This window comes from Palaemon carinicauda, chromosome 19 (genome assembly GCF_036898095.1).
Source record: "Palaemon carinicauda isolate YSFRI2023 chromosome 19, ASM3689809v2, whole genome shotgun sequence".
Classification (NCBI taxonomy): Eukaryota; Metazoa; Arthropoda; class Malacostraca; order Decapoda; family Palaemonidae; genus Palaemon; species Palaemon carinicauda.
In genome coordinates this window covers 127,489,269-127,604,266 of record NC_090743.1, presented here as the reverse complement: position 1 = coordinate 127,604,266, position 114,998 = coordinate 127,489,269, and the positions used below count along the sequence as shown (strand labels likewise).

The window sequence follows — 114,998 nt, the reverse complement described above, 5'->3', positions numbered from 1 at the left end:
TCTGAGGTAGTTAAGTCTTGTGCTCTGATGTAGTTTAGTCATTTATCTGATGTAGTTAAGTCTTTTACTCTGAGGTAGTTTAGTCCTGTACTCTGAGATAGTTTAGTCTTGTACTTGACTCTGAGGTAGTTTAGTCTTGCACTAGACTCTGAGGTAGTTTAGTCTTGCACTAGACTCTGAGGTAGTTTAGTCTTGTACTCGACACTTAGGTAATTTAGTCTTATATTCTGAGGTAATTTAGTCTTGTATGCTGAGATAGTTTAGTCTTGTATACTGAGGTAGTTTAGTCTTGTATGCTGAGGTAGTTTAGTCTTGTATACTGAGGTAGTTTAGTCTTGTATTCGACTCTGAAGTAGTTTAGTAGTCTTGTACTCGACTCCGAGGTAGTTTAATATTGTATTTTGAGAAAATGGGGGATAAGGTCTAATTTAGATGGTTTAAGAGGATGACTTCACGTGTGCTACCTGGATGGAGCGAGAGTGTACGGGATCTAGAGTGTTGAATTTCAGATATACGATGTATACCGTACTGGAAGTTGATGTGCTATTGGTGAGACTCGTCTTTAGATGAATCAGCTGATATATGAAATTTTTACTGAAGGATTCAGTCTTGATTCAGCAGTTAGAGTGTGGACTTTAAATTTGGGGTTCTTTGAGGTCAGATCTAAGCAAGAGAAACTCTTAGAAATAAGTAGGCCTCTTACTTTAAATTTCATTTCCCAAACTTGTGCAAAATTTTTGTCAAGTTTTAACATTGTTATCTTCCTCCATCATTGAAGCCTACACATTCATGAAGAAAGCTAGGATCTCATAAACTTGCTTAGCAAGTCTCCACAAGTAATATGAGCTAGGCTAGTTATTTTAATTTGTCTATCTTGTATTTGTCCATAATAGCTTTTTATACTAACTATGCATTGATAATCATCTATTATTTATATTTTTTTGCAAGATTCAGCAACAATTAAGAATTCCACAATCCCTTAAGATACACATTGAACTTGAGCATTTTAATTGACAATTATATCACATTTTAAGATATTTGATTAATGGAATTCCAAAATCTTCCATTAAATTTTTGCACTCCTGTGCCTATATTCCCCTCTTAGACAGCAAAAGAATATTTGGTATCCGCAGGGTATTCCGGAGGAAGGCATCTACATCTTCGGGTCTCAGCTGCACACCCACTTGACGGGCGTGAGGGCGTGGACCAAACATTACAGAGGAGAGGAGGAGCTCCCAGAACTCAACAGAGACAACCACTACTCCACCCATTTCCAGGAGATCAGAAGGTTGCCCCAACCCGTTCACATTCAACAGGTAAAGTGGTTTTACGTGATTTTAAAACTGTTGGCGCAGCAAAGGTTCCGGGCAAAATAAGCTCCACCCCCTGATGACGTTATAGCCAATTACGTTGTCTCCCACATTAGCGGCTGTCACAATAAACCCCCTTACAAATTTCAAACTATACAAAATTATAATCACTTTAAGGGAATGTGTTGTGACTGCTGTTAACGCGGGAGACAACATGATTGGCTATGACGTCATCAGGGGTGGGGCTTATTTTGCCCGGAACCTCTGCTGCGACTATAGTTCTTTTCAAGGAGTGTTTTCAACTTTCTGCTTTTTAAGGGAAGGTTTCAACGCAATCATTTTCAAGGGAAGTTTACAAAGCTACTTCCCCTAAGAGAAGGTTTCAACCTGAGCCCCTTTTCAAAAGTTTTAACTCTGCCTTCTTCTTGGAAGGCTTCAATCCCTTTTTTTTTTCAAGAAAGGTTTTCAACCTGACCTTTGTCAAGGAAGATTTTAACCTAACTCTTTTTTTTCAAGGGATGTTTTCAACTCTACCTTCGTCCTGGAAGGTTTCAACGTTAATTCCATTTTTTGGGAGGATTTTAACATGACCTTTCTCGTTGGTGATTTCAGCCTAACCCCTTTTTCAAGAGATGTTTTTAACATGACCTTTGTCGTGGATGGTTTCAGCCTAACCCCTTTTTCAAGAGATGTTTTTAACATGACCTTTGTCGTGGATGGTTTCAGCCTGACCTTTCTCGTGGATGGTTTCAGCCTAACCGCTTTTTCAAGAGATGTTTTTAACATGACCTTTGTCGTGGATGGTTTCAGCCTAACCGCTTTTTCAAGAGATGTTTTTAACATGACCTTTGTCGTGGATGGTTTTAGCCTAACCCCTTTTTCAAGAGATGTTTTTAACATGACCTTTGACGTGGATGGTTTCAGCCTGACCTTTGTCGTAGATGGTTTCAGCCTAACCGCTCTCTCAAGAGATGTTTTTAACATGCCCTTTGTCGTGGATGGTTTCAGCCTAACCCCTTTTTCAAGAGATGTTTTTAACATGACCTTTGTCGTGGATGGTTTCAGCCTAACCGCTTTTTCAAGAGATGTTTTTAACATGACCTTTGTCGTGGATGGTTTCAGCCTAACCGCTTTTTCAAGAGATGTTTTTAACATAACCTTTGTCGTAGATGGTTTCAGCCTAACCCCTTTTTCAAGAGATGTTTTAACATGACCTTTGTCGTGGATGGTTTCAGCCTAACCCCTTTTTCAAGAGATATTTTTAACATGACTTGTGACGTGGATGGTTTCAGCCTAACCCCTTTTTCAAGAGATGTTTTTAACATGACCTTTGTCGTGGATGGTTTCAGCCTAACCCCTTTTTCAAGAGATGTTTTTAACATGACTTCCGTCATGGAAGGTTTCAAACAAACCCCTTTCCAGGGAATGTTTTCACTCAGATCTTCCCAGACAGTACCATTCTTTATGTAACACTAATTATGTGGTTAGTTATAACGGTCTTACCTTGTACATCATAAGGCACAGTACTATGCAGTATTCTAGACGTTTTATTAGTTGTGGCCTCATTGTGGGAATGATTTTCTTAATCAGGAAATTGAATAAGTGCATAAGGAGATAGAATTAAAAGAGACGAGAAGAATATACAAGAAAATCAGTTCATAAATAATTCCTGAGACAAACTGAAGAACTAGCCAGTAAGGAAACATGGCAGTAGCTACAGGGAGGAGAACTTAAGAAGGAAACTGAAGCGATGATAATTGCAACACAAGATCAGACCTTAATAAAAAGATATATTCAGCGATCAATAGACGGAACTAACATCTCGTCAAAGGGCAAGGAATGTATGGCAAAAGAAAAAACATCAACCACATCCCCAGTGAATGTTCAGCGCTGGTTCAGAATCAATATAAGAAATGACATGATACAGAGATTAAAGCTCTCCATTGGAATCTCTGTAGAAAATATCAAATACAATGCAGTAATAAATGGTACTAACAACAACCTCAAGCTGTGGTAAAAAAAAAGAAAAAAGGATGAGGCTAAACTACTCTGGGACTAGAGTATGAAGACAGACGGGGTGATACAAGTACATCGTATCACTCTGGTCGACAAGACGATGAAAAAGTGTCACTCATAAATGGAAGATAAAGTGAGACAAAAATAGAAAAATACCAAGACATACAAATTAAATTGAGAAAGCTATAGAATATACAAGGAGAAGTGGTGCCAATAATCATAGGAGCACTTGGGACCATACTTAAGTCATTGAAAAGGAATCTTGAGAGGGTAAAAGCCTATATAGCCCTAGGACTTGTACAAAAGAGCATGCTATTTAAAACAGCACATATACTATAGTGGAGAAATTGATGGAATCCTAAAGCCCTGTCCACACGATCGAGCATGCCCGACGGGCAAACAGTGATACCAGACCACAGTAGGTAGTGAGAATGAGGGTTGATGACGTCAGAAACGGGAAAACCACAGCAGAGATCTGGCAACAATATTGGATGCCAGATCCCTGCCTGTGGTTTTACCGCCTCTGGCGTCATCCACCCTCATTCTCACTACCTACTGTGGTCTGGTATCACTGTTTGCCCGTCGGGCATGCTCGATCGTGTGGACAGGGCTTTAGATAGCTTGATGTAACCCAGAACACCACACTTTAAATCACGTCTTTGTAGATTGTGATTAATAAGAAAAAGAAAATGATAATGGGTAAGAACTGAAGACAACGAAGATGTTGATAACCAATTTAAATATTTGTGCTTATCGCTAAAGACTTAGAAACTTGTCAACACTATTATATATAAGTTCATCACCTAAGCTATCCGTTTATGGCTAAGGAAGTTGATATAAGAATAAACTTTAATAATTTTGGATTTTTAAGGCTTAAGCCAGGGATGCCAGGATTAAATAGATATGTTCAGTATATTACCTTGCATGGAAGAGGAAAATGTACATATCTTTATTCGATTGAAATTGAGAATTATGATCTGTAGTTACTTGAACAAGTGATGAAACTTAAACATCATTAATGAGATCTCTTAGGAAAGGTTGATTTTCAGAAAATCAAACTTCTTATATATATATATATATATATATATATATATATATATATATATATATATATATATATATATATATATATATTTTTTTTTTTTTTTTTTTTAATCGGTACTTCTCATTTTGTTTCTTAATGTGCTTCTTTTCCTATTGGAGCTCTTGATTTTCAAATTAGGATTGTAGCTTGGTTTGTATTCCCATCCCCATGATCAGCTGTACTATTCAGGGCCACCCATACTAGGTTGATTTGCCATAAGTCATCAGACAAAATTCTCCCACTATCACCAATCCGCACTGGCCAACATGGTGATGGAAAGTGGCCAAACCACAGACATGAATTGACATGTCCGGAGCCTTTGTCCTGCAGTGGACTAGAGCCGGCAGCATTTGTTGTTGTTGATGTTGAAGTAGGATAGGATACGACTGGTGAAATCTAAGCAAGGCCCTTTGCGTCAATAGGCGTAGGAGGAGTCTTTAAATCATCATTGCTATAGAGATTGATTTAAAATCATAAACACTATATTTTTGGGGAGCTCAGCCATGTCATCCTGATGGAAGGTTCCTCTAGGCAGCTTTCTAAGGGATATTTGAAAGCGGCCTAAAGGAACCTTCCATCAGGACGACATGGCCATATCACCCCAAATTAGATTTTTTGCTTTGCTCAAAATCCGTTTACTAATCTTATTGTTGTTAACAATGATAATAACTCCACAGGGCGATGCACTGATCATGTCCTGTGATTACTCAACCTCTGACCGAGCTAATGTGACAGTTGGCGGATTCTCCATAAGCGATGAGATGTGTGTGAATTACGTGCATTACTACCCTAAGGTGGACCTTGAGGTGTGCAAATCCTCTGTTGACACGAAGACACTCGTGGAGTATTTTGAATTCATGAAGAGGTACGGCTGGTACTGTGTTGTACTACCCTAGATTAGATCCTGATGAAGTAGATTCAAAATTTGTATGGCGGTGATTGAAATTCACTTTTGTAATTTCTGGGTAGACATGATCGTTTTCAGTTCAGATTTGAGGTTTGTCATTACATATTAACTGTTCATTTAATGAAAGTTAATAGAGAATATTTTGATTATTGAAATTTATTTTGATATATGATTTCTTAAGAATATTCAATAAACAACGAAGTCTAGGGAAGATCTAGATGTCTCAAGTGTCTGTTCACTGTAGACTACTTGCACTGAGGCTGGCAAATTTTTAAAAGGTTCTACGCATTTTCAGTTTTTAGTTGATCTTAAGCTTTAGTCCTTATAATTAACCAAGAAAAAGATAAAAAAAAATGTCTTTATAAAGGGAAGAGGCCATCCTAATTGTTATTGGCTTAGGAATTTTAGTTGTCAGGGAGAGGGACTTTTTTGAACTCAGATTGGCAAATTGATAAATCAATTAGAAGCAGTTGTAACAAAATCTCTCTCTCTCTCTCTCTCTCTCTCTCTCTCTCTCTCTCTCTCTCCAGGTGGGAGCTTCAGCCAACCTCCCCTGAACTGGGATGGCGAGGGAACTATCACGCCATCCAGTGGACGCCCCTTCGATCCGGAGTCCTGCGGGACATGTACTTCAATGCGCCCCTCTCCATGCAGTGCAACAAGTAAGGAAGATGGATAAGTATTGCCAGGTTTTATATTCAGGATTATTTAATTTTTTCCAGTAGAACTTCAAAAGTTCAAAGTTGGAGCAAATGTTTTTATGTTGACCAGGCTGACATGAGTCTTTTTATAGTTTATATATGATATATCTGTTTTTGACGTTGTCAATAGTTTATATATGACATATCTATTTTGAGAATGATTTATTGTTAATTTGTTCTCATTATTTATTTATTTCCTTATTTCCTTTCCTCACAGAGGTATTTTTCCCTATTGGAGCCCTTGGGCTTATAGCATCTTGCTTTTCCAACTAGGGTTGTAGATTGGCTGGTAATAATAATAATAATAATAATAATAATAATAATAATAATAATGTGATATTTCACTGTCACCTTGGTTAGAAGTGGCCTGATCACGAGCTTTTGATCACGCGTGAATGTATGTAAGTGTGTACGTATGTTAATATTGTGTTTCATTTGATATTAATAACAAGAAATGTATAGCTTAAAGCATTAATCAATTAAATACTTAAATATGTTATCAATAAATCATAAAATAATAGATCAATAACTCTCAAAATATATATATTAATTCCAACTCATTACAAATTTGCACTGATGCAATTACAATGTGACGAAATAGGCTACGTTAGGAATCAAACTGACTATTCATAAAATATTTTTATTTTTTCCTTGTTTCTTATCCTCACTGGGCTATTTTCCCTATTGGGGCCCTTGGGCTTATAGCATTCTGCTTTTCCAACTAGGGTTGTAGCTTAGCAAGCAGTGATAATAATAATAATAATAATAATAATAATAATAATAATAATAATAATAATAATAATAATAATAATAATAATAATAATACCTTTAGGTCTCCATTGTTCTACCTTTCAGAACATATTTCCACCTATGGATAGTGCCATCAGTTAGTAAATCCTTTTTTTGGATTAGTGCAGTTAATTTCTCCTGAAATTAAGCTTGACCCACAACCTGGTCCTTAATAAAGGTCTTTTATCCAATAAAAAACGTATTTCGGACACTACTTTATCAAAATATTAATGAGTATTCAGTATAGGTTAGGTTAGATTATGTTTGAATTTTATCCACCTACAGATTGAATAATTAAAACCTAACCTAACCTAACCTAGAAAATAGTAATGGGGTTATATCGGAAATTGGTGGTGTGGCAACAACAGGAAAGTGCCCATTTCTCATTTGAATAATAAGGCAAATATAAATATGAGCATACTAAGTACAACTTCATCATTTGTGTCAGGTCTTCGGGTGTGAGATTCCCGGGTTACTGGGAAAACATCCCAATTCCCAAAGTCCTCCATCTCCTACCAGAACCGTCAAGAAGATGCAGAAAAGAAGTGATCATCGAAGAAAACGAGAAGAACTTGGAAACCGATGGAAAGGGGACTATATGAAACTAGACGTCTTGGCTTTGAATGTTGTTTCTTGTATCAATAACAAATGTGGATCAATAAGGCTATCTAAAATTATGTAAGTTACAAAAACAGCCGTACAATTTGTGCTGTATTAGATTGTTGGCTTGAATTGCTACAGGATTAGTACAGAGTTTGTTGAATAAGAGCAACGTAGTCTCGTAACTCATTTTCTTTATTTCCAAAGATTTTACTTTGAACTTGGGACGTTCAAGGATGTTTGTCCAAATATGAAAGAATGTACATTAATATTTTCTGAAAATCCCTTTATTGAAATAATGCAATTACATTTGATTGGTACCTTCATTACGAACAGTAGCATAACAAAAAATTGTAAAAAAAATAATTTAAAGTAAGAGGGGAATGAATATTTTATATTCAGACTATGGAAGTGGAATTTGTGTACTAAAAAGCATTTATTTGTCAAAAGTAACAAAATCTTCCATTAATAATGTTACTTAACATTATTCATAAATAACTTTCTTGTATGGAGACACCCCAACATTAGTTTTATACACACACACATACATAGGCTACACACAGACACACACCCATATATATAAATATATATATATATATATATATATATATATATATATATATATATATATATATATATATATATATACTGTATATATATATATATATATATATATATATATATATATATATATATATATATATATACATATATATATATATATATATATATATATATATATATATATATATATATATATATATATATATATATATATATATATATACTTATAGTGTAAAATCCACAGGAAACAGGAATGGAAAAGACCAGGTACCAAGCGCTTTCGTGTATTACGTACACTTCTTCAAGGTACAAAGTGAAATAGAAAATAAAATCATACAATAAGGAAATCTACCAAAAACTTTATTGTATGATTTTATTTTTTATTTCACCTTGTACCCTGAAGAAGTGTATGTAATACACGAAAGCGCTTGGTACCTGGTCTTTTCCTTTTCTGTTTCCTGTGGATTTTACACTTTAATATCTGTCACGTGCAATTTTGTGACTGATAAGTATATGTGTGTGTGTGTGTGTATATATATATATATATATATATATATATATATATATATATATATATATATATATATATATATATATATATATATATATATGAATATATATATATATATATATATATATATATATATATATATATATATATATATATATACATATATAATTCATTTCATTAAAAAAAGTTGTTTTGGTACCTAGATGTACAAATATATGAAATCAAATTAAGTTCTACTAGAAGTACAGTAAGTCAATGTAATGTTTATCTAGGTAACTTCTGATTATCCAGATGTATTTGCTTAATGAAGTAATGCCTATCAAGAATCACAAAGGTTTTCTAACGTTTTTTTTTGGTCCAAATAGCACTTGTAATTATTAACTAGGTTAGTTTGCTGTGAGCAATCAAACATCGTGTCTCCCACCGACACCAACCGCAGTTGGCCAGCGTGGTGATGAAAACTAGCTGAGTTGGACATAATTAAGCTAAAATTACAGCAAGTAAAAAATTTAAAACCAGAGAAGGTATTAAATCAAAGAAATAATACAGCTAATTGTATTTGTTTGTAATAAAACAATGTCAGTAGACATACTGTTATTTTACATTTTTATGGTATTGTGATTTTTTTTTTATTTTGTTTACACAGTTCACTGATTATATGTTTCCATGAATTTCAATCTATGTGCAAACTCCACAGTTATAATTATATAGTGTTTGTGGTACTTTGAGAAACAATATCATTCGTATCACACATTAGCCATTATGTGGTACTTTGAGAAACATTATCATTCGTATCACACATTAGCCATTATGTGGTACTTTGAGAAACATTATCATTCGTATCACACATTAGCCATTATGTGGTACTTTGAGAAACAATATCATTCGTATCACACATTAGCCATTATGTGGTACTTTGAGAAACATTATCATTCGTATCACACATTAGCCATTATGTGGTACTTTGAGAAACAATATCATTCGTATCACACATTAGCCATTATGTGGTACTTTGAGAAACATTATCATTCGTATCACACATTAGCCATTATGTGGTACTTTGAGAAACGTTATCATTTGTATCAGGACATTAGCCATTATGGTATAAAACTATATAATAACTTGTTAGAAAACACATATAAATCCAATCTCTTGACCCACAGGTATGAAATTGAATACCTAACAAGGAAATCGTTGTCTGAAATGATAATTAAATGTCTATGTGTGTGGATGTTTATTAACATACATGTGAAAACTATGCCTGCACAAATTGGTAGCCAATAAAAACATTCAGCCACAGGACTGTATTTGCCCTTTTGTATATTCGTGGTTTTGAAACTCTGGATGTCATTATTTCTTTCCCTTTCCCCATTATATTTTGCATCTCCTTGATTTAACGATTATTCTTTTTGTCATTTTTATCCATTTATGGGTGGTTCATCCTTGCCAAGATTCTTGGACGTGATGTGTCGTACAATGCTAGAGAGATTTTTAAATTTATTTCAGAAGCAGGTCTTCTTAATGCTATTTAACTTGTACATATTAAGTTTTCTGGTTTTAATAGAATATTCTTTTATTTATTTATAATAAACGATATCAGCGTCAATGACCTTCGATGTCAGGATGCCAGAGAACTCCAAATCATTCATTTTTTTTTTTTTATCATTTAAGGTTGTGGTATTATTAGAAACATTCCCGCCTGGAATTATGATGGACTTGGGTTCAAGCCCGATAGTTTTTTTGTAGTGTGCAACCTCACCATCCTTGGGAGCTAGGGATGCGAGACCCTATAAGTCGACCCGTTGATTCAACAGCAGCCATTGCCTGGCCCTGCCTGGTCCAGCTTGATAGAATAGGGTTTGGAAGTCTGGAGATACTGAGCAAAATCCGGGACCAGTATGTCTTAGACTTCACCAGTGTCATCTAATGTATTGCAAAATTCAAGACCTTACAATTGCCTCAAGGCAGTGGATATGTCCTGTATAAACTATGAAACTAGACTTATGTTAACCTGTTTAATATAAAGGTATTTGCAATAAGTTTAAACTTTTAGTTGCACAGATTCAAGTGCTTGATTAGGACGATCATTCCACAATCTATCACAACTGGAATAAAACTTTTAGTATGCTGCATGGTATTGAACCTTGTGATGGAGAAGACAAAATCGAGAATTTACTACATACCTTCTACATCACAGTGTGGTACAGTCTAGGCATATCTGAATGCAAAGGGTGGTCAGAATTATGAAACATCTTATGCAACATGCATAAAGAACTAATTAAACGACGGTGCCTGAAATTGATATCTAGATGAAGAATAAGATATCTAATAGATCGTAAGTTCTTGTCCAACAAACTGAGATGAGAGACAGAGTCTGAAGATCAGGCAGGAGAACAATATTCAAAACATGGTAAACAGATCATTAAAGCATTTCCTTGATATAGATTGATTACAAAAAATCTCAGAAGAATTTTTGAATAAGCTATTTTTCCGGGAAAATGAAAAAAAAAAAACAGAACGAATGGGTTTCTCAAAAGTAAATATTCAAACAAGAAGCGTACACCTACAATAATAAATGAGTTGTATATAGTTAAAAATACTTTATCAATATAAAGATGTGGTTGTTGAGGAGCCACTGTCCTCAATATACTTACAATCGTACTCTGGGTTTTGTTAGGGTTCAACTTCATGTCCCATAACTTGCAGCATGTATTAATCCCAGATTTACAACCGTAAGCTGGAATTGAATCAAAGAGAGTAGCATCATCTGCATATGCAATAAGTTTGTTTTCTAGCCATACTACTCAGTATAGTTTGTATTGGATGTCAAGGTAGGACAAGAGACACACGATGGTGGAGACATGTAGTTTAATGCGTCCTCAGATACAGACTGACTCGGTTGCTCTCTGCAACCGGCACAGTGCCACTCACTTGGCGCCTGCCCGCCATGGGAAAACATATCTTACTGCAGGTACTCCATCATCCCCCCCCCCGAGATTAATACATGGGTATACATGGAGAGGCAATGATAAAAAATAATGCATGGATATACATGGATTAAATTGGGTGCATGTGCAAGAATAGGAAGACAGGTACATAGCTGTCAGGAATGCAAAACACAATGTGCGGGTAATACATGTTCATAGAATAATATGAAAAGCAAAGGCAATAAAAGAAAAAAATGTATGCAGGTGCCGCTGTAATGTACGATGATCACAGGTAGTATCCATCCACGCAGGCCTTCTAGTGCACCGTAATGGGCGTGGCTTCCGTGCTGCATGTGGGCTGGGCGTAGGGTGACTGCCTGGTAGCTGCTCGGGCGTGGGCGTGGCTGGATGCGTAGCGGGTGTGGCCTGCCTAGGCTGGGGCCCCGATGATGTGAGACGCAGGTGCTTCCTGTTACGGAGGGAGAGGCACCCGCTGCCGTCTAGCTTGACTAGGTACTGTCGGTATGGGAGCGTTTCCGCCACGGTACCGGTGCGGTCCCACAGCTTAGTGGCCTGATTTTGCACTCGTACTTGGGATCCCGGGTTGATGGCTGGAAGCTTTCTGGACGGTCCAGTCCTGGTGAGGGCGGCACCACTGTCAGCCATCTGATGTTCTCTCTGCCGTAAGGTTGCCCCCCAGTGTTTGTCTACCGTGAGGTGCCAGCGAGCCGTAGGTACGCCATCTCGGAGCTGCCTGCCCGCTGCCATCTGGGCGGGTGACTTGTTTATTCCTCGGAGGGGGGTGTTGAGGTACTGCAGGATAGCCATAGAGGACTTGTCCGTGTCAAGGGTGCCGCTGCTGCCCGTGTTGGCCATTATTATCCGCTTCCCGATCTTGACTGCGGCCTCTGCCCTGCCATTGGACTGCGGGTACTGGGCGGATGATAGACGCACAGACACGCCCCATAACTTGAAAAATTCCCCCATTTCCTCACTTGCCAGATTGGTGCCACCGTCCGTGGAAATTTGCTCCGGGGCCCCCCATCTGGCGAAGTAGCGACGTAGCTGAGTCTTGATGTGGGAGGAGGAGGTTCTGTGGGGGAAGTGGGCCAGCTCCAGCCACCCTGTGAGCCTGTCTGCGTAGGCCATGTACGAGTGTCCGTCGTGCTGGAACATATCTGCAACCGTCATCTGGAAGGGGTACTCTGGGGGCGGCGTGATAATGAGTTCCTCCGCGGCCTGAGATGGTGCGTGTACATCGCATTCTTCACACGAGGATCGGTGATACTGCAGGTCCCCCTCGAGTCCAGGCCAGTACACCGTCTGGCGCGCTCGTCGTTGCATCGAGTCCAGGCCTTGGTGCCCCGCGTGTAGGTTGGCAGTCACCTGCTGACGGAGAGGCTCCGGGATAACTAGGCGAACGTTGCCCTGTTCGAACGTATATGTCACCAAGTCTTGGATAACGGCCAGCCTCTCCCTGACGCTGTAAAAGGGCCGAAGGCACGCAATTTCCTGGGACTTCCTATCGGCCCAGTCCCCGGCCAGGACCCTGGCCATGAGCAGCTGGTACACGGGGTCGATGGCAGCGGCGTGCCTAACTCTCGCCTCGTCCACGACACAGCTGTCGTGCTCCACTGCTGCCACGACGGCGGCCGCCATGGTGTCGGTGAGGTCTTCGTCGAGGTCCATGTCGTAGGCGCTGGGATCGGCTTTTAAGGCGGGGTATCGGGACAGGAAGTCCGCCGCGCTGTTACGCTTCCCTGGCAGGTACTTGACCCTGAATCGGTACTGCAGAGTTCTCTCCTTCAGCCTGAAAAGGCGGGGGTTCGAGATTTCCGTAAGGGCACGATCCCCCAGTAACTTGGTTAACGGGCGGTGGTCCGTCACAACGGTGAGGTTGGGGCACCCCAGCAAGAACAGCCTCGCCTTCTGGAGACACCAGGCCACCGCAAGGGCCTCCCCCTCCACGGCAGCGTAGCCAGCTTCAGCGGCGGTGAGATGGCGGCTGCCGCATAGTGCCAGGCGCCACCCACCCGTGCAGCAAAAGGGCGTATTGGCGGAGCTGCATGAGCAGTACTGTTGAAGGATTACAAACCCTATGCCTTCTTTACTCCAGTCGGTGATCGCTGCTGTGGGGCGGCTCCTGTCGTAGTAGGCCAGTCCGTCCTTCGCTAGTTGGCATATCATGTCTTGGGCATGATGAAATTTGGTGCGGAGTGCCTCGTCCCAGTACACTGCCTTCCCCGTTGGTTTTTTGAGGAGCTCCCTGAACGGGTTCATGATAGGGGCTGTTGCGAGGAATGGCGCCAGCTGGTTGACAAATCCGTACCAAGCCCTTATGTCGGTGATAGAGGGCTGACGTGGCATCGGGAAGTTCTTGATGGCCGCCAAACGTTCCTCTGTTGGCTTGTAGGCCTCCCAGCCCAGGTTGAAGCCCACGAAGTCTACTTCCCTTCTGGCGAATTGGAATTTCTCCGGCTTAAGCGTGATACCCTTGGCTGCGCATGTTTCGAGGAAGTCGTAGGCATGCCAGAAGGCCCCTTCGATGTTGTCGCCGTAGAGTAAGGTGTCGACCACGCACTTGTATTTCTTCTGGATATCCTGGATGGCGTCGTCAAACCGTCTGGTATACGCATCGCCAGCAGAGCAGTGCCCCATGGGTGTACGACGGTAACGAAACCTTCCCCAGGGGGTAATGAATGTGGTTAGATCGCGGCTTTCTTCGTCTAACTCCACCTGGTGGTATCCCCAGTACGCGTCCGCCATGGTCTTGAACGTGTGCTTAGGAACCCCGGACACCATGTCGAATGGGGCGGGGGTGTGATGTGTCTCCCGTAGGCAAGATGCGTTGAGGCGCTGATAGTCGACTATACGGCGTGGCTGTCCTGATTTCTTGGCGACGACCACCATACGGGCGCACCATTCGGTTGGCTGCCCAGCGGGTACCGGTTCTATGACGCCACGGGCGACATCTTCTTCGAGCTGGGCCTTCACTTCCTCTTCCCAGTGTTTCGGCACTGATGCTGGGGTATGGCATGCGTAAGGCGTAGTTCCTGGGAGCAGGTGGATACGGTGCGGTTTCCCCTGCATCACTGGTAGTGGTTTCCTGGCTGTGTTGAATGTCGTCGTAGCGAAATGTTGCAGGAGCCAGGCTTCCAACCTGGCCGCATGGGCACCTCGGCAGGTCGGGGTGGTACCTGGGCGGCCCGCCTGGCTGTGCCATCGAACAGGCTCACGTGTGCCACCGCGGGGGAGGGATGGGGGAACTCCTTGGGTATCAGCGTTAAATCCTTGCAAGCGTTCAATGACAGGAAGAGGTGCTTTGCCGACTGCACGAAGTACACGTCCTGCTCCGTGGTGCGACCTTGCAGGGTGACGTAGCACACGGCAGATCCAAGGCACTTCAGGGGAAGGTTTGCCACATCCCGCAAACCGGCCCGGGGTGTAAGAGCTGCTGGGCGGACTTGGAGGTGCGATAGCAAGGAGGGCCCAGCCACACATACCTGTGCCCCAGTGTCCGCCACGGCGGTGACTGGCACTCGTACTCCTGTATCGTTGTGCACGACTGTCACCTCCACTACTGGGTGGCGGGCGAGGTTGGCGCCTGCAACAAGCACAGCGCTAGACGTAGCACTAGACACATCTGTCGGGGATCCTGCCGATTTTGCCTGTGACTTCCTGCAGCATCTGTAATAGTGGCCCTGCTTGTGGCACCCGTTGCATAAGACGGATTTAGCGGGGCATGAAGCTCTACCAGAGGCATGGCGCCCACCGCAGTTCCCGCAGGAAGGGGGTGGGGGACCCCTGCCTGTGCCAGCGACGGTTGCACTCGGATGATCTGCCTCGGGTGTTTCGCTGCCAGCTGCACAAGCAGATTCCCTCCAGTTGCATTGGCGAGCAGCTGCGTCGACGCGGGCCGCCTCGTAGGCACAGCACTTGGCCCTAAGGGCACTAACACTATTGATGTCATTGCTACACTGGTATACATGGCGGCGCATAGCCTCGTCGCTTAGGCCCACCATTAACTTGGGTAATAACATATATTCAGCCAGATTACACTGACACTGAGGGCACTGGAAATTGCAATCGGTGGCCTTCTGAGAACACTTTAAAAAGTAATCACTGACACTTTCTCCTGGGCCTTGTACCGCGTTAAAAAACTCCGACCATAACACAGCACGGTTTGTAGAACGCAACACAATATCGCGAATAAAGTCCATGGCTTCCGTAGCGGTGAGGTTGCCCCATTCCTGTGATGTGAATCTGGCGGCCAGCGCCCGTTGCAGAGGGGGTGTGCAGTATAGCCTGATGTGGTGGACGACCTCGTGGGGCGGTAGTCTGCACAGTTCGATCCAGCAGTCCATCGACCTCCTCCAGGACCTGAATGCGGCGGGCTTCAGCTCAATTTCGCACTTCTCCGGGGCTGCAGACGCGGGGACACGAGGTGCAGGGGTAGCATGTGTCGTAAGCCGGTCACGGAGAGCGTTGATCATATGTTGCTGTGCCGCCATGGCTTGCCTGGCTTCTTGCAGGGCAGGGACAAGCCCACGGGGGACGACGGGGCGTGCGGCCCTTGGGGTGGACTGCATTGAGCGGCGCTGGAAGGGCATGGTGAGGGTCGCGTTTGTCCTTGAGAATCACTGCGCCATATTGGATGTCAAGGTAGGACAAGAGACACACGATGGTGGTGACATGTAGTTTAATGCGTCCTCAGATACAGACTGACTTGGTTGCTCTCTGCAACCGGCACAGTGCCACTCACTTGGCGCCTGCCCGCCATGGGAAAACATATCTTACTGCAGGTACTCCATCAGTTTGTGTAAATATTATGTTACATCCATGTAATCACTCTTCTTCAGTCAAAAACCGTTCTTTATAATCTATTACTCAAATACTAAATATAATTTCTACTTAAATAATCGAAGGTATGATGTTTAACGATACTTGTAGCACCATGCTGGTAAACAAGTTTTCTTTTTGTTACATATATCATAACTGTTGTAGCTTACCACTGATATCTGGCATTGATTAACTGCTAGTAAAAAGAAAGAAAGAAAAAAACCTTCAAGTAGAACCTAAGTTTTGAACCACGTTTCTACATTAAAAAAATACTAGGTTAATACTACATAGAAAACTGTAGAGGAAATGAATTTCTACTCAATACAGAACTTATATAAACATAAATCTTAAAATATGGTTTACAATTTCTTGTAGATGAAAGGGCAGCAATTTTAACATATTATAAAATTTTAGTAAAAATCATGAAAAATCCGGTTTAGTTCCCGCTGGACAGACAGACAGAAAGACTATCCCAAGTCTTTTTTATAGTTTATATATGAAAGATCTGTTTTAATGCTGTTACTCTTCTTAAAATATTCCATTTTGATTGATCATGACTTCTCACTGAACTATTTTTCCGTGTTGGAGCCCTTGAGCTTATATTATCTTGCTTTTCCTTCTAGGGTTGTAGCTTGGCTAATAATAATAATAAATAATAATAATAATAATCATCATCATCATCATCATCATCATAATGATGATGCTGATAGGGAAATCTTAAAATTAGGCAATCGTATATTGTGAAATTGCGCAAGATACGCAATCTATTCCCTAATCAAAGACGCAGACGTAAACAGCTGATTAATTTCATCATTTGTGATTGTCTGATACAGACAGGTGTTGTCCGATCTTCTTCTACCGGTAAATTTATAATAATAAAATATAGTAATAAGGATAAGGAAATATTTAAACTAGGCAATCCTATAATGTGAAACTGCGCATGCTACGCAATCTGCAAATTCCACAATCAAAGACGCAGACGTAAACAGCTGATTTCATCATTTGTGCAGGGGTGCCATTCGTACGATAATTATCGTACATGTACGATTATTTTAGGTCTAGTACGATGTACGATACATAACTTATGTATATACATATATGTGTTTGTGTGTTTGATTAAACAATTACACTAAAATATTTTGAAATAAGTCAATCATGTAACTCTTAAATAATTATTTTGAAACTGTGTACGATAATTTTGGTTGAAAAACGACAATTTTAAGGCTCATGTACGATAATCCAGTCGAATAATCTGGCAACCCTGCATTTGTGATTGTCTCCGATCTTCTTCTCCCGGTAAATTTATAATGGCAGGATTTAGTGGTGTTTTAAGACTGTCAGATCTCGACGATTTTATTGCTCCCTCTCAGGTATGGCTAACCTAATATAATATGTAATCTTGCTTCATTAGTTAATGTAGACGATACAGAGTTAGACGTATTTATCTCCAAGCCTGTGATCCTATTGTCCAGCTTACGTGACTCCTTGCACGTCCTATGTTTTGCGAAGGCGTCCTTCGTATATTTGAGATTTTATGACTAGCTATGTACTCTGTGCGTAGCTTATTTTGTTCATAAAGAATCTACTGTGCTGTAGAAAGGTAGTGTATACGAAATTTAAGAATAGATCTGGCCTAAACTATAAGCTAAGTTTATTAAGTAAGAGGAGCCTTTGTATATCAGTGGCCAGTTCCTCACATGTTGATTAATAATGGACATTAACTAACCTAGACTTTCCCCCTAACCTAACCTACAAGCTGTGTCCTTACCTACTTTGGTAACGGGGGGTTGGGGGGACGCCCCCGTTGCGAATGGCCCCCCTCATACTGTCATATTCTAAGTTAGATATAATAATACAGGTGGCCGCTATGATACATACACCCCCTAAAAAATAAGTTCCATTTGGCAAGAAAGTTGGTGCTATTATAGTATGCTATCTACCGTCGAATTTCTATTACAGTATGCTATCTACCTCAAAGTATGTTATCTACCGTCAATGTTAATCCTCCTGTTTGATGAGGATTATCAAACAGATTACTTACCACCAGTATGATATCCTAATTGGACTTTAATGATAGTTTAATAATATTTATTTGAAGGATAACATGGATGCATAATTATAAACAGTTTGTAGGTTAGGTTAGGTTGGGTTAGACTATGTTAGGACATGGGTGCATAATTATAAGCAGTTTGTAAGTTAGGTTAGGTTGGGTTGAGTTAGGTTAGGTTAGGTTGGGTTATCAAGTCGTTATTGATCCTCCTTATTAGAGGCGGATTTGCAAGTAGACCGTATCCTTAGGGACTGATGGTAGGTATCATACTATAGTCAGAGAGGGGTGGTAGATAGCATACTATAATAGCACCAGAAAGTTTATGATAAAGTAAAAAGCATTGGATATAATGATCTAAATCACTAAATAATACCGTATTCTTTTTGGGGGGATTTATATGACAGTAGTTACAGTGAAAACCATCTTTTAGGTATTATGACAAAATATACTATCATATAATGATAAGTGTTATATTCATGTTTAGTTGCATTTGTTTGTGTTTGTTGTAATTAAACAAAGTTTATTGGTCACGTAAATAATAGCTAGTTTAGATAAATAACATCTTGTTTTCTTTTAATGTAAAGTATGTTCACAATAAAGTACTATACAGTATATGATGACATAATATCACTTCTGACATGGATAAATTTTGAGTTTAGATTAATATTTTAAGTAAAACCGTGAATTTATGCGAATGTATAATTGAGGATCGATAGTGAATAAAGTAAAATATAAGTAGGCGTGCGTTTGATTCTGGTCTACAGTGTAGCATCCCCAATAGTTTATTGTGACAGACAGGAACTTTCTTATTACTTGTCAAATCAATTTTCTTTATGAGGAAAATATTGTTTATCTTTAGCTAAAATAATATATTATAAAGCTACTTTTACAAATCATGAAAAATTATGACGAGTTACTTTGCCAGGCACAGAATAGAGACTTAGTAAGGATACAGCAGTCTAAGGGGGCGACTAAGGAAGGCTAACGAGTCTAGGTTAGGTTAGGTGGAATTCTTGTATTTGTTTTCCTTTTAAAATATAAATATTTCTGGAATTTTAAAAGGACTAAATTTGGCAAAATATAGGTTTCATCAATTATCTGCATGAGAACAGTTCAAACTACTGTACCTATAAATATACCAGGAACAATTCATCTCTTCATAGGAGTATTGTTCTAAAGTAAATATCTACCAAGAATATTACTCAGTGTTTTTTTTTTTTCACTTAAACATTATATACAATATTAAAACATCTGTGCAAATACAATACCAAATCAAACAGTCGCCTGTGTTTTCAACTTTTAATATACAGTAATCAGAATCTTGCAGCCTTCTTTACCCTTAATCTTTGACAAATTTTTCTCTATTTCATTGTCGCTTAGAATTTACCTTACTATTACTTTTAATAATTGATAAAGACTTATTAATCTATCACTGTTATTAGACTTCTTATTACTGGTGTCAATCCTACTCCTTGACATAGTTTATCTATCTCCCTGCCATCAGCTTTCTAATTACCATGACACACACCATCAGGTCCCCACAACAAATTATCTCTGGTATCTCAAAAACAGTGAAATGGAAGGGGCATAACCCACAACTTTTGGATCAGCTCAACATTCTTAAAAAGAAGACAAAATTGTAGAAAACAGGCATATGGGAGGCCAAATGAAAAACTTATACTTTAATTCAACAATTTAATATAAAAATGACTACACAATATAAACTGCCAAATTCAAGTTATGACACTCGGTAAACTAAGTAGTCATCAGCTTCTTGAGGACCCTTATGTCATCAGTCTTTCTGATATCTAATGAGAGCTTATCCTATACAATCTTAGGGCCACATACTTGAAAGCTGTAGAACCCACAGTCTTGGTGCATCTTGGCTCCAGTAAGTTGAAACTTTAAGTAAATAGTTTCTTATAGGCATGATATGTTGATTGAGGGATGTGTAGCAAATCTCTCAAAGGATGACATGTAAAGGTCCATAGGTTAAACTCTAACTTTTTTCTAGTTTTAACCCTTTTACCCCCAAGCTATTTGGAACTTTCCAACCCTTAACCCCCAGGCGTTTTATTTTTTTCAAGCACATTTTGCAGTATATTTTTTTTTAATTGCTCTAACAGCCTTAATTTTTATCATAGAGAGGTCAGGTTGGTCTCATTCTCTTGGAAAATGCCTGAAATTTCTCAAAAAATTATCAAAAACATGCAAAAAAAAATTGTAAATAGCAGTTTTGTGTAAGGACGTACCAGTACGTCCATTGGGGTAAAGGGATGAGTTTTTTTAAACGTACCAGTACGTCCTTTGGGGGTAAAAGGGTTAATAATAAATAGTTGTTAATGAGAAACAATTTCATTTCTAACTTTAGGGTAATTTAGTACAAATATGAAATATAGCTTTTCTGATAGTGTTATTTATGATTTTTCAATATTAATCTTACCCGATGATCATGTAGCTGTCAACTCTGTTGCCCGACAGAAATCTACGGTCGGGATACGCCAGCGATCGCTATACAGGTGGGGGTGTACACAACAGCGCCATCTGTGAGTAGGTACTCGAGTACTTCTTGTCAACAAGAACTCAATTTTTCCTCTGTCGTGCCACCGGCAAGACCTACTAATACGCCGTCCTTAACTGGATTTGTTTTCACAACTTTTTGGTGAAGTACACTATTCCAGTTTTGAGCTTTCGCTATGCAGGGGTTTTATTTTCATTTCAAAACTTGAACTCGTTTTGGATAGATTTAATTATGGTGACGAAGAGAGTATGGACTCTCTTTCACTTTTAAATGGCCGACCCTTCCCTTAGACGGAAGTGTTGGTGTCGAAGAGAGTATAGACTCTCTTTCACTTTTAATGACCGACCCTTCCCTTAGACGGAAGTGTGTTTAGGTTTTTGGTAATTTTGCTTAACAAAGTTATAGATTTATTTTATATCTCTCCGCCATTTATAGGCCTCTTCGATTAACTTTCCATTTATTATAAACTTATAAAAATTAATTTTTATGTTTGTTTATATGCGACCTTTCCTAATAGTAGGCGGTCCTTACTTGGAACCGAAGTTTATTAACATTGAGCCCGTCATATCGTATTTCCTGTTAAAAATTTATGCTATTTTAATTTTAATGTTTTTGGAAGAATTTCTTTGATAGTCTCGTACTGTTTTCAAAGATGAACTAACGTTTAGTTTAGTCTCCGCAGTTGTTGACGTTCAGAACGTTCAACTTGCGCTCTATCGTTACGATAGAGAGAGAGTATTTCACGGTTTCACGTTGCAGTAAGAGTAAACCGATTCTAGCGTTTCGTTCATTCTTTCTTAGCTTAAATGGTTTTAATTCTAATAAAGGAACTTTTTATTTGGGAAACCTTTCAGTTTTTTTCCTTTAACAAATAATATGTTTTAACGATATATAATTGGGCTCATCTCTCAGGTTCTAAGTCAAGAGAGAGAGAGAGAGATACAGACGGAGGGAGAGAGAGGAGCATAAACGTTTCGTTCAAGCGGGTAACGTTGTTCTCGTTTTTTACTCTTCTCCCTAGTCGCTATAGGGGAAGAAGGTAAAACGTTTCTAGAGTTTTATTCTTGTTCCCAGGCTTTATGCGGTGAGAGATTTTAAACGTAGTTTATTTGATCTAGTGTTTAGTCTCTTTTCCAGCCACTGAATTCTTTATCTTTCATTATGTTTTTCTGTTACATTGTAAAACTGTTTTCGCAATTACTACCTTTTAATGAAGGATAGGATTGCGTGTTTCAGGTACAAATCACTTAAAGTTTCGAGTTCAGTGAAATAAGTGCAAACAGAAAATCAAAAGTGATAAAGTGATATGCGCAAAGTGTTACAGTGTTGCGTTCGAGGGTTCGTTTGTTCGTGCCAGTTGTTCACCTTGTCCGATACCTCTTACAAGCTCCCAAGCCCAGGGGAGAAGTAATGTCGAAGGACTTATGGGTTCCACAGGCTTGATATACGAACAGACGTTTCCCTCCGTGGTTTCGGGTGTATCTACACACGTTGCCGACGTGATCACCCCACCCACACAAAGACGAGAGAGCCCATTTATTCCTCGTCTGCGGAAGAGGTTTCTCGCAGAAACCATGGACCAAATCTTACAGCTTTTAAGTGCAAGTCGGTCCCTTCCGCGCAAGTCCAACGGCCTAGGTGTAGCCACTGGGTCAGTTCGGACTCGCTCCAGTCATCCGACGACTGCACACCTCCCAAGAGAGGCAAGGTGGTACCGCAACAGGCAGTAACTCCGTCTGTTGCCGCACCAGCTGTTTTAGACCCTCAGTCACAACGGACAGTAGCTCCGTTTGTTGTTGTCTTTCATAGACCCTAGTGGTCCATGCGCAAGACTATGCAGTCTCAGCTTGCGGCATTCATGCAGGAGTATCATGCTGAGAAGGTTAACACTGCACCTGTTAACCTACAACCCGCCGAGGTTGTGCGCTCTGCAGATACTACGGCTGCCTGCTCCCACACTCCACCTGTGAGAGCTCCACCACCGATGCGCAGTCCACCCTGCCAGACGCATGTTCTTGCTGCTCCATCCGTTGACATGCGTGAGCTTCCGCATCAGCAGTGGGAAGGTGCTGTAGAGCTGCCGGGTTCCAGCACTATGCGGCTTTCTCCGCAACCCATGCAGCATGCTCCGCATACCATACAGCATGCTCCGCATACCATACAGCATGCTCCGCAACCCACCGCAGCCCCTCCCACGCTCCAGCACTCTGCTTTTGTTGTTGCCAGCTCCCACACTCCGACTGCGGAGAAGGTTGACGATGCACCCGTGGGCCTACACCTCCCACGGTTGTGCGCCCGGCATGGCTTCCTGCTCTCACACTCTTGTTGTGAGAGCTCCTCCACCCATGCACAGTCAACCCTGCCAGATGTATGATGACTCCCACACACAGGGCACTCCGTTGCCGTGCGTGAGCTACCACAAGCTGCCGTGTTTTGACACGGTGTGTCAGCCTCCGCAACACACTGTGGTTACCGCCACTCGCCCGCAGCAAACTAGTCAGTCAGAAGTTGAGGCTTCCCCACACAACTTTGGTTGTTGCCACCTCACAGACTGTCAAACAGTTACATGACATTGCCTTCTGGTCTGCTACTTATACACCAGTGCTGTATGTCCTCACGCTCCTGTTGTGGTTGACAGTTCAGTTAAGCTGCTTAGCCTCCTATGGACTTTAATTTAAGCATAACATGCTTCCAGGGAGGGTAAATGGTTCCGCTTCAGTCGCTAACCCCGTCTGTTGCCACACCTGCTCCCATAGACCTTGGGCTTTGTTGCAAGACATGCAGTCCAAGCTTAGTCCTTGATAGAGGATTTTTTACGGAGAAGAACCTTCTTGCCAACGACCTTCCTACCGGTTGGTTGTACGCCCTGTTGACGCTGAGGTATCCTACTCACGTCCGCCAGTTGAGATGGTTCCTCCACCGGTGCGACCCAGTGTGGGTTGCCAGTCGCACGTTGACGTTAAGCTACTCTCGGAGGTGGTTGTGGACGTTCAGTGTTTCACTGGGAAGACGTTCAACAACCAGCAGAGGTGACTTGTTGTGACGCAGTGCGGCAACCTCAGCAACCCGATAAGGGGTTGTCTGTACTACCCAGACAGTCTAGACAGTTTCGGGTTGTCGCTGTACTTCCTCGCATCCCCATGGTTGACAGTTCACAGACTGTGCAGCAGTACCATGATCTTGTGTCCGGCTCCGTCACGCATCCACCAGTGCGACCGGATTCAGCAAGTCAGACGTTGCCCACTCCGTTGCCGTTTCCTCATCAGTTTCGGATGAGGAACCCTCTGATGAGGACATGGCTGAACAAGAAGATCAATCCCCAGCCCTGCTATCCAGGCCCTGTCAGGCTGTGGATGAGTCTGGTTAGGACACTGTCATCCGTGGTTCAATTGGTGTCACTTGGAAGACTTCACCTCCGTCCTCTTCGGTTTCATCTAGCTCTTCACTGGAAAAGGACGAGACGCTAGAAGCGGTCTCGATCCCGGTTTCCGGAAGATAAGTCTGGTCTAACCTGAGGAAAGGACTTTATCAACCTTTTATAGGGTCTTCCCCTGACTGTTCAGACCCCCAACCACGTTCTCTTCTCAGACGCATCGGACGTAGGCTGGGGTGCGACCTTAGGCGGTAGGGAATGCTCGGGATTATGGAACTCGAGTCAAAGGACAATGCATTTTAACTGCAAGAAGCTTCTGGCAGTACGTCTGACCTGGAAAAGCTTCAGGTCTCTCCTTCAAGACAAAGTAATGGAGGTCAACACGGACAACTCCCTGCTTTGATGTTCATCTCCTAGCAAGGAGGGACCTACTCTCTGACATGGTGCGAGTTCGCTAGTGACCTCCTCTCCTGTTCAACAGGTCTAGACTTTTCACTAGTAACAATTTTCTTCCAAGGCAACTTGAATGTCTTAGCAGTTTGTCTCAGTAGGAAGGGACAATAATTCCAACATATTGGACCCTCCACAGAGATGTATGCAAGAGACTTTGGGTCACCTGGGGCCAGCCAACCATAGATCTCTTCGCAACCTCGATGTCCAAGAGGCTCTCAATACTTTGCTCACCTATCCCGGACCCAGCAGTGGTTCTTTTAGATGCCTTTCTACTAGATTAGTCTCATCTAGATCTATATGCATTCCCTCCGTTCTAGATTGTCAACAAGGTACTGCAGAAGTTCGCCTCTCACGATGGGACAAAGTTGACACTAGTTGCTTCCCTCTGGCCCGCGAGAGAATAACTTACCGAGGTACTTCGATGGCTAGTAGACGTTCCCAGAACTCTTCCCCTAAGGGTGGACCTGCTACGTCTGCCACGCGTAAGAAGGTACTCCAAGGCCTCCACGCTCTTCGTCTCACTGCCTTCAGAGTATCGAAAGACTCTCGAGAACTAGAGGTTTTTCGAAGGAGGCAACCAGAGCGATTGTTAGAGCAAGGAGAACATCCACCCTTAGAGTCTACCAATCGAAGTGGGAAATCTTCCTAAACTGGTGCAAGTCAGTATCCGTATCCTCGACCAGTACCTCTGTAACTCATATAGCTGACTTCCTCTTATATCTGAGGAAAGAGCGATCTCTTTCAGCTCCCACTTTCAAGGGTTACAGAAGCATGTTGGCATCAGTCTTCCGTCACAGAGGCTTAGATCTTTCCAACAATAAAGATCTACAGGACCTCCTTAAGTCTTTTGAGACCACGAAGGAGCGTCGTTTGGTTACACCTGGTTGGAATTTAGACGTGGTTCTAAGATTCCTTATGTTAGACAGGTTCGAACCACTTCAATCAGCCTCCCTGAAAGATCTCACCTTTAAGACTCTTTTCCTGATATGCTTAACCACAGCTAAAAGAGTCAGTGAGATTCATGCCTTCAGCAAGAACATCGGATTTTCATCCGAAACGGCTACATGTTCTACATCTTGGTTTTCTAGCCAAACACGAGCTGCCTTCTCGGCCTTGACCAATATCGTTCGTTATTCCAAACTTATCGTATGGTTGGAAATGAACTAGAAAGAGTATTATGTCCTGTAAGAGCTCTTAAGTTCTATTTTAAAAACCTTTACGGGGCCCGTCTGAAGCTTTATGGTGTTCAGTTAAGAATTCATCTTTGCCTATGTCAGAGAATTCTTTATCCTATTATTTTCAGACTGTTAATACGAGAAGCTCATTCCCTTCTGAATGAGGAAGACCAAGCTTGGCTGAAGGTAAGGACACACGAAGTTAGAGCTGTCACAACTTCCGTGACCTTTTAATAAAATAGATCTCTGCAAAATATTTTCGACGCAACCTTTTGGAAAAGCTAATCAGTGTTCGCGTCTTTTATCTTAAGAATGTCCAGTCTCTTTACGAGAACTGCTACACTCTGGGACCATTCGTAGCAACGAGTGCAGTAGTGGTGGGGGCTCCACCACTACAATTCCCTAATTCCAGAACCTTTTTAATCTTTCTCTTGAAATATTTCTGGGTTGTCCGGAAGGCTAAGAAGCCTTCCGCATCCTGGTTGATTTGGCGGGTGGTCAAATTCTTTCTTGAGAAGCGCCTGGATTAGAGGTTGTGATGAGGTCCTTTAGTATGGGTTGCAGCCCTTCATACTTCAGCACCTAGGAGTCGCTCAGCATCCTAAGAGGATCGCTAGGCTCAGTAAGGAAGACGTACTTAAAAAGGCAGAGTAATGGTTCAAGTCGACTTCCTTACCAGGTACTTATTTATTTTATGTTTGTTATTTTTGAATAACGGCTAAAATAAGATACGGGATACTTAGCTTCTTTGTTAACATGTATGCTGGTCTCCACCCACCACCCTGGGTGTGAATCAGCTACATGATCATCGGGTAAGATTAATATTGAAAAATGTTATTTTCATTAGTAAAATAAATTTTTGAATATACTTACCCGATGATCATGAATTTAAGGACCCGCCCTTCCTCCCCATAGAGAACCAGTGGACCGAGGAGAAAATTGAGTTCTTGTTGACAAGAAGTACTTGAGTACCTACTCACAGATGGCGCTGTTGTGTACACCCCCACCTGTATAGCGATCGCTGGCGTATCCCGACCGTAGATTTCTGTCGGGCAACAGAGTTGACAGCTACATGATCATCGGGTAAGTATATTCAAAAATTTATTTTACTAATGAAAATAACATTTTATGAGTTAATTATTACCATTGGAAGAGTTTAATTCTTCAATCCCTCACTCCTGAAATATACCAACAGTGGTAACCCTAATTGGGAATTGGATTCTTATGAACTAATAAGCTAAATTGACACATATTAACGTAACTGAGGGTATTGCATTATACTTGACCCAAGGCTTTTGTTCCCTCCATTGACTCTACCAGCCTAACCTAACCATACAGTACCTAACTTGTAGTAAATTGTAGTGAATCATAGATCCAATTATGATAACATTACAGTTTCAACCTACACCAGTTTTTGAACATGAAGATCTATTTTTCTTTTCTTATACAGTGTTTTTTGAGTGAATTTAGCCTTTATTTTTGTTGCTAAGGAGTATTCTTACAGATACAAGACCCCTAAAGAATAACAATAATGGGGGTTTACAGTCAGAAATTAGGGATTTTGGTGAGTATTTTGCCCTTCTACAATTATCTGATTAATATCATAGTTCAGTTGGTCTTTGTTCCGCTGCGGCTTGCTTTGCTCGCAATTTAACATCTTGCTCCCTTGTTGTAGCTGGCTTTACACGTTGCACTTCACATTTTAGCCGTATGGCTAGGGGTGACTAATCTTTTGTTCCCCTTGCACCAATTTTTTTTTACTTTGAATTCAGATGCGTCACACAAATGTTAACTCCTTTTAGTCCTTTTAATGTTGTTAGAATATCCTCTATCTATATATATATATATATATATATATATATATATATATATATATATATATATATATATATATATATATAAATGTATATATATATATGTATATATATATATATATATATATATATATATATATATATATACTGTATATATATATATATATATATATATATATATATATATATATATATATATATATATATACTGTATATATATTTATATATATATATATATATATATATATATATATATATATATATATATACTGTATATATATGTATATATATATATATATATATATCTCTCTCTCTCTCTCTCTCTCTCTCTCTCTCTCTCTCTCTCTCTCTCTCTCTCTCTCTCTCTCACTCTCTCTCTCTCTCACAGTATTTTTGACACTTTAGAGATCTCACTTTGACTGCTCAAATAAAGATTTGAAACTACAGTACTGTATTCCATTATACTCTAAATTTTCTTCTAAAGTTCTTAAAATATCAAGAAGTAATATACAATTCAAGTTAAGTCACAGGAATTTTCCCAAAATTCAACTTTGATAATAGCTCTTGTCTTTAGTAATCATATTACTGCATAGCATTATTTACATTTTTCAGGAATGTGTCAAACCCGTAAAAGTCGAGTCAAAGACTGGCAGAGGTGTTATCCAGATAGAAGATGATACGATACATTCAACGGTAAGGCTTTATGCGAACCTATTTAATGTTCATTATTATTTCATTCTTATTTTTAAATCCCGGTACTTTTTATTGTTGATCGTAGTTTCTTGAGATATTACAATACAGTACTGTACTGTACATTGACCTACTGTATATTTGCTCCCACACAAATACGAACTTGAGTGGTCGTTAAGTATTTTTAACAAGGTATGCATAGTTGGTGGCAGGTGGAGGTTAGAACCCACCCACATGCTAGGTGGAGCAATCCTTACTTTGATTTGTTCCGTAACCGAAATACAAACCACGCTATTTACAAAGGGTTATTACTTTTAGCGTAGCTGAAATGGCGAGCCATTAGAATTTAACGAGGGTGTATTACCCCCGCGCTAGTTAGCGGGGGGGTAGGGGAGTGGTAGCTAGCTACCCCTCCTCCCCCTCACACACAGGTGAATACTCACTTTCACTTTTGGCTCGGACTGTGACAGACGTCTCTGTCTTGGTCCTCGCTTGGCAGCCATTGTCTGTTTTGTCTTTACTTAATCGCTTACTTTTCTTTTACTCAATATATATGTAAACATGTTTTCATGTTTGTATATATATTTGAGTATAGAAATAAGTAAGTTTCCTTTTCAGATGTGTGTGTGTAGTGTACGATATCTACGTGGAGGCCTCGGCAGTTAGGCCACCACGGCCTAATTTTATGGGTTGCGATCGAGTTTGACTTCGGTCTTTCTCTCTCTCTCTCTCTCTTGAGGTCGTTCACCCTTTTACTATGTTTTACTACGCCCTTGTAGCTTCCTTCCCGTGTGGGTGGGGTTGCTACGCCGTACATTTTGTCTCAATTAGTTTATGAATCTAATTGTAGTTGTTAATTTTTCAGCTTGTAGAACGATTCCTTTCGGGGTTTTCGTTTTTTTCTTTAGTGTTCATTCATTTTTAAATTACATAATTACATAGTTACATAATTATAATTGTTATAATTCTGTTTTGGTTACAGCTCTCCTTCCGCGAGTGTAAGTGGTTGTGAGGGCACGTGCCTGTTGTGTAATTCTTGTTCCTTTTCCTCGGGATTCCTCTTCGGAGCCTTCCCGGGGGAATGAATGTGTACTAATATTATTTGTTTTATTTTTTTACAGTTACCGATCTAGTTCATTTCTGTAATATAGCAACGGTGTGAGCTGTCTGGTTGAGTCCTGGGGATTCGGCTGTTGCTGCCTCCCCCCTTGTATTGTCGTCAGGGGCGTGTCTCCTTCTACTGGTAGTACTCCCGTGTCGACGGACAGCTCTCCAGTTCATTTTAGAACAGTCAGGAGGCTTGCCTCCTTGGGCGGATAACTTTCCTTCCGAGGGAAGTTTTTTCCTGTCCAGGCTTGAGCTTTTCCTCTTTTGGGGGGTTCTTCTCTTGCCTTTTTTTTTTCGTGCGACTATGCTCTTGGTGCTGAGCGGTCGCACCTGCAGTTTCGCTCAAGGGGCTGGGCAACTGCAGGAGCTCCTCTTCGGAGGATTGCCCCTTTTAGGTCACTGGCTGACCAGTCTCTTCCACGAAGTGTTTCTCTTTCGTTCGCGAGAGAGTACACTCATAGAGACTCCTCTTCGGAGGTTTCTTCTGTTGCTGTTGCTGTTGGCCTCCCTCGCCGTAAGGCCCTCCGTCCGCCTCGTCGTAAGGGCCTCTCATCTCCCTATAAGGGTGCTTGAGGCGCCTTTTTGAATCTCCGTTTGCAGCCTACAACTTCTTTGTCTCGATCTTCCGTCTTGGTGCAGATGGACAGCAGTCTAATCTCGTCTTCCGACGGGCAACGGTCTTCCCGACGGACAACGGTCTTCCCGACGGACAGCGGTCTTCCGACGGACATCAGTCTCCCGGCGGACAACGATCCCTTCGGGGCAAAGGGTTGCCCCCACGGGGGTTCTTCCCTTGCGTGTCAGGGTTTCCCTGCGCGCCCTTCTGTTCGTCAGCGCTCTCCTGTTCGTCAGCGCTTTCAAGATGATCTTCCCTGCGGTTCCTGTTACGTGCCCTGTGCGCCCACGTTCGCCCTCGCGATCTAGAACTTCGGTTCAGGTCGGGGTCAAGGACTCTTCTTCTTTGCGCAGGCTTCCACGCGTAGCCTTCTGCTCGTCAGCGATCATCAGCTCGTCAGCGATCATCAGCTCGTCAGCGATCATCAGCTCGTCAGCGATCATCAGCTCGCCAGCGATCGTCAGCTCGTCAGCGATCGTCAGCTCGTCAGCGATCATCAGCTCGCCAGCGATCTCCGGATCGCCCACGTGTGTTACAGCTGGCACGCCAACGTTCTCCAACACTTCTGAAGGAACATGGTTCGCCAGCTACTAGCTCAACTGCGGATGCTGATCGCCATCGCGCGACCCTCAACTGCAGATGCTGATCGCCATCGCGCGACCCTCAACTGCGGATGCTGATCGCCATCGCGCGACCCTCAACTGCGGATGCTGATCGCCATCGCGCGACCCTCAACTGCGGATGCTGATCGCCATCGCGCGACCCTCAACTGCGGATGCTGATCGCCATCGCGCGACCCTCAACTGCGGATGCTGATCGCCATCGCGCGACCCTCAACTGCGGATGCTGATCGCCATCGCGCGACCCTCAACTGCGGATGCTGATCACCATCGCACCCTTTCACGCGATCATTCACCTGCGCATGCTGCTCGCCATCGCACAACCCTGAACGATTGCCCGCTTACGCATGCTGCTCCTCATCGCACAACCCTGAACGATCGCCCTCTTGCGGATGCTGATCACCATCGCACCCTTTCACGCGATCATTCACCTGCGCATGCTGCTCGCCATCGCACAACCCTGAACGATTGCCCGCTTACGCATGCTGCTCCTCATCGCACAACCCTGAACGATCGCCCTCTTGCGGATGCTGATCACCATCGCACCCTTTCACGCGATCATTCACCTGCGCATGCTGCTCGCCATCGCACAACCCTGCACGATTGCCCGCTTACGCATGCTGCTCCTCATCGCACAACCCTGAACGCTCGCCCTCTTGCGGATGCTGATCACCATCGCACCCTATCACGCAATCATTCACCTACACATGCTGCTCGCCATCGCTTACCGCCAGCGATCTTCTTCACCTACGCGGCAGCACGATCCCTCGCCGTCACGCCCATTCGCCTGCGCGCCCGCGCGATCGCTCGCCTGCGCGCCCGCGCGATCGCTCGCCTGCGCGCCCCGCGCGATCGCTCGCCTGCGCGCCCGCGCGATCGCTCGCCTGCGCGCCCTCGCGACCGCTCGCCTGCGCGCCCGCGCGACCACTCGCCTGTGCGCCCGCGCGACCATTCGCCTTTGCGCGACCGTTCGCCCTCGCGCGACCATAGTTCGCGGCGAATTCCACAGCCGGTGGTAGCAGCAGGGACGCGTGCTCCTAGGCGGCACTCGGGATCACCTCCATCCAAGCACAGGTTGGTAGTGCAGGACGAAGACAGGTCAGTACAGCATTCTTCCCACCTTCTTTTCAGGCAGGAACCGTCGTGTCCTCTCCAAAGGATCGCCCGATCCCTTTCACCTTAGCGAGGATTTCGGACTCTGTGTCCTTGGAGCAGCAGACATGGTTTGATCCGCTGGCACGGGCGTTAATGAGGTTTATGAAACCAGCACTCACCGGCCAGGGTAACAAACCAGCGGCTGTCTCTCCTACGCTGAAGAGAAAGAGAGGAGTGGACTTCGTGGTGACTTCCCCCAGGGCGAAGTTGGTTCCCAAGAGGTCGGTCCCGAGGGTCCCCTCTCCTGCACGAGTACTCTCTCCTTCTCCCGCCCTGGAAGGATTTTTGGCAGGGGGGCTTTCTGTTGAAGATTTCTCCATCGGACAAGGGGTGACTGCTTACCTCTTCCTCTGGGACCTTACCAGGTTCTTTCCCTCCTCGGTTACGGCCCGAGGTTTGGTTCAAGGAAGCTACAGGAAGATCAAGGGTACTTTCCTCCTCTCGAGCTCAGGCACCTTGGCCTTTCGTCGTTAAGTATCTACTTGCGGACAAGCTCGATGTTGTACCATCTGGACGCACTGACTGAAGGCTTCCTTCGGGTGTCTCATCTGTGGAGGTCAACGACCTCAGACACCCTTCCATCCTTGAGAAGAGTTTTGTCTTTGCCCAAGGACAGAGACTTAAACATCTGCTGTGCGGAGTAAATCGACTTCCGGTTTCACTCCTCCAAGGCGCTTTCTTCCAGACTCTGCAGGGCTCCAGCTCCCTTTTCTTTCAACCACGTCGGCCTAAGTTATCGGCTACGACAACTGGGACAAGGTGTCCAATTGCAGTTTCCTCCTGTCAGGAACAGATGGCACGGGAGACTCCCCCGGGGGGGCATAGTCCTAAAAGGAGTTCACGAACTCTAGGATTGCAGGTTTTTTCGCTGGGAGGATGCTTAAGGTTACTCATCCGAATGACAGCTTCCCGATGCCCATTCCCGCACAATCTCTGTGAGTAGCCAAGGATATCGCGCCTGCCGTCTCTGTCAGCGAATTCAGTGTCTCTGAACCTCTATGCCATAGCATCAGCAGAGTTGCCCGGTTGGGCAGAATGATCCATACCTTAGGCGAAGGTCTTCCTTAGGATCATCGACGGCTTCACCCCCGGCCCCCTCAGTCGATCCTTTCTTGTAAGGAAGGATCTGAGAGGGGATGTCCATAGTCGACCTCTCAGCCCTGATCAAGTTTGTCGAACAAACTTCGGCCAGCGTAGACCAGCAGAATCGATCAGACTGGTAACGAGGCGACAGGACTCCTTTAACCCTGGATCGGAAGGACGGGTACTTTCAGTTTCCATTCCATCCATCTTCCAGGGTGCTCGTCGAATTCAGCCTAAACTGCAAGTATTCCTGCTTATGATGCAGTGTGGCTATCCCGCCGTGGCATAGCAGGTTTGTTTCCCCAGAGAACTCTCCCTGCCTTCCTCTTGGCCGCTCAGGTGCAGACTTCCGCCTCCTCTGCTGTTTGGAGGGCTGGTCAACTCCGGTAGGCTCGGGTTTCGACCTTCTTCAGCGCCGGGAAAAGCTTCCGAATGCTGACCATGAGTGTGGGCTCATGGTATTTTGCTTGGAGCCTTCTCTTCCTCTGCCTCAACATCTGGAGTATCTGGCCATGATATTGAGTCAACCGCCTTACCACGTTGGAAACCCCGCTTCTCGTCCGTCCAGCGAGGTTAAGCAACGTCGGTACTTGGATGGGTGACCACCTGGGGACGCCAGATTCTGTTACCACATCCTCCGAGCCTTCCTTTCGGTTCACCGTGGCAAGACTGAGGAGAGTCGCAGTACCTGTTCTCAGTCAAGCAGAGTTTTCAGCCCTACCTTGGAACGTTTCCTAGTTCTTCTTTCCTCATTGACCCGTTTATAGTCCGAACGGTCGCCTCAGGATAAGTTCCATGTGGGGCGATCCAAGTTCCGGTGGCTTCAGGCAATGTTTAACCGGACTCCCTGGCCCTATGGGACCAGCGGAACTATTAAACCTGCAATGGGTGTTGACCTATGGAGCCTCTTGATGGTAGTGGATATTCTCGTCCTTTCCCCACATTCTTGATGCGGTTCTCGGACTCGTCAAAGGAAAGGGGGGGGGGGGGCATGTTCCGGTCCAGGCCTATGGTCAAGACCTGAAGGATACCTCTCCATCATTCAGGCAGGCTTAAGGGCCTTAGTCTGGCCCCTCTTCAGATCCTACCGCTCCTGCCAAGTCGCCCCGTTGCGTGTCGACTTCATGCTAACCAGCAGGGGACGCATTTTCACACCTTCACATCTTGCAGTAGAGATATCGGGATGATTGAGATTCTCTCAATTCCACCATCGGCTCTCTCATTCCAGGCAGGGGAATGTTTCTCTCAGACTATCCGAGCAGAGCCTCATAGAGAGAGTGTACCTAGGGGTCTTTGACCTTGGGTAACCAGCAAGTGCTGGTCTGGGGGACCTGATCGCGACAGCTTGGAACCTCAAGCTTCCGCTAGTTTTCCCCCCAGTCTCAGACCCCGAGACTCTGGCAAGATGCATTCCGGTGATGGTGGGACAACTTCGACGCCTGCGTCTTCCCTCCTTTTTGTCTGCGGACAATGGGTCTCAACAAAACCAGGTTGTCTGTCAACCTTTCAATGGGAGAGCTCCACTGGGACTATGTGCAGAACGGTTTCTGGACCCTCTGCTTCCCCTGACGGAACTCCCGGGAGAGCTTCTCCCACGGCGCAGACTACTCAAGCAACCACACTGCGACATCTCTCCCGAACCGGGGCGTCGCTTCGGCTTCATGCCTGGAGACACTACGCTTCCTCCTCTAGAAGAGACAACCCGCTACAGTCGCGGTACGGAGGTCGCGTCATCTGCGATAGTCATCCACAGGGGTCTCCCAGGCAAAGTGAAGAGTCTAAGGTGGTTGGTGCCGTGGGAGATATACCTCTTCCCGTGAGGCCTCTTCTCCAGCAATAACGGTCTTATTGCCTTTCGGCGGGAGGAAACTCCTTTCCGCTCTTGGCAATGAAGCCTGTCGCTCAGCCTTTCCCTGACCTTCAGGCTTAAAGGAATAACTTTTTCCTGCCCGCTGGATCTATCCTCGCTCATGCGAAGCTACGATCGTCCCTGCCCTAGTGGGAGGAAGACCTCCAACTTGGAGCATGGCTCGGACTTTTAGTCCTTTAAGAGATCTTCTCAAGACCCTTTTACGACAGGCCTCGGATTGTATTCCGCCCTGGGTCTTCTGCTCACTCTGGCCACGGCCAGTGTGTAAGCAATCTTCTTGGTCTCTTACTACTCCCCCCCTTTCTAAGGAAGAGGGGAAGGCAACATTCAGGCTCGCTCCTGAGTTGTTGGCTAGACTCAGAATCTGAGGGTCCCGACCCTTCGGTCCGATTCATTCAAGATTTTGAGTCTCCATTCTGTGTCTGATGTCCCAAGACCTTCTCTTTCTTGCCAGTACAGGAATCGAGAGGTTAGCGCTGGGAACAGCTGCAGTTTGGCCTCAGTTGCAGCCGATTTGGGAACACAAGGAGGACATGGGGGGAGAGTCACCAGTATACCTCTTCAGCCCGGACTCAAGGACATTCATCTCGACCTGTCTTCAGACCCTCCCCCGTCACGTCCCCCTACAGCACGATGTTGGATACATCGCAACGTCCCTCGCCTTCGAGTAATACTACTCTGTGACGCAGGTGCTACAAGCTGGAGTCTGGAAGCGTCTGATGACCTTCGCAGCCCGCTTCCTGCAGGGCGTGACCCACAGGAGTCTCGATACGTTTTCTATCGCTCTGTGGTGGCTACACAACAGCTGGTCTAACCTCAGGCTCCTTTTTGGACAGGTAGCAGAAGGTTGAGGGCATTGTTGTCAGGTTTTAGTCTGCATGAACGAAAGAAGTATGTCTGGCCCTTACTTCTTTCTTCATCATCCCCTCTACGGGGAAGCAGCATCCTGGTCTCTGCATAGCTGACCTCGAACCTCTGCAGGTAAACCATGCTTCCTTGTGTTCCGAGTATTGAGTCAATACTGTCGCGTCCCCCATACCCTGACGAGGTGGTATTGGGAACGTCTTAACCCAGAGTTCCTTCTGGAACTCCAGGTCAACTGCCTAAGACGGGTCACACTTCTTCCTTCACACACAAGCTTACGTAGGCCACATGGTTCCTTGCGGTGCAAGGAACTTGTGAGGTGCAGGGACTCCTTTTCTCGAGTGCGACTCACTCGGATTCTGAGTCCCCGGGTAAAGCCAAAGCCAGTATGGCTGGGGACTTTCCACCCTTCCTAAGGGATAAGTCACCCTTTGTAAATAGCGTGGTTTGTATTTCGGTTACGGAACAAATGACAAATTCGAAGATAATTTGTATTTTTCCTAACCATACAAACCTTAGCTATTTACACATATTTGCCCGCCAGCCCTGTCCCCCAAGACAAGTCCTACCTCTAAGTGAAAGTGAGTATTCACCTGTGTGTGAGGGGGAGGAGGGGTAGCTAGCTACCACTCCCCTACCCCCCCGCTAACTAGCGCGGGGGTAATACACCCTCGTTAAATTCTAATGGCTCGCCATTTCAGCTACGCTAAAAGTAATAACCCTTTGTAAATAGCTAAGGTTTGTATGGTTAGGAAAAATACAAATTATCTTCGAATTTGTCATTTTAGCCATCATAGTTTTGTACTGAAGTACCTTTCTGCAACCAGAATTTTTGGCTGATTAATGCTTTTTTTCTACTCTCTTAAGTGTATTTATGCTTGATGGTGACTGCATGGTCAGACATGCGGCCTTGCCCTGGCAAAACCAGCCATAACTGCGGCCAATACAGGATCAAGGTATAGGTGGATCTCTATCAACTGTGTTGATCTGCTGGGTAATGGCTTGTCCGCAGTCTTCCCCCTGTGATGAGTGTAGGACATGGCCTCCTCTTCAGTGAGTGGAGTTCTCGAAAAAGAAGACGACTAAGTAGGATTTGTTGGCTTCTGATTTGGCAACACTCAAGCTGATGCCGAAGAATCTTTATAGCTCCTCGTCTTCTTGTTCAAACCATGCTGTGTGTCTTTTAGGTTCTTCTGGGCTGGTCTTCAAAGGAATTCATTAGGGAAACCACATATTGGCTTCAGGGAGTGTTTTGAAGGAGGCAATAGTATCACCTTTCTCTAGATGAAATAATGCTCTCCTGCTTCTCTCGCTCAAAGCACTCCCATTGATGTGCTGATGTATGATGACCCTCTTAAGAACCTGGACCTCTGTAAGTTATAGACATCCATAGGTAACGGAGAGTGCCCCATCGGCTTAGGAGCTTCTAGAGGTGTGAGCTGCTGCATAGACCCAGAAGTCTTCCATGGCTGAGCCCTCCTCTTTAGCTGTACTACCTTGCGGAGGAGTGATATGATGGGATGCCTTTTAGTAAGTCTTTGCCTGCTTCAGGATAGGATCCTGTTTCATTGCTTGTTGCAGAGGTGTCATGGCCAGCAGTGAATGGAGAGGTTGTAGGGTTGGAGTGATTCTTACATCCTTGTGTGACAGAGACTCCTTGCTATTTGGAGGTCACTATCAATATATTTTTCACTTGTTTGAACTAGAAACTGCTCGTATTCTGCTCTCCAGTTCCAAACCCGTGAGTAGTAGTAAGGGATGCCTAACAACACCACTTGGACAGTCGTGACCTCGGAGGATTAATACTACTGGAGATGCCCTGACTCAGAATTCTTTCCTGAACCCGTGAGGCCAGGGTTTGGCCAGATTCACCCCTTCAGACTGTCAAATCTCGATCCCAAGTTAATCCTCCGACAGTGTACTGGTACTTAGTCTGTTTTACTCAGACCTTTGTTTATAGCCGATAACTATTTTCTTGTGCTATTTTATTAGCGATGGTCCCTTCCTGTGATGCTTTATCAAAAAAAAAAAAAAAAATAATGTTGAACTTGTTGCTCAACTTATTGGTGAATCAGTTACAAACTCCTTGGAATAATGAACTACAGTAAAGTCGTTAACCTTTATAGCCGTCTATGGATGACATTGAACACAGCTTGTGATAATCTCACAACTGTTGTTACTGATTTTTGCCTAAAGGCAGGCAACTGATTTTTTTTTGTACAACCAAGAACAGCACAGGAAGGAGCCATCACTAATGAAAGCACAATAAGGGTTACCGTCTCTAAACAAAGGTTTGAATAGAACTGACTACAAATTCCAATACAGTGACAGAGATTAACTTGAAGGATCATGAACTGACAGTTTGAAGGGTAAAAACCTGGCTTCCCTTAATCCGGGTCAGGGCATCAGTTATTTTTCCTCCAAGGTCGTGACCTAGACGCCTATCTTCCCTTCTGCCTGATTTGACAATTTCTCAACAGACTGTTGATGACATTGGGTCTAAAGAAAACCCTGGTGGCCATAGAGTGACCACCATTTTACTATGATAATGCACATGTAAGAAATATTAATTACCCAGTATATGTGGCATGTTTTAGCAATATTTCCTTGTTTTATTTTTTTACTAAAAGTTTGCATAAAACTGAATCTCTTATTATTTATTTTTCAATATTAAACTTAGCCGGTGATCATATAGCTGTCAGCTCTGCTGCCCGACAGAAAAACCTAAGGACAAAATACGCCAGCGATCGCTATACAGGTGGGGGTGTACATCAACAGCGCCATCTGTCGAGCAGGTACTCAAGTACTCCATGTCAACACAGAACCAATTTTCTCTCTGTTGTGCCACTGGCAAGACCTACTAAATACGCTGTTACTAACTGGATTTGTTTTCACAACTATTTGGTGAAGTACACTTTTCCAGTTTTGAGCTTTCGCTATGCAGGGGTTTTATCTTCATCTCAAAACTTGAACTCGTTTTGGATAGATTTAATTATGGTGACAAAGAGAGTATGGACTCTCTTTCACTTTTAAATGGCCGACCCTTCCCTTAGACGGAAGTGTGTTTAGGTTTTTAGTAATTTTGCTTAACACGTTATAGATCTATATATTTTATATCTCTCCGCCTTTATTAGGCCTCTTCGATTAACTTTCCATTTATTATAAATATATAAAAATAAATTTTAATGTTCTGTTTATATGCGACCTTTCCTGATAGTAGGCGGTCCTAACTTGGAACCGAAGTTAATCAACGTTGAGCCCGTTATATCGTATTTAACCTTTAAAGAATTTAAAACTTTTTAAATTTAATGTTTTATGAAAGAATTTCTTTGATAGTCTCGTACTGTTTTCAAAGATGAACTAACGTTTAGTTTTTTAGTCTACGCAGTTGTTGACGTTCAGGACGTTCAACATGCGCTCTATCGTTACGATAGAGAGAGAGTGTTTCACGGTTTCACTTTGCAGTAAGAGTAAACCGATTCTGGCGTTTCGTTCATTCTTTCTTAGCTTAAATGGTTTAAATTCTAAATTAAAGGAACTTTTTATTTGGAAAACCTTTCAGTTTTTTCCTTTAGCAAATAACATGTTTTGACGATATATAATTTATATTTGGGCTCTTCTCTCAGGTGCGAAATCAAGAGAGAAAGAGAGAGAGAGATAGAGACGGAGGGAGAGAGAGGAGATAAAACGTTTCGTTCAAGCGGGTAACGTTGTTCTCGTTTTACTCTCCTCCCTAGTCGCTGTACGGGGAAGAAGGTAAAACGTTTCTAGGGTTTTATTCTTGTCCCCAGGCTATGTGCGGTGAGAGATTGTAAACGTAGTTTATTTGAACTAGTGTTTAGTCTCTTTCCCAGCCACTGAATTCTTTATCTTTATATATGTTTTCTGTTGCATTATACGACTGTTTTCGCAATTACTTCCCAGCCACTGAATTCTTTATCTTTATATATGTTTTCTGTTGCATTATACGACTGTTTTCGCAATTACTACCTTTTAATGAAGGGTAGGATTGCGTGTTTCAGGTAGAAATCAGTAAAAGTTTCGATTTCAGTGAAATAAGTGCAAAACAGAAAATCGAAGTGATAAAGTGATATGCGCAAAGTGTTACAGTGTTGCGTCCGAGGGTTCGTCTGTTCGTGCCTGTCGTTCACCTAGTCCGGGACCTCTTGCAAGCTCCCAAGCCCAGGGGAGAAGTAATGTCGAACGACTTATGGGTTCGTCAGGCCTTGATCAACGAACAGACGTTTTCCCTCCGTGGTTTCGGGCGTATCTACCCAAGATCGCCCCACCCACACAAAGACGAGAGAGCCCATTTACTTCTCGTCTGCGGAAGAGGTTTCTCGTAAGAAACCTTGGACCAAGGTCTCGCAGCTTATTAAGTGCAAGTCGGTCCCTTCCGCGCAATACCAACGGCCCAGGTGTAGCCACTGGGTCAGTTCGGACTCGCTGCAGTCTTCCGATGACTGCACACCTCCTAAGAGAGGTAAAGCGGTACCGCAACAGGCAGTAACACCGTCTGTTGCCGCACCTGCTGCTGTAGACCCTAAGTGATCTTTGCTACAGTCTATGCAGACACAGTTAGCATCTTTTTTGCAGGAGTATCGTGCGGAGAAGGTTGACGCTGCACCCGTTAGCCAACAACCTACCACGGTTGTGCGCCCAGCAGACGCTGTGGCTGCCTGCTCCCACACTCCAGCTGTGAGAGCTCCTCCACCCATGCGCAGTCGACCCTGCCAGACGCATGCTGACGTTCACAGACGCACGGAACCCTCCGTTGCCGTGCGTGAGCTACCACAACAACAGGAGGGTGGAGTTAAGCTGCCGTGTTTTGACACGGTGCGTCAGCCTCCGCAACCCACTGTGGTTACCGCCACTCGCCCGCAGCAGACTAGTCAGTCAGGAGTAGAGGCTTTGCTTCCCCACACAGCTATGGTTGTTGCCAGCTCACAGACTGTCAAACAGTTACATGACATTGCCTTCTGGTCTGCTACTAATGCACCGGTGCTGTATGTCCTCACGCACCTGTTGTGGTTGACAGTTCAGTTTTTGACAGTTCACAGACTGTCTAGCAGTTACATAACGTTGCCTTCTGGTCTGCTACTAATGCACCGGTGCTGTATGTCCTCACGCACCTGTTGTGGTTGACAGTTCAGTTTTTGACAGTTCACAGACTGTCTAGCAGTTACATAACGTTGCCTTCTGGTCTGCTACTAATGCACCAGTGCTGTATGTCCTCACGCACCTGTTGTGGTTGACAGTTCAGTTTTTGACAGTTCACAGACTGTCAAGCAGTTACATAACGTTGCCTTCTGGTCTGCTGCTAATGCACCAGTGAGACCCTCACTGAGATAGCCTAGCTTTTCTCGGACAAGGTTCCTGTAGATGAGAAAGTGCTGTTCTCCCTCCTACTGATATTCCTTTGAGGACTCTGTCATTTGGAGAGGAGCCTTAAGCTGCTTAGCCTCCTATGGACTTTAATTAAATCATGATGATTTTTTAAGGATCTTCGTCCGGATCTTGTAACTGCTGCTCCTCGTTCGCCTCACGTCAGTACTTACACTAGGCCTAGCTACTTTGAAGCCGTTGTTGTTAAGCTAGTGCTCTCTCGCTCTCCTAGAGAGCGTTACGTTGGCTAGGCGACTGGTTTTTGCACCAGGAGGAGTTTTAGGGATACAGCCTTTGATTTCCCTTCTTTTAAACTGGCTTATGGAGCGAGAGTCTGATAGGACACGAGAGAAGTTCTCGGCTTGGGAGTTCATGCCTCTGCCCAGGTAGACTTCTCAATTCTGGTAGACTCGCCCTGGCGCCTAGCCAGGAGACGCTCCAGTTGTTTACAGGTCAACTTCTCAACTTTTGTCGTGCCTTTGAAGTTTTGCTGTACTATTATGTCACTCATAACAAGGCTTCCAGGGATGGTAAATGGTTCCGCCTCAGTCGCTAACCCCGTCTGTTGCCACACCTGCTCCCGTAGACCCTAATGGGCTTTGCTGCAAGACATGCAGTCCAAGCTTGTGTCCTTGATAGAGGACTTAATACGGAGAAGAACCTTCTGGCCAACAACCTTCCTACCGGTTGGTTGTGCGCCCTGTTGACGCTGAGGTATCCTACTCGCGTCTGCCAGTTGAGGTGGTTCCTCCACCGATGCGACCCAGTGTTGGTTGCCAGTCGCACGTTGACGTTAAGCGACGCTCGGAGGTGGTTGTTGACGTTCAGTGTGTCACTAGGAAGACGTTCAACAACCAGCAGAGGTGACTTGTTGTGACGCAGTGCGTCAACCTCAGCAACCCGGTAGGGTGTTGACTGCACAACCCAGACAGTCTAGACAGTTTCGGGTTGACGCTGTACTTCCTCGCGCACCCATGGTTGTTGACAGTTCACAGACTGTGCAGCAGTGCCATGATATTGCGTCCGGCTCCGTCACGCATCCACCAGTGCGACCGGATTCAGCGAGTCAGACGTTGCCCACTCCGTTGCCGTTTCCTCATCAGTTTCGGATGAGGAACCCTCTGATGAGGACGTTGCTGAACAAGACGATCAACCCCCAGCCCTGCTATCCATCCAGAAGATGCTGAAAAAGGAACGCTGCCCAGTCAGGCTGTGGATGAGTCTGGTAGGGACACTGTCATCCGTGGATCAATTTGTGTCACTAGGAAGACTACACCTCCGTCCTCTTCTATACCATCTAGCTTTTCACTGGAAAAAGGACTAGACGCTAGAAGCGGTCTCGATCCCGGTTTCCGGAAAGATAAAGTCTGGTCTGACTTGGTGAAAGGACTCTATCAACCTTAGAGAGGGTCTTCCCCTGACTGTTCAGACTCCCAACCACGTTCTCTTCTCGGACGCATCGGACGTAGGCTGGGGTGCGACATTAGACGGTAGGGAATGCTCGGGATTATGGAACTCGAGTCAAAGGACAATGCATTTTATCTGCAAGAAGCTACTGGCAGTACGTCTGACCTGGAAAAGCTTCAGGTCTCTCCTTCAAGGCAAAGTGGTGGAGGTGAACTCGGACAACACCACGGCTTTGGCGTACATCTCCAAGCAAGGAGGGACCTACTCTCTGACATGGTACGAGATCGCAAGGGACCTCCTCACCTGGTCAAAAGGTCTAGACATTTCACTAGTAACGAGGTTCATCCAAGGCAACTTGAATGTCTGGCAGATTGTCTCAGTCGGAAGGGACAAATAATTCCAACAGAATGGACCCTCCACAAGGATGTATGCAAGAGACTTTGGGCCACCTGGGGCCAGCCAACCATAGATCTCTTCGCAACCTCGATGACCAAGAGGCTCCCAATATTTTGCTCACCAATCCCGGACCCAGCAGCAGTTCATATAGATGCCTTTCTACTAGATTGGTCACATCTAGATCTATATGCATTCCCTCCGTTCAAGATTGTCAACAAGGTACTGCAGTAGTTCGCCTCTCACGAAGGGACAAGGTTGACGCTAGTTGCTTCCCTCTGGCCCGCGAGAGAATGGCTCACCGAGGTACTTCGATGGCTAGTAGACGTTCCCAGAACACTTCCCCTAAGGGTGGACCTTCTACGTCAGCCACGCGTAAAGAAGGTACACCAAGGCCTCCACGCTCTTCGTCTGACTGCCTTCAGACTATCGAAAGTCTCTCGAGAGCTAGAGGCTTTTCGAAGGAGGCAACCAGAGCGATTGCTAGAGCAAGGAGAACATCCACCCTTAGAGTCTACCAATCGAAGTGGGAAATCTTCCGAAACTGGTGCAAGTCAGTATCCGTATCCTCGACCAGTACCTCTGTAACTCAAATAGCTGACTTTCTCTTGTATCTGAGGAAAGAACGATCTCTTTCAGCTCCCACTTTCAAGGGTTACAGAAGCATGTTGACATCAGTCTTCCGTCACAGAGGCTTAGATCTTTCCAACAATAAAGATCTACAGGACCTCCTTAAGTCTTTTGAGACCACGAAGGAGCGTCGTTTGGTTACACCTGGTTGGAATTTAGACGTGGTACTAAGATTCCTTATGTCAGACAGGTTCGAACCGCTACAATCAGCCTCCCTGAAAGATCTCACCTTTAAGACTCTTTTCCTGATATGCTTAGCCACAGCTAAAAGAGTCAGTGAGATTCATGCCTTCAGCAAGAACATCGGATTCTCATCCGAAACGGCTACATGTTCTACAACTTGGTTTTCTAGCCAAACACAAGCTGCCTTCTCGGCCTTGACCAATATCGTTCGATATTCCAAACTTATCGTATGGTTGGAAATGAACTAGAAAGAGTCTTATGTCCTGTAAGAGCTCTTAAGTTCTATTTAAAAACCTTTACGAGGCCCGTCTGAAGCTTTATGGTGTTCAGTTAAGAATCCATCTTTGCCTATGTCAAAGAATGCTTTATCCTATTTTATCAGACTGTTAATACGAGAAGCTCATTCCCATCTGAATGAGGAAGACCAAGCTTTGCTGAAGGTAAGGACACACGAAGTTAGAACTGTCGCAACTTCCGTGGCCTTTAAACAAAATAGATCTCTGCAAAGTATATTTGACGCAACCTATTGGAAAAGCAAATCAGTGTTCGCGTCTTTTTATCTTAAGAATGTCCAGTCTCTTTACGAGAACTGCTACACTCTGGGACCATTCGTAGCAACGAGTGCAGTAGTGGGCGAGGGCTCAACCACTACAATTCCCTAATTCCATAACCTTTTTTAATCTTTCTCTTGAAATGTTTTATTATTGTTTTTGGGTTGTCCGGAAGGCTAAGAAGCCTTTCGCATCCTACTTAATTTGGCGGGTGGTCAAAGTCTTTTCTTGAGAAGCGCCTAGATTAGAGGTTTTGATGAGGTCCTTTAGTATGGGTTGCAACCCTTCATACTTCAGCTCCTAGGAGTCGCTCAGCATCCTATGAGGATCGCGAGGCTCAGTAAGGAAGACGTACTTAAAGGTAGTAGGTTGGCCAGGGCACCAGCCACCCGTTGAGATACTACCGCTAGAGAGTTATGGGGTCTTTGACTGGCCAGACGGTATTACATTGGATCCTTCTCTCTGGTTACGGTTCATTTTCCCTTTGCCTACACATACACCGAATAGTCTGGCCTATTCTTTACATATTCTCCTCTGTCCTCATACACCTGACAACACTGAGATTACCAAACAATTCTTCTTACTGCACTGTAATTGTTCAGTGGCCACTTTCCTCCTTGTAAGGGTAGAAGAGACTCTTTAGCTGTGGTAAGCAGCTCTTCTAGGAGAAGGACACTCCAAAATCAAACCATTGTTCTCTAGTCTTGGGTAGTGCCATAGCCTCTGTACCATGGCCTTCCACTGTCTTGGATTGGAGTTCTCTTGCTTGAGGGTACACTCGGGCACGTTATTCTATCTAATTTCTCTTTCTCTGGTTTTGTTAAAGTTTTTATAGTTTATTTAGGGAATATTTATTTCAATGTAATTGTTCTTAGAATTTTTCTAATTTTCCTCTTCCCATCCTCACTGAGCTATTTTCCCTGTTGGGGCCCCTGGGCTTATAGCATTCTGCTTTTCCAACTAGGGTTGTAGCTTAGCAAATAATAATAATAATAATAATAATAATTAAAAGGCAGAGTAATTGTTCAAGTCGAATTCCTTACCAGGTACTTATTTATTTTATGTTTGTTATTTTGAATAACTGCTAAAATGAAATACAAAATACTTAGCTCATAATAATGTCAACATATATGCTGGTCTCTACCCACCCCCCTGGGTGTGAATCAGCTATATGATCACCGGCTAAGTTTAATATTGAAAAATGTTATTTTCATTAGTAAAATAAATTTTTGAATATACTTACCTGGTGATCATAAATTAAAGGACCCACCCTTCCTCCCCAATAGAGACCCAGTGGGCCGAGGAGAAAATTGGTTCTGTGTTGACATGGAGTACTTGAGTACCTGCTCGACAGATGGCGCTGTTGATGTACACCCCCACCTGTATAGCGATCGCTGGAGTATTTTGTCCTTAGGTTTTTCTGTCGGGCAGCAGAGCTGACAGCTATATGATCACCGGGTAAGTATATTCAAAAATTTATTTTACTAATGAAAATAACATATTAATGGTAAAGTGTGAAATATATGTAATCTCTAAAGTAGTCCCTCTGTGGTTAGAATTGAAGGATAATGGTATTTACCTATTCCCAGCAGGATGTGCACGAACTGATTTTCCATTACGTGTAATTCCCATGCTCTTTTCTTTGGTTACAGCTATTATGACCGCGACTATAAAAAGGAATTTTTCAATATTAAACTTACCCGATAATCATGTAGCTGTCAACTCCGTTGCCCGACAGAATTCTACGGGAGGGATACGCCAGCTATCACTATACTAGAAGGGGGTGTACTCACCAGCGCCACCTGTGGCCAGGTACTGCAGTACTTCTTGTTGACACCACCTCACTTTTTCCTCTGTCGTGCTTCCGGCAAGACGTTCTGGGATATGCTTATGATTTTGGAGTATTGTTCACGGTTTTTGGTGAAGTATTTCTCTAAGATTTCAGCTGTCGCTATACTGGAAACTTTTCTAATTAGCTTAGATAGCTTTTATTTGGTTTTGATTAATGGTTAACGATCTTTTTGCTTGATTTGGAATCCCCCATGACTAACTCTTTGATTCAAGATGTCTGACCTTTCACAAGCCCCACCCCATAGACGATGTAGGTCTTGTAATAGGCGTGTTCCGAAGGCCTCGGTTGATCCTCACACCGCTTGTTCTGACTGTAGGGAAAGACCCTGTCAGTTGGAAGATCGATGTGAGGAATGCGCCGGACTTTCGGAACTTGAATTTGTTCGATTCCTGAAATATTCAACCAAGTTAGAGAGAGAGAGAGTTAGGAGGAGTTCTTCTCGCTCTTCACTTTTTTCCTCACCTCATGATCCTCAACCTTTTCCTCCCCCTGTAGTGGCTACCCCCGAACCTACTATTTGTACTCAACCTGATATGTCCGATGTTTTGCGTGCCATTCAGGCTTTAGGTGACAAAGTGGAATCGGTGGTTAGTGATCATAAGTCTCTTATGGCAGAAGTCAAAGAACTTAAGGTCAAAAGTGCAGTGGGAGGGGATAGTGCCAGTGCTGTGCCAAGTGCTAGTGTCAGTGCGGTGCCAAGTGCTAGTGTCAGTGTCAGTGTGGTGCGTGAGGGTACTTCTGTGCGTGCCAGTCGTCCTCCCAGTCCGGGACCTCTTGCAAGCTCCCAAGCCCAGGGGAGAAGCAATGTCGAAGGGCAAAAGGGTTCGGCAGGCCTTGATCGGCGCACAGAAGTATCCTCGGTGGTTGCGGGCGTGTCTTACAGAGACCGTCACTCCCACCCGCAGACGATTGAGCCCGTCTTTTACTCGTCTGCAGAAGAAATGTCAGGGAGAAAACGCTGGACTCAGGTCTCAAGACCTCTCAAACGCAAAGTCCAGACCTCAAGAGTTCTACAACCTGGTTGCAGTCATTGGATTAGCTCTGACTCTCCGCAGTCATCAGGTGACTGCACACCTCCTAAGAGAGGTAAGGTGATGCCGCAACAGACCTCATCTTCTGTTAAGGCTTTGCCTCAGCAGACCTTAGCGTCTGTCGACCCCAAGATGACTTTGCTGCAGTCCATGCAGTCACAGCTTGCGGTCTTAATGCGTGAGTGTCAGGCTGAGAAGGTTACACCTCCTCCTGCGATCGCTCCGCCTCACCGCAGTCCAGTCTGCCAGGCGTACGAAGTTGAGGTTCCTCAGGATACCTTACCGCATACTGAGTTGCCAGTTACCAGCGGTGTGCAGCAACCTCCGCCTTCCTTAAGGCAACCTCAGCAATGGGAGCAGGAGTCTTATGCCTTACTTCCTCCGCTTCCGCTTGCGGTTCCACCAGCGAGGCAACATTCTCTTGAGGTACAACAACCTCTTCCATCCATGAGGCAGCCACCTCAGCACTCGCTGCAGCGACCTCAACCCTCCTCAAGGCGAGAGCCTCAACTCCTTAGGCTAGCACCTCAGGAACCTCAACTCGCGAGACAGGAACTGCGTTCTGCGCAGCCGCTACCTCAACTCTCGCAGCTCACACCTCAGGAACCTCAACTCGTTCCTCAGGAATCTGCTACTGCGCATCCGCCACCCTTACAGCAAGCGCAACTCTTGAGACAAGAAACTCATGCTAGGAGTCAGCCGCCTCAACCCATGCGCCTACCTTCCTCTACTCTTCTTGACCAGTCTTTGCAGCCTGAACCTCAGGTTTTAACTCAGCAACAGAGACTTGAGGATGAAACCACAAGCGTTTATGCACCCGCTTGTTCAGATTCTGCTGTTCAGCATACCACTGTTACTTTTCCTCCCACTTCGCTACACTCTGGTGATGAGGTTTCTGAGGAGGAAGCTGCGCACCTGGATCCCTCATCAGACGTGGAAGAACAGAAGTCTTCTCCTCTACCCATTGACTTTCGTAAGGTCCTGGCTCTTTTCAGAGAGGTATACCCGGACCATTTTGTTTCTGCTACCCCCCGCTCTCCTCCATCTGAGTTTTCGCTGGGCATGCAACCTGTTAAGTCAACTTATACTAAGCTCGTCTTTGCTAGGTCCTCTAAGAGAGCTTTAAGAATATTAGGGGAGTGGTTGCAGTCTAAACAGCAACTAGGGAAGACTTCCTTTATGTTCCCACCTACTAAGCTCACTTCTAAGGCGGGCGTATGGTATGCCACAGGAGAGGAACCAGGCTTGGGAGTCCCTGCCTCTGCCCAGGCTGACTTCTCAAGTTTGGTCGACTCTCCTCGTAGATCAGCAATGAGGCGCTCTAAGGTTTGCTGGACCTTCTCCGATTTAGACCACTTCCTAAAGGGTGTATTTCGTGCCTTTGAGATGTTCAATTTTCTAGACTGGTGCCTGGGGGCCCTGAGCAAGAAGACCTCCCCTGCGGACAAGGACTCGGCCATGCTTTTAATGTCCTGCATGGATAAAGCAATTCGGGATGGGTCTGGCGAGCTTGCTTCAATGTTTGTGTCAGGAGTTCTTAAGAAAAGGGAGCAGCTTTGCACCTTTCTTTCTTCCAGCATCACACCTTGTCAAAGGTCTCAACTCCTTTTTGCTCCGCTTTCTAAGTTCTTGTTTCCCGAAGAGCTTATCAAGGATTTGTCTGCGGCCCTGATTCAGAAGGACACTCATGATCTTGTGGCCTCTTCAGCTCGTAAGACTAAGGTTGCTCCCTCAGCTCCCAGGACTTACCGCACCCCAGTGGCTGATACTCCTGCTACAAGGTTTATTCCGCCCTTTCGTGGCAGAGCCCCCAGCCGAGGAAGCTCCCGTCCAGACTCTTCCAGGAGCAGGTATAGGAAAGGTCCCAAGACTTCAAAAGGCAAACACTGACTTTCCTCCTCTCCAGACAGCAGTAGGAGCCAGACTCAAGACCTTCTGGCAAGCTTGGGAAAGGAGAGGTGCAGATGCCCAGTCTGTCAGGTGGCTAAGGGAGGGTTACAGGATACCATTCTGCCGCAAACCCCCTCTGACCACTTCTCCCATCAACCTCTCTCCCAACTACAAGGAAAAGGACAAGAGGCTAGCGTTGCACCAGGAGGTGTCGCTCCTGTTACAGAAGAAGGCAATGGTTATAGTCCGGGACCATCAATCCCCGGGCTTCTACAACCGTCTCTTTCTGGTGGCCAAGAAGACAGGAGGTTGGAGACCGGTGCTGGACGTCAGCGCGCTCAATGCTTATGTCACCAAGCAGACGTTCACTATGGAGACGACGAAGTCGGTCCTAGCAGCGGTCAGGCAGGAGGACTGGATGGTCTCGTTGGATCTGAAAGACGCTTACTTTCACGTTCCTATTCATCCAGACTCCCAACCTTTCCTGAGATTCGTTTTTGGAAAGGTTGTGTACCAATTCCAAGCCCTGTGTTTTGGCCTAAGCACAGCTCCTATGGTGTTTACGCATCTGATGAGGAATATTGCAAAATTCCTCCACTTATCGGACATCAGAGCCTCCCTTTACTTAGACGACTGGCTGTTGAGAGCCTCCACGAGTCGTCGCTGTCTGGAGAGTCTCAACTGGACTTTGGACTTGATCAAGGAACTGGGTCTGTTAGTCAACTTAGAAAAGTCCCAGCTCATTCCCTCCCAATCCATAGTTTACCTGGGAATGGAGATTCGGAGTCAGGATTTTCGGGCTTTTCCATCGGCCCCAAGGATAAGCCAAGCCCTAGATTGCATCCTGAGCATGCTGAAGAGGAACAGTTGCTCGGTGAGACAGTGGATGAGTCTCACAGGGACCCTGTCATCGTTAGCCCTGTTCGTCGAGTTAGGGAGACTCCACCTCCGCCCTCTCCAATTCCATCTAGCAGCTCATTGGGACAAGGATTTGACGCTCGAAGCAGTCTCTATCCCTGTCACCAAAGAGATGAAGACCACTCTCTTGTGGTGGAAGACCAACCTCCTTCTCAAGGAGGGCCTATCGTTAGCGATTCAGACCCCCAATCTTCATCTCTTCTCGGATGCATCAGACTCGGGCTGGGGCGCGACCTTGAACGGACGGGAATGCTCGGGAACGTGGAACAGGGAACAGGAAACGCTCCACATCAACTGCAAGGAGCTACTGGCAGTTCATTTGGCCCTTATGAACTTCAAGTCCCTCCTGCTAGGCAAGGTGGTGGAGGTGAACTCCGACAACACCACAGCCTTGGCTTACATCTCCAAGCAGGGAGGGACCCATTCGAGGAACCTATACGAGATAGCAAGGGACCTCCTCATTTGGTCAAGAAGTCTAAACCTCACTCTAGTAACGAGGTTCATTCAGGGCAACATGAACGTCTCAGCAGATCGCCTAAGCAGAAAGGATCAAGTCATCCCCACGGAATGGACCCTTCACAAGAGCGTGTGCAACAGACTTTGGACCTTGTGGGGTCAGCCTACGATAGATCTGTTTGCCACCTCCATGACCAAGAGGCTTCCTTTGTACTGTTCCCCAGTTCCAGACCCAGCAGCAGTTCATGTGGATGCTTTTCTGCTGAATTGGTCCCATCTCGACCTTTACGCATTCCCACCGTTCAAGATCATCAACAGAGTCATTCAGAAGTTCGTCTCGCACGAAGGGACACGGCTGACGCTGGTTGCTCCCCTTTGGCCTGCAAGAGAATGGTTCACAGAGGTACTACAATGGCTGGTCGACGTCCCCAGGACTCTCCCTCTAAGAGTGGACCTTCTACGTCAACCTCACGTAGACAAGGTGCACCCAAACCTCCACGCTCTTCGTCTGACTGCCTTCAGACTGTCGAAAGATTCGCTAGAGCTAGAGGCTTTTCGAAGGAGGCAGCCAGTGCGATTGCCAGAGCAAGGAGGGTATCCACTCGTAGAGTCTACCAATCCAAGTGGGAAGTCTTCCGAAGCTGGTGTAGAGCCAATGCAGTTTCCTCTACCAATACCTCTGTAACCCAAATAGCTGACTTCCTATTACATCTAAGGAATGAGAGATCCCTTTCGCCTCCTACGTTTAAAGGGTACAGAAGTATGTTGGCTTCAGTTCTCCGCCACAGAGGTTTGGACCTTTCTTCCAACAAGGACCTTCAAGACATCCTTAAGTCTTTTGAGACTTCTAAAGAACGTCGTTTACCCACTCCAGGCTGGAATCTAGACGTAGTCTTAAGGTTCCTTATGTCTCCTAGGTTCGAACCTCTCCAGTCAGCTTCCTTCAAGGACCTTACCCTCAAGACTCTTTTCCTCGTCTGCCTTGCAACAGCTAAAAGAGTCAGTGAGGTTCATGCCTTCAGCAAGAACATTGGGTTCACATCCGAATCTGCAACATGTTCTTTACAGCTCAGATTTTTAGCTAAGAATGAACTTCCTTCACGTCCTTGGCCTAGATCGTTTGAAATTCCTAGCCTTTCCAACATGGTAGGTAACGAGCTAGAAAAAGTTCTTTGCCCTGTCAGAGCTCTGAAATATTATCTTAATAGGTCAAAACCTATACGAGGACAGTCAGAAGCCTTATGGTGTGCAATCAAGAAACCTTCGATGCCCATGTCCAAAAACGGAGTTTCGTATTATATAAGGCTTCTGATTAGAGAAGCCCATTCTCACATGAAGGATGAAGACCTTGCTTTGCTGAAAGTAAGGACCCACGAAGTGAGAGCCGTAGCCACTTCGATGGCCTTTAATAAGAACCGTTCTCTGCAGAGCATTATGGATGCAACTTATTGGAGGAGCAAGTCAGTGTTTGCATCATTTTATCTTAAAGATGTCCAGTCTCTTTACGAGAACTGCTACACCCTGGGACCATTCGTAGCAGCGAGTGCAGTAGTAGGTGAGGGCTCAGCCACTACATTCCCTTAATCCCATAACCTTTTTAACCTTTCTCTTGAATGCTTTTATTGTTGTTTTTTGGGTTGTTACGGTAGGCTAAGAAGCCTTCCGCATCCTTTTTGATTTGGCGGGTGGTCAATTCATTCTTGAGAAGCGCCTGGGTTAGAGGTTGTGTAGAGGTCCTTTAGTATGGGTTGCAGCCCTGTATACTTTAGCACCTTTGAGTTGATTCAGCCTCCTAAGAGGAACGCTGCGCTCAGTAAGGAAGACGAACTTAATAAAGGCAGAGTAACGGTTCAAGTCGACTTCCTTACCAGGTACTTATTATTTCATTGTTATTCTGAAATAACTGATTATATGAAATACGGGATACTTAGCTATCCTTTAGTCATGTACACTGGTTTTCACCCACCCCCCTGGGTGTGAATCAGCTACATGATTATCGGGTAAGTTTAATATTGAAAAATGTTATTTTCATTAGTAAAATAAATTTTTGAATATACTTACCCGATAATCATGATTTAATTGACCCACCCTTCCTCCCCATAGAGAACCAGTGGACCGAGGAAAAAGTGAGGTGGTGTCAACAAGAAGTACTGCAGTACCTGGCCACAGGTGGTGCTGGTGAGTACACCCCCTTCTAGTATAGTGATAGCTGGCGTATCCCTCCCGTAGAATTCTGTCGGGCAACGGAGTTGACAGCTACATGATTATCGGGTAAGTATATTCAAAAATTTATTTTACTAATGAAAATAACATTTTGAAGACCTTGTCTGAGTCTTAACAAAGTTTTGGGGATTTCTAATTTCAGTAATATAGAAAGTCGTGGGGGCAGCAGGTTATCCATGCTTCACCTTCAGCTACCTATATAGAACTTTTGTCAAAAGATTTTCAAAAACTTTATATGAAAGGGAAGTTATGGAAATTGGTCAGTAGTCAGCAGGGCTAAAACTATCACAAGAAACTCATTTACTCAATTTAGTAATATTAACATTACAAATGGTGTGTATTTGTGTGAGAACAAATCACAAAATCTATAAGTAACTTTATCTTTTCTATACAAACCTGTCTTTCAAGTTACACTTTCTCTCTCAACAACCCCAAGTCATAAGTCTAAGGATAAAAGTTGGGTGGGTGGGGTGAAGTTAGGTTAACCCTCCATCCACCAGTAACTCCAATTGCCTTCAATGTTCGAGCTTCGCTGAAGTTATGCTCCTATTAACCCTTTTACCCCCAAAGGACGTTCTGGTACGTATCACAAAACTCATCCCTTTACCCCCACAGATGTACCGATACGTCCTTGCAAAAAACTGCTATTTACATTATTTTTGCATATTTTTTATAATTTTTTGAGAAACTTCAGGCATTTTCCAGGAGAATGAGATCAACCTGACCTCTCTATGACGAAAATTAAGGCTGTTAGAGCAATTTAAAGAAAATATACTGCAAAATGTGTTTGAAAATAAATAACCCCTGGGGGTTAAGGGTTGGAAAGTTCCAAATAGCTTGGGGGTAAAAGGGTTAAGTTACACTTTCTGCCTCAACAACCCCAAGTCATAAGTCTAACGTTAAAAGCTGGGTGGGTGGGGTGAAGTTAGGTTAACCCTCCATCCACCAGTAACTACAATTGCCTTGAATATTTGAGCTTAGGTTTGCAAAGTTAGGAAAAATACAAATTATTTAAAAAATTGCAGTTTTAAAAACACTGTGATTTTATAATAAAGGATAATAATAATGTAACAATTTATATAACATATATAAATGACTCAGGGTTACATATTTAGGAAAAATACAAATTATTTAAAAAATTGCTGTTTTAAAAACTCTGACTCTATACATACATACATATACCAAGGCACTTCCCCCAATTTTGGGGGTAGCCGACATCAACAAATGAAACAAAACAAAAAAGGTGACCTCTACTCTCTACGTTCCTCCAGCCTAACCAGGGACTCAACCGAGTTCAGCTGGTACTGCTAGGGTGCCACAGCCCACCCTCCCATATTATCCACCACAGACGAAGCTTCATAATGCTAAATCCCCTACTGCTGCTACCTCCGCGGTCATCTAAGGCATCGGAGGCAGCAGCAGGGCCTACCGGAACTGCGTCACAATCGATCGCCATTCATTCCTATTTCTATCACGCTCTCTTGCCTCTCTCACATCTATTCTCCTATCACCCAGAGCTTTCTTCACTCCATCCATCCACCCAAACCTTGGCCTTCCTCTTGTAGGCCTACTTCTCCCATCAACTCTTGCATTCATCACCTTCTTTAGCAGACAGCCATTTTCCATTCTCTCAACATGGCCAAACCACCTCAACACATTCATATCCACTCTAGCTGCTAACTCATTTCTTACACCCGTTCTCACTCTCACCACTTCGTTCCTAACCCTATCTACTCGAGATACACCAGCCATACTCCTTAGACACTTCATCTCAAACACGTAAAATTTCTGTCTCTCCGTCACTTTCATTCCCCACAACTCCGATCCATACATCACAGTTGGTACAATCACTTTCTCATATAGAACTCTCTTTACATTCATGCCCAACCCTCTATTTTTTACTATTCCCTTTACTGCCCCCAACACTTTGCAACCTTCATTCACTCTCTGACGTACATCTGCTTCCACTCCACCATTTGCTGCAACAACAGACCCCAAGTACTTAAACTGATCCACTTCCTCAAGTAACTCTCCATTCAACATGACATTCAACCTTGCACCACCTTCCTTTCTCATACATCTCATAACCTTACTCTTACCCACATTAACTCTCAACTTCCTTCTCTCACACACTTCCAAATTCTGTCACTAATCGGCCAAGCTTCTCTTCTGTGTCTGCAACCAGTACAGTATCATCCGCAAACAACTGATTTACCTCCCATTCATGGTCATTCTCGTCTGCCAGTTTTAATCCTCGTCCAAGCACTCGAGCATTCACCTCTCTCACCACTCCATCAATAAACAAGTTAAACAACCACGGTGACATCACACATCCCTGTCTCATCCCCACTCTCACCGGAAACCAATCACTCACTTCATTTCCTATTCTAACACATGCTTTACTACCTTTGTAGAAACTTTTCATTGCTTGCAACAACTTTCCACCAACTCCATATAACCTCATCACATTCCACATTTCTTCCCTATCAACTCTTATCATACACTTTCTCCAGATCCATAAACGCAACATACACCTCCTTACCTTTTGCTAAATATTTCTCGCAAATCTGCCTTACTGTAAAAATATGATTCATACAACCCCTACCTCTTCTAAAACCACCCTGTATTTCTAAGATTGCATTCTCTCTTTTATCCTTGATCCTATTAATCAGTACTCTACCATACACTTTTCCAACTACGCTTAACAAACTAATACCTCTTGAATTACAACACTCATGCACATCTCCCTTACCCTTATATAGTGGTACAATACATGCACAGACCCAATCTACTGGTATCATTGACAACACAAAACACATATTAAACAATCTCACCAACCATTCAAGTACAGTCACACCCCCTTCCTTCAACATCTCAGCTCTCACACCATCCATACCAGACGCTTTTCCTACTCTCGTTTCATCTAGTGCTCTCCTCACTTCATCTATTGTAATCTCTCTCTCATTCTCATCTCCCATCATTGGCACCTCAACACCTGCAACAGTAATTATATCTGCCTCCCTATTATCTTCAACATTCAGTAAACTTTCAAAATATTCCGCCCATCTTTTCCTTGCCTCCTCTCCTTTTAACAACCTCCCATTTCCATCTTTCACTGTCTCTTCAATTCTTGAGCCAGCCTTCCTTACTCTTTTCACTTCTTCACAAAACTACTAATTATTCTCTTCATATGAATGACCCAATCCCTGACCCCACCTCAGGTCAGCTGCCCTCTTTGCCTCACGTACCTTGCGCTTTAATTCCACATTTTTCTCTTTATATTTTTCATACTTCTCTACACTATTACTCTGCAGCTATTCTTCAAAAGCCCTCTTTTTCTCTTCCAGTTTTACCTTCACTCCTTCATTCCACCATTCACTGCCCTTCCTCATGCTGCCTTCTTGCCACACACATCACTTGCAATCCCAACAAAATTTTCTTTTACTAACTTCCACTCCTCCTCTAAATTGCCAGTTTCTCTTACTTTCACTTTGTCATATGTCATTTTCAACCTTTCCTGATATTTACTTTTTACCCCCGGTTTTATTAGCTCTTCAACCCTCACTAGCTCCCTTTTACATTCACCTACTCTGTTCCCCCACTCTCTTGCTACAACTAATTTTCCTTCCACCAAAAAATGATCAGACATACCGTTAGCCATACCCCTAAACACGTGCACATCTTTCAATCTTCCAAACATTCTTTTAGTTAACACATAATCCATTAATGCCCTTTCTACTACTATTCCATTTGCCACTCTTACCCATGTATACTTATTTTTATCTTTCTTTTTGAAAAAGCTATTACTTATCACCATCTCTTACTCAACACACATATCCACCAGTCTCTCACCACTCTCATTTTCACCTGGTATGCCATACTTCCCAATGACACCTTCTACCTCTCCAGCACCCACTCTAGCATTTAAATCACCCATGACAACTACATAATTCCTTCTACCCAGTCCTTCAACACACCTAGTTAATTCATTCCACAACTCATTCCGCTCTTCTTCACTTTTCTCACTACCTGGCCCATACGCACTGACAAACGCCCAACATTCCCTTGCCAACCAAACCTTACCCACATTAACCTAGATGATATCTCCTTCCATTCCACTACTTTACCTGTCATCCATTCACTCAGCAATAAAGCCACACCCTCTCTTGCTCTTCCCCTTTCAATCCCAGACACTCCACCAGATATTTCACCAAACATCACTTCACCCTTTCCTTTTATCTTCGTCTCACACAAGGCCAATACATCCATCCTTCTATTCCTAAACATACTTCCAAAACATACTTCCAATTTCACATCTTTTACTCTATCGTACTACATCCACGCACATTCAAACACCCCAAAACTAGAGTGCGGGGAGCAGTCACTCTCCCCCTAGCTCCATCTCTTTGTTGATGTCTCACAGGATGTAGATACAGGAGAGGGGGTTCCCAGCCCCCTTGTCCCGTCCCTTTTAGTCGCCTCTTATGACACGCAGGGATAATGTTGGCGCTATTCTAATTTTTATATGCCCCCACGGCCACAGGGGGCATATACTAAAGGATGATAATAATGTAACAATTTATATAACATATATTATTTTCTCATACTCTATTATTTTCTTTAGTAAAATTGTGTAATTTTTAAAAAAGTTCTTTAGATATATTATGAAAGGATAGCATCAGATATGTTGAAATCTACTCCCCGTTTTTTTTTTTTTTTTTCATTTCAGTAAGAATTTTAAATGATTATTGTTTTTGCCTTTAAAACCAAATGTCTCACAGTGGGAGGCTTTGGCTCTGGGAGAATGGACAATAATCTTTAGTCTCTGGAAGTTGATTTTTTGTTTTTCTTTTACTTTATTTTTGCTGCTGATCAGTGAATATCTGTACATAGTGTAATTTTCTAAAGTGATACCAAATGGTCAACTGCATATAACTGAATCTGATGATGAGATGGTCATACTTTACTAATTCTATGAGGATTTTAATTCCTCTTTCAATATTTTTATTGTTATTTGTTATGATAGGAATTTTAAATATTGATACTTGAGAAATGTAAAGTACAGCGGTGTCTTATTACAATTTCCTTCACGAGGCTTTCCTATCGTTGTCATTTATACATAAAATACATATGTGAACACAGGAGGCTGATAAGAAAATTTGGCAATTTTTCTTTAGAATGTTTTTTTTTATTTAGAATTAACTTACCATACCCCAACTACATAAAATACTCTTTATGTGAATTACTTTTGCTTACTCATCACACATTTATTTAATCTTTCCACAGCCAAAATATGAAAAAGCCAAGATAACACTGAATGATTGCCTTGCGTGTAGTGGGTGTATCACCTCAGCTGAAGTGATTTTAGTTAACCAACAGAGTCATGAGGAATTCTACAGGTAGGTTTGCTGTTGCTTTTGATGCTGTTTTTGTGACTTTAGGATTTTATCATTATTCGTACCTCATAACTTTGGAATTAGCTGTGTTAAGGCCAGGACCACACTAGTGACTCTGTGGCGCCACAAAGCCACGCCACGTCTGTGGCGGGGATGAGCGACAGAGAGCCACAGTCGCTTGCCACAGTCGCTAGTTTGCGCGGCAAAACTTGAAAGCAATGGAAACCTATGGGAGACCACATCCCCGCCACACGATGCTGTGGCTTTGTGGCGCCACAGAGTCGCTAGTGTGCTCCCGGCCTAAGGGTTTAAATTTTAGGAATTTTTATTTCTTCGTATATTGTACAGCATCATATGATTCATGTTGACCCTAGTGCTTTAGGAACTGGTTTTGTATTCATTAATTATTCTTAACTTATGCAGTCCTTCCATTTTTTAAAATAGGGATATGCCTTTAACGGTGCTGGAGCGACCATTGAATCGTTAACTAGGCAATTAATGAATGAGAGGTATGACTAGTTGAAAGCCCCGCCCACTTACCTGTTTCAGAATTCTGTAGCCACTTTTGTCTGACTGCAATAAGTATATACAGTTTGTATTGTTGTGCTGCTCTTTCAATTGTTGGATATTGTCTTACTTTCAATTTTTACAAGTTTGTTTTCTTTTGAGTGCTATCGCATGTAATAACAGAAGTGTACTGAAAGGTAAGCATGGGGAGAAGTGAATTTTGTTCCTATGAGGATAAAAATCGTTAAATTCCGTGTGCTGTATACATTTTGTTGTTCTTGCTCCTCCTATCGGAAATATTACGAACATGGAATGTAAAGGGGCTTTTACACAGTCAAACGATTCGTCAAACTCGGTGGAATGATCCTGGGATTTTGCTCGGGAAGTCTTGTGCTATCTTCTCAAATCCTCTCCAGTCGGCTCTTCACAAGTCGTTGTGGGGACGACCATGAGACTGTACTCCCCTCTGCTAGACTGTTACTTTTTAGATTACATTCAATGGGAAATGTTGCTACATACTCATCTTCCTTAGAGGAAAACTAAATGCTTTTGGTGACTCGAGGGACTTGTAGTGCTTGTAATACAGTACTGTACTTGAATCATCATGGTAAATCCTCTTTCGTTCCTTAGGTTTTTAAACGAGTTGCCTACCAGTGTCCATCAGAGTGTTAAGCTTGAGCTGCTTGGAATGACCTCTTCAGAGTATTTTCTGGACAAGATTGATACTCCTTGCTTTTATTATGATCCGAGGGTCATGACAAGATCTTCTGGTCTTATGTCCAAGAAAAGGATGAAAGACCTGGGAATGCTTTTCGACTGAAAATTTTCGTTTTACCTGCATCAATGTTGTCTAGGGGGAAGATGCGAGTTCACTCTCTATTATCCCTCATCCATCAACTCCTCTCTCATATTTTCATCTTTGGTTGCTTCTCATGAGGAAGAATTTGCAGTAGTCATGCAGAGGCCTCTCACAAGAAGTTGCCTGTATTTCGGTCTTAAGCGTGTGTTTTCTCATGCTGGATGGATTGACCAATATCACCTCTGACCGTTGGTGAGATAGGCCAGGTGAGAGTGAGCATTGGTCCTACCATCCTCAGTCCTGCCATGACATAGGAGCATCATTGCCCATAGAGAGCCACTTTCATCTGTCTGGAGGGAGTAACAGAACTGGCTCGCTGACCGATTCCTTTGGGATCCTGTCAAGTGGAGTGTGACCTAGGTTTGTTAGCTAATCCTTTGACACTAGTTGAAAGTGAGCGGTTCAACACATGCCAATCACTAGAATCATAAGTCGGGTAAGGATAAAGTATACACTGCTATTTAGAAAATAAGTCGGGTAATTACGGGCTGCTTTAGTGCAAGAGCCTGTGGCCTGCACCTTCAGTGTAGGTTGTTCTAATACCTAATTAAGTCGGGTAAGAATAACCTATACAGTACTCTTGAAGCCACCTCCCTGTCGGAGGGAGCACTGAAGTTCACCAGGTGACAATTTCCCTGGAACTTTGTCAATTAGATAGTGAGCCCGGTATAGCTGATACGTCTGAAAAACCAATAGCAAATAACGATCCCAACTGGGATTGGGTATCTGAGCAGAAATGTGTTCGTTAACCTCGATGGTCCCTTCTTTGTGACATTATAGGGTGGCCTGAGAGAGAAACGCACTACAATGGGGATATAAAGAACTTTTTTCTCCGTCCAGAAGACATTTTGGCATACTGTATTATGGACTTACTCTGCTTAAGAAACCTCTCGGTAAAATTTGGATCTCTCTTCCTCATGGGAATGATTTACGCTTGAAGGGAGCTTTGAGTAGTCTTGCACATGTTAGACTGGGGTCTCTGGTTGGGATGGACTTCATATTCATGGCACATGCATTTTCTCTTCCTGGTGGCCTGAAGAGAGGACCTTATGATTTTTTCTTTCAGATTGTAGCTCTTCTCTGCTTTGGCAAGAAAATAGGTGAAGCTCCTTAGTTTTGTGTGGATCCCCTCTCATTTTGGAATTGGTGCATGCGTCTTACCTATCATGAGACATCGGCCTCAGGGTGGGATGGTCCTCACCTTAGGTTCTAATCAGAGGAGGTCAGTGTGTCCCTCATAACGGTATTGTCTTCTCTGTGTCGACAAGAGAATAGTTTCAGACTTTAGCATGTCAGACTTCCGAAGGATGGGGGTTCCATCTTGTGCCACCTGTCATTTTTGAACTACTTTGTTAACAATTCAATGGCTGTTCCAGTGCTGCTGAAGACTTACCCCTATCTTAAGAACTGGACTTTGTATAGATAGGGAAAATACAAATTACTTTTAAGATTTTTTGTGTTAATTATTTTGTGATCTCCAAGAACTTTCATGTAAAGGCTAGAACATGGAATCCAACACTACTTGAAACACAAAAGAAATATGTTCTCACCTGCTCTAGCGCCAATGTTTCAATGTGCAAAGCACAGGCTAAGTGTGTAGAAGGGAGACCCACAAGTTCAGCATCTATTGAACATGTCATAACACCTCTATTGCTAAAATTATCTGGCAACCAATGATGCTTCATTAGCTAGAATTAAAAGCAATCTGGAGACAATGCTGCTTACGCACGTAACATAAGCCAAGCCACTATCTTTGTTTCTGCTGCTGAGCTGTCATGATGTTACATGCTCAGCTCCAGGAAATGATAAGTCTTCATCTGATGTTAAGTAAGACTAATCAAACTAATGTTTAGTTATCCACTATTCTTTGTAATGGAGTTAACGTAGTAGAGGTGTTTAATTATCGCTCTGGATTGTGTTAAGTGTTAATTTTGCATGTTTATGCAATCGGCTTCTTACGATGTACGAAGCCACTCCTAGCACAGAGGTGTTTTGAGTTTTTGTAGCTTGTTACCAATCCTAATTTTATGATCTTATTTAACTCCCTTTCCTTTTGATTTAAGTTCTTGTAAATCTGATTCCTTAAAGTATAATTTTAAGCTAAGATAGCTTAGTATGTATCATGGTTGCCATCGTACTGTATAATGCTTTTCAGCCTCAGCTTTAACATCAGTTGAGGAGTGTTTACATATAGTAACTGTCACTTATTGGATCCTTCTCTCTGGTTACGGTTCATTTTCCCTTTACCTACACACACACACACACACGCCGAATAGTCTGGCCTATTCTTTACATATTCTCCTCTGTCTTCATACACCTGACAACACTGAGATTACCAAACAATTTCTTCTTACTGTTTTGTAATTGTTCAGTAGCCACTTTCCTCTTTGTAAGGGTAGATAAGACTCTTTAGCTATGGTAAGCAGCTCTTCTAGGAGAAGGACACTCCGAAATCAAACCATTGTTCACTAATCTTGGGTAGTGCCATAGCCTCTGTATCATGGTCTTCCGCTGTCTTGGGTTAGAGTTCTCTTGCTTGAGGGTACAATCGGGCACACTATTCTATCTAATTTCTCTTCCTCTTGTTTAGTTGAAGTTTTTATAGTTTATATTGGAGAGATTCATTTTAATCGTGTTCTTAAAATATTTTCTTTTTCCTTGTTTCCTTTCCTCACTGAGCTATTTTCCCTGTTGGAGCCCCTGGGCTTATAGCATCCTGCTTTTCCAACTAGGGTTGTGGCTTAGCAAGTTATAATAATAATAATTATGTTATTGACCCCATCTGAATGATGTTAAGATTAGTGTAGCCTAATGTTTTACGCATACACTAGCCTATTATAAGGATAATAGTATTTATTTTTTTTTATTAGTTTCTCCATGCCACAACCTGTGATACTGTATTCTAGGTAGTAGGTTGGCTAGGGCACCAGCCACCCCTTGAGATACTACCACTAGAGAGTTATGGGGTTCTTTGACTGGCCAGACAATACTACATTGCTATGGTAAGCAGCTCTTCTAGGAGAAGAATACTCTAAAATCAAATCAGTCTTCTCTAGTCTTGGGTAGTGCCATAGCCTCTGTACCATGGTCTTCCACTGTCTTGGGTTGGAGTTCTCTTGCTTGAGGGTACACTCGGGCACGCTATTCTATCTAATTTCTCTCTTTCTTGTTTTGTTAAAGTTTTTATAGTTATATAGGAAATATTTATTTTAATGTTGTTGCTCTTCTTAAAGTATTTTATTTTTTCTTTTTTCCTTTCCTCACTGGGCTATTTTCCCTGTTGGGGCCCCTAGGCTTATAGCATCCTGCTTTTCCAACTAGGGTTGTAGCTTAACAAGTAATAATAATAATAAGAGTTTGAAGGATTTAAAGAACAAAAAGGATTTTTTGAAGTTCTTCCCAAGAAATGGGAGGTTCAAGTATGTATGAGTAAATTGGGGGATGTTTTTCCTTCCATTTCAGATCATTTTAGGTAAGGCACCACAGATTTGCTGCTTACAGTCTGGAGAAGAAAGAAATAAAGGAGTGTCTATATAGTGATCATCTATGTAAACTCCTTTTCCCCAAAAAAACTTTAGTGAATAAGTTAAAAGCTAGTCTATGTGCAGTTAGCTCTTCCGTAGAAACAGGAAAATATTTCGGCCGTACTTAAGCAAAAAGGAAACCTGCCATTGTAAGGCTTTGGCCTATTGTACGAGTGAGCAACAGTCCTTGGAGCAAACAGCAAAGAGGCCAGCACCTCACACTTATCCCAAGCTTCTTCAGTCTGCACCTATGTCTCCTCGAGAATAACATAGGCAGCAAAATCTTCCTGTTCTGGTAGAGTTCAAATCCCTGTTACTTAGATAGTTTTTTTAAGAGGAATAAGGTGGTTGGAAGCAAACCTGGCAAAACCGGGCTGTTGGTCAGCTGTACAGAGGCAGAGGACCTCATTCATGAATATCCCATGGTCATGCATTCTCTCTTGTTTTTGAGAGCGTTTGGACTGTTTTCTTTGTGAGGACAAAGCATAGTCTTGTAAAGTCTGGCTTGGCTGGCGATCTTCAAATTACCTCCATGACACCATTTTTATCAGAACAAATCCATGGAAATTTACTACTTCGGAAGCAAAAAGCTGAAAGAATTAGTCATAGGAAAATGCAAGCTCTTAAAATTACCTTTCAGACTATTCAATGCACTGAAGTAAGTGATCCTTGACACATGAGATGCAACTTATTCAAGATGATGACCATCACGATTGTATGCCAATTAATTAACCGATTGTCTTGGTCATTTACTATAGATGTTATACATGATAATTACTAGCATGTCCCTGTTGCTTCTCACATTTAATGTTACCAAGGGTTTCAGTTCAAGAGGGGCTCATACAGATACAAGTGATGCCTTTCAGCTTCAATATTGTCCCATTAGTGTTCATAAAACCAGCAAAGTTGGTGATTACCTCTTTCAGTTATAGGAGGTTCAGGTCATTGCCTCTTTGCACATTTGGCTAGCTGTGGCAGAGACGAAAGAATTTCTCCTCTGGTACACAAATCAAGATTATCAGTTTATGTAGTTTCAAGAAGGATATTGTGATGGCTCTGTTGAAAGCCACTCTAGGTGTGCCAAAAAACATCCTGGCAAAGAATTCTATGCAAGGTCAATTTCTTTCTCCAGCCTTGCTACTCCTCCAGGCAGCAACTGGTGAAGGTCTTGGGCCTTCTTCAGTTTGCTTTGTAATCAGTCCAGTTGCAAAGAACCTAAGGTGGATGTAGAGAAGAGCGACTCGGAAGGGGTTTTAAGATCACACCAAAGGCCCTATCCAGGTCAGTTCTGTTGGTCTCTCCCCTAATATCCATGATCCTTCATGGAGATGCTGCCAGGTCAGGTTGGGTGATCATTCAGAGGAAACTTATGAGTTCTTGAAATGATCCTCTCAGTTCACAGCATTTCACTTTAAATGTGTTCAAACTGATGGTGGCCTTCCTGAAATTCAAGACACTTAATCTATGATGGAAATTTCATTTTATGATTTTCATAGCCAACCAGGAAGTATTTTGTTACCACAGGAGAGGAGGACTCTACTCAAGAATTCTCAATGCATTTATTCTCCCCTTATGAAGCTCTTTCAGGATAGGGATTGGTCCCTTTCACTCTCTCCATCTTTAGGGCTTGCTCAATGTAGTAACGAAGGGGGCCTCCATACACAGAATGTATCGGGGATCAAGATATCCTAATGGTCATCCTGGATCTCCAAGAAGACTTGTTTGCAAGGTAAGAGAACCACAAAATTCCACTATATGTAGCTCTTAATGTAGATTATCTTGCAGTGACAAGAAGTGGGTTGAAACAGGACAGGAACAGATGGTCCTCAATTTATTTTCTCAGAGTTTGATTTCGAAAGTGTTTAATATCCTTAAGAACTTATCAGGGTCAACTGTGCTGTAGCCTCCCATTGGCCAAACACTCTGTGGCATTCACTGCTTCAGTATCTTGAGAACAAGGCTACACCCTCTAGTCAGTGCAGCTGCATCAAAAAGGAGAGAGAGAAATATCTTCTTTTCATTCTGGACCCAAAACTTTCATGCTTGGATTTTCTTTTCCGGTAAGGAATTTTCAGCTCGCTCAATAACTTACTGATGTATTATAAGAGGTCATCTTCCACTAGACAATACTAGTCTGTGTGGAAGGAATGACGGTCTTCCAGATGGATAGGTCTCCATGCCAGATAACCTTGGACGTTTTGGTTTCCTTTCTGGTCTACCTTTTTACGATTGGAAGCTTAAGCCATCAATTCTTGACATAAAAATCTGCACTTAATAGAACCTGTTGAGCTGTCTTTTATCATTTATTTAGGCTTGGACCTGCTTTACAAGATTATTCAGTCTTTATTTTACAACAACCTTCTCCATCTCACTTGATAGAGTGCAGAGTTTTTGGTATAATTGGATAATTCCTCCTTTTGGCTCAAAGTTACTCCAGAAAGTTAATGTTCATTGCAATAGCTTCAAAAGGAAGAGTCATTGAGCTTACAGCATAACAATGAGATCAGGAGTATACCACCATCATTCCTGTTCGTCTCCTAATTCTGACCCCATGTCTTCTGTTTGGCCAAAGAACAAAAAAATTCTTCAGTGGTTGTACTTTCTTTACATCAAGTCTCAAGGCAAGGATGGTAATCCCCATTCCTTGTCTACCCCGCAGTTTTACCTGCAGAGGTCCTCAAAATCAGGTCTGTTTCAAGCACCCTGACCAACAAGTCCCTTTCAATAATAATGACCTCCATTATCAAGAAACCTGATCTTCTTTCCCTGCCTAAAATCTCACAATGTTAGAGAAATAACTTTCCCCTTGGAAATAGTTTTACTGATATGCAATTTCAGGGCACAGCCGTACGAGTTAATCTGAGCATAAGGTGTTTTTGAGACACTGCCCGAAACATCTCGAGCAGTACAGCCAGCGAGCGTGGTACTCAGCTTGTTTGCAACTCCTATGAAAGGGAATAAGATAGAGGAGGGTGCACACAAAGCAGATCCCTCAGCAGAAGCATAATGACAGGCATATAGCATCTTCTCTGGAGTTTTTCCCTTATAAAGTGAGGGTCACACTTGTTAGATTTTCTTCTCGCTTATACACATACGATTGAATTCTTTGCTTGATTGGCTACTGTTAATCTATATGATACTGTACATGATACTACTTGGTTATTGCTCTAATATTAGTCCTTTGAGACCACACAGCACATGGACCCCAAAAAGTGATTTTAACAAAGGAAAAACATGAATTTAAGGTGTTGCTGTGTGGTCTCCAAGACCCTACCTCCTCCTTAGTCTTGTGTAGAAAAGGGAGTTTGTTCCGTAACCGAAATACAAACCACGCTATTTACAAAGGGTTATTACTTTTAGCGTAGCTGAAATGGCGAGCCATTAGAATTTAACGAGGGTGTATTACCCCCGCGCTAGTTAGCGGGGGGGTAGGGGAGTGGTAGCTAGCTACCCCTCCTCCCCCTCACACACACGTGAATACTCACTTTAACTTTTGGCTCGGACTGTGACAGACGTCTCTGTCTTGGTCCTTGCTTGGCAGCCATTGTCTGTTTTGTCTTTACTTAATCGCTTACTTTTCTTTTACTCAATATATATGTAAACATGTTTTCATGTTTGTATATATATTTGAGTATAGAAATAAGTAAGTTTCCTTTTCAGATGTGTGTGTGTAGTGTACGATATCTACGTGGAGGCCTCGGCAGTTAGGCCACCACGGCGTTTTTATGGGTGGCGATCGAGTTTGACTTAGGTCTTTCTCTCTCTCTCTCTCTTGAGGTCGTTCACCCTTTTACTACGTGTTACTACGCCCTTGTAGCCTAGCTTCCTTTCCGTGTGGGGGGTTGCTACGTCGTACGTTTGTATCAATTAGTTATGAATCTAATTGTAGTTGTTTTTTTGTTTTTTTCAGCTTGTAGAACGATTCCTTTCGGGGTTTTCGTTCTTTCTTTAGTGTTCATTCATTTTTAAATTACATAATTACATAGTTACATAATTATAATTGTTATAATTCTGTTTTGGTTACAGCTCTCCTTCCGCGAGTGTAAGTGGTTGTGAGGGCACGTGCCTGTTGTGTAATTCTTGTTCCTTTCCCTCTGGATTCCTCTTCGGAGCCTTCCCGGGGGAATGAATGTGTACTAATGTTATTTGTTTTTTTTTTTTTTTTTTTACAGTTACCGATCTAGTTCGTTTCTGTAATATAGCAACGGTGTGAGCTGTCTGGTTGAGTCCTGGGGATTCGGCTGTTTCTGCCTCCCCCCTTGTATTTTCGTCAGGGGCGTGTCTCCTTCTACTGGTAGTACTCCCGTGTCGACGGACAGCTCTCCAGTTCATTTAAGAACAGTCAGGAGGCTTGCCTCCTTGGGCGGATAACTTTCCTTCCGAGGGAAGTTTTTCCTGTCCAGGCTTGAGTTTTTCCCCTTTTGGGGGGTTCTTCTCTTGCCTTTTTTTTTTTTTCGTGCGACTATGCTCTTGGTGCTGAGCGGTCGCACCTGCAGTTTCGCTCAAGGGGCTGGGCAACTGCAGGAGCTCCTCTTCGGAGGATTGCTCCCTTTAGGTCACTGGCTGACCAGTCTCTTCCTCGAAGTGTTTCTCTTTCGTTCGCGAGAGAGTACACTCATAGAGACTCCTCTTCGGAGGTTTCTTCTGTTGCTGTTGCTGTTGGCCTCCCTCGCCGTAAGGCCCTCCGTCCGCCTCGTCGTAAGGGCCTCTCATCTCCCTATAAGGGTGCTTGAGGCGCCCTTTTGGATCTCCGTTTGCAGCCTACAACTCCTTTTTTCTCGATCTTCCGCCTTGGTGCAGATGGACAGCAGTCTGATCTCGTCTTCCGACGGGCAACGGTCTTCCCGACGGACAACGGTCTGCCCGACGGACAGCGGTCTTCCGACGGACATCAGTCTCCCGGCGGACAACGATCCCTTCGGGGCAAAGGGTTGCCCCCACGGGGGTTCTTCCCTTGCGTGTCAGGGTTTCCCTGCGCGCCCTTCTGCTCATCAGCGCTCTCCTGTTCGTCAGCGCTTTCAAGATGATCTTCCCTGCGGTTCCTGTTACGTGCCCTGTGCGCCCACGTTCGCCCTCGCGATCTAGAACTTCGGTTCAGGTCGGGGTCAATTACTCTTCTTCTTTGCGCAGGCTTCCACGCGTAGCCTTCTGCTCGTCAGCGATCATCAGCTCGCCAGCGATCCAGCGATCATCAGCTCGTCAGCGATCATCAGCTCGCCAGCGATCATCAGCTCGCCAGCGATCATCAGCTCGCCCACGTGTGTTACAGCTGTCACGCCAACGTTCTCCAACACTTCTGAAGGAACATGGTTCGCCAGCTACTAGCTCACCTGCGGATGCTGATCGCCATCGCGCGACCCTCGACTGCGGATGCTGATCGCCATCGCGCGACCCACGACTGCGGATGCTGATCGCCATCGCGCGACCCTCGACTGCGGATGCTGATCGCCATCGCGCGACCCTCGACTGCGGATGCTGATCGCCATCGCGCGACCCTCGACTGCGGATGCTGATCGCCGTCGCGCGACCCTCAGCTGCGGATGCTGATCGCCATCGCGCGACCCTCAACTGCGGATGCTGATCGCCATCGCGCGACCCTCAACTGCGGATGCTGATCGCCATCGCGCGACCCTCAACTGCGCATGATCGCCCGCTTACGCATGCTGCTCCTCATCGCACAACCCTGCACGATCGCCCGCTTACGCATGCTGCTCCTCATCGCACAACCCTGAACGATCGCCCTCCTGCGGATGCTGATCACCATTGCACCCTTTCACGCGATCTTTCACCTGCGCATGCTGCTCGCCATCGCACAACCCTGCACGATCGCCCGCTTACGCATGCTGCTCCTCATCGCACAACCCTGAACGATCGCCCTCCTGCGGATGCTGATCACCATCGCACCCTTTCACGCGATCTTTCACCTGCGCATGCTGCTCGCCATCGCACAATCCTGCACGATCGCCCGCTTACGCATGCTGCTCCTCATCGCACAACCCTGAACGATCGCCCTCCTGCGGATGCTGATCACCATCGCACCCTTTCACGCGATCATTCACCTGCGCATGCTGCTCGCCATCGCACAACCCTGCACGATTGCCCGCTTACGCATGCTGCTCCTCATCGCACAACCCTGAACGCTCGCCCTCTTGCGGATGCTGATCACCATCGCACCCTATCACGCGATCATTCACCTACACATGCTGCTCGCCATCGCTTACCATCACGCGGTCATTATCGCCAGCGATCTTCTTCACCTACGCGGCAGCACGATCCCTCGCCGTCACGCCATCGCTTGCGTTCGTCGCCTCGGACACGTGTTCATTTACCTGCCCACTCTCACGCCCACTCGCCTGCGCGCCCGCGCGATCGCTCGCCTGCGCACCCGCGCGATCGCCCGCGCGACCGCTCGCCCGCGCGACCGCTCGCCCGCGCGACCGCTCGCCCGCGCGACCATTCGCCTTTGCGCGACCGTTCGCCCTCGCGCGACCATAGTTCGCGGCGAATTCCACAGCCGGTGGTAGCAGCAGGGACGCGTGCTCCTAGACGGCACTCGGGATCACCTCCATCCAAGCACAGGTTGGTAGTGCAGGACGAAGACAGGTCAGTACAGCATTCTTCCCCACCTTCTTTTCAGGCAGGTACCGTCGAGTCCACTCCAAAGGATCGCCCGATCCCTTTCACCTTAGCGAGGATTTCGGACTCTGTGTCCTGGGAGCAGCAAACATGGTTTGGTCCGCTGGCACGGGCGTTAATGAGGGTTATGAAACCAGCACTCGCCAGCCAGGGTAACAAACCAGCGGCTGTCTCTCCTACGCTGAAGAGAAAGAGAGGAGTAGACTTCGTGGTGACTTCCCCCAGGGCGAAGTTGGTTCCCAAGAGGTCGGTCTCGAGGGTCCCCTCTCCTGCACGAGTACTCTCTCCTTCTCCCGCCCTGGAAGGATTTTTGGCGGGGGGGGCTTTCCGTTCAAGATTTCTCCATCGGATAAGGGGTGACTGCTTACCTCTTCCTCTGGGAGCTTACCAGGTTCTTCCCCTCCTCGGTTACGGCCCGAGGTTTGGTTCAAGGAAGCTACAGGAAGATCAAGGGTACTTTCCTCCTCTCGAGCTCAGGCACCTTGGCCTTTCGTCGTTAAGTATCTAACTTGCGGACAAGCTCGATGTTGTACCATCTGGACGCGCTGACTGAGGGCTTCCTTCGGGTGTCTCATCTGTGGAGGTCGACGACCTCAGACACCCTTCCATCCTTGAGAAGAGTTTGTTTGTTCCCAAGGACAGAGACTTAGACAGCTGCTGTGCGGAGTAAATCGACTTCCGGTTTCACTCCTCCAAGGCGCTTTCTTCCAGACTCTGCAGGGCTCCAGCGCCCTTTTCTTTCAACCACGTCGGCCTAAGTTATCGGCTACGACAACTGGGACAAGGTGTCCAATTGCAGTTTCCTCCTGTCAGGAACAGATGGCACGGGAGACTCCCCCGGGGGCGGCATAGTCCTAAAAGGAGTTCACGAACTCTAGGATTGCAGGTTTTTTCGCTGGGAGGATGCTTAAGGTTACTCATCCGAATGGCAGCTTCCCGATGCCCATTCCCGCACAATCTCTGTGAGTAGCCAAGGATATCGCGCCTGCCGTCTCTGTCAGCGAATTCAGTGTCTCTGAACCTCTATGCCATAGCGTCAGCAGAGTTGCCCGTTTGGGCAGAATGATCCATACCTTAGGCGAAGGTCTTCCTTAGGATCATCGACGGCTTCACCCCCGGCCCCCTCAGTCGATCTTTTCTTGTAAGGAAGGATCTGAGATGGGATGTCCATAGTCGACCTCTCAGCCCTGATCAAGTTTGTCGAACAAACTTCGGCCAGCGTAGACCAGCAGAATCGATCAGACTGGTAACGAGGCGACAGGACTCCTTTAACCCTGGATCGGAAGGACGGGTACTTTCAGTTTCCATTCCATCCATCTTCCAGGGTGCTCATCGAATTCAGCCTAGACTGCAAGTATTCCTGCTTATGATGCAGTGTGGCTATCCCGCCGTGGCATAGCAGGTTTGTTTCCCCAGAGAACTCTCCCTGCCTTCCTCTTGGCCGCTCAGGTGCAGGCTTCCGCCTCACTCTGCTGTTTGGAGGGCTGGTCAACTCCGGTAGGCTCGGGTTTCGACCTTCTTCAGCGCCGGGACAAGCTTCCGGATGCTGACCATGAGTGTGGGCTCATGGTATTTTGCTTGGAGCCTTCTCTTCCTCTGCCTCAACATCTGGAGTATCTGGCCATGATATTGAGTCAACCGCCTTACCACATTGGAAACCCCGCTTCTCGTCCGTCCAGCGAGGTTAAGCAACGTCGGTACTTGGATGGGTGACCACCTGGGGACGCCAGATTCTGTTACCGCATCCTCCGAGCCTTCCTTTCGGTTGACTGTGGCAAGACTGAGGAGAGTCGCAGTACCTGTTCTCAGTCAAGCAGAGCTTTCAGCCCTACCTTGGAACGTTTCCTAGTTCTTCTTTCCTCATTGACCCGTCTATAGTCCGAACGGTCGCCTCAGGATAAGTTCCATGTGGGGCGATCCAAGTTCCGGTGGCTTCAGGCAATGTTTAACCGGACTCCCTGGCCCTATGGGACCAGCGGAACTATTAAACCTGCAATGGGTGTTGACCTATGGAGCCTCTTGATGGTAGTGGATATTCTCGTCCTTTCCCCACATTCTTGATGCGGTTCTCGGACTCGTCAATGGAAAGGGGGGGGGGGCATGTTCCGGTCCAGGCCTATGGTCAAGACCTGAAGGATACCTCTCCATCATTCAGGCAGGCTTAAGGGCCTTAGTCTGGCCCCTCTTCAGATCCTACAGCTCCTGCCAAGTCGCCCCGTTGCGCGTCGACTTCATTCTAACCAGCAGGGGACGCATTTTCACAACTTCACATCTTGCAGTAGAGATACCGGGATGATTGAGATTCTCTCAATTCCACCATCGGCTCTCTCATTCCAGGCAGGGGAATGTTTCTCTCAGACTATCCGAGCAGAGCCTCATAGAGAGAGTGTACCTAGGGGTCTTTGACCTTGGGTAACCAGCAAGTGCTGGTCTGGGGGACCTGATCGCGACACCTTGGAACCTCAAGCTTCCACTAGTCATCCCCCCAGTCTCAGACCCCGAGACTCTGGCAAGATGCATTCCGGTGATGGTGGGACAAATTCGACGCCTGCGTCTTCCCTCCTTTTTGTCTGCGGACAATGGGTCTCAACAAAACCAGGTTGTCTGTCAACCTTTCAATGGGAGAGCTCCACTGGGACTATGCGCAGAACGGTGTCTGGACCCTCTGCTTCCCCTGACGGAACTCCCGGGAGAGCTTCTCCCACGGCGCAGACTACTCAAGCAACCACACTGCGACATCTCTCCCGAACCGGGGCGTCGCTTCGGCTTCATGCCTGGGGACACTACGCTTCCTCCTCTAGAAGAGACAACCCGCTACAGTCGCGGTACGGAGGTCGCGTCATCTGCGATAGTCATCCACAGGGGTCTCCCAGGCAAAGTGAAGAGTCTAAGGTGGTGGGTGCCGTGGGAGATATACCTCTTCCCTTGAGGCCTCTTCTCCAGCAATAACGGTCTTATTGCCTTTCGGCGGGAGGAAACTCCTTTCCGCTCTCGGCAATGAAGCCTGTCGCTCAGCCTTTCCCTGACCTTCAGGCTTGAAGGAATAACTTTTTCCTGCCCGCTGGATCTATCCTCGCTCATGCGAAGCTACGATCGTCCCTGCCCTAGTCGGAGGAAGACCTCCAACTTGGAGCATGGCTCGGACTTTTAGTCCTTTAAGATATCTTCTCAAGACCCTTTTACGACAGGCCTCGGATTGTATTCCGCCTTGGGTCTTCTGCTCACTCTGGCCACGGCCAGTGTGTAAGCAATCTTCTTGGTCTCTTACTACTCCCCCCTTTCTAAGGAAGTGGGGAAGGCAACATTCAGGCTCGCTCCTGAGTTGTTGGCTAGACTCAGAATCTGAGGGTCCCGACCCTTCGGTCCGATTCATTCAAGATTTCGAGTCTCCATTCTGTGTGTGATGTCCCAAGACCTTCTCTTTCTTGCCAGTAAGGAATCGAGAGGTTAGCGCTGGGAACAGCTGCAGTTTGGCCTCAGTTGCAGCCGATTTAGGAACACAAGGAGGACATGGGGGGAGAGTCACCAGTATACCTCTTCAGCCCGGACTCGAGTACATTCATCTCGACCTGTCTTCAGACCCTCCCCCGTCACGTCGCCCTACAGCACGATGTTGGATACATCGCAACGTCCTCGCCTTCGAGTAATACTACTCTGTGACGCAGGTGCTACAGGCTGGAGTCTGGAAGCGTCTGATGACCTTCGCAGCCCGCTTCCTGCAGGGCGTGACCCACAGGAGTCTCGATACGTTTTCTATTGCTCTGTGGTGGCTACACAACAGCTGGTCTAACCTCAGGCTCCTTTTTGGACAGGTAGCAGAAGGTTGAGGGCATTGTTATCAGGTTTTAGTCTGCATGAACGAAAGAAGTATGTCTGGCCCTTACTTCTTTCTTCATCATCCCCTCTACGGGGAAGCAGCATCCTGGTCTCTGCATAGCTGACCTCGAACCTCTGCAGGTAAACCATGCTTCCTTGTGTTCCGAGTATTGAGTCAATACTGTCGCGTCCCCCATACCCTGACGAGGTGGTATTGGGAACGTCCTAACCCAGAATTCCTTCTGGAACTCCAGGTCAACTGCCTAAGACGGGTCACACTTCTTCCTTCACACACAAGCTTACGTAGGCCACATGGTTCCTTGCGGAGCAAGGAACTTGTGAGGTGCAGGGACTCCTTTTCTCGAGTGCGACTCACTCGGATTCTGAGTCCCCGGGTAAAGCCAAAGCCAGTATGGCTGGGGACTTTCCATCCTTTCTAAGGGATAAGTCACCCTTTTGTAAATAGCGTGGTTTGTATTTCGGTTACGGAACAAATGACAAATTCGAAGATAATTTGTATTTTTCCTAACCATACAAACCTTAGCTATTTACACATATTTGCCCGCCAGCCCTGTCCCCCAAGACAAGTCCTACCTCTAAGTAAAAGTGAGTATTCACGTGTGTGTGAGGGGGAGGAGGGGTAGCTAGCTACCACTCCCCTACCCCCCCGCTAACTAGCGCGGGGGTAATACACCCTCGTTAAATTCTAATGGCTCGCCATTTCAGCTACGCTAAAAGTAATAACCCTTTGTAAATAGCTAAGGTTTGTATGGTTAGGAAAAATACAAATTATCTTCGAATTTGTCATTTTTTTTATTCTCACTCTAAAGATGGAAGATGGTGCATGTTAATGTGCAAGGAGCATTGTCTCCAGCGTAGTATTGGTTCTTGGTGATTACATATCAATGATTGGCCAATGATCTCGGCATTGGAGTTGTAATCATTTCAATAGAGCCTGAACCCATGGGTTTCCCTTATATACACTGAGTCCAAGCTTTGTACAATTAAACACTGACTCTAGAGCAGAGCAGACAGTATTTCTTTAGAAATTTAAGTCCTATTGCATTCTCTGTTCTAGGCTTTTACAGAAAAGTTCTTGGAGACTATGTCAAAAAAAGGTTTTTCTTTGTGAAAACCACTATTGATCTTGAAATTTTTTTCAGAGTTATAGCAGAGAATGAGCACGAGTGCAAAAGAAAAGTCGTAGTTGTGTCTTTGTCCCCACAAGCAATATTATCTATTGCTGCGAAGTTTTCACTGTCTCCTGATGAGTGCACTCAAAAACTTGCAGGTAAGAATAAGTATACATGGGTAAGAGTGGCAAATGGAAGAGTAGTAGAAAGGGCATTAATGGATTATGTGTTGATAACTAAAAGAATGTTTGGAAGATTGAAAGACGTGCACGTGTTTAGGGGTATGGCTAACGGTATGTCTGATCATTTTTTGGTGGAAGGAAAATTAGTTGTAGCAAAAGAGTGGGGGAATAGAGTAGGTGGATGTAAAAGGGAGCTAGTGAGGGTTGAAGAGCTAATAAAACCGGGAGTAAAAAGTAAATATCAGGAAAGGTTGAAAATGGCATATGACGAGGTGAGAGTAAGAGAAACTGGTAATTTAGAGGAGGAGTGGAAGTTAGCAAAAGAAAATTTTGTTGGGATTGCAAGTGATGTATGTGGCAAGAAGGTTGTTGGAGGCAGTCTGAGGAAGGGCAGTGAATGGTGGAATGAAGGAGTGAAGGTAGAAGTGGAAGAGAAAAAGAGGGCTTTTGAAGAATGGCTGCAGAGTAATAGTACAGTGAACCCTCGTTTATCGCGGTAGATAGGTTCCAGACGCGGGCGCGATAGGTGAAAATCCGCGAAGTAGTGACAGCATATTTACCTATTTATTTAACATGTATATTCGGACTTTTAAAACCTTCCCTTGTACGTAGTACTGTTAACAAACCACCCTTTAATGTACAGAACACTTAATGCATGTACTACAGCACCCTAAACTAAAACAGGCACAAATATTAAAGGCGATTTTATATCATGTGTTTCCTAAACACCTAAAAAGCACGATAAAAAATGGCAATCAATGTTTTGTTTACGTTCATCTCTGATCATAATGAAGAAACAAACTCATTTAGTGTACACATATATGTACGTATAGGTTAGTTTTTTCATCGATTATATTGATTATACAGTACTGTATGTTGATTTTTTTATTACCAATGTTTTAGTTTACGTATTTTTCTTAGGACTTCCAAATGAAATCTTTTTCTTTATGACGCCGCCTGAAACGACGGCGTGTACGCTCAGTAAACAACCACGCTCAGAACAAACAAGGCATTTAACGCGCATGATGATAGTGATAAATAATGATACAGTACATACAGTATTTACAGTAAAAGCATTTACAAAATATGTTACCTTACAAATATAAATTATACAGTACTTGTACGTAGCAAAGCAGGAAAACAATTTACGAGAGAGAGAGAGAGAGAGAGAGAGAGAGAGAGAGAGAGAGAGAGAGAGAGAGAGAGATTGTTTTACGTACGTAAATGTAAATTTTAAACAAAAAAAATATGATAGGTTACAACATGTAGACTTTTAAAACCTTCCCTTTAACTTACCTGTAATGCATACAGTACGTACATTACTAAACTATAAAACTGGTTAAAGTAAAAAATAAAGATTGTTACTGTACTCACCACGAAAGAAGTTCAAGAAAAACTTGAATGACGATGGCGATGAATTTGCTGCACAGTAGAAATGATGATGATGAAGCTGATGATGTGTTCTACTGTGCAGTCAATGATAGTATTTTACGTCTCTTCAGACGGAGGTGTCTTTTCCTGGGACACCTCTTCAACTTCTTCAATTTCTTCCGAAGGCGTACTAGCAGGAGGAACTGGCTCTTTTTTGCGAGGCTGAAAAAACATTGTGATCGGAAGTTGTTGCCGCTGCTTCTTTTTTCGATCCAAGAGCATCCTGTAGGGAGTCGTGATGTCATCAACCTTGTTGCAGAATTGCATCGAGCGAACCATATCCTCGTCCCACTCTTGTAACATTTCTTTCGCCTCCTTCATATGGTTGCAGAACTTGACAAGCCGTTCTAATGTTAAGCCCGTTTCTTCGACATTTTCTTGGGTCTTTTCCTGGGTACCCTCACTCTCTTCCTCACTTGCCGATTTCGTCAGGTCTTCGAGGTCTGCGTCAGTTAGGGGCTGGGAATGGCAGTCCAACAACTCGTCGACGTCTTCAGTCGTCATGTCGCCAAACCCGTCACCCCCAATTATGGCAGCCAACTGCACAGATTTCCGTATTGCAGAGTGTTGGATTTCCGACGGAGTAAATCCCTTGTCGTCGTAAACAATATCGGGCCACAGCTTCTTCCAGCTCGCATTTACGGTTGCAGGTTTCATCTCTTGAAGTGCCTTTTGAATATTCTGCAGGCACGTGGCTATGGTGTACTGCCGCCAGTACGCCTTCAAGTTGAAGTCTTCATCCTCGTCATCTTGGGCAGCATCCACACACGCAACGAGGTCCGCCAAGGTATTCTTCGTGTAGAGGGCCTTGAACGCCCTGATAACCCCCTGGTCCATTGGTTGAATTAATGACGTGGTGTTGGGTGGCAGGAACTCAACCTGAACGCCCTCACGCGACAGGTCAGTTGCGTGTCCACCAGCGTTATCCATAAGGAGAAGGATCTTGAATGGCAAGCCCTTCTCTAAGAGATATTCATGGACTTGCGGGATGAAACACTGGTGGAACCAGTTGGAGGTCAGCATCTTCGTAATCCATGCTTTTTGATTATGCATCCAGTACACGGGAAGGAGATTCTTATTTTTATTTTTCAAAGCGCGAGGATTTTTCGACTTATAAATAAGCCCCGGCTTTAACAAAAATCCAGCAGCATTGCCACACATCACGAGGGTAACGCGATCCTTGAATGCCTTAAAGCCAGAGGCTTTGGCTTCCTCTTTGAACAGGAAAGTTCGCGACGGCATTCTCTTCCAAAACAAGCCGGTTTCATCCATATTAAAGACTTGTTCCGGCTTGTATCCACCTTCAGCGATAATGTTCTTGAAAGTCTGGTTCACGTAAGTTTCAGCAGCGGCAGTGTCAGCGGAAGCAGACTCCCCATGCAGGGAAACGCTTTTCAGGGCGAAGCGTTTCTGAAACTTCGCGAACCATCCTTTGCTTGCGGAAAAACGTTTCTGAGGCTGGGAATCAGTGGATGTCCCTGGTTGAGGATCATCTGCATCATCATCATCTTCAGCATGGTTGCCGTCGTCCTCTTTAGGTTCCTTTGCAGCAAAATTCTCATATAAGCTCAAAGCCTTTGTTTGGATGGTGTTCGTATCCAACGCTATGTTCTTCTTCCGGCAGTCGGCAATCCACACAGCTAAAGCACCTTCCATGCGTACGATCGTTTTATTACGCGTTGTAACGACTCGCTTCGCTGATCTGCTAAAGGTGATTGCAGCAGTCTTTCTAATGTTCGCCTCGTCCTTCTTGATGTAGCGAACGGTGGATTCGTTGATGCCAAAATGGCGGCCGGCGGCCGCGTAACTTCTACCATCTTTTAACATGTCGAGAAGCGTAACCTTCTCAGCTATCGTCATCATTCTTCGGTGGCGTTTAGGCTCACTACCAGCCTTACTAGAAGCAGAACGCTTGGGAGGCATTGTAACAGAAAGTTCAACAAAAAGTTCAACTTAAAACAGTCGCACACAGCACAGATTAAACTTCACAAACTTAAGAACGTCTACTCAGCAATACGCGGAAAGAGAAAGTGAACGATGCAGCCCCGCGAGAACTTTGATGCTGCGGGTAGAAGATGCGGGCAAAACACCAATCACAGGCTAGATAACAAAACTTGAGTTTTGATTCGTCATCTATCAGCGTTTGAACCAATCACAACCCGTCTTAGTACTATGGCGCGTTGGTTACTCATAGAAGATGCCCCCGCGCATACTGAACGTACGTAGATTAAGTACAATACAGTACCGTAATAATAATAAATAATGATAATAATACTGTACAGTAATAATAATAATAATAATGATTAATAATAATAACAATAATAATTTTATTAACAACAACAACAATAATAATAATAATAACAATAATAATAAAAATTTACATACGCTATTTTACGCCTCTCTCTCTCTCTCTCTCTCTCTCTCTCTCTCTCTCTCTCTCTCGTACGCTTACAGTATTCGAAATGTGATTTTTGCAACAAAGAATATTATTGGATGCAGTACTGTACTACGTACGTATACATACAAAAGATTCATGGAAAAGAAGCACATCCATTACAGTACACACCATTCTAATATGGTATGACTGCATCTGATTTGCGTTTCATGTTCGATTTAATTTTACTACGTACTGAATTATCGTATGATCACATTCTCTTTTCGTGTTTTATTTCTTTCTGTGCTGAATTATATATCATATGTAATGCAATGAACAATCAGTAAGAGCAGATATTACTAATTACAGTATTAATGGAATTACAGGTAACAAAATATCGTATTTGGTTATCTTCAGATTTCGCGGTATTTTCGAATTTTCCGGAAAATCCGCGATATGTATATATATATGGGTTATGGGAAAACCCCGCGAAGTGGTGAATCCGCGATTGTCGAACCGCGAAGTAGCGAGGGTTCACTGTATAGAGAAGTATGAAAAATATAGAGAGAAAAAGGTGGAAGTAAAGCGCAAGGTACGTGAGGCAAAGAGGGCAGCTGACCTGAGGTGGGGTCAGGGACTGGGTCAGTCATATGAAGAGAATAAGAAGAAGTTTTGGAAAGAAGTGAAGAGAGTAAGGAAGGCCGGCGCAAGAATTGAAGAGACAGTGAAAGAGGGAAATGGAAGGTTGTTAAAAGGAGAGGAGGCAAGGAAAAGGTGGGCGGAATATTTTGAAAGTTTGCTGAATGTTGAGGATGATAGGGAGGCATATATAATTGCTGTTGCAGGTGTTGAGGTGCCAGTGATGGGAGATGAGAATGAGAGAGAGATTACAATAGAGGAAGTGAGGAGAGCACTAGATGAAACGAGAGTAGGAAAAGCATCTGGTATGGATAGTGTGAAAGCTGAGATGTTGAAGGAAGGGGGTGTGACTGTACTTGAATGGTTGGTGAGATTGTTTAATGTGTGTTTTGTGTTGTCAATGGTACCAGTAGATTGGGTCTGTGCATGTATTGTACCACTATATAAGGGTAAGGGAGATGTGCATGAGTGTTGTAATTCAAGAGGTATTAGTTTGTTGAGTGTAGTTGGAAAAGTGTATGGTAGAGTACTGATTAATAGGATTAAGGATAAAACAGAGAATGCAATCTTGGAAGTACAGGGTGGTTTTAGAAGAGGTAGGGGTTGTATGAATCAGATTTTTACAGTTAGGCAGATATGCGAGAAATATTTAGCAAAAGGTAAGGAGGTGTATGTTTCGTTTATGGATCTGGAGAAAGCATATGATAGAGTTGATAGGGAAGCAATGTGGAATGTGATGAGGTTATATGGAGTTGGTGGAAGGTTGTTGCAAGCAGTGAAAAGTTTCTACAAAGGTAGTAAAGCATGTGTTAGAATAGGAAATGAAGTGAGCGATTGGTTTCCGGTGAGAGTGGGGCTGAGACAGGGATGTGTGATGTCGCCGTGGTTGTTTAACTTGTATGTTGATGGAGTGGTGAGAGAGGTGAATGCTCGAGTGCTTGGACGAGGATTAAAACTGGTAGGCGAGAATGATCATGAATGGGAGGTAAATCAGTTGTTGTTTGCGGATGATACTGTACTGGTAGCAGACACAGAAGAGAAGCTTGACCGACTAGTGACAGAATTTGGAAGGGTGTGTGAGAGAAGGAAGTTTAGAGTTAATGTGGGTAAGAGTAAGGTTATGAGATGTACGAGAAGGGAAGGTGGTGCAAGGTTGAATGTCATGTTGAATGGAGAGTTACTTGAGGAGGTGGATCAGTTTAAGTACTTGGGGTCTGTTGTTGCAGCAAATGGTGGAGTGGAAGCAGATGTACGTCAGAGAGTCAATGAAGGTTGCAAAGTGTTGGGGGCAGTTAAGGGAGTAGCAAAAAATAAAGGGTTGGGCATGAATGTAAAGAGAGTTCTATATGAGAAAGTGATTGTACCAACTGTGATGTATGGATCGGAATTGTGGGGAATGAAAGTGATGGAGAGACAGAAATTGAATGTGTTTGAGATGAAGTGTCTGAGGAGTATGGCTGGTGTATCTCGAGTTGATAGGGTTAGGAACGAAGTGGTGAGGGTGAGAACGGGTGTAAGAAATGAGTTAGCGGCTAGAGTGGATATGAATGTGTTGAGGTGGTTTGGCCATGTTGAGAGAATGGAAAGTGGCTGTCTGCTAAAGAAGGTGATGAATGCAAGAGTTGATGGGAGAAGTACAAGAGGAAGGCCAAGGTTTGGGTGGATGGATGGTGTGAAGAAAGCTCTGGGTGATAGGAGGATAGATGTGAGAGAGGCAAGAGAGCGTTCTAGAAATAGGAATGAATGGCGAGCGATTGTGACGCAGTTCCGGTAGGCCCTGCTGCTTCCTCCGGTGCCTTAGATGACCGCGGAGGTAGCAGTAGTAGGGGACTCAGCAGTATGAAGCTTCATCTGTGGTGGAAATGTGGGAGGTTGGGCTGTGGCACCCTAGCAGTACCAGCTGAACTCGGCTGAGTCCCTGGTTAGGCTGGAGGAACGTAGAGAGTAGAGGTCCCCTTTTTTGTTTTGTTTCTTGTTGATGTCGGCTACCCCCCAAAATTGGGGGAAGTGCCTTTGGTATATGTATGTAAGAATAAGATGGGTAGAGGCCTTAACGTAGATACAGTAGTTGAAGTGGAGTAACTTTCTCAACTGTTGTAATTATGTAGAATAATAGGAAATGCAGTATACAGATGATTCTTTGTGTTATGACACTTATTCTTCTAATATTGAATATCACTGAACCAAAGAAGTTTGGATGAAGGCAAAGGTTTTGAGGTTAGAGACAATAGCTGTGGTAACTGTACTGTACTGTTCTTAGTACATTGTATTTTAATTGTTCGTTACTTCTCTTTTAGATTATTTATTTCCCTAGCTAGTAATAATAATGATAATGACAATGATAATATAGTATTGTATAATAATAATAATGGTAATAATAATGGTAATACAGTATAGTATTATACAGTAATGTGGCTGTTTGTTTTATGCTGTGTTGGGAGTTATAATGCACTGTAATTTTAATTTATGTAATGTTAGATGAATTTTGATGATTAGATTTGTTAATAGAAGTCACAAGGATTATGTTGACTGTTTTCAAACTAGAGTTCATAAGACTCCATTTTTAGGCAATAATTTTTGTGTACTGTACGGGTACAGTATTTTATTTGGTGATTAGTTTTAATTTCATGGTCCATCCATCCATATACCAAGGCACTTCCCCCAATTTTGGGGGGTAGCCGACATCAACAAGAAATTAAACAAAAAAGGGGACCTCTACTCTCTACGTTCCTCCAGCCTAACCAGAGACTCAGCCGAGTTCAGCTGGTACTGCTAGGGTGCCACAGCCCAACCTCCCACATTTTCCACCACAGATGAAGCTTCATACTGCTGAGTCCCCTACTGCTGCTACCTCCGCGGTCATCTAAGGCACCGGAGGAAGCAGCAGGAACTGCGTCACAATCGCTCGCCATTCATTCCTATATCTAGCACGCTCTCTTGCCTCTCTCACATCTATCCTCCTATCACCCAGAGCTTTCTTCACACCATCCATCCACCCAAACCTTGGCCTTCCTCTTGGATGCAAGAGAACGTCGAAGAAAAATCATCATTACTGGAGTATCAGAATTAGAAGATAATATAGGAAGGGATGATCAGTCAAAATTGAGGAGGATTCTGGATGAAGTAGGATGCGATGAAGCTTTAGACCCAACGAATTGGGAAATTAAAAGGCTTGGTCAAGTGAATGATAGGAGGAAGAGACCAATCCTGGTAGTTGTCGACGACCAGAGACAGAAGGACAACATCTTGGATAAGGCCAAAAACTTGAAGGAAAAACCTGAACCTTTTTCGTCTATTTACGTGAAAAAAGATGTCCACCCAGCAGTGAGAAAGGAACTAGGAAGGTTAAGGAAGCGTGAGAGAGAAGAAAGAGAGAGGGCAGAAAATCAGGGAGCAAGCATATTCTATGACAAGCAACGACGTGTCTTGTTGCGGGACGGTCTTGTGATTGATAGGTATGCACCTTCGTATTTTTAGGAAGGTCACAAAACAGTGGTTGCCCCAATGAACTAAATATGTGTTGTTGGAATGTTGCAGGAGTAAAGGATAAGATGAATAATCAAGATGTTTTATCTTTTGTTCTTAATTATCATATTGTTTGGCTATTGGAGATAAAAACAACTGCTAAAATAAATGTACCTGGCTTTTATACATACCAAAATCCGTCTATGTATTGTGGTAGAAGAGGTGGAGTGGCAATGTTAGTAAAATATTCATTATTGAGTGTCATTAAATTTGTGAATATGAATATAGAAGGTCAAATTTGGGTTGAATTATCATGCTATCCTGGGTTTATGTTTGGAGGTGTTTATATACCACCAAGTGATTCGCCTTATTTTGTACCAACATGTTTTGGTAACCTTGGAGCTGTTATGAATGAGTATGAAAATGTAGTAGCAATGGGGGATTTTAATTCCCGTGTAGGTATTCCCCTTCTTTGTAACGAGAACTTTGAACCATATATATACAGTGGGGTGATTGATTTGAATATTAATGGTAATGGTAGGAATTTGTTGAATATGTGTCAGAGCAGTAATATGGTAATTGGTAACCACCTTGTTTATGGAGAACACACTTTTGGAGGCGGCTTAACTTTCAGAAGGGGGTCAGACTGGGTATCAGAAATTGACTTGTGCATTATTTCACAAAAATCACTTAACCACTTGAAGTCTGTTGAAATAAATCAAAACTTTTTAATATCTGACCATGCCCCGATGATGGTGAGGCTTAATCTCACTAGTACGAAGAATGTAACCCTTCCATTATTAACTGAGCGTGCAAGAGATTTGGGCAGATCTTACTTTGACTCAAATTATCGAGATCACAGTTGCATAACGAGAGGACTTGCTTGCAAGCAAGTAGATCTAAATAGATTTAAACGAGCAATAGAGGAGGCAATACCTCCCAGTTTGGATGAAATTAATGTAAATTCAGTTTGTACTGGATTGGAATCAGCCACTATAATAATCAATAGGGTGGCTAAAGAATGTAAATTACCAAATGGGAGAGAGCAGGATCAAAATGAATGGGATCAGAATCACCCAAGGTGGAAAAGGATATTTGAAAAGGATGATCCAAAAATTATTTGGAAGTCAATTAACTGGAAAGGGAATGTAATGAATAATGATGACAGTACTCAACCGGATGACGTTCATTTCAAATTACATTTCGAAAGGCTCTTTAATCCTGATCCTAATCTTGCAAACAATATCCAACCACTCGATATATCTTCGTCACCTAACATTCCTATATTAGACGACCCATTCACTTATCAAGAGATAGATATGACAGTGCAAAAAATGAATAAGGGGAAAAGCTATGTTGGTGTGTGCCCTGGTATATTGTCGCTTTTGCCAATGACTTGGCTGAGCTTTTTCCTTACCATTTGTAACTTTTTATTTTGTAATTTTATTTACCCTTTTGCTTGGTGTCATGACAGGTTAGTTACACTCTTCAAATCAGGTAATAGAATGGACTGTGGGAATTACAGGGGCATAAGTATAATGAACACTTTCGCAAAATTTTATGATGCACTGTTGGTGAGACGTTTAAATATGTGGGCTGGTATAGATAAATGTCAGGCTGGAGCCCAAAAGGGTAGAGGGTGTATCGAACAAATATTATCTTTGAGGCTTATGATGGACTACGCAATTTTTAAGAAAAAGAAGCTGTATGTTGTATTTGTAGATTTTAGTAAAGCATACGACCATGTTCCAAGAGATAAGTTAATTGAGTGCCTAAAAGAGAAAGGTTGTGGTAAGACTATGTTAATGGCCATTCATAAGATCTATGCTTGTACTAAAAGTGTCTTGAAATCAGCTGTGATTATATCTACTGTTGGAATACGTCAGGGTGCTCCAACAAGCTGTTTATTATTTACTATCTACCTAGACAAAATGGTTAAAATGATAAAAGAGGGAATTGGCAGAGATGGGTTTTTAGGGACAATGCATACGCTATTATTGATGGATGACACAGTTATTTTAAGTACATCAAGAGAAAAATGTTTTGAGAAAATTGGGATTATGTTGGATTACTGTAACTTATATGGGATGATTGTTAACGAAAAAAAGACCAAGTTTTTTGTAGTAAATGGAAATGCAAGAGATAAAGAGTCTCTAGTCATAAATAATGTTAAGATAGACCATTGTGAAAAATATTTGTATCTTGGTGCATGGTTTACGGGTGATGGCAAAATGCAATCAGTGCTCAAACAACATGAAATTGAAAATGCAAAGACCATTAACAAGTTCTCAATATTTTGTTATAACAATACAACTATGCCATATGCATATAAAGTCAAAGTGTTCAAAGCAGCGTTAGGAGCCTCACTACTTTATAGTGCAGAGAGTTGGCTTACAAACAACGTAATATGTATGGAGAGGATATACAACCAGGCTGTTAGATGCTTATTGGGGGTCAGAAATAATACGCCTATGACATTGTACTTAGTGGAGAGTGGCCTTGAGTCTTTTAATCGTGAAGTTCAAGTAAGAAGGAAACGTTTTTTAGAAAAAAAAATGGCGAACATTGATATGGAAGAACCGTTCCACTATATTTATGAAATTTGCAGAAGTGAAAATACACCCGGTTACAGATTTTTGAATTCTTGTCTAGTTGATAACATCATCAGGTCAAGCCTTGACCAAATGAAAAATGAAATCCGGAATAAACCTGAAACAGCAACAAAATATTATACGTACAGAGATATTTTAAATAGATCCTTGCAAAGGCATAGAGTGTACAGTGAAAATGTTTATGTACCAGACTATATACGAATTGCCTTCACTAGATTACGTTTGATGTCCCACGACCTAAGAATAGAGACGGGAAGGTGGAGTAGAACTCCAAGGGAGTTGCGAGTGTGTAATTGTGATTCACAGACAGTACAGAATGAAGTGCATGTCCTAATTGAATGTACAATGTCACGATCGAAGAGGCAGAAATTTGGTAATCTTAATTATACGAACATAGACGCACTGTTTGGAGAAGAAAACCACATAATTGACCTGTGCCAGTATATATTTGAAGTGTTAAAGATTTATAATTAAATATTTGTTTTGTTTTGGTGTTGATGTATAAGGGGTTTGTTGTGATGGTTGATTAATAGCCTTATATTTCTTTATGGAAGAAAATATGATTTTTCTGGACAAAATATTTTATAATGTAATGGGGAAAATGTATAATTGTTACAGAATAAAACCCACTGTTTTGTGTAAACTAAATGTAATTATTGTACTACAATGTATATAAAGTTTTGTCAATAAAGAATAAATAATAATACTTCTCCCATCAACTCTTGCATTCATCACCTTCTTTAGCAGACAGCCACTTTCCATTCTCTCAACATGGCCAAACCACCTTAACACATTCATATCCACTCTAGCCGCTAACTCATTTCTTACACCCGTTCTCACCCTCACCACTTCGTTCCTAACCCTATCTACTCGAGATACACCAGCCATACTCCTCAGACACTTCATCTCAAACATTCAATTTCTGTCTCTCCGTCACTTTCATTCCCCACAACTCCGATCCATACATCACAGTTGGTACAATCACTTTCTCATATAGAACTCTCTTTACATTCATGCCCAACCCTCTATTTTTTACTACTCCCTTAACTGCCCCCAACACTTTGCAACCTTCTTTGACTCTCTGACCTACATCTGCTTCCACTCCACCATTTGCTGCAACAACAGACCCCAAGTACTTAAAATGATCCACCTCCTCAAGTAACTCTCCATTCAACATGACATTCAACCTTGCACCACCTTCCCTTCTCGTACATCTCATAACCTTACTCTTACCCACATTAACTCTCAACTTCCTTCTCTCACACACCCTTCCAAATTCTGTCACTAGTCGGTCAAGCTTCTCTTCTGTGTCTGCTACCAGTACAGTATCATCCGCAAACAACAACTGATTTACCTCCCATTCATGATCATTCTTGCCTACCAGTTTTAATCCTCGTCCAAGCACTCGAGCATTCACCTCTCTCACCATTCCATCAACATACAAGTTAAACAACTACGGCGACATCACACATCCCTGTCTCAGCCCCACTCTCACCGGAAACCAATCGCTCACTTCATTTCCTATTCTAACACATGCTTTACTACCTTTGTAGAAACTTTTCACTGCTTGCAACAACCTTCCACCAACTCCATATAACCTCATCACATTCCACATTGCTTCCCTATCAACTTTATCATATGCTTTCTCCAGATCCATAAACGCAACATACATGGTGAGTTATAAAAAAACCTCAGTAATAGATCTTTGGTAGTTGTAAGCACCCATTTTCATATATTTTATCCAAACTGCCAGTGATGAAATGATAGAATATTGTAATAGTAATTTTCTACTTAATATACAGGTTACTTCAAGAAGATTGGGGCTTCATATGTTTTTGACATAAACTTAGCACGAAGTTTTAGCTTGTTAGAGGCTTCAAAGGAATTCATTGAACGCTACAAAAGAAAAGATTCGGATCCGAAAGCATTCCCTATGCTGGCATCTGCTTGTCCAGGTAAGGGATATAAAACACTGTATGTATGTATTAATGACTCATAATGTGAATATATTATGTAGTACTGTATATTCAACTGACAGTCATGAGCACTAACAAGGAAAATGAATGATGTTTTGATAAGGTGTGACTGTACAATGTTAGATTCCTGTAAAAACTGCAATGAGAAGACTATAGTGCAAATGACTACTACACAGTCTGAAAACAAGAGTTGTTCCTAAGTGAATAAACCATCGTCCTTCTTCGAAGCTATAAAGACCATTTAAACTTTTGACGAGGTATTTACAGTTGCTGGCGGGTGGAGGGTAGCCCTCATCTACTGGCCAGGTAGAGCCATTTTCACTTTGACTTCTATCGCTGATCAGTGCTGACATACTTTCCTGCTACTTTTAACTTTGCAGTTTAACCACGTTTTTCCTTATTTTTCCTCTGTGTTTGTTTTAAATGGCAGCTCCAAGAGCAGACATGCAGCTCTGCCATGACACTCCTATAACCAGTAAATCCAGTACAGTGGTGTCTGAAGTGTCACGGGCATGAGCCGCCGATCCCCCACATCGTCCGGTTCCGACGAAACAAGATGTAAGGAAAATCTCATGTGGTGGGTGAGTGACAAAGATCTCACTAAGGTCATTCCACTTGACTTCCCTCTACTTTGAGATGCTGTTGTTCATAGGCACATCCAAGGAATGGTGGGGTACACACCCGAGGAACCAGAACACCTTGGGATTGTGGTCTGTGGAAGAATAGCTTTTACACATCAACTTGTTAGAAATGTAAGCAGCACTTCTAACATTACAAGCTTTGCAATAGAGTTTTATAGGGAAGTCTGTAGTGGTAATTACATGCTTTTCAATGGAGTTTTAAAGGAAACACTAGCGGTGATGAGCAACAAAACTACCTCATTGGTCTACGTCAACAAGCAAGGAAACACTGTTTCACAGTCTTTCTGGGATTGGTGAAGAAGGCAAACACTTGGGCATTCAACAACACACACACACACACTCTCTCTCTCTCTCTCTCTCTCTCTCTCTCTCTCTCTCTCTCTCTCTCTCTCTCTCTCTCTCTCTCTCTCTCTCTGTGTGTAACACACTCGGTATGGAAAAATGTAAAGATTTTGAAATTGTATTATTCTTATTTAATATGCAGTATGCTTGAATAATTTTCTTTTAGAAGATTTGTTATTTCAATAAAATATATGGAAACAAGGGACACTCAGTAGAGTGCAGACCTCCGCCGCTGCAGCTTATTTCTCGACCTTTTGCTCGACCTTGACCTTGACCTTTGACCTTAACATGTATTAATTGGCAGGATTTTTCACACACATATGTGAACCAAGTTTGAAGTCTATGACAACGACATCCAAACTTATGGCCGATTACGTGAATTGGACATTTTGCTTGGCTGTGACCTTGACCTTCCAAAATTTTGTCATTTACAGCATTTTACATAATAGTTAGTCCCGGTAAGTTTCATTACTTTATAATTAGAATTGTGTCCAGGAAGCTGTTCATAAACACGCACACACAAACAAGGGGTAAAACGTAACCTGCTTCCAACTTCGTTGACAGAGGTAACTAGAGGGGCACTCAGTAGAGCACAGACCTCCGCCGCGGCAGCTTATTTCTCTAACCTTTGCTCGACCTTGACCTTAACATGTATTAATTGGCGTGGATTTTCACACACTCAACTATGAACCAGGTTGAAGTCTGTGACAACCATGTCCAAACTTATGGCTATTTTCCCTGTTGGAGCCCCTGGACTTATAGCATCCTGCTTTTCCAACTAAGGTTGTAGCTTAGCAAGTAATAATAATAACAATGATACGTGAATTGGACATTTTGCTTTACCGTTACCTTGACTTTTGACCTTACAAAATTTAATCATTTCCAGCTTTTTATATTACAGTTAATCACTGCATGTTTAATTGTTATTATTATTATTATTATTATCATTATTATTATTTTTATTACTAGCTAAGCTACAACATTAATTGGAAAAGCATGATGCTATAAGCCCAAGGACTCAAACAGGGAAAAATAGCCCAGAGAGGAAAGGAAACAAGGAAATAAAAAACTACAAGAGTAGTAGTAACAATCAAAATAGAATATTTTAAGATAATTAACAACATTAAATTAGATCATCATATATAAGCTATAATAACTTCATAGAAATAAGAGGAAGAGAAACATAGAGTAGCGTGCCCGAGTGTACCCTCAAGCAAGAGAACTCTACCCCAAGACAGTGGAAGAACATGGTACAGAGGCTATGGCACTACCTAAGACTAGAGAACAATGGTTTGATTTTGGAGTGTCCTCCTAGAAGAGCTGCTTACCATAGCTAGAGAGTTTCTTCACCCTTAACAAGAGGAAAGTAGCCATTTTGCAATTACTTGACAGTAGTTAACCCCTTTAGCAAAGAAGAATTGTTTGGTAATCTCAGTGATGTCAGGTGTATGAGGACAGAGGAATGGGAAAAGCATAGGCCATACTATTCGGAGTATGTGTACGCAAAATAAAAATGAACTGTAACGAGAGAGAGAGAGAGAGAGAGAGAGAGAGAGAGAGAGAGAGAGAGAGAGAGAGAGAGAGAGAGAGAGAGAGAGATCCAGTGTAGTACTGTCTGGCCAGTCAAAGGATGCAATAATTCTCTAGAGTTAGTATCTCAATGGATGGCTGGTGGCCTGGCCAACCTACTACTTTAAAATTGTGGGCAGGGAGCTGATCACACACACACACACACACACACACACACACACACACACACACACACACACACACACACACAAAAAACATCCGAGTTCCAGTTTCAGAATTTTACTCTTATTAAAAGACTCATGTTTGAATAGGAAAATGTGAATTACTTTTAAAATTTGGTATTTTTATATAATAGTAAAAAGAGGTTAGTGGCTTTCATGGTCAGGTTACATGGTCCAAATGATCTATGATATTTCAGGATGGATTTGTTATGCAGAGAAAACTCATGGCTCTTACATACTTCCTTACATCAGCACTGCTAGAAGCCCACAGCAAGTGATGGGAGCTCTCGTTAAAGATTTCTGGGCTGGCAAAAATGACATCAGCGCTGACAAGGTAAATTTTTCACACTTTATTTGCATTTGTAAGAAATGAGGTTGGATTAGCATTAAGTTAAAGGTTACAAGAATTTGAGTTCTTAAAATTTGGAAATGTCCCCTCACAAAAGACTACAGATGTTTGTCTATTTTACATAAATTTCACTTGCTAAAAACGGAAAAATACAGCATTGCTGTACAGTATTCACCTTCTGTAGCCTTTATTTCATACTTATCATGGGTTTAACTTGCATTGTTGTCAATCTGTTACCTTTTTTTTCACTTCTGGATTTTGATTGGTAGTATTTTGTTCATTCTGGCAGTATGCTTTGTGTCCTTGTATGAATCAGGCAGGCTAAAGCATTTCCCATGTGTTTAGCTTCCATTGAGGAAAATAAAATTTGTTCCTACATGTATACAAACCTTTTGTACTTTAGAATAAAAGAGCGTTTTCAGTGGACCTGGAATAGAGGTTAAAATTGTTAACAAGGTAGTTAGTGACAAGAAGTGTTCACGGGCGAGTACGCCTGTCCACTTTCTTGTCAAAGGCCCTCCAGACTTGTATCTTCATCGATAACTAGTACAAATGTACTGTTGTGCCTTCTAAAACCCCATGGATTGTAGGTGGATTTCTGGCTTTGTCTGATGAAGTGAGAATTTTGCAAATACCTGAGAGGGAAGGATTCATGTAACAGGTCTTTGTCTAAGTTTTCTGTCAATATTTATAATCTTTGTACTTTTTGTGGTGGGCCATGTTTTCTCACAATCATCCCCCTGTACCGAGTGTAGATTGTGGCCCCCTTTTTGGTAGGAAGCATTCTTAATGAGAAAGAAAGGAAGCCTGAAGACCCTTTGGTGTCAACCTTGGCAACGACCAAGCTAATGCTAAAGTTTGATAGTTCTCTCATTCCTCATTTTTTGTGAACCAATGAGACTTTGTATGCACCCTTGGCTCAGTCCCTTGGGAGTGCACATGGGAAGTTAGGAGACATGGAATCTGTATTTATAACAGTCAGGTCCTGGTGAGGCGTGGGGTTCCCCTGTGGACACTGCACTCCAATACATTCTGAAGGTTCTTCAGTTGTGCAGACTGGTGACTGAGGGTTTGATCTGAAGAAGCTGAGGCTTTTTTTAGGTCTTTAAACTAGGCCCTCTGTAACATTGCTGAGGGACCTTTTAGCTGAGGCTACTTCTCCCATGGTGTTTTGAGTGCCAGTAACCTCCTTGCCAGTGAGACTTGTGAAAGTTACCTCAGTGCCCAGGCCCTATGCCTAGAGCTTGAGTGTGTGTGATCCATGTGTCTGTGAGCCTTATACTTGTGACATAATCCTAAAGGCCAGCATCTTTATTGTTAGGGCCATAGAAAATACTCACCGTTCCCCTGATAATAGTAACACAGTGTTGTGGTTCCTCTCAGAGGAATCCCCATGGTTCTTTGCCCTGAGAGCTTTATCATCCATGGTCATTCACATCTCGGCTTCTCTCATGCAGTCTGTGAGGAAGTTTGGCAAGGGAAAGAAGAGATTTTTCTCATCTTCATCCTCTTCCTCCTGATTCTAATGCATCTTATCTCAAGAAATTGAAGACTTTCAGGAAGGCAGAGCCCAAGAAGTCTCTTGTGGTTTCGAGCAATCTCTTTTCTCTTACGAAGAGGAAGATGGCTCCTGATCCCATGTGGATCAGTGCTATCGCCATAGCTGCTCTGGTAACTAAGCCAATCGGAGATGCTCAGTCCTGTACCGGTCAGAGTCCCCACATTGTTTTCTTACCAGGACAGTGGAGCGAACTTATTAACTCTTCAACTTGAGAACCCGCTCTTAAGTAGGGGATATACTACTGTATATGATAGTTCCTCCCTATCATCTCGGCAATGTTGGCTATGTCTTACGGCTACATCAATTCATTTATTGGATATTGTTCGTTCTTCTCGCTAGATTATGTTCTTTTGATTTTCAGTCTCATCTTTGTGATTACTGAACAGTTTCCAGTATCTATCATCACTATGTTTTTGCCCTTATGCTAAGACCTCCCAGCACATCTTTAGAATTTATTCTGTCTAATATAACTCATGTTTGCTGCACATCATTCACTGTATCGGATAGCTTTTCCAATAATTTTCGCTTTCTGTAACATTCTATCATCGTCATTCCTTATCAGCAGTTGGTCTTTCTGTTTGCTTTTATCTGTTTAGATATCTTACAACAAATATATATGTCCTTTTTTTTCCATCAATAAGAGTAAGGCCTTCCAACCAGCCATTTTTTTAACTATAGAAATTTTACCATTTTCTGGTGTAACTTTTGTAGTAATGGTAAAAGAATATGTGAACATTTGATATTCAATTATCAAAATTATATTTCATAGATTGTCTTTTCTTATGATAGCCATTATGTTAGAATTCATTGCATTTTATCTTTTTATATTTTTAATCTTTTTTTTTATTTATCTTAGCTTTTTTACTAATGATGATTATTTGAAAAAAAAAATTTTGTGATGCCATTTTTCTATCATAAGAATTTTATTCCAGATATATCATGTAACGCTCATGCCATGCTTTGATAAGAAACTGGAAGCTTCTAGGGATGATTTTGTCAATGAATTGTGTTCGTCTCGTGAAGTAGACTGCGTCCTTACACCAGGTAAGTAATATATCTCTCTCTCTCTCTCTCTCTCTCTCTCTCTCTCTCTCTCTCTCTCTCTCTCTCTCTCTCTCGTTTCATTGCCATAAGGATCCATTACTGTAAACCATTTAATTTGTAAAGCATTTTTTAAGACAACATATTATCATATCCTCCCTTTTTGTTCATGAAGATTATGTTGCAGCATTTGTTAATAATTATTATAGGGATACGAATCCATGTAATAGTTATATTGATACAATAAAGCTCTGCAGGACGAACTCATACCTTGACAATAAACTACTCTTAACTGAAAACTTACCCTGGTTTTAGATTTGTTCCAGCGCAAATATAAACCCTCCGCTATTTACAGGGATATTACTTTTGACGTAGCTGAAAGACGAGCCATGATAATTTTTAGTGAGGGATAACTACCCCATCCGCTAATTAGTGGGTGGGGGTGTGGTAACAGTCTACCCCGCTCACTCACACCTCTCGGTTGAGTAACCACTTTTCTTTATGGCTTGGTAGAGGACGGACATGCAGCCTTTCTATCCTGCAAAGATTTACTTTGTTCCTGGTGGCGCTCCCGTTTGTTTGTCTTTTCAGTACTTGAGTTAAAGTTTATATCTGTTTATAATTTAAGTTTTCAACTCTAGTTCCGCTCCCCATGCCAGCGATGGGCCAATGCACTTCCTCATCTGGCAGAGTGAGTGCTTAACTAATTTGTCCACTCCCTTTCGAGGAATTCTCTTACAAGGAAGGTTGTCTTATTCCCCGAATAGTCCATTTTATGTAACAGAGTTATGAATTGTAATTCATCACTTTTTTTTTTAATTTTTTTTTTTACAGATAGCAGCAACGTAGAGAGCAAGGCTGTCGAATTCGGCTGCTCCAGTCAAAAGTATGATATAAAATCATCTTTATTTCATTCATTTTAGATTTTTAAGTATACAGCAAAAGCATTTCAACCAATTTAGACAAAACGGAGGACGATGGTCTCCTGATGAATTTTTTAAACACTTTTTAATACAGTAGTTTGAAAGGCAGTGTTGATTTTGATGGTTCTTAATTTTAAGTTTATTGAATTATTTTTTTTTTCTTTTTTTTTCAAACTTGTTTGCATCATTGTTTTCCATTCAAACTATTTAAAAGTGTTTAAAAAATTCATCAGGAGACCATCGTCTTGGGGATAATCTTCGTTGCTTTTGTTTGTACTACTAGCACAGTAGCACTGTCATTGTCCTCCGTTTTGTCTAAATTGGTTGAAATGCTTTTGCTGTACACTTAGAAATCCAGATTGAAAGGAATAAAGATGATTTTATATCATACTTCTGGTAAACACGCCACCTAAACCCGAAACTATTGCTTAGTTTACGTTCCATAGCCGATAATAACGAACAAACGAACGAATTTACACATGTGTATAGGTTAGAAATTGACCATAAATGAAATAAGAGCGATTTTATGCCATGTTTTTATTAAAAACACCGCCTAAAACAGAAAAAGTTTTAAGTTTCATCGCCGATCATCACGGCTCGTCTTTCAGCATGCCAAAAGTAATGCCCCTATAATTAGCTTCAGGTTTGTATGCTAGGAAAAATAAAAATTACTTCCAAATTTGTTATATTTATTTTTTTTTATCTAGATTCTGCTTGATTGATGTCTCTAATGTCGCGTAAACTTTTGGTAAAATTTTTCTGTAGGTTGTATTCATAGGTGTAGGCCACTTGGCCTGGCACTGTGAAGCCATTCAACTCCCAAATGCTACTGGGAAAAACTGCAGTCATGCAATAAAGTAAAAGTATAGGCGTGACAGCAAATTGGAAGAAAGAAACCAGGAACTATATGATTCCATGAAACTTACACCAACAACTAAATCTCACTTTATTTTTCAATTTATCTGTTTATATTTATAATAACAAGGTACCGGTATTTACACACATTACTTGAATGATAAATATTTTGGCATTTATAATAACAAGGTACTGGTATTTTGTGTTGTCAATGGTACCAGTAGATTGGGTTTGTGCATGTATTGTACCACTGTATAAGGGTAAGGGAGATGTGCATGAGTGTTGTAATTCAAGAGGTATTAGTTTGTTGAGTGTAGTTGGAAAAGTGTATGGTAGAGTAATGATTAATAGGATTAAGGATAAAACAGAGAATGCAATCTTGGAAGTACAGGGTGGTGTTAGAAGAGGTAGGGGTTGTATGAATCAGATTTTTACAGTTAGGCAGATATGCGAGAAATATTTAGCAAAATGTAAGGAGGTGTATGTTGCGTTTATGGATCTGGAGAAAGCATATGATAGAGTTGATAGGGAAGCAATGTGGAATGTGATGAGGTTATATGGAGTTGGTGGAAGGTTGTTGCAAGCAGTGAAAAGTTTCTACAAAGGTAGTAAAGCATGTGTTAGAATAGGAAATGAAGTGAGTGATTGGTTTCCAGTGAGAGTGGGGCTGAGACAGGGATGTGTGATGTTGCCGTGGTTGTTTAACTTGTATGTTGATGGAGTGGTGAGAGAGGTGAATGCTCGAGTGCTTGGACGAGGATTAAAACTGGTAGACGAGAATGACCATGAATGGGAGATAAATCAGTTGTTGTTTGCGGATGATACTGTACTGGTAGCAGACACAGAAGAGAAGCTTGACCGACTAGTGACAGAATTTGGAAGGGTGTGTGAGAGAAGGAAGTTGAGAGGTGATGTGGGTAAGAGTAAGGTTATGAGATGTACGAGAAGGGAAGGTGGTGCAAGGTTGAATGTCATGTTGAATGGAGAGTTACTTGAGGAGGTGGATCAGTTTAAGTACTTGGGGTCTGTTGTTGCAGCAAATGGTGGAGTGGAAGCAGATGTACATCAGAGAGTGAATGAAGGTTGCAAAGTGTTGGGGGCAGTTAAGGGAGTAGTAAAAAATAGAGGGTTGGTCATGAATGTAAAGAGAGTTCTATATGAGAAAGTGATTGTACCAACTGTGATGTATGGATCTGAGTTGTGGGGAATGAAAGTGATGGAGAGACAGAAATTGAATGTGTTTGAGATGAAGTGTCTGAGGAGTATGGCTGGTGTATCTTGAGTAGATAGGGTTAGGAACGAAGTGGTGAGGGTGAGAAGGGGTGTAAGAAATGAGTTAGCGGCTAGAGTGGATATGAATGTGTTGAGGTGGTTTGGCCATGTTGAGAGAATGGAAAATGGCTGTCTGCTAAAGAAGGTGATGAATGCAAGAGTTGATGGGAGAAGTACAAGAGGAAGGCCAAGGTTTGGGTGGATGGATGGAGTGAAGGAAGCTCTGGGTGATAGGAGGATAGATGTGAGAGAGGCAAGAGAGCGTTCTAGAAATAGGAATGAATGGCGAGCGATTGTGACGCAGTTCTGGTAGGCCCTGCTGCTTCCTCCGGTGCCTTAGATGACCGCGGAGGTAGCAGCAGTAGGGGATTCAGCATTATGAAGCTTCATCTGTGGTGGATAATGTGGGAGGGTGGGCTGTGGCACCCTAGCAGTACCAGCTGAACTCGGTTGAGTCCCTTGTTAGGCTGGGAGGAACGTATAGAGTAGAGATCCCCTTTTTTGTTTTGTTTCATTGTTGATGTCGGCTACCCCCCAAAATTGGGGGAAGTGCCTTTGGTATATGTATGTATGTATGTATGTACTTAAAGGATAGATATTTTGGCATTTATGATAACAAGGTACCGGTATTTACACACATTAAATGATAAATATTTAGGAATTTTCATCAGGTTAAGTATTACAGTGAAAAGGGTTGTGGTTTTGCTTAACCTAATTAATTAGTTTATCTATTTAAGCCTTTTTCCATAGGAGTTCATTATAATTCATACATTGCACTATTGCATATGGAATTCCAAAGACTTTGTAACATTCCTCAACATTCTGCACCCACTTTTCACTTGTATGTTGCATACATTTTTTTCATTATGTTGCTATCCACCACCCTCTTAACGTTCACTTAGTAATGCAACTGCCCAATTTCTTACTCGGTTACACCCTGGAACTTAATGGTCTCCCTAGCCCCATAAAAGGCCACATTGCTTGAATAATTTAGATCTAATTCATCATCTTTAGCTTAGCGTATTTTGCACAATTTTATTTTATATTTCATATACATTTTAACTTTTGCAGTTGAATTAGAGCAGATGCTGATTCGGGATAAGGTTGACCTATCGCAAATGACCGAAGCTCCTCTAGATGAAAGTCTTAGCTCAGGACCAAGACTACTCTCTCATCCAGGTTCAGGATCCGGTGGATACGCGCATCACGTATTTGTAAATGCGGCTAAAGAACTTTTTCAACAAGACGTTATGGAATTACAGTGGAAGACATTAAGGTATCGTGATACAGTATCTGATAGTTTTTCTAAGTAAGGGTTTAAAGCATTGTTCAAGTATGCAAGTGTTGTTCAATTTATGAATCATTAGGTTCTGTGCTTGGTTTTCAATTAAATATTCTTACCTGGTAGTCATCATCCTTTATTATTATTATTATTATTATTATTATTATTAGTATGGGCCTCAACAGGGAAAATTGCTCAGTGAGGAAAGGAAATAAGGAAAAATAAAATATTTTAGGAATAATAACAATATTAAAATAAATATTTCCTATTTAAACTATGAAAACTTTAACAGAACAAGAGGAAGAGAAAATAGATAGAAAAGTGTGCCAGAGTGTACCCTCAAGCAAGAGAACTCTATCCCAAGGCAGTGTAAGACCATGGTACAGAGGCTATGGCACTACCCAAGAATAGAGAACAATGGTTTGATTTTGGAGTGTCCTTACCATGGCTAAAGAGTCTCTTCTACCCTTACCAAGAGGAAAGTAGTTAACCCCTTGGGTGAAGAAGAATTGTCTAGTAATCACAGTGTTGTCAGGTGTAAAAGTACAGAGGAGAATCTGTAAAGGATAGGCCAGACTATTGAAGCCACTGACTTCCTGACCTCTTAACAAAAATGAAATGTTGCTAAGATTTGTTATTTCTATTCTTATTCAATATTCATATTGCTTTGTTTTCGAAGCTTGACTTATATCGAAGTTACCCCAAAGCCAAAAATTTCCTATGTTTTCCCCTTCAGGAGGCCACACCTCTTGCCAAGCAAGACTCCATTTGGTGACTAATGGTAATGCACATTATGGTTAGCCGCACAGTAATTAATTTGTTTTCAAATTCGAAACTAATATCCTATACTCTTGACATCAACACTCAGTGGGGAGGATGGTGAGCATGCATAGAAAAAATCAGGTTTATAAGAATAAAACTATTTATTATTAAGATTTATGGTCCGATGATAATTCTCATTTTTATACCCGACTTGCCTTTTTGTCATCTATATACTTTTATGGCAGCTTGTATTCCAAAATAGGGAACAAAAACTTTAAGACTAATTAAAATCATCAATTATTAAAACTAAAAAAAAGTTATATTAAACAACATTCCCAGCAGCTATTATTACATTTGAAGTCTAGCAATCTTGATAAGGGAACCAGAATTCTTTAAGATATTATTTAGCAAATACTAATGTGAAAACTTTCCAAGGAAAGATTCCTCGAGAAATTTAGAGATATAGCCACACTTATAATATCATGCACTCTAACTTTCAAGTCTTTCATCTTTCATCTGACTTGGATGTCACTCCTTATGAGTCTCTGGTCACAATCTTATATCCAGAAAAAAAACAGCATTTTTGGTCCAAGGATGATTGTTAGGAACATTACCCTTAATGTCTGCAGTTTGGCCAAGTATTACTTGAAGGCCCTCACCAAGCAAAGAAATCTATTCTCTGATGCAATCGTAATTTCATTTTCTAGAGAAGGAATTGAGAAAATTGGTGTTATATTACCTTTTGTCATAAAATCATTCTTATCTCTGAAAGGAGATAAAAGCAATATCAAAGTTAACTGAACCAGGAAATTAATGCTGTACCGAGTTAAGATATAATGCTTTGTTTTATAAGATAATGATATCAGCTGTGTCATGTACAGGTATAACACTGTTACCAGTCTTAGACAGCAATGCAGCAGCTCAATATAACTGAAACACACTAACATAACAATACATCACCCGATAGTCACAGTATTCAAACTGCTAATTATGCTCTTAGTTCAATCAATTTTATTAGCCTAGACTTTTCTCACAAACTAAATAAATTTTTTTACTTGAAAGTTTGAATTCAGATTTTTTTCTGTTGACATTAAAAACAAACATATTTTCTTTCAAAGCCATGATTTTTGCCAAGATATCCTGCTTCTTTCTTGAATGACTCCACAAGGGATAAGTACATCATGAATTAATGTAGAGTAAGGAAGTGAAGTGGAGTGAAGAAAGCTGTGGATGATAGGAGGATAGATGTGAGAGAGGCAAGAGAGCGTGCTAGAAATAGGAATAGGTGAGCAATTGTGATGCAGTTCCGGTAGGCCCTGCTGCTTCCTTCGGTGCCTTGGATGACCGCGAAGGTAGCAGCAGTAGGGGATTCAGCGTTATGAAGCTTCATCTGTGGTGGATAATGTGGGAGGGTGGGCTGTGCCACCCTAGCAGTACCAGCCGAACTCGGTTGAGTCCCTTGCCAGGCTGGGAGGAACATAGAGAGGAGAGGTCCCCTTTTTTGTTTCATTTGTTTGATATCGGCTACCCCCCAAAATTAGTGGAAGTGCCTTAGTATATGTATGTATGTATGTATGTATGTAATTATTATAGAAGAAGTACGGTAGGTACTGGATTTTTTTAATCAAATGGTAATAAATGAAAAGGTATTGTGGGTAAGGTTGATACCCTGTGTGCTGTTCTTTATCCCTGTTATAACTAGCCATATTTTAGTAATTACACTTTTTCTGCTCAGCTAGCTGACAGTCAACATTGTTTTACGGGGAAAAATGTATGGTATTGAAGACATATACATCATAGATTCCTATTTAGTTTTATCTTAATTTTCAAATCTGTGGATTAATGAATCCGCTCATGTGCTAGTAGTATACCATAGTTTTTTTATAGTTGTTGATGAACTATTGTTAATTATTCATTATTTATTTTCTCTATTGCCAATTTATTTCTTGCATAAAATCTTACAGAAATGCAGACTTCCGTGAAGTTACCCTAGAGGTTGCTGGAGAAGTGGTCCTGAGGTTTGCACTTGCCTACGGATTTCGCAACATCCAAAACTTGGTTCAGAAGTTGAAGAGGGGCAAAAGTCCTTACCATTATGTGGAGGTTATGGCGTGTCCATCAGGTGATTATTATTTGCTTTTAGATTTTGAAATTTTTTTTTTAATGTCACACATATCTGATTTATTTCTACCTCTGCTGATCCTGGCAATGTTGTGACACAGTTTGTGTATTGCCTGGATCAGCAAAGCTGTACTAGTCAGGTGACAACCCATACTAAGTTGGTTTATTATGAGCAATCAGTCTAAAGTCTCCCACCATCACCAATCTGCACCGGCCAATGTGATGATGAAAAGTGGCCAAATCCCAGACATAGATGAAGACATGTCTGAGGCCTTTATCCTGCTGTGGGCTAGAAACAGCTGCATTTGTTGTTGTGTTGTATGAAATTTCTCAAGCCAAAAATTCCATGCTACATCTCTGACTTCTACCCACCTAAGAGTGAGTCATCCACATAAATAATGGAAGGTTTGTTAGTATGGGAACTAATGACAAATTTAAAGGTAATTTGTATTTTTCCCAAACTAATACAATCCTGAAGTTGATTTTATAAATTAGCCCGCTATCACCTGTCCCCCAGAAGTCCTACCTGCAATAAAAAGTGATGTCTCTCACCACTGTAAGAGTATATATAGAGGCGGTTGGGTACCCCCCCCAGCCACCCCCTGTGTTCCCGCTAAGCAGTTAGGCAGGGTTGCCACCTCGCAATTAAAGTCTAATGGCTACCTCCAGCTGCCGCTGAAAGAATATCCACATAAATAACTCCAGGTTTGTATTAGTTAGGGAAAATTAAAAATTATCTCCGAATGTCATTTTTCTTTTTTTATTTCAAATATTGTTAGAAAAACAATTTGGTGTCCTATATTTCAAATTTCAAGTATTTTTGGGGTCAAAGTGCTATTTGGTCTCCTAGGGCTTTCTTGTCAAAGGCTGGAATGGAATCCAATACATCATAATTACTAAAGAAATATTGTTTCACTCAGTGTGTGTGAGGTAGACCTGCTAGTTCAGGTTCATTAGAACTTGCCACAGCACCTCAGTAACTGAAAATCACCTACTAGGATTAACGTCGTGCATGGCGTCCCAGAGAGTTATCCAGTTATCCCTGCATCCCTATGCCACAACAATCCCTCAACCTCCATTCATAATCTGTCTTCTGGGTTGAAAACAATTGTAGCAAAATAGTGTCTTCAAGAACAAACCCTCGACCTCCATTCATAATCTGTCCTCTGGGTTGAAAACAATTGTAGCAAAATAGTGTCTTCCCTCGACCTCCATTCATAATCTGTCCTCTGGGTTGAAAACAATTGTAGCCACATGGTGTCTTCGAGGACAAACCCTCGACCTCCATTCATAATCTGTCCTCTGGGTTGAAAACAATTGTAGCCACATGGTGTCTTCGAGGACAAACCCTCGACCTCCATTCATAATCTGTCCTCTGGGTTGAAAACAATTGTAGCCACATGGTGTCTTCGAGGACAAACCCTCGACCTCCATTCATAATCTGTCCTCTGGGTTGAAAACAATTGTAGCCACATGGTGTCTTCGAGGACAAACCCTCGACCTCCATTCATAATCTGTCCTCTGGGTTGAAAACAATTGTAGCCACATGGTGTCTTCGAGGACAAACCCTCGACCTCCATTCATAATCTGTCCTCTGGGTTGAAAACAATTGTAGCCACATGGTGTCTTCGAGGACAAACCCTCGACCTCCATTCATAATCTGTCCTCTGGGTTGAAAACAATTGTAGCCACATGGTGTCTTCATTGACAAACCCTCGACCTCCATTCATAATCTGTCCTCTGGGTTGAAAACAATTGTAGCCACATGGTGTCTTCGAGGACAAACCCTCGACCTCCATTCATAATCTGTCCTCTGGGTTGAAAACAATTGTAGCCACATGGTGTCTTCGAGGACAAACCCTCGACCTCCATTCATAATCTGTCCTCTGGGTTGAAAACAATTGTAGCCACATGGTGTCTTCGAGGACAAACCCTCGACCTCCATTCATAATCTGTCCTCTGGGTTGAAAACAATTGTAGCCACATGGTGTCTTCGAGGACAAACCCTCGACCTCCATTCATAATCTGTCCTCTGGGTTGAAAACAATTGTAGCCACATGGTGTCTTCGAGGACAAACCCTCGACCTCCATTCATAATCTGTCCTCTGGGTTGAAAACAATTGTAGCCACATGGTGTCTTCGAGGACAAACCCTCGACCTCCATTCATAATCTGTCCTCTGGGTTGAAAACAATTGTAGCCAAATGGTGTCTTCAAGAACAAACCCTCGACCTCCATTCATAATCTGTCCTCTGGGTTGAAAACAATTGTAGCAAAATAGTGTCTTCGAGAACATCTCAATAACCGTATGAAGTTAAATATCCAAATTAAGGTTTTTCTTCTTTTCATGGCTTAAGTAATTTATATAAAACAGCCTTTTGGTTAAAGCATGTGCAGTTGAGTAGTATGTGCCTGTTTTTGGTTGGTCACTGGTCACTAGCTCAGTCAGTGTTGGTAGTTTTCATGCATATTTTCCCCTTTCAAGTAGGGTCTTTGTAACTATATTTAGTTTTCAGGCTCAATGTTAATTGAATCCACCCCAGGTATTCCTTAATCGTAGCCTATCACTATAGGTTAAGGTTAATATGGAGGCAGGATGAGTCTAGGTATTCATTTGTAACACAACTGTTTCATAACCTAGATAATCATGTTAATTGGTTGTTGTTATAGCCTACTAATTAGACTGTATTCTTACATAAATGTATTGGAATACTAAAATTTTAGGGAAGGGATGTTCCCGCCCTCTTCTAATTGGCTATATGACCATAAATGAGAGGGTTGGCTGGTCAGCCAGCCCTTCTTACCTGTAAGTCTGTAGTTCTGGTGTGACCGTATCTCTCTTAGTTTGGTGGTCATTACAGGGGAAGGGATGGGAGATTTCCATCCCCTCTCCAAAGTGAATATCATAATGATGTTTTTCATTTGAAATATCCTATTACAGATGAGTGACTAACCCGAAAAAGGATCATGAGTGTTGTCAGATTGTTGTGCTGATTGGAGCAAAGCTTGGAACTCTGAAAAATATTCCAATTGTTTGGAGTGGATCAATTCGGATCGTGAGGGAGAAGACTTATGAGCCAAGGTTGTTTTCTTCATTTCTATGGGGGTGAACAGATTTTCTAAGACCTCTGGACCAGCTGAATATTTACCCAGCAAGGATCTCCAAGATCTCATTAACAGTGTTGTCCCAATTTCAGCTTATAGCATCCTGCTTTTCCAACTTGGCTTGTAGCCTAGCTAATAATGATGATAATTATGGGTTTCAGAATTGGGGTCCATGTGGAACAGGTCCAGTTCCGTATTGTTGATTTTGGATCTGAGGATAACCTAGACTGCAAAAGAGGAAGGTTTACTGCTGTGATCCTCAGAGTAGCCTTTTGGTTGTTTGAAGGAGAATCTTCCAGGACATCGCAACTACCACTTTGTTGCGTAGGTTGGATCTAAGTCAGGGTTTCACTAAGAAGTTTACTGGTCTACCCGGATTCAGCATGCTAGCATCCCCTGTGTACGTGTCACTGACAGCTAGAATAGTAGAGGCATTGATCTGTTCCCTTTATGGTCAGCCAACACAAGGTGTAGCTCATCAGGTACTGTTGACCTGCTTTCCACTTCAATCTGGGGATTCAGCTGTGGCTGGGCCTTTGGGTTACCAATTTCCTAGAGAGGCTCCAATGGGGGTCTTTTCCTTCCGGTTCTAGGTTTTATTGGGAGGGTGCAGCAGAGGGGTCTTCTACCATGGACTTAAGAGGAGGAGGATTTTATAGATAACTTTTGGGGATCCTATGTTAGATGAGCATTTTGGCCCGAGTCAAAAGTTTTTCGGCATAAACGGATTTGCCATTCGATGACATCAGATTTGAAAACCTGGATGCATTTCCAGACTTGAGGTGGAGATTCAAAGATCTATGTCTCACAGCATGTCCCCAGCTAACCTTGAAGGAGGTTGTTCTGATGCCATTTAAGAATGCTCCCAATAATGTAGCATTAATATTAGGTGCTGTGGGTTTTCTTCTCGACCACAGTTTTGCTCAATGCTTCTGTAGTAGGAATGACAGTGCCTGGCCAGAAAACTCTATTCTTGGGCAAAATGGCCAAATTAGCTTCTAAGTCAAGGAGGGAGATGCTGCTTAAAGGTGATTTTACCTTGCCAAAAGAGTGTAGCCCATTTTGGCCAGGGCACCAGCCACCCACTGAGATACTACCGCTAGAGAGTTATGGGGTCTTTCGACGGGGCGGAGAGTACTACATTGGATCCTTCTCTCTGGTTACGGTTCATTTTCCCTTTGCTTACAGACACACAGCGTATAGTCTGGTCTATTCTTTACACATTCTCCTCTGTCTTCATACACCTGACAACACTGAGATCACCAAACAATTCTTCTTCACCCAAGGGGTTACTGCACTGTAATTGTTCAGTGACCTCTTTCCTCTTGTTAAGTGTAGAAGAGACTCTTTAGCTATGATCAGCAGCTCTTCTAGGAGAGGAACACTCCAAAATCAAACCATTGTTCTCTTGTCTTGGGTAGTGCCATAGCCTCTTTACCATGGTCTTCCACTATCTTGGGTTAGAGTTCTTTTGCTTGAGGGTACACTCAGGCATGCTTTTCTGTCTTGTTTCTCTTCCTCAGGTTTTGTTAAAATTTTTATAGTTTATTTAGGAGATATTTATTTTAATGTTGTTACTGTTCTTAAAAATTTTGATTTTTCCTTGTTTCCTTTCCTCACTGGACTATTTTCCCTGTTGGAGCCCCTAGACTTACAGCATCCTGCTTTTCCAACTAGGGTTGTAGCTTAGCAAGTAATAATAATAATAATAATATACCATAAAGAGTTTGAAGGCTTCAGAGAACTAAAAGGGTTTCATGAAGTCATCATACTTGAGAAGTGGGATGCTGGGGTTAGGACCAATCAGTTGGAGGGGGGGGGGGACTATTTCAATTTAGTCCCAGAGCACCTTCGGACTGCAGAATTTAGTGCCCTACAGACTTTGCGTATCTTGGTGTTTGCCTTGGCTTCCTTGGAAGCTGGGCTTATAGACAGATTGACACTTCAGCGATAGTCTAGTTATTATGCAAACATGTCTACGAAGCCTTACAGAACTTTATTAGTTCAAAGTTCAAGGTAAAGCTGCCTTTGATTTGGAGGAAGTGGCGGTAGAGGAATTTTTGTACAATGATCCTTTGTACAAATTGGTCTTCCCCTAGCCCTTGTGGACAGAGCTAAAGCCAATGCAGAGACAATGGTCCATCCTTAAAAAGAAGAAAGCTTCCTTTCATAATTCTGTAGCTTGTAAAATCCAGTGGCAATTTTAAGAACATCCCAGGAAGAGACCAGTTCTTGTTTCCCATCCCAAGCCTTGATCTAAACCAAAGTTTCATCAAGAGGAACGAGGACAGCAAAGCTACCCCTTCCAAGGTGAGGCCCTGTTTCAGTGCCAGTCTAACTTTGGCTTTAGAGCAAGAAGAGGCCATTGGAAATCATGCAAGGTTTAACATAGGAGGCAGAAAACTAATTAGAAGCAGAGGATCTTTTCAATGAGGAGCTTCAGGTTGGTGGGTGATGCCATCTTTTTCAGGAACGTTGGATCTTTGATAGTGGATAACAAAATACTCTCCATGCTGCAAGTTTCATCAGGCCAGGACCCTGGAACTCCAATCCTTCATAAAGAAGATGTTGAGGAAAGGTGCAGGTTTCTAAAATTCCAGGGTCAACAATTCAGTGTTCCAAAAAGACTTCCCACAGAGAAGATTGATTCTTGGCCACTCCCAGGTGCGATCCATACAAAATGACGATTGTCCGCCATGTCTGCCAATTTCTACAGCGAAGAGTTTGGACCTGTACTATAGAGCTAAAAGATACTTAGTAGGATTTCAAAGAAATGTCATTTGGCCTCAGGTGTGTTTACAGTGCTAATAAAGGTAGTGATATAACTCCTGCAGTTGCAGGGAGTTCATTTCATAGCTTATTTAGATCACACATACATATACCCAGGCACTTCACCCAATTTTGGGGGGGTAGCCGACATCAAACAAATGAAAAAAAGGGGACCGTTCCTCTCTACGATTCTCCCAGCCTGACAAGGGACTCAACCGAGTTCAGCTGGTACTGCTGGGGTGCCACAGCCCACCCTCCCCCATTATCCACTACAGATGAAGCTTCATAATGCTGAATCCCCTACTGCTGCTACCTCCACTGTCATCCAAGGCGATCGAAGGAAGCAGCAGGGCCTACGGGAACTGCGTCACAATTGCTCGCCATTCATTCCTATTTCTAGCATGCTCTCTTGGCGCGCTCACATCTATCCTCCTATCACCCAGAGCTTTCATCAGTCCATCCATCCATCCAAACCTTTGCCTTCCTCTTGTACTTCTCCCATCAACTCTTGCATTCATCACCTTCTATTGTGGACAGCCATTTTCGATTCTCTCAACATGGCCAAACTACCTCAACACATTCATATCCAGTCTAGCTGCTAACTCATTTTTTACACCTGTTCTAACCCTCACTACCTAGTTCCTAACCCTATCTACTCGAGATACACCAGCTATACTCATCAGACACTTCATCTCAAACACATTCAATTTCTGTCTCTCCGTCACTTTCATTCCCCACAACTCTGATCCATACATCACAGTTGGTACAATCACTTTCTCATACAGAACTCTCTTTACATTCATGCTCAACCCTCTATTCTTTACCACTCCCTTCACAGCCCCCAACACTTTGCATCCTTCATTCACTCCCTGACGTACATCTGCTTCCACTCCACCATTTGCTTCAACAACAGACCCAAAGTACTTAAACTGATCTACCTCCTCAAGTAACTCTCCATTCAACATGACATTCAACCTCGCACCACCTTCCCTTCTTGTACATCTCATAACCTTACTCTTACCCACATTAACTCAAGTTCCTTCTCTCACATACCCTTCCAAATTCTGTCACTAATCGACCAAGCTTCTCTTCTGTGTCTGCAACCAGTACAGTATCATCCGCAAACAACTGATTTACCTCCCATTCATGATCATTTTCGCCTACCAGTTTCAATCCAAGCACTCAAGCATTCACCTCTCTGATTTGGTGGAGCCAAAAGATTTGTCTCAAATACACAAATCAGGCTTTGCCAGTTCTTTAAAGCCTAGATTTCCTGATCAGCTTTGCATAGGCAAGGCTAATTCCAAGAAGGATACTTCTGTTTCATTGGTTAGGTCTCCAATGGAATATGGCAAATGCCACACAAAGCCTTACAAAAGTATCTCGGCACAGAATTCTAAGCAGTGTCGGTTCCTTTGTTTTGAGCTACTTCTCTTCCAGGCAGCAACTGGAGATTATAGACCTTCAGTTTGCATGGATAGATTTGGTGTGAGGGAACAGGGCTGAAAGGCCTCAATTTGGTGTGGAGTAGGGGAGATTTTATGATAGGAAAGCAGTATGAGGAACTCTCCTTTTCAGGTGCAAAGGTAATAGAGTTTTTGGTACACCAGGCTGCATACCAGTGGAGCAACTTGGTACTGAAACAAAGGGACGCAGTAGTGACAAAGTGGAAAAAGATAAGTTATACTTCCATTTTCAGGAGAGTCGCCACCTTCAGACAACCTCCTACAATGCCTACTAAATGTAAGACCTTGCCCCCACAGGCAGCCACCTATAAGAGAGAGGAAAACAAACCACAATTTTAACCTTAAGATATCAACTAACCAGAACCAGCTTTCACCTGAGGCATCACGGGAGACTAGGGCGAGGTAGGTAAGGATCTCGTTATGGTTGGCAATTCCCCCACATCATCACATGTGGGGGGTATGCGTGTCGAGTTGATGGACAATGTGGTAATACCACAGAGCAGAGCCTTGGACAGCGAAGGTTCTGCTCGTTGTATGCCGCTTCCCATTTATCAGCTCTCTCCCTCCTCTCACTCCAGTGCCAATGAGCCACTCATTATATTCTAGAGGATCCATCAAAAACCTACTCCTTTGGGAGGAGGTCAAGCAGATGTTAGACGAGAAAGCAGTTGAGTAGGTTAACAACTCGTCTCCAGGATTTTAATGCAACCTGTTCTTGGTTCAGAAGCTGTCAGGAAGTTAGAGACCAGTCATCGACCTGTCTCTTCTAAACAACTTTGCTTTGCAAAGTTAAAGATGGAGACCCCCAGCAGTGTCCTTTAAGTAATAAGACGGAACAACATCTTACTGTCCATTTACCCTACCTGAAGGAGGCATACTTTCAAAATCCAGTGTACTGGAACTCAAGGAAATACCTTCAGTTTGTCCTGGGAACAAGGAGGTTTGTTTCGAGTTCTCTCCTTTGTACTTTCCAGAGCCCCTCAAGTGTTCATGAGTGTGTTGTGAATAATGCTAAGCTGTTGATGGTGGAGTTAGTCCCAGATTCTACTTCACATGGCCCTTCTCAAGTTTTTTCGAGTTCCGGATAAATCTAGAGAAAACTTTGTCTACTTGGAGATGAGTATTGACATGGTTCAAGGAAGATTGTTCCCATCACAGGATAAGTTACTAAGGTTACAACATTCTTCCTTACACAGGAATCCATCACAGCAAAGAACTGGCAGAGACTGCTTGGGCATCTGCCTTCCCGGGAACATCAGGTCTCACACGGGAGGTTACACCTTTGTTCCATGCAGTGGTCTCTGAAGTTCAGTCAGAAACAGAGGTCCAACTCTCTAGATGTACTAGTCAAGGGGACATAGGAAGTCAGAGAGGATCTATCCTGGTGGCTGCAAGAGAGGAACCTGATGGAGGGATCCCCACCATAGGTTCTTCCCCAAAACTTCTTTCCCAGGTAAGGTCAGAGAGGGGGGGGGGAGCACACATTCTGACTCGCTCCACTTCAGGTCTGTGGACAGAGGACATAGACTAGAGGTTCCACATAAACATCTTGGAACTGAAAGCAGCATACCTAGCTCTGATTCATTTTCAGGAGATAGTAAAAGGTCACTCAGTAGTGTTGATGAGTGACAATACTACAGTAGTGGCTTATATTAACAAGCAGGGGAGTTCAGTTTCTCAACCCTTTGCCAGTTGGTGGTGGGCATGCCCTCATGGGCAGAGAACAACAGAGTAACATTGTTGTGGCAATCAAGTTTCAGGCTCAGAATGGTCTCAGAATCCTGTAGTGGAGAGGGATCTCATGGCTTTGTGGGGTTCCCCAACAAAAGACATGTTTGGCACTTACCTCAACAACAAACAAACAGTGTATAGCTCAACCATAACTGGACCAAGCAGCGGCATTGAAGAATGCATTTCAACACCCATGGGATGGCCTTGACATCTATGCCTTCCCACAGTTTTGTCTCATAAGGAAGGAACACTTCTCCACTCGAAGCCTCTGCTCCACTAGCTTTGGATTGTCTTATATACTGCGAGGTGACAAACTCCTCAGTTTCAGCAGTTAAAGGCTATAACTCAGCCTTGTGGGAATTATCAGCTTCTGACTGAGTTTTGAACAATCTAGTCCCCGTCTGGAGATCAAAAGCCCAGCCTGGAATATGACGAGAGTCCTTCGTTCACTCTGGAAGGCTCCTTACAAATCCTTGACGAAAGCTTCAGACAAGGATCTCACTATTGAGATGGTGTTTCTGTAAACCTTAGCTTTGACCAAAATAGTGGGAGAGCTGTTTGGTCTATTGTACTTAGGGTCACATTCCTGGGGTGGAGACAGACCTCTTTCTCATTGATTCCCAAATTTGTGCCCCCCCCCCCCCCAAAAAAAAAAGAAAAAAACACACACACACACCTTTAAAGTACCATCACTGAAGGAGATGACCAATAATCCTGACAATTTGTTTCTGTGTGCTGTAAGTTGGCCCCACTTAGGCAGGAAAAAAAGAAAATCTCCAGAAATACCATCTTCAGGCTTTGTGAAGTTATCAGTAGAGCCTATAGGGAACAAGGATCCTATCCATCAGCCTCTGTCCCTCTTAGAGCTCATGAAGTCAATAGAGAATGGTACCACTTTAGCCTTCAGAAAGAACTATTCAGTTGCCCAAGTGTTGAAGGCAGGTGTTTGAAAGAAATGGACCACCTTCACAGCACCCTTTCTTCAGGATTCCACTCAAAGGTCCCTAGATACATTCTCCACAGGACCTGTGGTAGCTGGCCAACATGTGGTGTAACAAGCCTCGCTCCTTTCAGGACATAGAAATAGCGTGTCAGAGATAGTGTTTACATCATAATTCTAAAGTTTACGAGGGGGAATGATTGCTCTTCACTCTCCTTCCCTTTCTTAGAACCAACTGGTGAAATGTTATGGAGTTGCCACAGACAATGATGCAAGTAAGCACACTTAACGGGCGATTATTTTATTATAGTAAAATCGTAGAATGCCCATACTCCTTTCAAAGGGGACTGTGTCAGTTAAGACAAACCCAATATTTTATTAGTCCTTAACAGGAACATTGTTCATCTATGAAAAACTCCTTGGCTATGATCATATCATTCAACTATGGGTCTCGGGATATAAGGATTCTTTTCTCTGCTCTTCTTACTAGTCTGAGCATCACGATCCTGGGTTGCCAGCCAGTCATTCGGGTAACCGGATTTCCTTCCTCCTAAGGATGACTCTCTATTGAAAGGACAAAGGTTTGTAATCACACAGGAATGAATCACAAATTTAAAGATTTCTTATTTTTCCTAGCTATATATTTATGTACAAATTTACATCTCCAGCAATTTGTATCTGTATTAAAGTTATTGAAGTAATATTTTGGATTTTATTAGTATTACTACTTTTATACATTAAAATATTACTTATATTTCCAGGTTGTTTGAATGGAGGAGCTCAGGTTCGACCAGAGAGTACCTCGTCAACAAAGGAATTGATATCCCAACTTGAAACCACATATTCTTTGCTCCCTACTACTAGTATTGACAGTGATTCAAGAATAAACATGTGTTATTCAGAGTGGTTGGGAGGAGCTGACTCAGAAAAAGCAGTCAAGCTATTGCATACCAAATATAAAGCTGTGGAGATGTCTACAAATGCCCTAGGTATTAAGTGGTAGCTGTATTTCTTACTGGATTAGTTTTTTTTTATTTGAATATCATTTATATATGTATGTCTGTAAATAGCGTTGAATTAAAAAAATATTTTATATAGTACACAAGTCCTTAATGCTACATGGCGATTATATAACTATTTGATAGTTGTGGAGAGCCACAGCCACTTATATCAATTTCCTAAGGTTTGTAATATTTTAGTGTGTGGTGTAGATTAGTCCAGTGACTCTGCCCATGGTTGTCACCTGTTTAGGTACCAACCGAACCCAGTCTCTTTCATCATAAACCCATTACTTTACTAAAGCTTCATTGAGCTTCTATGCAACCCTCCAGAACTCTATGGGAGATGAATCTATCTAGTTTCTCATGGGCTACTATGGATCCAAGTTCCTCCAACCTTCTAGTGACAGTTATTCTTTGTGTGATTCGTGTCTATCACAGAGCATTTTATCTTACGCCTGAAAGATTTGACTTCAGGGAAATGACCAATCCTTTAGTATTTGAGATACTAAAGGACTGAAAGTACACTGGAGAGGAAATCACATCTTCACCAGTAGGCAATTGATGTAACAATGTGACAAAGAAAGTCTAGGGGAAAGGAGGAGACATCCGACTGAAAGATGACACAACCGAAACAGTTATTGCTACAAAGAACCCACTCCTGCAAATTCAACAGTACCAGATTTTCTATCTTTGAGGATGCAGGAGTACGCATTGTTAATGATCAGCAAGGTTACTTGTGGGTGAAAGGCTATTAGTGAACAAGTTAAAGCAAAACAAACTACTCCAATCCAGATGAATTCCATGTTAAGGCAATACAAAAAGTGTTAGAAATGTCTTAGACCTTCCTTGGTTGCCTGTAAAGAAAAGCCAACTTAATGGACTTTCATCCAAATGTAAAAGTTGTTCACTTGCCACCTAACACTACTTCCCTACTGCAGCCTATGGACCAAGGAGTAATTACTTCCTTCAATGCCTACTACCAGTGTAGGACAGTTACCTCGGCTTTGGTGGCAACAGAGCAGGAGACACGTGACCCTTGAGATGTTCCGAAATTCCTACAACATCCCAGATGCTATCAAGAACAAAGCTGAAGCTTGGGATGAGGTGAAGCAACCCAACATGAAAGATGTCTGCAAGAAGCTTTGTCCCCAGTTAAACAATTTCCTTGATTTTGAGGAGATAGCAAAGCTGTTGCTAAGAAAGTTCTTGACCTTGGGAAGCAGCTGGATCTTAAGGTGGATGCCGATTTGATAAGAGCTCCTAGCATCTGCGAGTTGTCTGCCGAGCACCTCATTGAGCTGGAGAACCAGATAACTGCAGAAAACAACCCAATCCAAGAGCCTAAGAAATTTGCAGTATATCAAAGGCCATGGGAGAAGGATTGCTTTGTAGAGGGAGTAGATGGCAAAGTTTGAGGAACAGGATCCAAGCATGGAAAGGTTTATGGTGTCCTCAGACTGTAGAAATTGAGGCATTAATTTTGAGGTATTTAAAGGTCTTGGCAGACAAACATGTGTACTTAAAAATGTTAGTGTACCTGCACCTGAACCTCAACCCTTTACCTTAATAGCTTACCACCACCTCCCGCTTTTAAATCTTATTCTCACTCTCCAGCTCCTTTTCCACTGTTTCCTCCTATAAAGCCCTTTCTCTACCAATTACAATGCACCTTCCAGAGTGCAGGCCAACCACAGGAATATAGGTAAGGAACAGTTCGTTCAGTATTTCTTACTGTATATTACTGTATTAGGGTAGGTACACTACTATACAGGGTACAGTAACTTATTTATGTTAAGGGATTTATTTTTTTAGTATATAATTATATAGGTTTATTTGGATTTATTTTTTTAGTATATAATTATATAGGTTTATTTGTACTACAGTAAGTTATGCATATAAATCAGACTGCAGACGCATTGTTACAGATCTCGTTCGTAACCAGAGGAATTGCCGTAACTTTATAAAGAAAATGGAAAGTGTGGTTATGTAAGCAAATGGGTTACTCAAATCAGTATATTAAATCTATCTTTTGGCACTAGGTGACCAGCAAGGTAAAGAAATCAAATATACAATACAAATAACCTTTGACAACCAACTATTAATATTACTGAAACTCCACTCACACAGAGACCAATGTTCATAGCCAGAAAAACAGTTGTATACCTAAATAAAAATCACCTAGATTTTCATTAGCCAAGGGGAAATGTAGCCCAAAGACTACTTTCCCAAATCACTTGTTATAAAGATGCAAAGTTCTTGTGAGATACTTTTCCTTTGACCCAATTCCCAGTGACTTATAGGTTTCTCAGAGGATATCAGATGGGAAGCCCTGTCATAGCTACTTATATGGTTTAAGAGTCTCTAGTCCTAAGGATGTCTATAGTGGTCATCTGCAATGGTGGAAGCCACATCGGCTAACAACCCTTGGACAGCCTGGCAGTGAATAAATGTGCATCCTCCCGAAGGAAACCAGCTTAAAGAGAAGAAAGATGGCCTAAAATACTGTACTCTGCTAGGAGGGATCCTTTAAGTTATTACTCTTGCCTAAACCTTTGAACCAAGGACACGTTCTGACTTAGGTCTAGTATATATCCATCCCCAGTTAACTAAGGTGCCACCAAGGGACAAAGTTTGACTATTCTAGATCTAGGTGGATTCACAGGAGTATGAGCAGCAATGTTAATTCTACTAGGAGAAGCCAATATCTACAGATCTCTAGAGCCTTATACTCATGGCCCAAGCCGAGACGGGAAAATAAAGTAAACGCCTGTGGGGCTGAGGATAGCCAGAAGCAACACACTTAGAATTGGTAGGTCTCTTCTCTTAAAGGGAATCTTCAGCATTTTCTTGAACCATAATGAACATATATCTGAAAATAAGCATCTTTCATGTCTAATCAGCATGAAATTGTTCTCTCATGAACATAAGAATATTTCTTAAGGTGTATCTAACCTCATTTGGAGCACCAACAAAAAATTATTTGCCTGTAAGTGGGTGGATGTAATTTTCAAGAAGACATCCTTAGGGAATTTTCTGTATCTGATCTTGTCAAAGTCCTAAGCCCTTATTGAATAAGGAATATCAAATTTGTGGCATCGATTCCTCTATTCTGGTAAAAGCATATAGCTTGTGAAGCACCTTACCAAGCCCGGTAGTCTTGTAATGCTAGTTTCTTGAAAAATATGGTTACTTCCCCAGGGCCTGGTGTTTGCACCTCGAAATATGGGGGAACAACAGTTTTCTACCATCACCATTTGCCTGTCCAGTAGTGTTCCATTGTAAAAAGAGCAAAATCGGAGTCTCTGTACTAGTCTACCTCCAAGTACTGTTCAGGAATTGCAGAAGTCTTAAGAGTTAGCTCTCAGCAATGACCTTTCTCTTTCCTATGGTCTGAAACAGTAGACTTAAGCTTAAGGTTTAAGAGTTTTGGGTAATGAGTCACTCTTTACCATAATAGGAAGTTAAAGGGACATAAGGCTCTGTCTCTCTTCAACTGTAATCCTAGAGTAGAATAGGACTAGTCTAGTTTATCCCACAGATTCTACAGTATGTTTGTACATTATTTGGTGGGGAAGGCAGACTTTTCTCTTACGATGAGGTAGATCCCAGTAGTTCGTAGCTAGTGTGATAAAGGGCCAAGACTTATACAGTTTAGCCACCCTTCTCAATTCTGTATAGATTTAGGCTTCAGTTTAAACTGAACTAGGTAGGAGCATAGTTTCCAGATAATTTGGCACTGTATTAACTTTCTTACGATGACTAAAATTGCCATTCCCAAATGGGCTTTAAAAGTTAAGAATCTATCAAATTGAGGAAATTAAACTAGTTCGACACTTCTGCAAAAGTTAACGCTTGCACTGCTTGAGAATGTTATGGCAAAGTATTTATCTGGACATATGACAAGGAGAGATCAGGTGGTGCACATTCTCAGTTTATATGCATACAAGCTTCTCTTTACCAGTTTTGTTAAGTAGCATGG

General features: G+C 42.9%; 2 protein-coding genes across 2 annotated transcripts in view; both read left to right on the top strand.

Annotated features, from left to right (window-relative positions):
• Positions 1-7,952, top strand: part of LOC137658380 (dopamine beta-hydroxylase-like) — a 22,475-nt gene extending 14,523 nt beyond the window's left edge. The window contains exons 9-12 of the mRNA XM_068393056.1: positions 1,134-1,316; positions 5,088-5,275; positions 5,848-5,979; positions 7,256-7,952. Coding sequence (XP_068249157.1) covers positions 1,134-1,316; positions 5,088-5,275; positions 5,848-5,979; positions 7,256-7,409 — 657 coding nt within the window. The 3' untranslated portion in view covers positions 7,410-7,952. The remainder of the gene's footprint in view (positions 1-1,133; positions 1,317-5,087; positions 5,276-5,847; positions 5,980-7,255) is intronic.
• Positions 7,953-17,502: 9,550 nt separating this feature from the next.
• On the top strand, positions 17,503-111,123 carry LOC137658851 (cytosolic iron-sulfur assembly component 3-like). The gene is made up of 10 exons (XM_068393954.1): positions 17,503-17,618; positions 28,247-28,327; positions 57,845-57,957; positions 74,460-74,587; positions 86,935-87,087; positions 90,040-90,176; positions 92,685-92,796; positions 96,915-97,119; positions 99,852-100,009; positions 110,780-111,123. Exons 1-10 carry the CDS (start codon positions 17,556-17,558, stop codon positions 111,019-111,021), a joined length of 1,392 nt encoding a protein of 463 aa, XP_068250055.1. The 5' UTR covers positions 17,503-17,555; the 3' UTR covers positions 111,022-111,123.
• The last annotated feature ends 3,875 nt before the right edge of the window (positions 111,124-114,998 follow it).

Coding starts and splice junctions, on each gene's coding strand:
- LOC137658851 (XM_068393954.1), top strand. CDS start 17,556: ATGGCAGGATTTAGTGGTGTTTTAAGACTGTCAGATCTCGACGATTTT. Junction 74,588..86,934: donor GTGCACTCAAAAACTTGCAG/GTAAGAATAAGT, acceptor CTTAATATACAG/GTTACTTCAAGAAGATTGGG. Junction 100,010..110,779: donor GGTTATGGCGTGTCCATCAG/GTGATTATTATT, acceptor TTATATTTCCAG/GTTGTTTGAATGGAGGAGCT.